Genomic DNA, 144,179 nt, shown 5'->3' with positions numbered 1-144,179 from the left:
GTCTTATCTGGCATTGTGATGAGAGTGGTCATGGAGCATTGTGATAAAAGTTGTCCTGAAGCACTGTTATTACAGGGGCCATGGAGAATTTTGATGACAAAGGCCATGGAGAATTGGGATGACAGGCATCATGGAGCAATTTGATGAAAGTGGTCATGGAGCATTGTGATGAAATGTGCCATGGAACATTGTGAAGACAAGTGTCCTGGAGCATTGTGATGACAAGGGCCATGGCCAATTCTGATGACAGGTGTCATGGAGCATTGTGATGACAGTGATCATCTATCATTATGATGAAAGTTATCACGGAGCACTGTGATGACAGGGGCCATGGAGCATTGTGATGACACGGGCATGGAGCATTATGATGAGAAGTGATCTGGAGCATTGCGATGAAAAGGGTATGGAGCATTGTGATTACAGGGGCCAGGGAGCATTGAGATGACAAAGGCAGGGAACATTGTGATGACAGCGGTCATGGATCATTGTGATGATATCTGTCATGGAACATTGTGCTGACAGGGGCCATAGAGCATTGTGATGACAGGTGTCATGTGGCCTTGTAATGACAGTGGTCATAGAGCATTGTGATGAAAAGGATCATGGAGCAATGTGATTAGAGGGGCCATGGAGCATTGTGAATACATAAGCCATAGAGCATTGCAATGACAGGGGTCAAGGAGCATTGTGATGAAAGCGGTCATGGAGCATTGTGATAACACGGGCATGGAGCATTATGATGACAAGAGTTCTGGAGCATTGTGATGACAAGGGTATGGAACATTGTGATTACAAGGGACCAGGAGCATTGTGATTACATGGGCAGTGAATATTGTGATGACAGGGGTCATGGAGCATTGTGATGACAAGGGCCATGGCGAATTGTGATGACAGGGGTCATGGGGCATTGTGATGACAGTGGTCATCTAGAATTGTGATGAAAGGTAACATGGAGCACTGTGATAACAGGGGCCATGGAGCATTGTGATGACAAAGGCCATGGAGGATTTTGATGAAAAATGTCATGGAGAATTGTGAAGAGACTGGCATCGAGCATTATGATGACAAGAGTTCTGGAGCATTGTGTTGACAAGGGAATGGAGCATTGTGATTCCAGGGACCATGGAGGACAGTGATGACATCTGTCATGGAACAATGTGATGACAGGGGCCATGGAGCATTGTGATGACAGGTATAATGTGGCAGTGTGATGACAGTGGTCATAGAGCATTGTGATGAAAAGGATCATGGAGCAATGTGATTACAGGGACCATGTAGCATTGCGAATGCATACGCTATGGAGGGTTGTGATGACAGGAGTCAAGGAGCATTGTGATGAAAAGGGCCATGGCGAATTGTGATGACATGTGTCTTGGGGCATTGTGATGACAGTGGTCATCTAGAAATGTGATGAAAGGTATCATGGAGCACTGTGATGACATGGTCCATGGAGTATTGTGATGACAAGGCCATGGAACATTGTGATGACAAGTATCATGGAGCTTTGTGATGTCACGGGCATCCATCATTACGATGACAAGAGTTCTGGAGCATTGTGATGACAATGTCAGGGAGCATTGTGATTACAGGGGTCATGGAGCATTGTGATGACAAGTGTCGTGGAACATTGTGATGACATGTTTCATGGAGCATTGTGATTAAAGGGGCCATGGAGCATTTTGATGACAAGGGCTGGCGAACATTTTGATTATATTGGTAATGGAGCATTGTGATGACATGGGCAGGGATCATTGTGATGACAGGTGTAATGGAACCTTGTGATTACAGGGGACATGGAGCATTTTGATGACATGGGCAGGCAACATTGTGATGACAGGTGTCATGGAGCATTGTGATGACAATTGTCATGTAACGTTGTGCTGACAGGGATCATGGAGCATTGTGATGAGACGGGCATTGGAGCATTGTGATGACAGGCGTACTGGAGCCTTCTGTGGATAGGTGCAATGGGTCATTGTGATTACAGCGATCATGGAACATTGTGATGACAGTGGTCATGGAACATTGCAATGACAGGGGCCATGGAGCACTGTGATGACAGGGGTCATGGGGCATTGTGATGAGAGTTGTCATGGAGCATTGTGATGAAAGGGGTCATGGAGCACTGTGATGACAGGGGCCATGTATAATTGTGATGACAAAGGCCATGGAGCATTGTGATGACCGTTGTCATGGAGCATTGTGTTGAAAGGGGCATGGAGCATTGTGACGACAATGGTCATGGAGCATTGTGATGACTGCTATCATGGAGCATTGTTCTGAGAAAGGTCATGGGGCAGTGTAATGACAAGTATCATGGAGCCTGTGATGAAAGGAGTCATGGAGCATTGTGATTACAAGGATCATGAGGCATTTTGCTGACAAGTGTCATGGAACATTGTGATGACAGGGGTAATGGAGCATTGAGATGAGAAAGACCACGGAGCATTGTGATGACAGGTGTCATGGAGCATTGTGATGAAAGGGGTCATGGATCACTACGATGACATGGGTAATGGAGCATTGTAATGATACGGGCATGGAGCATTGTGATGACAGGGGTCATGCAGCATTGTGATGACAGGGGTCATGCAGCATTGTGATGACATGGGCATGGAGCATAGTGATGACAAGAGTTCTGGAGCATTTTGATGACAAGGCATGGATCATTGTGATTACAGGGGCCATGAAGCATTGAGATGACAAGGGAATGGAGCATTGTGATGAAAGCGGTCCTGGAGAATTGTGAGGAAACGGGTCATGGATTATTGTGATGGAAGGGTTCCTGGAGCATTGTGATGACAAGTGCCATGGAGCATTTTAATGAAAGGGGTACTGGAGCATTGTACAGAAATGGTTCATGGATCATCGTGATTACATGGATCATGGAATATTGTGATGACACGGGTTTCGGAGCGTTGTGATGACATGGGTCATGGAACATTGTAATACCAGGGGTGATGGGGACTTGTGATGACAGGGGCCATGGAGCATTGTGATGAAACACGCATGGAGCATTGTGATTACAGGGGACCAGGAGCATTGTGATTACATGGGCAGTGAATATTGTGATGACAGGGGTCATGGAGCACTGTGATGACAAGTGTCATGGAACATTGTGATGACAGGGATCGTGGAGCATTGTGATGACAAGGGCCATGGCGAATTGTGATGACAGGGGACATGGGGCATTGTGATGACAGTGGTCATCTAGAATTGTGATGAAAGGTAACATGGAGTACTGTGATAACAGGGACCATGGAGCATTGCGATGACAAAGGCCATGGAGCATTGTGATGACAAGTGTCATGGAGCATTGTGATGAGACGGGCATGGATCATTATGAGGCCAAGAGTTCTGGAGCAATGTGGTGACAAGGGCATGGAGCATTGTGATGACAAGGGCCATGGCCAATTCTGATGACAGGTGTCATCGGGCATTGTGATGACAGAGGCCATGGAGCATTTTGATGAAAAGTGTCATGGAGAATTGTGATGAGACGGGCATGGAGCATTATGATGACAAGAGTTCTGGAGCATTGTGTTGACAAGGGAATGGAGCATTGTGATTCCAGGGACCATGGAGGATAGTGATGACATCTGTCATGGAACACTGTGCTGACAGGGGCCATGGAGCATTGTGATGACAAGGGAATGGAGCATTGGGATGAAAGCGGTCCTGGTGAATTGTGAGGAAACGGGTCATGGATTATTGTGATGGAAGGGTTCCTGGAGCATGGTGATGACAAGTGCCATGGAGCATTTTAATGAAAGGGGTACTGGAGCATTGTACAGAAATGGTTCATGGATCTTCGTGATTACACGGATCATGGAATATTGTGATGACAAGGGTTTCGGAGCATTGTGATGACAGGGGTCATGGAGCATTGTAATAGCAGGGGTGATGGGGCATTGTGATGACAGGGGCATGGAGCATTGTGATGACAGAAGTCATAGAATATTGTGATGACAACGGCCATGGCGCATTGTCATGAAAGGTCTTATCTGGCATTGTGATGAGAGTGGTCATGGAGCATTGTGATAAAAGTTGTCCTGAAGCACTGTTATTACAGGGGCCATGGAGAATTTTGATGACAAAGGCCATGGAGCATTGGGATGACAGGCATCATGGAGCAATTTGATGAAAGTGGTCATGGAGCATTGTGATGAAATGTGCCATGGAACATTGTGAAGACAAGTGTCCTGGAGCATTGTGATGACAAGGGCCATGGCCAATTCTGATGACAGGTGTCATGGAGCATTGTGATGACAGTGATCATCTATCATTATGATGAAAGTTATCACGGAGCACTGTGATGACAGGGGCCATGGAGCATTGTGATGACACGGGCATGGAGCATTATGATGAGAAGTGATCTGGAGCATTGCGATGAAAAGGGTATGGAGCATTGTGATTACAGGGGCCAGGGAGCATTGAGATGACAAAGGCAGGGAACATTGTGATGACAGCGGTCATGGATCATTGTGATGATATCTGTCATGGAACATTGTGCTGACAGGGGCCATAGAGCATTGTGATGACAGGTGTCATGTGGCCTTGTAATGACAGTGGTCATAGAGCATTGTGATGAAAAGGATCATGGAGCAATGTGATTAGAGGGGCCATGGAGCATTGTGAATACATAAGCCATAGAGCATTGCAATGACAGGGGTCAAGGAGCATTGTGATGAAAGCGGTCATGGAGCATTGTGATAACACGGGCATGGAGCATTATGATGACAAGAGTTCTGGAGCATTGTGATGACAAGGGTATGGAACATTGTGATTACAAGGGACCAGGAGCATTGTGATTACATGGGCAGTGAATATTGCGATGACAGGGGTCATGGAGCATTGTGATGACAAGGGCCATGGCGAATTGTGATGACAGGGGTCATGGGGCATTGTGATGACAGTGGTCATCTAGAATTGTGATGAAAGGTAACATGGAGCACTGTGATAACAGGGGCCATGGAGCATTGTGATGACAAAGGCCATGGAGGATTTTGATGAAAAATGTCATGGAGAATTGTGAAGAGACTGGCATCGAGCATTATGATGACAAGAGTTCTGGAGCATTGTGTTGACAAGGGAATGGAGCATTGTGATTCCAGGGACCATGGAGGACAGTGATGACATCTGTCATGGAACAATGTGATGACAGGGGCCATGGAGCATTGTGATGACAGGTATAATGTGGCAGTGTGATGACAGTGGTCATAGAGCATTGTGATGAAAAGGATCATGGAGCAATGTGATTACAGGGACCATGTAGCATTGCGAATGCATACGCTATGGAGGGTTGTGATGACAGGAGTCAAGGAGCATTGTGATGAAAAGGGCCATGGCGAATTGTGATGACATGTGTCTTGGGGCATTGTGATGACAGTGGTCATCTAGAAATGTGATGAAAGGTATCATGGAGCACTGTGATGACATGGTCCATGGAGTATTGTGATGACAAGGCCATGGAACGTTGTGATGACAAGTATCATGGAGCTTTGTGATGTCACGGGCATCCATCATTACGATGACAAGAGTTCTGGAGCATTGTGATGACAATGTCAGGGAGCATTGTGATTACAGGGGTCATGGAGCATTGTGATGACAAGTGTCGTGGAACATTGTGATGACACGTTTCATGGAGCATTGTGATTAAAGGGGCCATGGAGCATTTTGATGACAAGGGCTGGCGAACATTTTGATTATATTGGTAATGGAGCATTGTGATGACATGGGCAGGGATCATTGTGATGACAGGTGTAATGGAACCTTGTGATTACAGGGGACATGGAGCATTTTGATGACATGGGCAGGCAACATTGTGATGACAGGTGTCATGGAGCATTGTGATGACAATTGTCATGTAACGTTGTGCTGACAGGGATCATGGAGCATTGTGATGAGACGGGCATTGGAGCATTGTGATGACAGGCGTACTGGAGCCTTCTGTGGATAGGTGCAATGGGTCATTGTGATTACAGCGATCATGGAACATTGTGATGACAGTGGTCATGGAACATTGCAATGACAGGGGCCATGGAGCACTGTGATGACAGGGGTCATGGGGCATTGTGATGAGAGTTGTCATGGAGCATTGTGATGAAAGGGGTCATGGAGCACTGTGATGACAGGGGCCATGTATAATTGTGATGACAAAGGCCATGGAGCATTGTGATGACCGTTGTCATGGAGCATTGTGTTGAAAGGGGCATGGAGCATTGTGACGACAATGGTCATGGAGCATTGTGATGACTGCTATCATGGAGCATTGTTCTGAGAAAGGTCATGGGGCAGTGTAATGACAAGTATCATGGAGCCTGTGATGAAAGGAGTCATGGAGCATTGTGATTACAAGGATCATGAGGCATTTTGCTGACAAGTGTCATGGAACATTGTGATGACAGGGGTAATGGAGCATTGAGATGAGAAAGACCACGGAGCATTGTGATGACAGGTGTCATGGAGCATTGTGATGAAAGGGGTCATGGATCACTACGATGACATGGGTAATGGAGCATTGTAATGATACGGGCATGGAGCATTGTGATGACAGGGGTCATGCAGCATTGTGATGACAGGGGTCATGCAGCATTGTGATGACATGGGCATGGAGCATAGTGATGACAAGAGTTCTGGAGCATTTTGATGACAAGGCATGGATCATTGTGATTACAGGGGCCATGAAGCATTGAGATGACAAGGGAATGGAGCATTGTGATGAAAGCGGTCCTGGAGAATTGTGAGGAAACGGGTCATGGATTATTGTGATGGAAGGGTTCCTGGAGCATTGTGATGACAAGTGCCATGGAGCATTTTAATGAAAGGGGTACTGGAGCATTGTACAGAAATGGTTCATGGATCATGGAATATTGTGATGACACGGGTTTCGGAGCATTGTGATGACATGGGTTATGGAACATTGTAATACCAGGGGTGATGGGGACTTGTGATGACAGGGGCATGGAGCATTGTGATGACAGAAGTCATAGAATATTGTGATGACAAGGGCCATTTAGCATTGTCATGAAAGGTCTTATCTGGCATTGTGATGAGAGTGGTCATGAGGCATTGTGATAAATGTTGTCCTGAAGCGTGTAGAATTTTGATGACAAAGGCCATGGAGCATTGTGATGACAGGCATCATGGAGCAATTTGATGAAAGTGGTCATGGAGCATTGTGATGAAATGCACCATGGAACATTGTGAAGACAAGTGTCCTGGAGGACTGTGACGACAAGGGCCATGGCCAATTCTGATGACAGGTGCATTGGACCATTGTGATGAGAGTGGTCATCTATCATTATGATGAAACGTATCACGGGGCACTGTGATGACAGGGGCCATGGAGCATTGTGATGACACGCGCATGGAGCATTGTGATTACAGGGGACCAGGAGCATTGTGATTACATGGGCAGTGAATATTGTGATGACAGGGGTCATGGAGCACTGTGATGACAAGTGTCATGGAACATTGTGATGACAGGGATTGTGGAGCATTGTGATGACAAGGGCCATGGCGAATTGTGATGACAGGGGACATGGGGCATTGTGATGACAGTGGTCATCTAGAATTGTGATGAAAGGTAACATGGAGTACTGTGATAACAGGGACCATGGAGCATTGCGATGACAAAGGCCATGGAGCATTGTGATGACAAGTGTCATGGAGCATTGTGATGAGACGGGCATGGATCATTATGAGGCCAAGAGTTCTGGAGCAATGTGGTGACAAGGGCATGGAGCATTGTGATGACAAGGGCCATGGCCAATTCTGATGACAGGTGTCATCGGGCATTGTGATGACAGAGGCCATGGAGCATTTTGATGAAAAGTGTCATGGAGAATTGTGATGAGACGGGCATGGAGCATTATGATGACAAGAGTTCTGGAGCATTGTGTTGACAAGGGAATGGAGCATTGTGATTCCAGGGACCATGGAGGATAGTGATGACATCTGTCATGGAACACTGTGCTGACAGGGGCCATGGAGCATTGTGATGACAAGGGAATGGAGCATTGGGATGAAAGCGGTCCTGGTGAATTGTGAGGAAACGGGTCATGGATTATTGTGATGGAAGGGTTCCTGGAGCATGGTGATGACAAGTGCCATGGAGCATTTTAATGAAAGGGGTACTGGAGCATTGTACAGAAATGGTTCATGGATCTTCGTGATTACACGGATCATGGAATATTGTGATGACAAGGGTTTCGGAGCATTGTGATGACAGGGGTCATGGAGCATTGTAATACCAGGGGTGATGGGGCATTGTGATGACAGGGGCATGGAGCATTGTGATGACAGAAGTCATAGAATATTGTGATGACAACGGCCATGGCGCATTGTCATGAAAGGTCTTATCTGGCATTGTGATGAGAGTGGTCATGGAGCATTGTGATAAAAGTTGTCCTGAAGCACTGTTATTACAGGGGCCATGGGGAATTTTGATGACAAAGGCCATGGAGAATTGGGATGACAGGCATCATGGAGCAATTTGATGAAAGTGGTCATGGAGCATTGTGATGAAATGTGCCATGGAACATTGTGAAGACAAGTGTCCTGGAGCATTGTGATGACAGTGATCATCTATCATTATGATGAAAGTTATCACGGAGCACTGTGATGACAGGGGCCATGGAGCATTGTGATGACACGGGCATGGAGCATTATGATGAGAAGTGATCTGGAGCATTGCGATGAAAAGGGTATGGAGCATTGTGATTACAGGGGCCAGGGAGCATTGAGATGACAAAGGCAGGGAACATTGTGATGACAGCGGTCATGGATCATTGTGATGATATCTGTCATGGAACATTGTGCTGACAGGGGCCATAGAGCATTGTGATGACAGGTGTCATGTGGCCTTGTAATGACAGTGGTCATAGAGCATTGTGATGAAAAGGATCATGGAGCAATGTGATTAGAGGGGCCATGGAGCATTGTGAATACATAAGCCATAGAGCATTGCAATGACAGGGGTCAAGGAGCATTGTGATGAAAGCGGTCATGGAGCATTGTGATAACACGGGCATGGAGCATTATGATGACAAGAGTTCTGGAGCATTGTGATGACAAGGGTATGGAACATTGTGATTACAAGGGACCAGGAGCATTGTGATTACATGGGCAGTGAATATTGTGATGACAGGGGTCATGGAGCATTGTGATGACAAGGGCCATGGCGAATTGTGATGACAGGGGTCATGGGGCATTGTGATGACAGTGGTCATCTAGAATTGTGATGAAAGGTAACATGGAGCACTGTGATAACAGGGGCCATGGAGCATTGTGATGACAAAGGCCATGGAGGATTTTGATGAAAAATGTCATGGAGAATTGTGAAGAGACTGGCATCGAGCATTATGATGACAAGAGTTCTGGAGCATTGTGTTGACAAGGGAATGGAGCATTGTGATTCCAGGGACCATGGAGGACAGTGATGACATCTGTCATGGAACAATGTGATGACAGGGGCCATGGAGCATTGTGATGACAGGTATAATGTGGCAGTGTGATGACAGTGGTCATAGAGCATTGTGATGAAAAGGATCATGGAGCAATGTGATTACAGGGACCATTTAGCATTGCGAATGCATATGCTATGGAGGATTGTGATGACAGGAGTCAAGGAGAATTGTGATGAAAAGGGCCATGGCGAATTGTGATGACATGTGTCTTGGGGCATTGTGATGACAGTGGTCATCTAGAATTGTGATGAAAGGTATCATGGAGCACTTTGATGACAGGGTCCATGGAGTATTGTGATGACAAGGCCATGGAACGTTGTGATGACAAGTATCATGGAGCTTTGTGATGTCACGGGCATTCATCATTACGATGACAGGAGTTCTGGAGCATTGTGATGACTAGGGCATGGAGCATTGTGATTACAGGGGTCATGGAGCATTGTGATGACAAGTGTCATGGAACATTGTGATGACATGTTTCATGGAGCATTGTGATTAAAGGGGCCATGGAGCATTTTGATGACAAGGGCAGGCGAACCTTTTGATTATATTGGTAATGGAGCATTGTGATGACATGGGCAGGGAACATTGTGATGACAGGTGTAATGGAACCTTGTGATTACAGGGGACATGGAGCATTTTGATGACATGGGCAGGCAACATTGTGATGACAGGTGTCATGGAGCATTGTGATGACAATTGTCATGTAACGTTGTGCTGACAGGTATCATGGAGCATTGTGATGAGACGGGCATTGGAGCATTGTGATGACAGGCGTACTGGAGCCTTCTGTGGATAGGTGCAATGGGTCATTGTGATTACAGCGATCATGGAACATTGTGATCACAGTGGTCATGGAACATTGCAATGACAGGGGCCATGGAGCACTGTGATGACAGGGGTCATGGGGCATTGTGATGAGAGTTGTCATGGAGCATTGTGATGAAAGGGGTCATGGAGCACTGTGATGACAGGGGCCATGTATAATTGTGATGACAAAGGCCATGGAGCATTGTGATGACCGTTGTCATGGAGCATTGTGTTGAAAGGGGCATGGAGCATTGTGACGACAATGGTCATGGAGCATTGTGATGACTGCTATCATGGAGCATTGTTCTGAGAAAGGTCATGGGGCAGTGTAATGACAAGTATCATGGAGCCTGTGATGAAAGGAGTCATGGAGCATTGTGATTACAAGGATCATGAGGCATTTTGCTGACAAGTGTCATGGAACATTGTGATGACAGGGGTAATGGAGCATTGAGATGAGAAAGACCACGGAGCATTGTGATGACAGGTGTCATGGAGCATTGTGATGAAAGGGGTCATGGATCACTACGATGACATGGGTAATGGAGCATTGTAATGATACGGGCATGGAGCATTGTGATGACAGGGGTCATGCAGCATTGTGATGACAGGGGTCATGCAGCATTGTGATGACATGGGCATGGAGCATAGTGATGACAAGAGTTCTGGAGCATTTTGATGACAAGGCATGGATCATTGTGATTACAGGGGCCATGAAGCATTGAGATGACAAGGGAATGGAGCATTGTGATGAAAGCGGTCCTGGAGAATTGTGAGGAAACGGGTCATGGATTATTGTGATGGAAGGGTTCCTGGAGCATTGTGATGACAAGTGCCATGGAGCATTTTAATGAAAGGGGTACTGGAGCATTGTACAGAAATGGTTCATGGATCATCGTGATTACATGGATCATGGAATATTGTGATGACACGGGTTTCGGAGCATTGTGATGACATGGGTCATGGAACATTGTAATACCAGGGGTGATGGGGACTTGTGATGACAGGGGCCATGGAGCATTGTGATGACACGCGCATGGAGCATTGTGATTACAGGGGACCAGGAGCATTGTGATTACATGGGCAGTGAATATTGTGATGACAGGGGTCATGGAGCACTGTGATGACAAGTGTCATGGAACATTGTGATGACAGGGATCGTGGAGCATTGTGATGACAAGGGCCATGGCGAATTGTGATGACAGGGGACATGGGGCATTGTGATGACAGTGGTCATCTAGAATTGTGATGAAAGGTAACATGGAGTACTGTGATAACAGGGACCATGGAGCATTGCGATGACAAAGGCCATGGAGCATTGTGATGACAAGTGTCATGGAGCATTGTGATGAGACGGGCATGGATCATTATGAGGCCAAGAGTTCTGGAGCAATGTGGTGACAAGGGCATGGAGCATTGTGATGACAAGGGCCATGGCCAATTCTGATGACAGGTGTCATCGGGCATTGTGATGACAGAGGCCATGGAGCATTTTGATGAAAAGTGTCATGGAGAATTGTGATGAGACGGGCATGGAGCATTATGATGACAAGAGTTCTGGAGCATTGTGTTGACAAGGGAATGGAGCATTGTGATTCCAGGGACCATGGAGGATAGTGATGACATCTGTCATGGAACACTGTGCTGACAGGGGCCATGGAGCATTGTGATGACAAGGGAATGGAGCATTGGGATGAAAGCGGTCCTGGTGAATTGTGAGGAAACGGGTCATGGATTATTGTGATGGAAGGGTTCCTGGAGCATGGTGATGACAAGTGCCATGGAGCATTTTAATGAAAGGGGTACTGGAGCATTGTACAGAAATGGTTCATGGATCTTCGTGATTACACGGATCATGGAATATTGTGATGACAAGGGTTTCGGAGCATTGTGATGACAGGGGTCATGGAGCATTGTAATACCAGGGGTGATGGGGCATTGTGATGACAGGGGCATGGAGCATTGTGATGACAGAAGTCATAGAATATTGTGATGACAACGGCCATGGCGCATTGTCATGAAAGGTCTTATCTGGCATTGTGATGAGAGTGGTCATGGAGCATTGTGATAAAAGTTGTCCTGAAGCACTGTTATTACAGGGGCCATGGAGAATTTTGATGACAAAGGCCATGGAGCATTGGGATGACAGGCATCATGGAGCAATTTGATGAAAGTGGTCATGGAGCATTGTGATGAAATGTGCCATGGAACATTGTGAAGACAAGTGTCCTGGAGCATTGTGATGACAAGGGCCATGGCCAATTCTGATGACAGGTGTCATGGAGCATTGTGATGACAGTGATCAACTATCATTATGATGAAAGTTATCACGGAGCACTGTGATGACAGGGGCCATGGAGCATTGTGATGACACGGGCATGGAGCATTATGATGAGAAGTGATCTGGAGCATTGCGATGAAAAGGGTATGGAGCATTGTGATTACAGGGGCCAGGGAGCATTGAGATGACAAAGGCAGGGAACATTGTGATGACAGCGGTCATGGATCATTGTGATGATATCTGTCATGGAACATTGTGCTGACAGGGGCCATAGAGCATTGTGATGACAGGTGTCATGTGGCCTTGTAATGACAGTGGTCATAGAGCATTGTGATGAAAAGGATCATGGAGCAATGTGATTAGAGGGGCCATGGAGCATTGTGAATACATATGCCATAGAGCATTGCAATGACAGGGGTCAAGGAGCATTGTGATGAAAGCGGTCATGGAGCATTGTGATAACACGGGCATGGAGCATTATGATGACAAGAGTTCTGGAGCATTGTGATGACAAGGGTATGGAACATTGTGATTACAAGGGACCAGGAGCATTGTGATTACATGGGCAGTGAATATTGTGATGAGAGGGGTCATGGAGCATTGTGATGACAAGGGCCATGGCGAATTGTGATGACAGGGGTCATGGGGCATTGTGATGACAGTGGTCATCTAGAATTGTGATGAAAGGTAACATGGAGCACTGTGATAACAGGGGCCATGGAGCATTGTGATGACAAAGGCCATGGAGGATTTTGATGAAAAATGTCATGGAGAATTGTGAAGAGACTGGCATCGAGCATTATGATGACAAGAGTTCTGGAGCATTGTGTTGACAAGGGAATGGAGCATTGTGATTCCAGGGACCATGGAGGACAGTGATGACATCTGTCATGGAACAATGTGATGACAGGGGCCATGGAGCATTGTGATGACAGGTATAATGTGGCAGTGTGATGACAGTGGTCATAGAGCATTGTGATGAAAAGGATCATGGAGCAATGTGATTACAGGGACCATTTAGCATTGCGAATGCATATGCTATGGAGGATTGTGATGACAGGAGTCAAGGAGAATTGTGATGAAAAGGGCCATGGCGAATTGTGATGACATGTGTCTTGGGGCATTGTGATGACAGTGGTCATCTAGAATTGTGATGAAAGGTATCATGGAGCACTTTGATGACATGGTCCATGGAGTATTGTGATGACAAGGCCATGGAACATTGTGATGACAAGTATCATGGAGCTTTGTGATGTCACGGGCATTCATCATTACGATGACAGGAGTTCTGGAGCATTGTGATGACTAGGGCATGGAGCATTGTGATTACAGGGGTCATGGAGCATTGTGATGACAAGTGTCATGGAACATTGTGATGACATGTTTCATGGAGCATTGTGATTAAAGGGGCCATGGAGCATTTTGATGACAAGGGCAGGCGAACCTTTTGATTATATTGGTAATGGAGCATTGTGATGACATGGGCAGGGAACATTGTGATGACAGGTGTAATGGAACCTTGTGATTACAGGGGACATGGAGCATTTTGATGACATGGGCAGGCAACATTGTGATGACAGGTGTCATGGAGCATTGTGATGACAGTTGTCATGGAGCATTTTGTTGAAAGGGGCATGGAGCATTGTGACGACAATGGTCATGGAGCATTGTGATGACTGCTATCATGGAGCATTGTTCTGAAAAAGGTCATGGGGCAGTGTAATGACAAGTATCATGGAGCCTGTGATGAAAGGAGTCATGGAGCATTGTGATTAAAAGGATCATGAGGCATTTTGCTGACAAGTGTCATGGAACATTGTGAAGACAGGGATAAAGTAGCATTGAGATGAGAAAGACCACGGAGCATTGTGATGACAGGTGTCATGGAGCATTGTGATGACAGGGGTCATGCAGCATTGTGATGACAGGGGTCATGCAGCATTGTGATGACATGGGCATGGAGCATAGTGATGACAAGAGTTCTGGAGCATTTTGATGACAAGGCATGGATCATTGTGATTACAGTGGCCATGAAGCATTGAGATGACAAGGGAATGGAGCATTGTGATGAAAGCGGTCCTGGAGAATTGTGAGGAAACGGGTCATGGATTATTGTGATGGAAGGGTTCCTGGAGCATTGTGATGACAAGTGCCATGGAGCATTTTAATGAAAGGGGTACTGGAGCATTGTACAGAAATGGTTCATGGATCATGGAATATTGTGATGACACGGGTTTCGGAGCATTGTGATGACATGGGTTATGGAACATTGTAATACCAGGGGTGATGGGGACTTGTGATGACAGGGGCATGGAGCATTGTGATGACAGAAGTCATAGAATATTGAGATGACAAGGGCCATTTAGCATTGTCATGAAAGGTCTTATCTGGCATTGTGATGAGAGTGGTCATGAGGCATTGTGATAAATGTTGTCCTGAAGCGTGTAGAATTTTGATGACAAAGGCCATGGAGCATTGTGATGACAGGCATCATGGAGCAATTTGATGAAAGTGGTCATGGAGCATTGTGATGAAATGCACCATGGAACATTGTGAAGACAAGTGTCCTGGAGGACTGTGACGACAAGGGCCATGGCCAATTCTGATGACAGGTGCATTGGAGAATTTTGATGAGAGTGGTCATCTATCATTATGATGAAACGTATCACGGGGCACTGTGATGACAGGGGCCATGGAGCATTGTGATGACACGCGCATGGAGCATTGTGATTACAGGGGACCAGGAGCATTGTGATTACATGGGCAGTGAATATTGTGATGACAGGGGTCATGGAGCACTGTGATGACAAGTGTCATGGAACATTGTGATGACAGGGATCGTGGAGCATTGCGATGACAAGGGCCATGACGAATTGTGATGACAGGGGACATGGGGCATTGTGATGACAGTGGTCATCTAGAATTGTGATGAAAGGTAACATGGAGTACTGTGATAACAGGGACCATGGAGCATTGTGATGACAAAGGCCATGGAGCATTGTGATGACAAGTGTCATGGAGCATTGTGATGAAATGCGCCATGGAACATTGTGAAGACAAGTGTCCTGGAGCATTGTGATGACAAGGGCCATGGCCAATTCTGATGACAGGTGTCATCGGGCATTGTGATGACAGAGGCCATGGAGCATTTTGATGAAAAGTGTCATGGAGAATTGTGATGAGACGGGCATGGAGCATTATGATGACAAGAGTTCTGGAGCATTGTGTTGACAAGGGAATGGAGCATTGTGATTCCAGGGACCATGGAGGATAGTGATGACATCTGTCATGGAACACTGTGCTGACAGGGGCCATGGAGCATTGTGATGACAAGGGAATGGAGCATTGTGATGAAAGCGGTCCTGGTGAATTGTGAGGAAACGGGTCATGGATTATTGTGATGGAAGGGTTCCTGGAGCATGGTGATGACAAGTGCCATGGAGCATTTTAATGAAAGGGGTACTGGAGCATTGTACAGAAATGGTTCATGGATCTTCGTGATTACACGGATCATGGAATATTGTGATGACAAGGGTTTCGGAGCATTGTGATGACAGGGGTCATGGAGCATTGTAATACCAGGGGTGATGGGGCATTGTGATGACAGGGGCATGGAGCATTGTGATGACAGAAGTCATAGAATATTGTGATGACAACGGCCATGGCGCATTGTCATGAAAGGTCTTATCTGGCATTGTGATGAGAGTGGTCATGGAGCATTGTGATAAAAGTTGTCCTGAAGCACTGTTATTACAGGGGCCATGGAGAATTTTGATGACAAAGGCCATGGAGAATTGGGATGACAGGCATCATGGAGCAATTTGATGAAAGTGGTCATGGAGCATTGTGATGAAATGTGCCATGGAACATTGTGAAGACAAGTGTCCTGGAGCATTGTGATGACAAGGGCCATGGCCAATTCTGATGACAGGTGTCATGGAGCATTGTGATGACAGTGATCATCTATCATTATGATGAAAGTTATCACGGAGCACTGTGATGACAGGGGCCATGGAGCATTGTGATGACACGGGCATGGAGCATTATGATGAGAAGTGATCTGGAGCATTGCGATGAAAAGGGTATGGAGCATTGTGATTACAGGGGCCAGGGAGCATTGAGATGACAAAGGCAGGGAACATTGTGATGACAGCGGTCATGGATCATTGTGATGATATCTGTCATGGAACATTGTGCTGACAGGGGCCATAGAGCATTGTGATGACAGGTGTCATGTGGCCTTGTAATGACAGTGGTCATAGAGCATTGTGATGAAAAGGATCATGGAGCAATGTGATTAGAGGGGCCATGGAGCATTGTGAATACATAAGCCATAGAGCATTGCAATGACAGGGGTCAAGGAGCATTGTGATAACACGGGCATGGAGCATTATGATGACAAGAGTTCTGGAGCATTGTGATGACAAGGGTATGGAACATTGTGATTACAAGGGACCAGGAGCATTGTGATTACATGGGCAGTGAATATTGTGATGACAGGGGTCATGGAGCATTGTGATGACAAGGGCCATGGCGAATTGTGATGACAGGGGTCATGGGGCATTGTGATGACAGTGGTCATCTAGAATTGTGATGAAAGGTAACATGGAGCACTGTGATAACAGGGGCCATGGAGCATTGTGATGACAAAGGCCATGGAGGATTTTGATGAAAAATGTCATGGAGAATTGTGAAGAGACTGGCATCGAGCATTATGATGACAAGAGTTCTGGAGCATTGTGTTGACAAGGGAATGGAGCATTGTGATTCCAGGGACCATGGAGGACAGTGATGACATCTGTCATGGAACAATGTGATGACAGGGGCCATGGAGCATTGTGATGACAGGTATAATGTGGCAGTGTGATGACAGTGGTCATAGAGCATTGTGATGAAAAGGATCATGGAGCAATGTGATTACAGGGACCATGTAGCATTGCGAATGCATACGCTATGGAGGGTTGTGATGACAGGAGTCAAGGAGCATTGTGATGACAAGGGCCATGGCGAATTGTGATGACATGTGTCTTGGGGCATTGTGATGACAGTGGTCATCTAGAATTGAGATGAAAGGTATCATGGAGCACTTTGATGACAGGGTCCATGGAGTATTGTGATGACAAGGCCATGGAACATTGTGATGACAAGTATCATGGAGCTTTGTGATGTCACGGGCATTCATCATTACGATGACAGGAGTTCTGGAGCATTGTGATGACTAGGGCATGGAGCATTGTGATTACAGGGGTCATGGAGCATTGTGATGACACGCGCATGGAGCATTGTGATTACAGGGGACCAGGAGCATTGTGATTACATGGGCAGTGAATATTGTGATGACAGGGGTCATGGAGCACTGTGATGACAAGTGTCATGGAACATTGTGATGACAGGGATTGTGGAGCATTGTGATGACAAGGGCCATGGCGAATTGTGATGACAGGGGACATGGGGCATTGTGATGACAGTGGTCATCTAGAATTGTGATGAAAGGTAACATGGAGTACTGTGATAACAGGGACCATGGAGCATTGCGATGACAAAGGCCATGGAGCATTGTGATGACAAGTGTCATGGAGCATTGTGATGAGACGGGCATGGATCATTATGAGGCCAAGAGTTCTGGAGCAATGTGGTGACAAGGGCATGGAGCATTGTGATGACAAGGGCCATGGCCAATTCTGATGACAGGTGTCATCGGGCATTGTGATGACAGAGGCCATGGAGCATTTTGATGAAAAGTGTCATGGAGAATTGTGATGAGACGGGCATGGAGCATTATGATGACAAGAGTTCTGGAGCATTGTGTTGACAAGGGAATGGAGCATTGTGATTCCAGGGACCATGGAGGATAGTGATGACATCTGTCATGGAACACTGTGCTGACAGGGGCCATGGAGCATTGTGATGACAAGGGAATGGAGCATTGGGATGAAAGCGGTCCTGGTGAATTGTGAGGAAACGGGTCATGGATTATTGTGATGGAAGGGTTCCTGGAGCATGGTGATGACAAGTGCCATGGAGCATTTTAATGAAAGGGGTACTGGAGCATTGTACAGAAATGGTTCATGGATCTTCGTGATTACACGGATCATGGAATATTGTGATGACAAGGGTTTCGGAGCATTGTGATGACAGGGGTCATGGAGCATTGTAATACCAGGGGTGATGGGGCATTGTGATGACAGGGGCATGGAGCATTGTGATGACAGAAGTCATAGAATATTGTGATGACAACGGCCATGGCGCATTGTCATGAAAGGTCTTATCTGGCATTGTGATGAGAGTGGTCATGGAGCATTGTGATAAAAGTTGTCCTGAAGCACTGTTATTACAGGGGCCATGGGGAATTTTGATGACAAAGGCCATGGAGAATTGGGATGACAGGCATCATGGAGCAATTTGATGAAAGTGGTCATGGAGCATTGTGATGAAATGTGCCATGGAACATTGTGAAGACAAGTGTCCTGGAGCATTGTGATGACAGTGATCATCTATCATTATGATGAAAGTTATCACGGAGCACTGTGATGACAGGGGCCATGGAGCATTGTGATGACACGGGCATGGAGCATTATGATGAGAAGTGATCTGGAGCATTGCGATGAAAAGGGTATGGAGCATTGTGATTACAGGGGCCAGGGAGCATTGAGATGACAAAGGCAGGGAACATTGTGATGACAGCGGTCATGGATCATTGTGATGATATCTGTCATGGAACATTGTGCTGACAGGGGCCATAGAGCATTGTGATGACAGGTGTCATGTGGCCTTGTAATGACAGTGGTCATAGAGCATTGTGATGAAAAGGATCATGGAGCAATGTGATTAGAGGGGCCATGGAGCATTGTGAATACATAAGCCATAGAGCATTGCAATGACAGGGGTCAAGGAGCATTGTGATGAAAGCGGTCATGGAGCATTGTGATAACACGGGCATGGAGCATTATGATGACAAGAGTTCTGGAGCATTGTGATGACAAGGGTATGGAACATTGTGATTACAAGGGACCAGGAGCATTGTGATTACATGGGCAGTGAATATTGTGATGACAGGGGTCATGGAGCATTGTGATGACAAGGGCCATGGCGAATTGTGATGACAGGGGTCATGGGGCATTGTGATGACAGTGGTCATCTAGAATTGTGATGAAAGGTAACATGGAGCACTGTGATAACAGGGGCCATGGAGCATTGTGATGACAAAGGCCATGGAGGATTTTGATGAAAAATGTCATGGAGAATTGTGAAGAGACTGGCATCGAGCATTATGATGACAAGAGTTCTGGAGCATTGTGTTGACAAGGGAATGGAGCATTGTGATTCCAGGGACCATGGAGGACAGTGATGACATCTGTCATGGAACAATGTGATGACAGGGGCCATGGAGCATTGTGATGACAGGTATAATGTGGCAGTGTGATGACAGTGGTCATAGAGCATTGTGATGAAAAGGATCATGGAGCAATGTGATTACAGGGACCATTTAGCATTGCGAATGCATATGCTATGGAGGATTGTGATGACAGGAGTCAAGGAGAATTGTGATGAAAAGGGCCATGGCGAATTGTGATGACATGTGTCTTGGGGCATTGTGATGACAGTGGTCATCTAGAATTGTGATGAAAGGTATCATGGAGCACTTTGATGACAGGGTCCATGGAGTATTGTGATGACAAGGCCATGGAACGTTGTGATGACAAGTATCATGGAGCTTTGTGATGTCACGGGCATTCATCATTACGATGACAGGAGTTCTGGAGCATTGTGATGACTAGGGCATGGAGCATTGTGATTACAGGGGTCATGGAGCATTGTGATGACAAGTGTCATGGAACATTGTGATGACATGTTTCATGGAGCATTGTGATTAAAGGGGCCATGGAGCATTTTGATGACAAGGGCAGGCGAACCTTTTGATTATATTGGTAATGGAGCATTGTGATGACATGGGCAGGGAACATTGTGATGACAGGTGTAATGGAACCTTGTGATTACAGGGGACATGGAGCATTTTGATGACATGGGCAGGCAACATTGTGATGACAGGTGTCATGGAGCATTGTGATGACAATTGTCATGTAACGTTGTGCTGACAGGTATCATGGAGCATTGTGATGAGACGGGCATTGGAGCATTGTGATGACAGGCGTACTGGAGCCTTCTGTGGATAGGTGCAATGGGTCATTGTGATTACAGCGATCATGGAACATTGTGATGACAGTGGTCATGGAACATTGCAATGACAGGGGCCATGGAGCACTGTGATGACAGGGGTCATGGGGCATTGTGATGAGAGTTGTCATGGAGCATTGTGATGAAAGGGGTCATGGAGCACTGTGATGACAGGGGCCATGTATAATTGTGATGACAAAGGCCATGGAGCATTGTGATGACCGTTGTCATGGAGCATTGTGTTGAAAGGGGCATGGAGCATTGTGACGACAATGGTCATGGAGCATTGTGATGACTGCTATCATGGAGCATTGTTCTGAGAAAGGTCATGGGGCAGTGTAATGACAAGTATCATGGAGCCTGTGATGAAAGGAGTCATGGAGCATTGTGATTACAAGGATCATGAGGCATTTTGCTGACAAGTGTCATGGAACATTGTGATGACAGGGGTAATGGAGCATTGAGATGAGAAAGACCACGGAGCATTGTGATGACAGGTGTCATGGAGCATTGTGATGAAAGGGGTCATGGATCACTACGATGACATGGGTAATGGAGCATTGTAATGATACGGGCATGGAGCATTGTGATGACAGGGGTCATGCAGCATTGTGATGACAGGGGTCATGCAGCATTGTGATGACATGGGCATGGAGCATAGTGATGACAAGAGTTCTGGAGCATTTTGATGACAAGGCATGGATCATTGTGATTACAGGGGCCATGAAGCATTGAGATGACAAGGGAATGGAGCATTGTGATGAAAGCGGTCCTGGAGAATTGTGAGGAAACGGGTCATGGATTATTGTGATGGAAGGGTTCCTGGAGCATTGTGATGACAAGTGCCATGGAGCATTTTAATGAAAGGGGTACTGGAGCATTGTACAGAAATGGTTCATGGATCATCGTGATTACATGGATCATGGAATATTGTGATGACACGGGTTTCGGAGCATTGTGATGACATGGGTCATGGAACATTGTAATACCAGGGGTGATGGGGACTTGTGATGACAGGGGCCATGGAGCATTGTGATGACACGCGCATGGAGCATTGTGATTACAGGGGACCAGGAGCATTGTGATTACATGGGCAGTGAATATTGTGATGACAGGGGTCATGGAGCACTGTGATGACAAGTGTCATGGAACATTGTGATGACAGGGATCGTGGAGCATTGTGATGACAAGGGCCATGGCGAATTGTGATGACAGGGGACATGGGGCATTGTGATGACAGTGGTCATCTAGAATTGTGATGAAAGGTAACATGGAGTACTGTGATAACAGGGACCATGGAGCATTGCGATGACAAAGGCCATGGAGCATTGTGATGACAAGTGTCATGGAGCATTGTGATGAGACGGGCATGGATCATTATGAGGCCAAGAGTTCTGGAGCAATGTGGTGACAAGGGCATGGAGCATTGTGATGACAAGGGCCATGGCCAATTCTGATGACAGGTGTCATCGGGCATTGTGATGACAGAGGCCATGGAGCATTTTGATGAAAAGTGTCATGGAGAATTGTGATGAGACGGGCATGGAGCATTATGATGACAAGAGTTCTGGAGCATTGTGTTGACAAGGGAATGGAGCATTGTGATTCCAGGGACCATGGAGGATAGTGATGACATCTGTCATGGAACACTGTGCTGACAGGGGCCATGGAGCATTGTGATGACAAGGGAATGGAGCATTGGGATGAAAGCGGTCCTGGTGAATTGTGAGGAAACGGGTCATGGATTATTGTGATGGAAGGGTTCCTGGAGCATGGTGATGACAAGTGCCATGGAGCATTTTAATGAAAGGGGTACTGGAGCATTGTACAGAAATGGTTCATGGATCTTCGTGATTACACGGATCATGGAATATTGTGATGACAAGGGTTTCGGAGCATTGTGATGACAGGGGTCATGGAGCATTGTAATACCAGGGGTGATGGGGCATTGTGATGACAGGGGCATGGAGCATTGTGATGACAGAAGTCATAGAATATTGTGATGACAACGGCCATGGCGCATTGTCATGAAAGGTCTTATCTGGCATTGTGATGAGAGTGGTCATGGAGCATTGTGATAAAAGTTGTCCTGAAGCACTGTTATTACAGGGGCCATGGAGAATTTTGATGACAAAGGCCATGGAGCATTGGGATGACAGGCATCATGGAGCAATTTGATGAAAGTGGTCATGGAGCATTGTGATGAAATGTGCCATGGAACATTGTGAAGACAAGTGTCCTGGAGCATTGTGATGACAAGGGCCATGGCCAATTCTGATGACAGGTGTCATGGAGCATTGTGATGACAGTGATCAACTATCATTATGATGAAAGTTATCACGGAGCACTGTGATGACAGGGGCCATGGAGCATTGTGATGACACGGGCATGGAGCATTATGATGAGAAGTGATCTGGAGCATTGCGATGAAAAGGGTATGGAGCATTGTGATTACAGGGGCCAGGGAGCATTGAGATGACAAAGGCAGGGAACATTGTGATGACAGCGGTCATGGATCATTGTGATGATATCTGTCATGGAACATTGTGCTGACAGGGGCCATAGAGCATTGTGATGACAGGTGTCATGTGGCCTTGTAATGACAGTGGTCATAGAGCATTGTGATGAAAAGGATCATGGAGCAATGTGATTAGAGGGGCCATGGAGCATTGTGAATACATATGCCATAGAGCATTGCAATGACAGGGGTCAAGGAGCATTGTGATGAAAGCGGTCATGGAGCATTGTGATAACACGGGCATGGAGCATTATGATGACAAGAGTTCTGGAGCATTGTGATGACAAGGGTATGGAACATTGTGATTACAAGGGACCAGGAGCATTGTGATTACATGGGCAGTGAATATTGTGATGAGAGGGGTCATGGAGCATTGTGATGACAAGGGCCATGGCGAATTGTGATGACAGGGGTCATGGGGCATTGTGATGACAGTGGTCATCTAGAATTGTGATGAAAGGTAACATGGAGCACTGTGATAACAGGGGCCATGGAGCATTGTGATGACAAAGGCCATGGAGGATTTTGATGAAAAATGTCATGGAGAATTGTGAAGAGACTGGCATCGAGCATTATGATGACAAGAGTTCTGGAGCATTGTGTTGACAAGGGAATGGAGCATTGTGATTCCAGGGACCATGGAGGACAGTGATGACATCTGTCATGGAACAATGTGATGACAGGGGCCATGGAGCATTGTGATGACAGGTATAATGTGGCAGTGTGATGACAGTGGTCATAGAGCATTGTGATGAAAAGGATCATGGAGCAATGTGATTACAGGGACCATTTAGCATTGCGAATGCATATGCTATGGAGGATTGTGATGACAGGAGTCAAGGAGAATTGTGATGAAAAGGGCCATGGCGAATTGTGATGACATGTGTCTTGGGGCATTGTGATGACAGTGGTCATCTAGAATTGTGATGAAAGGTATCATGGAGCACTTTGATGACATGGTCCATGGAGTATTGTGATGACAAGGCCATGGAACATTGTGATGACAAGTATCATGGAGCTTTGTGATGTCACGGGCATTCATCATTACGATGACAGGAGTTCTGGAGCATTGTGATGACTAGGGCATGGAGCATTGTGATTACAGGGGTCATGGAGCATTGTGATGACAAGTGTCATGGAACATTGTGATGACATGTTTCATGGAGCATTGTGATTAAAGGGGCCATGGAGCATTTTGATGACAAGGGCAGGCGAACCTTTTGATTATATTGGTAATGGAGCATTGTGATGACATGGGCAGGGAACATTGTGATGACAGGTGTAATGGAACCTTGTGATTACAGGGGACATGGAGCATTTTGATGACATGGGCAGGCAACATTGTGATGACAGGTGTCATGGAGCATTGTGATGACAGTTGTCATGGAGCATTTTGTTGAAAGGGGCATGGAGCATTGTGACGACAATGGTCATGGAGCATTGTGATGACTGCTATCATGGAGCATTGTTCTGAAAAAGGTCATGGGGCAGTGTAATGACAAGTATCATGGAGCCTGTGATGAAAGGAGTCATGGAGCATTGTGATTAAAAGGATCATGAGGCATTTTGCTGACAAGTGTCATGGAACATTGTGAAGACAGGGATAAAGTAGCATTGAGATGAGAAAGACCACGGAGCATTGTGATGACAGGTGTCATGGAGCATTGTGATGACAGGGGTCATGCAGCATTGTGATGACAGGGGTCATGCAGCATTGTGATGACATGGGCATGGAGCATAGTGATGACAAGAGTTCTGGAGCATTTTGATGACAAGGCATGGATCATTGTGATTACAGTGGCCATGAAGCATTGAGATGACAAGGGAATGGAGCATTGTGATGAAAGCGGTCCTGGAGAATTGTGAGGAAACGGGTCATGGATTATTGTGATGGAAGGGTTCCTGGAGCATTGTGATGACAAGTGCCATGGAGCATTTTAATGAAAGGGGTACTGGAGCATTGTACAGAAATGGTTCATGGATCATGGAATATTGTGATGACACGGGTTTCGGAGCATTGTGATGACATGGGTTATGGAACATTGTAATACCAGGGGTGATGGGGACTTGTGATGACAGGGGCATGGAGCATTGTGATGACAGAAGTCATAGAATATTGAGATGACAAGGGCCATTTAGCATTGTCATGAAAGGTCTTATCTGGCATTGTGATGAGAGTGGTCATGAGGCATTGTGATAAATGTTGTCCTGAAGCGTGTAGAATTTTGATGACAAAGGCCATGGAGCATTGTGATGACAGGCATCATGGAGCAATTTGATGAAAGTGGTCATGGAGCATTGTGATGAAATGCACCATGGAACATTGTGAAGACAAGTGTCCTGGAGGACTGTGACGACAAGGGCCATGGCCAATTCTGATGACAGGTGCATTGGAGAATTTTGATGAGAGTGGTCATCTATCATTATGATGAAACGTATCACGGGGCACTGTGATGACAGGGGCCATGGAGCATTGTGATGACACGCGCATGGAGCATTGTGATTACAGGGGACCAGGAGCATTGTGATTACATGGGCAGTGAATATTGTGATGACAGGGGTCATGGAGCACTGTGATGACAAGTGTCATGGAACATTGTGATGACAGGGATCGTGGAGCATTGCGATGACAAGGGCCATGACGAATTGTGATGACAGGGGACATGGGGCATTGTGATGACAGTGGTCATCTAGAATTGTGATGAAAGGTAACATGGAGTACTGTGATAACAGGGACCATGGAGCATTGTGATGACAAAGGCCATGGAGCATTGTGATGACAAGTGTCATGGAGCATTGTGATGAAATGCGCCATGGAACATTGTGAAGACAAGTGTCCTGGAGCATTGTGATGACAAGGGCCATGGCCAATTCTGATGACAGGTGTCATCGGGCATTGTGATGACAGAGGCCATGGAGCATTTTGATGAAAAGTGTCATGGAGAATTGTGATGAGACGGGCATGGAGCATTATGATGACAAGAGTTCTGGAGCATTGTGTTGACAAGGGAATGGAGCATTGTGATTCCAGGGACCATGGAGGATAGTGATGACATCTGTCATGGAACACTGTGCTGACAGGGGCCATGGAGCATTGTGATGACAAGGGAATGGAGCATTGTGATGAAAGCGGTCCTGGTGAATTGTGAGGAAACGGGTCATGGATTATTGTGATGGAAGGGTTCCTGGAGCATGGTGATGACAAGTGCCATGGAGCATTTTAATGAAAGGGGTACTGGAGCATTGTACAGAAATGGTTCATGGATCTTCGTGATTACACGGATCATGGAATATTGTGATGACAAGGGTTTCGGAGCATTGTGATGACAGGGGTCATGGAGCATTGTAATACCAGGGGTGATGGGGCATTGTGATGACAGGGGCATGGAGCATTGTGATGACAGAAGTCATAGAATATTGTGATGACAACGGCCATGGCGCATTGTCATGAAAGGTCTTATCTGGCATTGTGATGAGAGTGGTCATGGAGCATTGTGATAAAAGTTGTCCTGAAGCACTGTTATTACAGGGGCCATGGAGAATTTTGATGACAAAGGCCATGGAGAATTGGGATGACAGGCATCATGGAGCAATTTGATGAAAGTGGTCATGGAGCATTGTGATGAAATGTGCCATGGAACATTGTGAAGACAAGTGTCCTGGAGCATTGTGATGACAAGGGCCATGGCCAATTCTGATGACAGGTGTCATGGAGCATTGTGATGACAGTGATCATCTATCATTATGATGAAAGTTATCACGGAGCACTGTGATGACAGGGGCCATGGAGCATTGTGATGACACGGGCATGGAGCATTATGATGAGAAGTGATCTGGAGCATTGCGATGAAAAGGGTATGGAGCATTGTGATTACAGGGGCCAGGGAGCATTGAGATGACAAAGGCAGGGAACATTGTGATGACAGCGGTCATGGATCATTGTGATGATATCTGTCATGGAACATTGTGCTGACAGGGGCCATAGAGCATTGTGATGACAGGTGTCATGTGGCCTTGTAATGACAGTGGTCATAGAGCATTGTGATGAAAAGGATCATGGAGCAATGTGATTAGAGGGGCCATGGAGCATTGTGAATACATAAGCCATAGAGCATTGCAATGACAGGGGTCAAGGAGCATTGTGATAACACGGGCATGGAGCATTATGATGACAAGAGTTCTGGAGCATTGTGATGACAAGGGTATGGAACATTGTGATTACAAGGGACCAGGAGCATTGTGATTACATGGGCAGTGAATATTGTGATGACAGGGGTCATGGAGCATTGTGATGACAAGGGCCATGGCGAATTGTGATGACAGGGGTCATGGGGCATTGTGATGACAGTGGTCATCTAGAATTGTGATGAAAGGTAACATGGAGCACTGTGATAACAGGGGCCATGGAGCATTGTGATGACAAAGGCCATGGAGGATTTTGATGAAAAATGTCATGGAGAATTGTGAAGAGACTGGCATCGAGCATTATGATGACAAGAGTTCTGGAGCATTGTGTTGACAAGGGAATGGAGCATTGTGATTCCAGGGACCATGGAGGACAGTGATGACATCTGTCATGGAACAATGTGATGACAGGGGCCATGGAGCATTGTGATGACAGGTATAATGTGGCAGTGTGATGACAGTGGTCATAGAGCATTGTGATGAAAAGGATCATGGAGCAATGTGATTACAGGGACCATGTAGCATTGCGAATGCATACGCTATGGAGGGTTGTGATGACAGGAGTCAAGGAGCATTGTGATGACAAGGGCCATGGCGAATTGTGATGACATGTGTCTTGGGGCATTGTGATGACAGTGGTCATCTAGAATTGAGATGAAAGGTATCATGGAGCACTTTGATGACAGGGTCCATGGAGTATTGTGATGACAAGGCCATGGAACATTGTGATGACAAGTATCATGGAGCTTTGTGATGTCACGGGCATTCATCATTACGATGACAGGAGTTCTGGAGCATTGTGATGACTAGGGCATGGAGCATTGTGATTACAGGGGTCATGGAGCATTGTGATGACACGCGCATGGAGCATTGTGATTACAGGGGACCAGGAGCATTGTGATTACATGGGCAGTGAATATTGTGATGACAGGGGTCATGGAGCACTGTGATGACAAGTGTCATGGAACATTGTGATGACAGGGATTGTGGAGCATTGTGATGACAAGGGCCATGGCGAATTGTGATGACAGGGGACATGGGGCATTGTGATGACAGTGGTCATCTAGAATTGTGATGAAAGGTAACATGGAGTACTGTGATAACAGGGACCATGGAGCATTGCGATGACAAAGGCCATGGAGCATTGTGATGACAAGTGTCATGGAGCATTGTGATGAGACGGGCATGGATCATTATGAGGCCAAGAGTTCTGGAGCAATGTGGTGACAAGGGCATGGAGCATTGTGATGACAAGGGCCATGGCCAATTCTGATGACAGGTGTCATCGGGCATTGTGATGACAGAGGCCATGGAGCATTTTGATGAAAAGTGTCATGGAGAATTGTGATGAGACGGGCATGGAGCATTATGATGACAAGAGTTCTGGAGCATTGTGTTGACAAGGGAATGGAGCATTGTGATTCCAGGGACCATGGAGGATAGTGATGACATCTGTCATGGAACACTGTGCTGACAGGGGCCATGGAGCATTGTGATGACAAGGGAATGGAGCATTGGGATGAAAGCGGTCCTGGTGAATTGTGAGGAAACGGGTCATGGATTATTGTGATGGAAGGGTTCCTGGAGCATGGTGATGACAAGTGCCATGGAGCATTTTAATGAAAGGGGTACTGGAGCATTGTACAGAAATGGTTCATGGATCTTCGTGATTACACGGATCATGGAATATTGTGATGACAAGGGTTTCGGAGCATTGTGATGACAGGGGTCATGGAGCATTGTAATACCAGGGGTGATGGGGCATTGTGATGACAGGGGCATGGAGCATTGTGATGACAGAAGTCATAGAATATTGTGATGACAACGGCCATGGCGCATTGTCATGAAAGGTCTTATCTGGCATTGTGATGAGAGTGGTCATGGAGCATTGTGATAAAAGTTGTCCTGAAGCACTGTTATTACAGGGGCCATGGGGAATTTTGATGACAAAGGCCATGGAGAATTGGGATGACAGGCATCATGGAGCAATTTGATGAAAGTGGTCATGGAGCATTGTGATGAAATGTGCCATGGAACATTGTGAAGACAAGTGTCCTGGAGCATTGTGATGACAAGGGCCATGGCCAATTCTGATGACAGGTGTCATGGAGCATTGTGATGACAGTGATCAACTATCATTATGATGAAAGTTATCACGGAGCACTGTGATGACAGGGGCCATGGAGCATTGTGATGACACGGGCATGGAGCATTATGATGAGAAGTGATCTTGAGCATTGCGATGAAAAGGGTATGGAGCATTGTGATTACAGGGGCCAGGGAGCATTGAGATGACAAAGGCAGGGAACATTGTGATGACAGCGGTCATGGATCATTGTGATGATATCTGTCATGGAACATTGTGCTGACAGGGGCCATAGAGCATTGTGATGACAGGTGTCATGTGGCCTTGTAATGACAGTGGTCATAGAGCATTGTGATGAAAAGGATCATGGAGCAATGTGATTAGAGGGGCCATGGAGCATTGTGAATACATATGCCATAGAGCATTGCAATGACAGGGGTCAAGGAGCATTGTGATGAAAGCGGTCATGGAGCATTGTGATAACACGGGCATGGAGCATTATGATGACAAGAGTTCTGGAGCATTGTGATGACAAGGGTATGGAACATTGTGATTACAAGGGACCAGGAGCATTGTGATTACATGGGCAGTGAATATTGTGATGAGAGGGGTCATGGAGCATTGTGATGACAAGGGCCATGGCGAATTGTGATGACAGGGGTCATGGGGCATTGTGATGACAGTGGTCATCTAGAATTGTGATGAAAGGTAACATGGAGCACTGTGATAACAGGGGCCATGGAGCATTGTGATGACAAAGGCCATGGAGGATTTTGATGAAAAATGTCATGGAGAATTGTGAAGAGACTGGCATCGAGCATTATGATGACAAGAGTTCTGGAGCATTGTGTTGACAAGGGAATGGAGCATTGTGATTCCAGGGACCATGGAGGACAGTGATGACATCTGTCATGGAACAATGTGATGACAGGGGCCATGGAGCATTGTGATGACAGGTATAATGTGGCAGTGTGATGACAGTGGTCATAGAGCATTGTGATGAAAAGGATCATGGAGCAATGTGATTACAGGGACCATTTAGCATTGCGAATGCATATGCTATGGAGGATTGTGATGACAGGAGTCAAGGAGAATTGTGATGAAAAGGGCCATGGCGAATTGTGATGACATGTGTCTTGGGGCATTGTGATGACAGTGGTCATCTAGAATTGTGATGAAAGGTATCATGGAGCACTTTGATGACATGGTCCATGGAGTATTGTGATGACAAGGCCATGGAACATTGTGATGACAAGTATCATGGAGCTTTGTGATGTCACGGGCATTCATCATTACGATGACAGGAGTTCTGGAGCATTGTGATGACTAGGGCATGGAGCATTGTGATTACAGGGGTCATGGAGCATTGTGATGACAAGTGTCATGGAACATTGTGATGACATGTTTCATGGAGCATTGTGATTAAAGGGGCCATGGAGCATTTTGATGACAAGGGCAGGCGAACCTTTTGATTATATTGGTAATGGAGCATTGTGATGACATGGGCAGGGAACATTGTGATGACAGGTGTAATGGAACCTTGTGATTACAGGGGACATGGAGCATTTTGATGACATGGGCAGGCAACATTGTGATGACAGGTGTCATGGAGCATTGTGATGACAGTTGTCATGGAGCATTTTGTTGAAAGGGGCATGGAGCATTGTGACGACAATGGTCATGGAGCATTGTGATGACTGCTATCATGGAGCATTGTTCTGAAAAAGGTCATGGGGCAGTGTAATGACAAGTATCATGGAGCCTGTGATGAAAGGAGTCATGGAGCATTGTGATTAAAAGGATCATGAGGCATTTTGCTGACAAGTGTCATGGAACATTGTGAAGACAGGGATAAAGTAGCATTGAGATGAGAAAGACCACGGAGCATTGTGATGACAGGTGTCATGGAGCATTGTGATGACAGGGGTCATGCAGCATTGTGATGACAGGGGTCATGCAGCATTGTGATGACATGGGCATGGAGCATAGTGATGACAAGAGTTCTGGAGCATTTTGATGACAAGGCATGGATCATTGTGATTACAGTGGCCATGAAGCATTGAGATGACAAGGGAATGGAGCATTGTGATGAAAGCGGTCCTGGAGAATTGTGAGGAAACGGGTCATGGATTATTGTGATGGAAGGGTTCCTGGAGCATTGTGATGACAAGTGCCATGGAGCATTTTAATGAAAGGGGTACTGGAGCATTGTACAGAAATGGTTCATGGATCATGGAATATTGTGATGACACGGGTTTCGGAGCATTGTGATGACATGGGTTATGGAACATTGTAATACCAGGGGTGATGGGGACTTGTGATGACAGGGGCATGGAGCATTGTGATGACAGAAGTCATAGAATATTGAGATGACAAGGGCCATTTAGCATTGTCATGAAAGGTCTTATCTGGCATTGTGATGAGAGTGGTCATGAGGCATTGTGATAAATGTTGTCCTGAAGCGTGTAGAATTTTGATGACAAAGGCCATGGAGCATTGTGATGACAGGCATCATGGAGCAATTTGATGAAAGTGGTCATGGAGCATTGTGATGAAATGCACCATGGAACATTGTGAAGACAAGTGTCCTGGAGGACTGTGACGACAAGGGCCATGGCCAATTCTGATGACAGGTGCATTGGAGAATTTTGATGAGAGTGGTCATCTATCATTATGATGAAACGTATCACGGGGCACTGTGATGACAGGGGCCATGGAGCATTGTGATGACACGCGCATGGAGCATTGTGATTACAGGGGACCAGGAGCATTGTGATTACATGGGCAGTGAATATTGTGATGACAGGGGTCATGGAGCACTGTGATGACAAGTGTCATGGAACATTGTGATGACAGGGATCGTGGAGCATTGCGATGACAAGGGCCATGACGAATTGTGATGACAGGGGACATGGGGCATTGTGATGACAGTGGTCATCTAGAATTGTGATGAAAGGTAACATGGAGTACTGTGATAACAGGGACCATGGAGCATTGTGATGACAAAGGCCATGGAGCATTGTGATGACAAGTGTCATGGAGCATTGTGATGAAATGCGCCATGGAACATTGTGAAGACAAGTGTCCTGGAGCATTGTGATGACAAGGGCCATGGCCAATTCTGATGACAGGTGTCATCGGGCATTGTGATGACAGAGGCCATGGAGCATTTTGATGAAAAGTGTCATGGAGAATTGTGATGAGACGGGCATGGAGCATTATGATGACAAGAGTTCTGGAGCATTGTGTTGACAAGGGAATGGAGCATTGTGATTCCAGGGACCATGGAGGATAGTGATGACATCTGTCATGGAACACTGTGCTGACAGGGGCCATGGAGCATTGTGATGACAAGGGAATGGAGCATTGTGATGAAAGCGGTCCTGGTGAATTGTGAGGAAACGGGTCATGGATTATTGTGATGGAAGGGTTCCTGGAGCATGGTGATGACAAGTGCCATGGAGCATTTTAATGAAAGGGGTACTGGAGCATTGTACAGAAATGGTTCATGGATCTTCGTGATTACACGGATCATGGAATATTGTGATGACAAGGGTTTCGGAGCATTGTGATGACAGGGGTCATGGAGCATTGTAATACCAGGGGTGATGGGGCATTGTGATGACAGGGGCATGGAGCATTGTGATGACAGAAGTCATAGAATATTGTGATGACAACGGCCATGGCGCATTGTCATGAAAGGTCTTATCTGGCATTGTGATGAGAGTGGTCATGGAGCATTGTGATAAAAGTTGTCCTGAAGCACTGTTATTACAGGGGCCATGGAGAATTTTGATGACAAAGGCCATGGAGAATTGGGATGACAGGCATCATGGAGCAATTTGATGAAAGTGGTCATGGAGCATTGTGATGAAATGTGCCATGGAACATTGTGAAGACAAGTGTCCTGGAGCATTGTGATGACAAGGGCCATGGCCAATTCTGATGACAGGTGTCATGGAGCATTGTGATGACAGTGATCATCTATCATTATGATGAAAGTTATCACGGAGCACTGTGATGACAGGGGCCATGGAGCATTGTGATGACACGGGCATGGAGCATTATGATGAGAAGTGATCTGGAGCATTGCGATGAAAAGGGTATGGAGCATTGTGATTACAGGGGCCAGGGAGCATTGAGATGACAAAGGCAGGGAACATTGTGATGACAGCGGTCATGGATCATTGTGATGATATCTGTCATGGAACATTGTGCTGACAGGGGCCATAGAGCATTGTGATGACAGGTGTCATGTGGCCTTGTAATGACAGTGGTCATAGAGCATTGTGATGAAAAGGATCATGGAGCAATGTGATTAGAGGGGCCATGGAGCATTGTGAATACATAAGCCATAGAGCATTGCAATGACAGGGGTCAAGGAGCATTGTGATAACACGGGCATGGAGCATTATGATGACAAGAGTTCTGGAGCATTGTGATGACAAGGGTATGGAACATTGTGATTACAAGGGACCAGGAGCATTGTGATTACATGGGCAGTGAATATTGTGATGACAGGGGTCATGGAGCATTGTGATGACAAGGGCCATGGCGAATTGTGATGACAGGGGTCATGGGGCATTGTGATGACAGTGGTCATCTAGAATTGTGATGAAAGGTAACATGGAGCACTGTGATAACAGGGGCCATGGAGCATTGTGATGACAAAGGCCATGGAGGATTTTGATGAAAAATGTCATGGAGAATTGTGAAGAGACTGGCATCGAGCATTATGATGACAAGAGTTCTGGAGCATTGTGTTGACAAGGGAATGGAGCATTGTGATTCCAGGGACCATGGAGGACAGTGATGACATCTGTCATGGAACAATGTGATGACAGGGGCCATGGAGCATTGTGATGACAGGTATAATGTGGCAGTGTGATGACAGTGGTCATAGAGCATTGTGATGAAAAGGATCATGGAGCAATGTGATTACAGGGACCATGTAGCATTGCGAATGCATACGCTATGGAGGGTTGTGATGACAGGAGTCAAGGAGCATTGTGATGACAAGGGCCATGGCGAATTGTGATGACATGTGTCTTGGGGCATTGTGATGACAGTGGTCATCTAGAATTGAGATGAAAGGTATCATGGAGCACTTTGATGACAGGGTCCATGGAGTATTGTGATGACAAGGCCATGGAACATTGTGATGACAAGTATCATGGAGCTTTGTGATGTCACGGGCATTCATCATTACGATGACAGGAGTTCTGGAGCATTGTGATGACTAGGGCATGGAGCATTGTGATTACAGGGGTCATGGAGCATTGTGATGACAAGTGTCATTGAACATTGTGATGACATGTTTCATGGAGCATTGTGATTAAAGGGGCCATGGAGCATTTTGATGACAAGGGCAGGCGAACCTTTTGATTATATTGGTAATGGAGCATTGTGATGACATGGGCAGGGAACATTGTGATGACAGGTGTAATGGAACCTTGTGATTACAGGGGACATGGAGCATTTTGATGACATGGGCAGGCAACATTGTGATGACAGGTGTCATGGAGCATTGTGATGACAATTGTCATGTAACGTTGTGCTGACAGGTATCATGGAGCATTGTGATGAGACGGGCATTGGAGCATTGTGATGACAGGCGTACTGGAGCCTTCTGTGGATAGGTGCAATGGGTCATTGTGATTACAGCGATCATGGAACATTGTGATGACAGTGGTCATGGAACATTGCAATGACAGGGGCCATGGAGCACTGTGATGACAGGGGTCATGGGGCATTGTGATGAGAGTTGTCATGGAGCATTGTGATGAAAGGGGTCATGGAGCACTGTGATGACAGGGGCCATGTATAATTGTGATGACAAAGGCCATGGAGCATTGTGATGACCGTTGTCATGGAGCATTGTGTTGAAAGGGGCATGGAGCATTGTGACGACAATGGTCATGGAGCATTGTGATGACTGCTATCATGGAGCATTGTTCTGAGAAAGGTCATGGGGCAGTGTAATGACAAGTATCATGGAGCCTGTGATGAAAGGAGTCATGGAGCATTGTGATTACAAGGATCATGAGGCATTTTGCTGACAAGTGTCATGGAACATTGTGATGACAGGGGTAATGGAGCATTGAGATGAGAAAGACCACGGAGCATTGTGATGACAGGTGTCATGGAGCATTGTGATGAAAGGGGTCATGGATCACTACGATGACATGGGTAATGGAGCATTGTAATGATACGGGCATGGAGCATTGTGATGACAGGGGTCATGCAGCATTGTGATGACAGGGGTCATGCAGCATTGTGATGACATGGGCATGGAGCATAGTGATGAAAAGAGTTCTGGAGCATTTTGATGACAAGGCATGGATCATTGTGATTACAGGGGCCATGAAGCATTGAGATGACAAGGGAATGGAGCATTGTGATGAAAGCGGTCCTGGAGAATTGTGAGGAAACGGGTCATGGATTATTGTGATGGAAGGGTTCCTGGAGCATTGTGATGACAAGTGCCATGGAGCATTTTAATGAAAGGGGTACTGGAGCATTGTACAGAAATGGTTCATGGATCATCGTGATTACATGGATCATGGAATATTGTGATGACACGGGTTTCGGAGCATTGTGATGACATGGGTCATGGAACATTGTAATACCAGGGGTGATGGGGACTTGTGATGACAGGGGCCATGGAGCATTGTGATGACACGCGCATGGAGCATTGTGATTACAGGGGACCAGGAGCATTGTGATTACATGGGCAGTGAATATTGTGATGACAGGGGTCATGGAGCACTGTGATGACAAGTGTCATGGAACATTGTGATGACAGGGATCGTGGAGCATTGTGATGACAAGGGCCATGGCGAATTGTGATGACAGGGGACATGGGGCATTGTGATGACAGTGGTCATCTAGAATTGTGATGAAAGGTAACATGGAGTACTGTGATAACAGGGACCATGGAGCATTGCGATGACAAAGGCCATGGAGCATTGTGATGACAAGTGTCATGGAGCATTGTGATGAGACGGGCATGGATCATTATGAGGCCAAGAGTTCTGGAGCAATGTGGTGACAAGGGCATGGAGCATTGTGATGACAAGGGCCATGGCCAATTCTGATGACAGGTGTCATCGGGCATTGTGATGACAGAGGCCATGGAGCATTTTGATGAAAAGTGTCATGGAGAATTGTGATGAGACGGGCATGGAGCATTATGATGACAAGAGTTCTGGAGCATTGTGTTGACAAGGGAATGGAGCATTGTGATTCCAGGGACCATGGAGGATAGTGATGACATCTGTCATGGAACACTGTGCTGACAGGGGCCATGGAGCATTGTGATGACAAGGGAATGGAGCATTGTGATGAAAGCGGTCCTGGTGAATTGTGAGGAAACGGGTCATGGATTATTGTGATGGAAGGGTTCCTGGAGCATGGTGATGACAAGTGCCATGGAGCATTTTAATGAAAGGGGTACTGGAGCATTGTACAGAAATGGTTCATGGATCTTCGTGATTACACGGATCATGGAATATTGTGATGACAAGGGTTTCGGAGCATTGTGATGACAGGGGTCATGGAGCATTGTAATACCAGGGGTGATGGGGCATTGTGATGACAGGGGCATGGAGCATTGTGATGACAGAAGTCATAGAATATTGTGATGACAACGGCCATGGCGCATTGTCATGAAAGGTCTTATCTGGCATTGTGATGAGAGTGGTCATGGAGCATTGTGATAAAAGTTGTCCTGAAGCACTGTTATTACAGGGGCCATGGAGAATTTTGATGACAAAGGCCATGGAGCATTGGGATGACAGGCATCATGGAGCAATTTGATGAAAGTGGTCATGGAGCATTGTGATGAAATGTGCCATGGAACATTGTGAAGACAAGTGTCCTGGAGCATTGTGATGACAAGGGCCATGGCCAATTCTGATGACAGGTGTCATGGAGCATTGTGATGACAGTGATCAACTATCATTATGATGAAAGTTATCACGGAGCACTGTGATGACAGGGGCCATGGAGCATTGTGATGACACGGGCATGGAGCATTATGATGAGAAGTGATCTTGAGCATTGCGATGAAAAGGGTATGGAGCATTGTGATTACAGGGGCCAGGGAGCATTGAGATGACAAAGGCAGGGAACATTGTGATGACAGCGGTCATGGATCATTGTGATGATATCTGTCATGGAACATTGTGCTGACAGGGGCCATAGAGCATTGTGATGACAGGTGTCATGTGGCCTTGTAATGACAGTGGTCATAGAGCATTGTGATGAAAAGGATCATGGAGCAATGTGATTAGAGGGGCCATGGAGCATTGTGAATACATATGCCATAGAGCATTGCAATGACAGGGGTCAAGGAGCATTGTGATGAAAGCGGTCATGGAGCATTGTGATAACACGGGCATGGAGCATTATGATGACAAGAGTTCTGGAGCATTGTGATGACAAGGGTATGGAACATTGTGATTACAAGGGACCAGGAGCATTGTGATTACATGGGCAGTGAATATTGTGATGAGAGGGGTCATGGAGCATTGTGATGACAAGGGCCATGGCGAATTGTGATGACAGGGGTCATGGGGCATTGTGATGACAGTGGTCATCTAGAATTGTGATGAAAGGTAACATGGAGCACTGTGATAACAGGGGCCATGGAGCATTGTGATGACAAAGGCCATGGAGGATTTTGATGAAAAATGTCATGGAGAATTGTGAAGAGACTGGCATCGAGCATTATGATGACAAGAGTTCTGGAGCATTGTGTTGACAAGGGAATGGAGCATTGTGATTCCAGGGACCATGGAGGACAGTGATGACATCTGTCATGGAACAATGTGATGACAGGGGCCATGGAGCATTGTGATGACAGGTATAATGTGGCAGTGTGATGACAGTGGTCATAGAGCATTGTGATGAAAAGGATCATGGAGCAATGTGATTACAGGGACCATTTAGCATTGCGAATGCATATGCTATGGAGGATTGTGATGACAGGAGTCAAGGAGAATTGTGATGAAAAGGGCCATGGCGAATTGTGATGACATGTGTCTTGGGGCATTGTGATGACAGTGGTCATCTAGAATTGTGATGAAAGGTATCATGGAGCACTTTGATGACATGGTCCATGGAGTATTGTGATGACAAGGCCATGGAACATTGTGATGACAAGTATCATGGAGCTTTGTGATGTCACGGGCATTCATCATTACGATGACAGGAGTTCTGGAGCATTGTGATGACTAGGGCATGGAGCATTGTGATTACAGGGGTCATGGAGCATTGTGATGACAAGTGTCATGGAACATTGTGATGACATGTTTCATGGAGCATTGTGATTAAAGGGGCCATGGAGCATTTTGATGACAAGGGCAGGCGAACCTTTTGATTATATTGGTAATGGAGCATTGTGATGACATGGGCAGGGAACATTGTGATGACAGGTGTAATGGAACCTTGTGATTACAGGGGACATGGAGCATTTTGATGACATGGGCAGGCAACATTGTGATGACAGGTGTCATGGAGCATTGTGATGACAGTTGTCATGGAGCATTTTGTTGAAAGGGGCATGGAGCATTGTGACGACAATGGTCATGGAGCATTGTGATGACTGCTATCATGGAGCATTGTTCTGAAAAAGGTCATGGGGCAGTGTAATGACAAGTATCATGGAGCCTGTGATGAAAGGAGTCATGGAGCATTGTGATTAAAAGGATCATGAGGCATTTTGCTGACAAGTGTCATGGAACATTGTGAAGACAGGGATAAAGTAGCATTGAGATGAGAAAGACCACGGAGCATTGTGATGACAGGTGTCATGGAGCATTGTGATGACAGGGGTCATGCAGCATTGTGATGACAGGGGTCATGCAGCATTGTGATGACATGGGCATGGAGCATAGTGATGACAAGAGTTCTGGAGCATTTTGATGACAAGGCATGGATCATTGTGATTACAGTGGCCATGAAGCATTGAGATGACAAGGGAATGGAGCATTGTGATGAAAGCGGTCCTGGAGAATTGTGAGGAAACGGGTCATGGATTATTGTGATGGAAGGGTTCCTGGAGCATTGTGATGACAAGTGCCATGGAGCATTTTAATGAAAGGGGTACTGGAGCATTGTACAGAAATGGTTCATGGATCATGGAATATTGTGATGACACGGGTTTCGGAGCATTGTGATGACATGGGTTATGGAACATTGTAATACCAGGGGTGATGGGGACTTGTGATGACAGGGGCATGGAGCATTGTGATGACAGAAGTCATAGAATATTGAGATGACAAGGGCCATTTAGCATTGTCATGAAAGGTCTTATCTGGCATTGTGATGAGAGTGGTCATGAGGCATTGTGATAAATGTTGTCCTGAAGCGTGTAGAATTTTGATGACAAAGGCCATGGAGCATTGTGATGACAGGCATCATGGAGCAATTTGATGAAAGTGGTCATGGAGCATTGTGATGAAATGCACCATGGAACATTGTGAAGACAAGTGTCCTGGAGGACTGTGACGACAAGGGCCATGGCCAATTCTGATGACAGGTGCATTGGAGAATTTTGATGAGAGTGGTCATCTATCATTATGATGAAACGTATCACGGGGCACTGTGATGACAGGGGCCATGGAGCATTGTGATGACACGCGCATGGAGCATTGTGATTACAGGGGACCAGGAGCATTGTGATTACATGGGCAGTGAATATTGTGATGACAGGGGTCATGGAGCACTGTGATGACAAGTGTCATGGAACATTGTGATGACAGGGATCGTGGAGCATTGCGATGACAAGGGCCATGACGAATTGTGATGACAGGGGACATGGGGCATTGTGATGACAGTGGTCATCTAGAATTGTGATGAAAGGTAACATGGAGTACTGTGATAACAGGGACCATGGAGCATTGTGATGACAAAGGCCATGGAGCATTGTGATGACAAGTGTCATGGAGCATTGTGATGAAATGCGCCATGGAACATTGTGAAGACAAGTGTCCTGGAGCATTGTGATGACAAGGGCCATGGCCAATTCTGATGACAGGTGTCATCGGGCATTGTGATGACAGAGGCCATGGAGCATTTTGATGAAAAGTGTCATGGAGAATTGTGATGAGACGGGCATGGAGCATTATGATGACAAGAGTTCTGGAGCATTGTGTTGACAAGGGAATGGAGCATTGTGATTCCAGGGACCATGGAGGATAGTGATGACATCTGTCATGGAACACTGTGCTGACAGGGGCCATGGAGCATTGTGATGACAAGGGAATGGAGCATTGTGATGAAAGCGGTCCTGGTGAATTGTGAGGAAACGGGTCATGGATTATTGTGATGGAAGGGTTCCTGGAGCATGGTGATGACAAGTGCCATGGAGCATTTTAATGAAAGGGGTACTGGAGCATTGTACAGAAATGGTTCATGGATCTTCGTGATTACACGGATCATGGAATATTGTGATGACAAGGGTTTCGGAGCATTGTGATGACAGGGGTCATGGAGCATTGTAATACCAGGGGTGATGGGGCATTGTGATGACAGGGGCATGGAGCATTGTGATGACAGAAGTCATAGAATATTGTGATGACAACGGCCATGGCGCATTGTCATGAAAGGTCTTATCTGGCATTGTGATGAGAGTGGTCATGGAGCATTGTGATAAAAGTTGTCCTGAAGCACTGTTATTACAGGGGCCATGGAGAATTTTGATGACAAAGGCCATGGAGCATTGGGATGACAGGCATCATGGAGCAATTTGATGAAAGTGGTCATGGAGCATTGTGATGAAATGTGCCATGGAACATTGTGAAGACAAGTGTCCTGGAGCATTGTGATGACAAGGGCCATGGCCAATTCTGATGACAGGTGTCATGGAGCATTGTGATGACAGTGATCATCTATCATTATGATGAAAGTTATCACGGAGCACTGTGATGACAGGGGCCATGGAGCATTGTGATGACACGGGCATGGAGCATTATGATGAGAAGTGATCTGGAGCATTGCGATGAAAAGGGTATGGAGCATTGTGATTACAGGGGCCAGGGAGCATTGAGATGACAAAGGCAGGGAACATTGTGATGACAGCGGTCATGGATCATTGTGATGATATCTGTCATGGAACATTGTGCTGACAGGGGCCATAGAGCATTGTGATGACAGGTGTCATGTGGCCTTGTAATGACAGTGGTCATAGAGCATTGTGATGAAAAGGATCATGGAGCAATGTGATTAGAGGGGCCATGGAGCATTGTGAATACATATGCCATAGAGCATTGCAATGACAGGGGTCAAGGAGCATTGTGATGAAAGCGGTCATGGAGCATTGTGATAACACGGGCATGGAGCATTATGATGACAAGAGTTCTGGAGCATTGTGATGACAAGGGTATGGAACATTGTGATTACAAGGGACCAGGAGCATTGTGATTACATGGGCAGTGAATATTGTGATGAGAGGGGTCATGGAGCATTGTGATGACAAGGGCCATGGCGAATTGTGATGACAGGGGTCATGGGGCATTGTGATGACAGTGGTCATCTAGAATTGTGATGAAAGGTAACATGGAGCACTGTGATAACAGGGGCCATGGAGCATTGTGATGACAAAGGCCATGGAGGATTTTGATGAAAAATGTCATGGAGAATTGTGAAGAGACTGGCATCGAGCATTATGATGACAAGAGTTCTGGAGCATTGTGTTGACAAGGGAATGGAGCATTGTGATTCCAGGGACCATGGAGGACAGTGATGACATCTGTCATGGAACAATGTGATGACAGGGGCCATGGAGCATTGTGATGACAGGTATAATGTGGCAGTGTGATGACAGTGGTCATAGAGCATTGTGATGAAAAGGATCATGGAGCAATGTGATTACAGGGACCATTTAGCATTGCGAATGCATATGCTATGGAGGATTGTGATGACAGGAGTCAAGGAGAATTGTGATGAAAAGGGCCATGGCGAATTGTGATGACATGTGTCTTGGGGCATTGTGATGACAGTGGTCATCTAGAATTGTGATGAAAGGTATCATGGAGCACTTTGATGACATGGTCCATGGAGTATTGTGATGACAAGGCCATGGAACATTGTGATGACAAGTATCATGGAGCTTTGTGATGTCACGGGCATTCATCATTACGATGACAGGAGTTCTGGAGCATTGTGATGACTAGGGCATGGAGCATTGTGATTACAGGGGTCATGGAGCATTGTGATGACAAGTGTCATGGAACATTGTGATGACATGTTTCATGGAGCATTGTGATTAAAGGGGCCATGGAGCATTTTGATGACAAGGGCAGGCGAACCTTTTGATTATATTGGTAATGGAGCATTGTGATGACATGGGCAGGGAACATTGTGATGACAGGTGTAATGGAACCTTGTGATTACAGGGGACATGGAGCATTTTGATGACATGGGCAGGCAACATTGTGATGACAGGTGTCATGGAGCATTGTGATGACAGTTGTCATGGAGCATTTTGTTGAAAGGGGCATGGAGCATTGTGACGACAATGGTCATGGAGCATTGTGATGACTGCTATCATGGAGCATTGTTCTGAAAAAGGTCATGGGGCAGTGTAATGACAAGTATCATGGAGCCTGTGATGAAAGGAGTCATGGAGCATTGTGATTAAAAGGATCATGAGGCATTTTGCTGACAAGTGTCATGGAACATTGTGAAGACAGGGATAAAGTAGCATTGAGATGAGAAAGACCACGGAGCATTGTGATGACAGGTGTCATGGAGCATTGTGATGACAGGGGTCATGCAGCATTGTGATGACAGGGGTCATGCAGCATTGTGATGACATGGGCATGGAGCATAGTGATGACAAGAGTTCTGGAGCATTTTGATGACAAGGCATGGATCATTGTGATTACAGTGGCCATGAAGCATTGAGATGACAAGGGAATGGAGCATTGTGATGAAAGCGGTCCTGGAGAATTGTGAGGAAACGGGTCATGGATTATTGTGATGGAAGGGTTCCTGGAGCATTGTGATGACAAGTGCCATGGAGCATTTTAATGAAAGGGGTACTGGAGCATTGTACAGAAATGGTTCATGGATCATGGAATATTGTGATGACACGGGTTTCGGAGCATTGTGATGACATGGGTTATGGAACATTGTAATACCAGGGGTGATGGGGACTTGTGATGACAGGGGCATGGAGCATTGTGATGACAGAAGTCATAGAATATTGAGATGACAAGGGCCATTTAGCATTGTCATGAAAGGTCTTATCTGGCATTGTGATGAGAGTGGTCATGAGGCATTGTGATAAATGTTGTCCTGAAGCGTGTAGAATTTTGATGACAAAGGCCATGGAGCATTGTGATGACAGGCATCATGGAGCAATTTGATGAAAGTGGTCATGGAGCATTGTGATGAAATGCACCATGGAACATTGTGAAGACAAGTGTCCTGGAGGACTGTGACGACAAGGGCCATGGCCAATTCTGATGACAGGTGCATTGGAGAATTTTGATGAGAGTGGTCATCTATCATTATGATGAAACGTATCACGGGGCACTGTGATGACAGGGGCCATGGAGCATTGTGATGACACGCGCATGGAGCATTGTGATTACAGGGGACCAGGAGCATTGTGATTACATGGGCAGTGAATATTGTGATGACAGGGGTCATGGAGCACTGTGATGACAAGTGTCATGGAACATTGTGATGACAGGGATCGTGGAGCATTGCGATGACAAGGGCCATGACGAATTGTGATGACAGGGGACATGGGGCATTGTGATGACAGTGGTCATCTAGAATTGTGATGAAAGGTAACATGGAGTACTGTGATAACAGGGACCATGGAGCATTGTGATGACAAAGGCCATGGAGCATTGTGATGACAAGTGTCATGGAGCATTGTGATGAAATGCGCCATGGAACATTGTGAAGACAAGTGTCCTGGAGCATTGTGATGACAAGGGCCATGGCCAATTCTGATGACAGGTGTCATCGGGCATTGTGATGACAGAGGCCATGGAGCATTTTGATGAAAAGTGTCATGGAGAATTGTGATGAGACGGGCATGGAGCATTATGATGACAAGAGTTCTGGAGCATTGTGTTGACAAGGGAATGGAGCATTGTGATTCCAGGGACCATGGAGGATAGTGATGACATCTGTCATGGAACACTGTGCTGACAGGGGCCATGGAGCATTGTGATGACAAGGGAATGGAGCATTGTGATGAAAGCGGTCCTGGTGAATTGTGAGGAAACGGGTCATGGATTATTGTGATGGAAGGGTTCCTGGAGCATGGTGATGACAAGTGCCATGGAGCATTTTAATGAAAGGGGTACTGGAGCATTGTACAGAAATGGTTCATGGATCTTCGTGATTACACGGATCATGGAATATTGTGATGACAAGGGTTTCGGAGCATTGTGATGACAGGGGTCATGGAGCATTGTAATACCAGGGGTGATGGGGCATTGTGATGACAGGGGCATGGAGCATTGTGATGACAGAAGTCATAGAATATTGTGATGACAACGGCCATGGCGCATTGTCATGAAAGGTCTTATCTGGCATTGTGATGAGAGTGGTCATGGAGCATTGTGATAAAAGTTGTCCTGAAGCACTGTTATTACAGGGGCCATGGAGAATTTTGATGACAAAGGCCATGGAGAATTGGGATGACAGGCATCATGGAGCAATTTGATGAAAGTGGTCATGGAGCATTGTGATGAAATGTGCCATGGAACATTGTGAAGACAAGTGTCCTGGAGCATTGTGATGACAAGGGCCATGGCCAATTCTGATGACAGGTGTCATGGAGCATTGTGATGACAGTGATCATCTATCATTATGATGAAAGTTATCACGGAGCACTGTGATGACAGGGGCCATGGAGCATTGTGATGACACGGGCATGGAGCATTATGATGAGAAGTGATCTGGAGCATTGCGATGAAAAGGGTATGGAGCATTGTGATTACAGGGGCCAGGGAGCATTGAGATGACAAAGGCAGGGAACATTGTGATGACAGCGGTCATGGATCATTGTGATGATATCTGTCATGGAACATTGTGCTGACAGGGGCCATAGAGCATTGTGATGACAGGTGTCATGTGGCCTTGTAATGACAGTGGTCATAGAGCATTGTGATGAAAAGGATCATGGAGCAATGTGATTAGAGGGGCCATGGAGCATTGTGAATACATAAGCCATAGAGCATTGCAATGACAGGGGTCAAGGAGCATTGTGATAACACGGGCATGGAGCATTATGATGACAAGAGTTCTGGAGCATTGTGATGACAAGGGTATGGAACATTGTGATTACAAGGGACCAGGAGCATTGTGATTACATGGGCAGTGAATATTGTGATGACAGGGGTCATGGAGCATTGTGATGACAAGGGCCATGGCGAATTGTGATGACAGGGGTCATGGGGCATTGTGATGACAGTGGTCATCTAGAATTGTGATGAAAGGTAACATGGAGCACTGTGATAACAGGGGCCATGGAGCATTGTGATGACAAAGGCCAAGGAGGATTTTGATGAAAAATGTCATGGAGAATTGTGACGAGACTGGCATCGAGCATTATGATGACAAGAGTTCTGGAGCATTGTGTTGACAAGGGAAAGGAGCATTGTGATTCCAGGGACCATGGAGGACAGTGATGTCATCTGTCATGGAACAATGTGATGACAGGGGCCATGGAGCATTGTGATGACAGGTATAATGTGGCAGTGTGATGACAGTGGTCATAGAGCATTGTGATGAAAAGGATCATGGAGCAATGTGATTACAGGGACCATGTAGCATTGCGAATGCATACGCTATGGAGGGTTGTGATGACAGGAGTCAAGGAGCATTGTGATGACAAGGGCCATGGCGAATTGTGATGACATGTGTCTTGGGGCATTGTGATGACAGTGGTCATCTAGAATTGAGATGAAAGGTATCATGGAGCACTTTGATGACAGGGTCCATGGAGTATTGTGATGACAAGGCCATGGAACATTGTGATGACAAGTATCATGGAGCTTTGTGATGTCACGGGCATTCATCATTACGATGACAGGAGTTCTGGAGCATTGTGATGACTAGGGCATGGAGCATTGTGATTACAGGGGTCATGGAGCATTGTGATGACAAGTGTCATTGAACATTGTGATGACATGTTTCATGGAGCATTGTGATTAAAGGGGCCATGGAGCATTTTGATGACAAGGGCAGGCGAACCTTTTGATTATATTGGTAATGGAGCATTGTGATGACATGGGCAGGGAACATTGTGATGACAGGTGTAATGGAACCTTGTGATTACAGGGGACATGGAGCATTTTGATGACATGGGCAGGCAACATTGTGATGACAGGTGTCATGGAGCATTGTGATGACAATTGTCATGTAACGTTGTGCTGACAGGTATCATGGAGCATTGTGATGAGACGGGCATTGGAGCATTGTGATGACAGGCGTACTGGAGCCTTCTGTGGATAGGTGCAATGGGTCATTGTGATTACAGCGATCATGGAACATTGTGATGACAGTGGTCATGGAACATTGCAATGACAGGGGCCATGGAGCACTGTGATGACAGGGGTCATGGGGCATTGTGATGAGAGTTGTCATGGAGCATTGTGATGAAAGGGGTCATGGAGCACTGTGATGACAGGGGCCATGTATAATTGTGATGACAAAGGCCATGGAGCATTGTGATGACCGTTGTCATGGAGCATTGTGTTGAAAGGGGCATGGAGCATTGTGACGACAATGGTCATGGAGCATTGTGATGACTGCTATCATGGAGCATTGTTCTGAGAAAGGTCATGGGGCAGTGTAATGACAAGTATCATGGAGCCTGTGATGAAAGGAGTCATGGAGCATTGTGATTACAAGGATCATGAGGCATTTTGCTGACAAGTGTCATGGAACATTGTGATGACAGGGGTAATGGAGCATTGAGATGAGAAAGACCACGGAGCATTGTGATGACAGGTGTCATGGAGCATTGTGATGAAAGGGGTCATGGATCACTACGATGACATGGGTAATGGAGCATTGTAATGATACGGGCATGGAGCATTGTGATGACAGGGGTCATGCAGCATTGTGATGACAGGGGTCATGCAGCATTGTGATGACATGGGCATGGAGCATAGTGATGAAAAGAGTTCTGGAGCATTTTGATGACAAGGCATGGATCATTGTGATTACAGGGGCCATGAAGCATTGAGATGACAAGGGAATGGAGCATTGTGATGAAAGCGGTCCTGGAGAATTGTGAGGAAACGGGTCATGGATTATTGTGATGGAAGGGTTCCTGGAGCATTGTGATGACAAGTGCCATGGAGCATTTTAATGAAAGGGGTACTGGAGCATTGTACAGAAATGGTTCATGGATCATCGTGATTACATGGATCATGGAATATTGTGATGACACGGGTTTCGGAGCATTGTGATGACATGGGTCATGGAACATTGTAATACCAGGGGTGATGGGGACTTGTGATGACAGGGGCCATGGAGCATTGTGATGACACGCGCATGGAGCATTGTGATTACAGGGGACCAGGAGCATTGTGATTACATGGGCAGTGAATATTGTGATGACAGGGGTCATGGAGCACTGTGATGACAAGTGTCATGGAACATTGTGATGACAGGGATCGTGGAGCATTGTGATGACAAGGGCCATGGCGAATTGTGATGACAGGGGACATGGGGCATTGTGATGACAGTGGTCATCTAGAATTGTGATGAAAGGTAACATGGAGTACTGTGATAACAGGGACCATGGAGCATTGCGATGACAAAGGCCATGGAGCATTGTGATGACAAGTGTCATGGAGCATTGTGATGAGACGGGCATGGATCATTATGAGGCCAAGAGTTCTGGAGCAATGTGGTGACAAGGGCATGGAGCATTGTGATGACAAGGGCCATGGCCAATTCTGATGACAGGTGTCATCGGGCATTGTGATGACAGAGGCCATGGAGCATTTTGATGAAAAGTGTCATGGAGAATTGTGATGAGACGGGCATGGAGCATTATGATGACAAGAGTTCTGGAGCATTGTGTTGACAAGGGAATGGAGCATTGTGATTCCAGGGACCATGGAGGATAGTGATGACATCTGTCATGGAACACTGTGCTGACAGGGGCCATGGAGCATTGTGATGACAAGGGAATGGAGCATTGTGATGAAAGCGGTCCTGGTGAATTGTGAGGAAACGGGTCATGGATTATTGTGATGGAAGGGTTCCTGGAGCATGGTGATGACAAGTGCCATGGAGCATTTTAATGAAAGGGGTACTGGAGCATTGTACAGAAATGGTTCATGGATCTTCGTGATTACACGGATCATGGAATATTGTGATGACAAGGGTTTCGGAGCATTGTGATGACAGGGGTCATGGAGCATTGTAATACCAGGGGTGATGGGGCATTGTGATGACAGGGGCATGGAGCATTGTGATGACAGAAGTCATAGAATATTGTGATGACAACGGCCATGGCGCATTGTCATGAAAGGTCTTATCTGGCATTGTGATGAGAGTGGTCATGGAGCATTGTGATAAAAGTTGTCCTGAAGCACTGTTATTACAGGGGCCATGGAGAATTTTGATGACAAAGGCCATGGAGCATTGGGATGACAGGCATCATGGAGCAATTTGATGAAAGTGGTCATGGAGCATTGTGATGAAATGTGCCATGGAACATTGTGAAGACAAGTGTCCTGGAGCATTGTGATGACAAGGGCCATGGCCAATTCTGATGACAGGTGTCATGGAGCATTGTGATGACAGTGATCAACTATCATTATGATGAAAGTTATCACGGAGCACTGTGATGACAGGGGCCATGGAGCATTGTGATGACACGGGCATGGAGCATTATGATGAGAAGTGATCTGGAGCATTGCGATGAAAAGGGTATGGAGCATTGTGATTACAGGGGCCAGGGAGCATTGAGATGACAAAGGCAGGGAACATTGTGATGACAGCGGTCATGGATCATTGTGATGATATCTGTCATGGAACATTGTGCTGACAGGGGCCATAGAGCATTGTGATGACAGGTGTCATGTGGCCTTGTAATGACAGTGGTCATAGAGCATTGTGATGAAAAGGATCATGGAGCAATGTGATTAGAGGGGCCATGGAGCATTGTGAATACATATGCCATAGAGCATTGCAATGACAGGGGTCAAGGAGCATTGTGATGAAAGCGGTCATGGAGCATTGTGATAACACGGGCATGGAGCATTATGATGACAAGAGTTCTGGAGCATTGTGATGACAAGGGTATGGAACATTGTGATTACAAGGGACCAGGAGCATTGTGATTACATGGGCAGTGAATATTGTGATGAGAGGGGTCATGGAGCATTGTGATGACAAGGGCCATGGCGAATTGTGATGACAGGGGTCATGGGGCATTGTGATGACAGTGGTCATCTAGAATTGTGATGAAAGGTAACATGGAGCACTGTGATAACAGGGGCCATGGAGCATTGTGATGACAAAGGCCATGGAGGATTTTGATGAAAAATGTCATGGAGAATTGTGAAGAGACTGGCATCGAGCATTATGATGACAAGAGTTCTGGAGCATTGTGTTGACAAGGGAATGGAGCATTGTGATTCCAGGGACCATGGAGGACAGTGATGACATCTGTCATGGAACAATGTGATGACAGGGGCCATGGAGCATTGTGATGACAGGTATAATGTGGCAGTGTGATGACAGTGGTCATAGAGCATTGTGATGAAAAGGATCATGGAGCAATGTGATTACAGGGACCATTTAGCATTGCGAATGCATATGCTATGGAGGATTGTGATGACAGGAGTCAAGGAGAATTGTGATGAAAAGGGCCATGGCGAATTGTGATGACATGTGTCTTGGGGCATTGTGATGACAGTGGTCATCTAGAATTGTGATGAAAGGTATCATGGAGCACTTTGATGACAGGGTCCATGGAGTATTGTGATGACAAGGCCATGGAACATTGTGATGACAAGTATCATGGAGCTTTGTGATGTCACGGGCATTCATCATTACGATGACAGGAGTTCTGGAGCATTGTGATGACTAGGGCATGGAGCATTGTGATTACAGGGGTCATGGAGCATTGTGATGACAAGTGTCATGGAACATTGTGATGACATGTTTCATGGAGCATTGTGATTAAAGGGGCCATGGAGCATTTTGATGACAAGGGCAGGCGAACCTTTTGATTATATTGGTAATGGAGCATTGTGATGACATGGGCAGGGAACATTGTGATGACAGGTGTAATGGAACCTTGTGATTACAGGGGACATGGAGCATTTTGATGACATGGGCAGGCAACATTGTGATGACAGGTGTCATGGAGCATTGTGATGACAGTTGTCATGGAGCATTTTGTTGAAAGGGGCATGGAGCATTGTGACGACAATGGTCATGGAGCATTGTGATGACTGCTATCATGGAGCATTGTTCTGAAAAAGGTCATGGGGCAGTGTAATGACAAGTATCATGGAGCCTGTGATGAAAGGAGTCATGGAGCATTGTGATTAAAAGGATCATGAGGCATTTTGCTGACAAGTGTCATGGAACATTGTGAAGACAGGGATAAAGTAGCATTGAGATGAGAAAGACCACGGAGCATTGTGATGACAGGTGTCATGGAGCATTGTGATGACAGGGGTCATGCAGCATTGTGATGACAGGGGTCATGCAGCATTGTGATGACATGGGCATGGAGCATAGTGATGACAAGAGTTCTGGAGCATTTTGATGACAAGGCATGGATCATTGTGATTACAGTGGCCATGAAGCATTGAGATGACAAGGGAATGGAGCATTGTGATGAAAGCGGTCCTGGAGAATTGTGAGGAAACGGGTCATGGATTATTGTGATGGAAGGGTTCCTGGAGCATTGTGATGACAAGTGCCATGGAGCATTTTAATGAAAGGGGTACTGGAGCATTGTACAGAAATGGTTCATGGATCATGGAATATTGTGATGACACGGGTTTCGGAGCATTGTGATGACATGGGTTATGGAACATTGTAATACCAGGGGTGATGGGGACTTGTGATGACAGGGGCATGGAGCATTGTGATGACAGAAGTCATAGAATATTGAGATGACAAGGGCCATTTAGCATTGTCATGAAAGGTCTTATCTGGCATTGTGATGAGAGTGGTCATGGAGCATTGTGATAAAAGTTGTCCTGAAGCACTGTTATTACAGGGGCCATGGAGAATTTTGATGACAAAGGCCATGGAGAATTGGGATGACAGGCATCATGGAGCAATTTGATGAAAGTGGTCATGGAGCATTGTGATGAAATGTGCCATGGAACATTGTGAAGACAAGTGTCCTGGAGCATTGTGATGACAAGGGCCATGGCCAATTCTGATGACAGGTGTCATGGAGCATTGTGATGACAGTGATCATCTATCATTATGATGAAAGTTATCACGGAGCACTGTGATGACAGGGGCCATGGAGCATTGTGATGACACGGGCATGGAGCATTATGATGAGAAGTGATCTGGAGCATTGCGATGAAAAGGGTATGGAGCATTGTGATTACAGGGGCCAGGGAGCATTGAGATGACAAAGGCAGGGAACATTGTGATGACAGCGGTCATGGATCATTGTGATGATATCTGTCATGGAACATTGTGCTGACAGGGGCCATAGAGCATTGTGATGACAGGTGTCATGTGGCCTTGTAATGACAGTGGTCATAGAGCATTGTGATGAAAAGGATCATGGAGCAATGTGATTAGAGGGGCCATGGAGCATTGTGAATACATAAGCCATAGAGCATTGCAATGACAGGGGTCAAGGAGCATTGTGATAACACGGGCATGGAGCATTATGATGACAAGAGTTCTGGAGCATTGTGATGACAAGGGTATGGAACATTGTGATTACAAGGGACCAGGAGCATTGTGATTACATGGGCAGTGAATATTGTGATGACAGGGGTCATGGAGCATTGTGATGACAAGGGCCATGGCGAATTGTGATGACAGGGGTCATGGGGCATTGTGATGACAGTGGTCATCTAGAATTGTGATGAAAGGTAACATGGAGCACTGTGATAACAGGGGCCATGGAGCATTGTGATGACAAAGGCCAAGGAGGATTTTGATGAAAAATGTCATGGAGAATTGTGACGAGACTGGCATCGAGCATTATGATGACAAGAGTTCTGGAGCATTGTGTTGACAAGGGAAAGGAGCATTGTGATTCCAGGGACCATGGAGGACAGTGATGTCATCTGTCATGGAACAATGTGATGACAGGGGCCATGGAGCATTGTGATGACAGGTATAATGTGGCAGTGTGATGACAGTGGTCATAGAGCATTGTGATGAAAAGGATCATGGAGCAATGTGATTACAGGGACCATGTAGCATTGCGAATGCATACGCTATGGAGGGTTGTGATGACAGGAGTCAAGGAGCATTGTGATGACAAGGGCCATGGCGAATTGTGATGACATGTGTCTTGGGGCATTGTGATGACAGTGGTCATCTAGAATTGAGATGAAAGGTATCATGGAGCACTTTGATGACAGGGTCCATGGAGTATTGTGATGACAAGGCCATGGAACATTGTGATGACAAGTATCATGGAGCTTTGTGATGTCACGGGCATTCATCATTACGATGACAGGAGTTCTGGAGCATTGTGATGACTAGGGCATGGAGCATTGTGATTACAGGGGTCATGGAGCATTGTGATGACAAGTGTCATTGAACATTGTGATGACATGTTTCATGGAGCATTGTGATTAAAGGGGCCATGGAGCATTTTGATGACAAGGGCAGGCGAACCTTTTGATTATATTGGTAATGGAGCATTGTGATGACATGGGCAGGGAACATTGTGATGACAGGTGTAATGGAACCTTGTGATTACAGGGGACATGGAGCATTTTGATGACATGGGCAGGCAACATTGTGATGACAGGTGTCATGGAGCATTGTGATGACAATTGTCATGTAACGTTGTGCTGACAGGTATCATGGAGCATTGTGATGAGACGGGCATTGGAGCATTGTGATGACAGGCGTACTGGAGCCTTCTGTGGATAGGTGCAATGGGTCATTGTGATTACAGCGATCATGGAACATTGTGATGACAGTGGTCATGGAACATTGCAATGACAGGGGCCATGGAGCACTGTGATGACAGGGGTCATGGGGCATTGTGATGAGAGTTGTCATGGAGCATTGTGATGAAAGGGGTCATGGAGCACTGTGATGACAGGGGCCATGTATAATTGTGATGACAAAGGCCATGGAGCATTGTGATGACCGTTGTCATGGAGCATTGTGTTGAAAGGGGCATGGAGCATTGTGACGACAATGGTCATGGAGCATTGTGATGACTGCTATCATGGAGCATTGTTCTGAGAAAGGTCATGGGGCAGTGTAATGACAAGTATCATGGAGCCTGTGATGAAAGGAGTCATGGAGCATTGTGATTACAAGGATCATGAGGCATTTTGCTGACAAGTGTCATGGAACATTGTGATGACAGGGGTAATGGAGCATTGAGATGAGAAAGACCACGGAGCATTGTGATGACAGGTGTCATGGAGCATTGTGATGAAAGGGGTCATGGATCACTACGATGACATGGGTAATGGAGCATTGTAATGATACGGGCATGGAGCATTGTGATGACAGGGGTCATGCAGCATTGTGATGACAGGGGTCATGCAGCATTGTGATGACATGGGCATGGAGCATAGTGATGAAAAGAGTTCTGGAGCATTTTGATGACAAGGCATGGATCATTGTGATTACAGGGGCCATGAAGCATTGAGATGACAAGGGAATGGAGCATTGTGATGAAAGCGGTCCTGGAGAATTGTGAGGAAACGGGTCATGGATTATTGTGATGGAAGGGTTCCTGGAGCATTGTGATGACAAGTGCCATGGAGCATTTTAATGAAAGGGGTACTGGAGCATTGTACAGAAATGGTTCATGGATCATCGTGATTACATGGATCATGGAATATTGTGATGACACGGGTTTCGGAGCATTGTGATGACATGGGTCATGGAACATTGTAATACCAGGGGTGATGGGGACTTGTGATGACAGGGGCCATGGAGCATTGTGATGACACGCGCATGGAGCATTGTGATTACAGGGGACCAGGAGCATTGTGATTACATGGGCAGTGAATATTGTGATGACAGGGGTCATGGAGCACTGTGATGACAAGTGTCATGGAACATTGTGATGACAGGGATCGTGGAGCATTGTGATGACAAGGGCCATGGCGAATTGTGATGACAGGGGACATGGGGCATTGTGATGACAGTGGTCATCTAGAATTGTGATGAAAGGTAACATGGAGTACTGTGATAACAGGGACCATGGAGCATTGCGATGACAAAGGCCATGGAGCATTGTGATGACAAGTGTCATGGAGCATTGTGATGAGACGGGCATGGATCATTATGAGGCCAAGAGTTCTGGAGCAATGTGGTGACAAGGGCATGGAGCATTGTGATGACAAGGGCCATGGCCAATTCTGATGACAGGTGTCATCGGGCATTGTGATGACAGAGGCCATGGAGCATTTTGATGAAAAGTGTCATGGAGAATTGTGATGAGACGGGCATGGAGCATTATGATGACAAGAGTTCTGGAGCATTGTGTTGACAAGGGAATGGAGCATTGTGATTCCAGGGACCATGGAGGATAGTGATGACATCTGTCATGGAACACTGTGCTGACAGGGGCCATGGAGCATTGTGATGACAAGGGAATGGAGCATTGTGATGAAAGCGGTCCTGGTGAATTGTGAGGAAACGGGTCATGGATTATTGTGATGGAAGGGTTCCTGGAGCATGGTGATGACAAGTGCCATGGAGCATTTTAATGAAAGGGGTACTGGAGCATTGTACAGAAATGGTTCATGGATCTTCGTGATTACACGGATCATGGAATATTGTGATGACAAGGGTTTCGGAGCATTGTGATGACAGGGGTCATGGAGCATTGTAATACCAGGGGTGATGGGGCATTGTGATGACAGGGGCATGGAGCATTGTGATGACAGAAGTCATAGAATATTGTGATGACAACGGCCATGGCGCATTGTCATGAAAGGTCTTATCTGGCATTGTGATGAGAGTGGTCATGGAGCATTGTGATAAAAGTTGTCCTGAAGCACTGTTATTACAGGGGCCATGGAGAATTTTGATGACAAAGGCCATGGAGCATTGGGATGACAGGCATCATGGAGCAATTTGATGAAAGTGGTCATGGAGCATTGTGATGAAATGTGCCATGGAACATTGTGAAGACAAGTGTCCTGGAGCATTGTGATGACAAGGGCCATGGCCAATTCTGATGACAGGTGTCATGGAGCATTGTGATGACAGTGATCAACTATCATTATGATGAAAGTTATCACGGAGCACTGTGATGACAGGGGCCATGGAGCATTGTGATGACACGGGCATGGAGCATTATGATGAGAAGTGATCTGGAGCATTGCGATGAAAAGGGTATGGAGCATTGTGATTACAGGGGCCAGGGAGCATTGAGATGACAAAGGCAGGGAACATTGTGATGACAGCGGTCATGGATCATTGTGATGATATCTGTCATGGAACATTGTGCTGACAGGGGCCATAGAGCATTGTGATGACAGGTGTCATGTGGCCTTGTAATGACAGTGGTCATAGAGCATTGTGATGAAAAGGATCATGGAGCAATGTGATTAGAGGGGCCATGGAGCATTGTGAATACATATGCCATAGAGCATTGCAATGACAGGGGTCAAGGAGCATTGTGATGAAAGCGGTCATGGAGCATTGTGATAACACGGGCATGGAGCATTATGATGACAAGAGTTCTGGAGCATTGTGATGACAAGGGTATGGAACATTGTGATTACAAGGGACCAGGAGCATTGTGATTACATGGGCAGTGAATATTGTGATGAGAGGGGTCATGGAGCATTGTGATGACAAGGGCCATGGCGAATTGTGATGACAGGGGTCATGGGGCATTGTGATGACAGTGGTCATCTAGAATTGTGATGAAAGGTAACATGGAGCACTGTGATAACAGGGGCCATGGAGCATTGTGATGACAAAGGCCATGGAGGATTTTGATGAAAAATGTCATGGAGAATTGTGAAGAGACTGGCATCGAGCATTATGATGACAAGAGTTCTGGAGCATTGTGTTGACAAGGGAATGGAGCATTGTGATTCCAGGGACCATGGAGGACAGTGATGACATCTGTCATGGAACAATGTGATGACAGGGGCCATGGAGCATTGTGATGACAGGTATAATGTGGCAGTGTGATGACAGTGGTCATAGAGCATTGTGATGAAAAGGATCATGGAGCAATGTGATTACAGGGACCATTTAGCATTGCGAATGCATATGCTATGGAGGATTGTGATGACAGGAGTCAAGGAGAATTGTGATGAAAAGGGCCATGGCGAATTGTGATGACATGTGTCTTGGGGCATTGTGATGACAGTGGTCATCTAGAATTGTGATGAAAGGTATCATGGAGCACTTTGATGACAGGGTCCATGGAGTATTGTGATGACAAGGCCATGGAACATTGTGATGACAAGTATCATGGAGCTTTGTGATGTCACGGGCATTCATCATTACGATGACAGGAGTTCTGGAGCATTGTGATGACTAGGGCATGGAGCATTGTGATTACAGGGGTCATGGAGCATTGTGATGACAAGTGTCATGGAACATTGTGATGACATGTTTCATGGAGCATTGTGATTAAAGGGGCCATGGAGCATTTTGATGACAAGGGCAGGCGAACCTTTTGATTATATTGGTAATGGAGCATTGTGATGACATGGGCAGGGAACATTGTGATGACAGGTGTAATGGAACCTTGTGATTACAGGGGACATGGAGCATTTTGATGACATGGGCAGGCAACATTGTGATGACAGGTGTCATGGAGCATTGTGATGACAGTTGTCATGGAGCATTTTGTTGAAAGGGGCATGGAGCATTGTGACGACAATGGTCATGGAGCATTGTGATGACTGCTATCATGGAGCATTGTTCTGAAAAAGGTCATGGGGCAGTGTAATGACAAGTATCATGGAGCCTGTGATGAAAGGAGTCATGGAGCATTGTGATTAAAAGGATCATGAGGCATTTTGCTGACAAGTGTCATGGAACATTGTGAAGACAGGGATAAAGTAGCATTGAGATGAGAAAGACCACGGAGCATTGTGATGACAGGTGTCATGGAGCATTGTGATGACAGGGGTCATGCAGCATTGTGATGACAGGGGTCATGCAGCATTGTGATGACATGGGCATGGAGCATAGTGATGACAAGAGTTCTGGAGCATTTTGATGACAAGGCATGGATCATTGTGATTACAGTGGCCATGAAGCATTGAGATGACAAGGGAATGGAGCATTGTGATGAAAGCGGTCCTGGAGAATTGTGAGGAAACGGGTCATGGATTATTGTGATGGAAGGGTTCCTGGAGCATTGTGATGACAAGTGCCATGGAGCATTTTAATGAAAGGGGTACTGGAGCATTGTACAGAAATGGTTCATGGATCATGGAATATTGTGATGACACGGGTTTCGGAGCATTGTGATGACATGGGTTATGGAACATTGTAATACCAGGGGTGATGGGGACTTGTGATGACAGGGGCATGGAGCATTGTGATGACAGAAGTCATAGAATATTGAGATGACAAGGGCCATTTAGCATTGTCATGAAAGGTCTTATCTGGCATTGTGATGAGAGTGGTCATGAGGCATTGTGATAAATGTTGTCCTGAAGCGTGTAGAATTTTGATGACAAAGGCCATGGAGCATTGTGATGACAGGCATCATGGAGCAATTTGATGAAAGTGGTCATGGAGCATTGTGATGAAATGCACCATGGAACATTGTGAAGACAAGTGTCCTGGAGGACTGTGACGACAAGGGCCATGGCCAATTCTGATGACAGGTGCATTGGAGAATTTTGATGAGAGTGGTCATCTATCATTATGATGAAACGTATCACGGGGCACTGTGATGACAGGGGCCATGGAGCATTGTGATGACACGCGCATGGAGCATTGTGATTACAGGGGACCAGGAGCATTGTGATTACATGGGCAGTGAATATTGTGATGACAGGGGTCATGGAGCACTGTGATGACAAGTGTCATGGAACATTGTGATGACAGGGATCGTGGAGCATTGCGATGACAAGGGCCATGACGAATTGTGATGACAGGGGACATGGGGCATTGTGATGACAGTGGTCATCTAGAATTGTGATGAAAGGTAACATGGAGTACTGTGATAACAGGGACCATGGAGCATTGTGATGACAAAGGCCATGGAGCATTGTGATGACAAGTGTCATGGAGCATTGTGATGAAATGCGCCATGGAACATTGTGAAGACAAGTGTCCTGGAGCATTGTGATGACAAGGGCCATGGCCAATTCTGATGACAGGTGTCATCGGGCATTGTGATGACAGAGGCCATGGAGCATTTTGATGAAAAGTGTCATGGAGAATTGTGATGAGACGGGCATGGAGCATTATGATGACAAGAGTTCTGGAGCATTGTGTTGACAAGGGAATGGAGCATTGTGATTCCAGGGACCATGGAGGATAGTGATGACATCTGTCATGGAACACTGTGCTGACAGGGGCCATGGAGCATTGTGATGACAAGGGAATGGAGCATTGTGATGAAAGCGGTCCTGGTGAATTGTGAGGAAACGGGTCATGGATTATTGTGATGGAAGGGTTCCTGGAGCATGGTGATGACAAGTGCCATGGAGCATTTTAATGAAAGGGGTACTGGAGCATTGTACAGAAATGGTTCATGGATCTTCGTGATTACACGGATCATGGAATATTGTGATGACAAGGGTTTCGGAGCATTGTGATGACAGGGGTCATGGAGCATTGTAATACCAGGGGTGATGGGGCATTGTGATGACAGGGGCATGGAGCATTGTGATGACAGAAGTCATAGAATATTGTGATGACAACGGCCATGGCGCATTGTCATGAAAGGTCTTATCTGGCATTGTGATGAGAGTGGTCATGGAGCATTGTGATAAAAGTTGTCCTGAAGCACTGTTATTACAGGGGCCATGGAGAATTTTGATGACAAAGGCCATGGAGAATTGGGATGACAGGCATCATGGAGCAATTTGATGAAAGTGGTCATGGAGCATTGTGATGAAATGTGCCATGGAACATTGTGAAGACAAGTGTCCTGGAGCATTGTGATGACAAGGGCCATGGCCAATTCTGATGACAGGTGTCATGGAGCATTGTGATGACAGTGATCATCTATCATTATGATGAAAGTTATCACGGAGCACTGTGATGACAGGGGCCATGGAGCATTGTGATGACACGGGCATGGAGCATTATGATGAGAAGTGATCTGGAGCATTGCGATGAAAAGGGTATGGAGCATTGTGATTACAGGGGCCAGGGAGCATTGAGATGACAAAGGCAGGGAACATTGTGATGACAGCGGTCATGGATCATTGTGATGATATCTGTCATGGAACATTGTGCTGACAGGGGCCATAGAGCATTGTGATGACAGGTGTCATGTGGCCTTGTAATGACAGTGGTCATAGAGCATTGTGATGAAAAGGATCATGGAGCAATGTGATTAGAGGGGCCATGGAGCATTGTGAATACATAAGCCATAGAGCATTGCAATGACAGGGGTCAAGGAGCATTGTGATAACACGGGCATGGAGCATTATGATGACAAGAGTTCTGGAGCATTGTGATGACAAGGGTATGGAACATTGTGATTACAAGGGACCAGGAGCATTGTGATTACATGGGCAGTGAATATTGTGATGACAGGGGTCATGGAGCATTGTGATGACAAGGGCCATGGCGAATTGTGATGACAGGGGTCATGGGGCATTGTGATGACAGTGGTCATCTAGAATTGTGATGAAAGGTAACATGGAGCACTGTGATAACAGGGGCCATGGAGCATTGTGATGACAAAGGCCATGGAGGATTTTGATGAAAAATGTCATGGAGAATTGTGAAGAGACTGGCATCGAGCATTATGATGACAAGAGTTCTGGAGCATTGTGTTGACAAGGGAATGGAGCATTGTGATTCCAGGGACCATGGAGGACAGTGATGACATCTGTCATGGAACAATGTGATGACAGGGGCCATGGAGCATTGTGATGACAGGTATAATGTGGCAGTGTGATGACAGTGGTCATAGAGCATTGTGATGAAAAGGATCATGGAGCAATGTGATTACAGGGACCATGTAGCATTGCGAATGCATACGCTATGGAGGGTTGTGATGACAGGAGTCAAGGAGCATTGTGATGACAAGGGCCATGGCGAATTGTGATGACATGTGTCTTGGGGCATTGTGATGACAGTGGTCATCTAGAATTGAGATGAAAGGTATCATGGAGCACTTTGATGACAGGGTCCATGGAGTATTGTGATGACAAGGCCATGGAACATTGTGATGACAAGTATCATGGAGCTTTGTGATGTCACGGGCATTCATCATTACGATGACAGGAGTTCTGGAGCATTGTGATGACTAGGGCATGGAGCATTGTGATTACAGGGGTCATGGAGCATTGTGATGACAAGTGTCATTGAACATTGTGATGACATGTTTCATGGAGCATTGTGATTAAAGGGGCCATGGAGCATTTTGATGACAAGGGCAGGCGAACCTTTTGATTATATTGGTAATGGAGCATTGTGATGACATGGGCAGGGAACATTGTGATGACAGGTGTAATGGAACCTTGTGATTACAGGGGACATGGAGCATTTTGATGACATGGGCAGGCAACATTGTGATGACAGGTGTCATGGAGCATTGTGATGACAATTGTCATGTAACGTTGTGCTGACAGGTATCATGGAGCATTGTGATGAGACGGGCATTGGAGCATTGTGATGACAGGCGTACTGGAGCCTTCTGTGGATAGGTGCAATGGGTCATTGTGATTACAGCGATCATGGAACATTGTGATGACAGTGGTCATGGAACATTGCAATGACAGGGGCCATGGAGCACTGTGATGACAGGGGTCATGGGGCATTGTGATGAGAGTTGTCATGGAGCATTGTGATGAAAGGGGTCATGGAGCACTGTGATGACAGGGGCCATGTATAATTGTGATGACAAAGGCCATGGAGCATTGTGATGACCGTTGTCATGGAGCATTGTGTTGAAAGGGGCATGGAGCATTGTGACGACAATGGTCATGGAGCATTGTGATGACTGCTATCATGGAGCATTGTTCTGAGAAAGGTCATGGGGCAGTGTAATGACAAGTATCATGGAGCCTGTGATGAAAGGAGTCATGGAGCATTGTGATTACAAGGATCATGAGGCATTTTGCTGACAAGTGTCATGGAACATTGTGATGACAGGGGTAATGGAGCATTGAGATGAGAAAGACCACGGAGCATTGTGATGACAGGTGTCATGGAGCATTGTGATGAAAGGGGTCATGGATCACTACGATGACATGGGTAATGGAGCATTGTAATGATACGGGCATGGAGCATTGTGATGACAGGGGTCATGCAGCATTGTGATGACAGGGGTCATGCAGCATTGTGATGACATGGGCATGGAGCATAGTGATGAAAAGAGTTCTGGAGCATTTTGATGACAAGGCATGGATCATTGTGATTACAGGGGCCATGAAGCATTGAGATGACAAGGGAATGGAGCATTGTGATGAAAGCGGTCCTGGAGAATTGTGAGGAAACGGGTCATGGATTATTGTGATGGAAGGGTTCCTGGAGCATTGTGATGACAAGTGCCATGGAGCATTTTAATGAAAGGGGTACTGGAGCATTGTACAGAAATGGTTCATGGATCATCGTGATTACATGGATCATGGAATATTGTGATGACACGGGTTTCGGAGCATTGTGATGACATGGGTCATGGAACATTGTAATACCAGGGGTGATGGGGACTTGTGATGACAGGGGCCATGGAGCATTGTGATGACACGCGCATGGAGCATTGTGATTACAGGGGACCAGGAGCATTGTGATTACATGGGCAGTGAATATTGTGATGACAGGGGTCATGGAGCACTGTGATGACAAGTGTCATGGAACATTGTGATGACAGGGATCGTGGAGCATTGTGATGACAAGGGCCATGGCGAATTGTGATGACAGGGGACATGGGGCATTGTGATGACAGTGGTCATCTAGAATTGTGATGAAAGGTAACATGGAGTACTGTGATAACAGGGACCATGGAGCATTGCGATGACAAAGGCCATGGAGCATTGTGATGACAAGTGTCATGGAGCATTGTGATGAGACGGGCATGGATCATTATGAGGCCAAGAGTTCTGGAGCAATGTGGTGACAAGGGCATGGAGCATTGTGATGACAAGGGCCATGGCCAATTCTGATGACAGGTGTCATCGGGCATTGTGATGACAGAGGCCATGGAGCATTTTGATGAAAAGTGTCATGGAGAATTGTGATGAGACGGGCATGGAGCATTATGATGACAAGAGTTCTGGAGCATTGTGTTGACAAGGGAATGGAGCATTGTGATTCCAGGGACCATGGAGGATAGTGATGACATCTGTCATGGAACACTGTGCTGACAGGGGCCATGGAGCATTGTGATGACAAGGGAATGGAGCATTGTGATGAAAGCGGTCCTGGTGAATTGTGAGGAAACGGGTCATGGATTATTGTGATGGAAGGGTTCCTGGAGCATGGTGATGACAAGTGCCATGGAGCATTTTAATGAAAGGGGTACTGGAGCATTGTACAGAAATGGTTCATGGATCTTCGTGATTACACGGATCATGGAATATTGTGATGACAAGGGTTTCGGAGCATTGTGATGACAGGGGTCATGGAGCATTGTAATACCAGGGGTGATGGGGCATTGTGATGACAGGGGCATGGAGCATTGTGATGACAGAAGTCATAGAATATTGTGATGACAACGGCCATGGCGCATTGTCATGAAAGGTCTTATCTGGCATTGTGATGAGAGTGGTCATGGAGCATTGTGATAAAAGTTGTCCTGAAGCACTGTTATTACAGGGGCCATGGAGAATTTTGATGACAAAGGCCATGGAGCATTGGGATGACAGGCATCATGGAGCAATTTGATGAAAGTGGTCATGGAGCATTGTGATGAAATGTGCCATGGAACATTGTGAAGACAAGTGTCCTGGAGCATTGTGATGACAAGGGCCATGGCCAATTCTGATGACAGGTGTCATGGAGCATTGTGATGACAGTGATCAACTATCATTATGATGAAAGTTATCACGGAGCACTGTGATGACAGGGGCCATGGAGCATTGTGATGACACGGGCATGGAGCATTATGATGAGAAGTGATCTTGAGCATTGCGATGAAAAGGGTATGGAGCATTGTGATTACAGGGGCCAGGGAGCATTGAGATGACAAAGGCAGGGAACATTGTGATGACAGCGGTCATGGATCATTGTGATGATATCTGTCATGGAACATTGTGCTGACAGGGGCCATAGAGCATTGTGATGACAGGTGTCATGTGGCCTTGTAATGACAGTGGTCATAGAGCATTGTGATGAAAAGGATCATGGAGCAATGTGATTAGAGGGGCCATGGAGCATTGTGAATACATATGCCATAGAGCATTGCAATGACAGGGGTCAAGGAGCATTGTGATGAAAGCGGTCATGGAGCATTGTGATAACACGGGCATGGAGCATTATGATGACAAGAGTTCTGGAGCATTGTGATGACAAGGGTATGGAACATTGTGATTACAAGGGACCAGGAGCATTGTGATTACATGGGCAGTGAATATTGTGATGAGAGGGGTCATGGAGCATTGTGATGACAAGGGCCATGGCGAATTGTGATGACAGGGGTCATGGGGCATTGTGATGACAGTGGTCATCTAGAATTGTGATGAAAGGTAACATGGAGCACTGTGATAACAGGGGCCATGGAGCATTGTGATGACAAAGGCCATGGAGGATTTTGATGAAAAATGTCATGGAGAATTGTGAAGAGACTGGCATCGAGCATTATGATGACAAGAGTTCTGGAGCATTGTGTTGACAAGGGAATGGAGCATTGTGATTCCAGGGACCATGGAGGACAGTGATGACATCTGTCATGGAACAATGTGATGACAGGGGCCATGGAGCATTGTGATGACAGGTATAATGTGGCAGTGTGATGACAGTGGTCATAGAGCATTGTGATGAAAAGGATCATGGAGCAATGTGATTACAGGGACCATTTAGCATTGCGAATGCATATGCTATGGAGGATTGTGATGACAGGAGTCAAGGAGAATTGTGATGAAAAGGGCCATGGCGAATTGTGATGACATGTGTCTTGGGGCATTGTGATGACAGTGGTCATCTAGAATTGTGATGAAAGGTATCATGGAGCACTTTGATGACAGGGTCCATGGAGTATTGTGATGACAAGGCCATGGAACATTGTGATGACAAGTATCATGGAGCTTTGTGATGTCACGGGCATTCATCATTACGATGACAGGAGTTCTGGAGCATTGTGATGACTAGGGCATGGAGCATTGTGATTACAGGGGTCATGGAGCATTGTGATGACAAGTGTCATGGAACATTGTGATGACATGTTTCATGGAGCATTGTGATTAAAGGGGCCATGGAGCATTTTGATGACAAGGGCAGGCGAACCTTTTGATTATATTGGTAATGGAGCATTGTGATGACATGGGCAGGGAACATTGTGATGACAGGTGTAATGGAACCTTGTGATTACAGGGGACATGGAGCATTTTGATGACATGGGCAGGCAACATTGTGATGACAGGTGTCATGGAGCATTGTGATGACAGTTGTCATGGAGCATTTTGTTGAAAGGGGCATGGAGCATTGTGACGACAATGGTCATGGAGCATTGTGATGACTGCTATCATGGAGCATTGTTCTGAAAAAGGTCATGGGGCAGTGTAATGACAAGTATCATGGAGCCTGTGATGAAAGGAGTCATGGAGCATTGTGATTAAAAGGATCATGAGGCATTTTGCTGACAAGTGTCATGGAACATTGTGAAGACAGGGATAAAGTAGCATTGAGATGAGAAAGACCACGGAGCATTGTGATGACAGGTGTCATGGAGCATTGTGATGACAGGGGTCATGCAGCATTGTGATGACAGGGGTCATGCAGCATTGTGATGACATGGGCATGGAGCATAGTGATGACAAGAGTTCTGGAGCATTTTGATGACAAGGCATGGATCATTGTGATTACAGTGGCCATGAAGCATTGAGATGACAAGGGAATGGAGCATTGTGATGAAAGCGGTCCTGGAGAATTGTGAGGAAACGGGTCATGGATTATTGTGATGGAAGGGTTCCTGGAGCATTGTGATGACAAGTGCCATGGAGCATTTTAATGAAAGGGGTACTGGAGCATTGTACAGAAATGGTTCATGGATCATGGAATATTGTGATGACACGGGTTTCGGAGCATTGTGATGACATGGGTTATGGAACATTGTAATACCAGGGGTGATGGGGACTTGTGATGACAGGGGCATGGAGCATTGTGATGACAGAAGTCATAGAATATTGAGATGACAAGGGCCATTTAGCATTGTCATGAAAGGTCTTATCTGGCATTGTGATGAGAGTGGTCATGAGGCATTGTGATAAATGTTGTCCTGAAGCGTGTAGAATTTTGATGACAAAGGCCATGGAGCATTGTGATGACAGGCATCATGGAGCAATTTGATGAAAGTGGTCATGGAGCATTGTGATGAAATGCACCATGGAACATTGTGAAGACAAGTGTCCTGGAGGACTGTGACGACAAGGGCCATGGCCAATTCTGATGACAGGTGCATTGGAGAATTTTGATGAGAGTGGTCATCTATCATTATGATGAAACGTATCACGGGGCACTGTGATGACAGGGGCCATGGAGCATTGTGATGACACGCGCATGGAGCATTGTGATTACAGGGGACCAGGAGCATTGTGATTACATGGGCAGTGAATATTGTGATGACAGGGGTCATGGAGCACTGTGATGACAAGTGTCATGGAACATTGTGATGACAGGGATCGTGGAGCATTGCGATGACAAGGGCCATGACGAATTGTGATGACAGGGGACATGGGGCATTGTGATGACAGTGGTCATCTAGAATTGTGATGAAAGGTAACATGGAGTACTGTGATAACAGGGACCATGGAGCATTGTGATGACAAAGGCCATGGAGCATTGTGATGACAAGTGTCATGGAGCATTGTGATGAAATGCGCCATGGAACATTGTGAAGACAAGTGTCCTGGAGCATTGTGATGACAAGGGCCATGGCCAATTCTGATGACAGGTGTCATCGGGCATTGTGATGACAGAGGCCATGGAGCATTTTGATGAAAAGTGTCATGGAGAATTGTGATGAGACGGGCATGGAGCATTATGATGACAAGAGTTCTGGAGCATTGTGTTGACAAGGGAATGGAGCATTGTGATTCCAGGGACCATGGAGGATAGTGATGACATCTGTCATGGAACACTGTGCTGACAGGGGCCATGGAGCATTGTGATGACAAGGGAATGGAGCATTGTGATGAAAGCGGTCCTGGTGAATTGTGAGGAAACGGGTCATGGATTATTGTGATGGAAGGGTTCCTGGAGCATGGTGATGACAAGTGCCATGGAGCATTTTAATGAAAGGGGTACTGGAGCATTGTACAGAAATGGTTCATGGATCTTCGTGATTACACGGATCATGGAATATTGTGATGACAAGGGTTTCGGAGCATTGTGATGACAGGGGTCATGGAGCATTGTAATACCAGGGGTGATGGGGCATTGTGATGACAGGGGCATGGAGCATTGTGATGACAGAAGTCATAGAATATTGTGATGACAACGGCCATGGCGCATTGTCATGAAAGGTCTTATCTGGCATTGTGATGAGAGTGGTCATGGAGCATTGTGATAAAAGTTGTCCTGAAGCACTGTTATTACAGGGGCCATGGAGAATTTTGATGACAAAGGCCATGGAGAATTGGGATGACAGGCATCATGGAGCAATTTGATGAAAGTGGTCATGGAGCATTGTGATGAAATGTGCCATGGAACATTGTGAAGACAAGTGTCCTGGAGCATTGTGATGACAAGGGCCATGGCCAATTCTGATGACAGGTGTCATGGAGCATTGTGATGACAGTGATCATCTATCATTATGATGAAAGTTATCACGGAGCACTGTGATGACAGGGGCCATGGAGCATTGTGATGACACGGGCATGGAGCATTATGATGAGAAGTGATCTGGAGCATTGCGATGAAAAGGGTATGGAGCATTGTGATTACAGGGGCCAGGGAGCATTGAGATGACAAAGGCAGGGAACATTGTGATGACAGCGGTCATGGATCATTGTGATGATATCTGTCATGGAACATTGTGCTGACAGGGGCCATAGAGCATTGTGATGACAGGTGTCATGTGGCCTTGTAATGACAGTGGTCATAGAGCATTGTGATGAAAAGGATCATGGAGCAATGTGATTAGAGGGGCCATGGAGCATTGTGAATACATATGCCATAGAGCATTGCAATGACAGGGGTCAAGGAGCATTGTGATGAAAGCGGTCATGGAGCATTGTGATAACACGGGCATGGAGCATTATGATGACAAGAGTTCTGGAGCATTGTGATGACAAGGGTATGGAACATTGTGATTACAAGGGACCAGGAGCATTGTGATTACATGGGCAGTGAATATTGTGATGAGAGGGGTCATGGAGCATTGTGATGACAAGGGCCATGGCGAATTGTGATGACAGGGGTCATGGGGCATTGTGATGACAGTGGTCATCTAGAATTGTGATGAAAGGTAACATGGAGCACTGTGATAACAGGGGCCATGGAGCATTGTGATGACAAAGGCCATGGAGGATTTTGATGAAAAATGTCATGGAGAATTGTGAAGAGACTGGCATCGAGCATTATGATGACAAGAGTTCTGGAGCATTGTGTTGACAAGGGAATGGAGCATTGTGATTCCAGGGACCATGGAGGACAGTGATGACATCTGTCATGGAACAATGTGATGACAGGGGCCATGGAGCATTGTGATGACAGGTATAATGTGGCAGTGTGATGACAGTGGTCATAGAGCATTGTGATGAAAAGGATCATGGAGCAATGTGATTACAGGGACCATTTAGCATTGCGAATGCATATGCTATGGAGGATTGTGATGACAGGAGTCAAGGAGAATTGTGATGAAAAGGGCCATGGCGAATTGTGATGACATGTGTCTTGGGGCATTGTGATGACAGTGGTCATCTAGAATTGTGATGAAAGGTATCATGGAGCACTTTGATGACATGGTCCATGGAGTATTGTGATGACAAGGCCATGGAACATTGTGATGACAAGTATCATGGAGCTTTGTGATGTCACGGGCATTCATCATTACGATGACAGGAGTTCTGGAGCATTGTGATGACTAGGGCATGGAGCATTGTGATTACAGGGGTCATGGAGCATTGTGATGACAAGTGTCATGGAACATTGTGATGACATGTTTCATGGAGCATTGTGATTAAAGGGGCCATGGAGCATTTTGATGACAAGGGCAGGCGAACCTTTTGATTATATTGGTAATGGAGCATTGTGATGACATGGGCAGGGAACATTGTGATGACAGGTGTAATGGAACCTTGTGATTACAGGGGACATGGAGCATTTTGATGACATGGGCAGGCAACATTGTGATGACAGGTGTCATGGAGCATTGTGATGACAGTTGTCATGGAGCATTTTGTTGAAAGGGGCATGGAGCATTGTGACGACAATGGTCATGGAGCATTGTGATGACTGCTATCATGGAGCATTGTTCTGAAAAAGGTCATGGGGCAGTGTAATGACAAGTATCATGGAGCCTGTGATGAAAGGAGTCATGGAGCATTGTGATTAAAAGGATCATGAGGCATTTTGCTGACAAGTGTCATGGAACATTGTGAAGACAGGGATAAAGTAGCATTGAGATGAGAAAGACCACGGAGCATTGTGATGACAGGTGTCATGGAGCATTGTGATGACAGGGGTCATGCAGCATTGTGATGACAGGGGTCATGCAGCATTGTGATGACATGGGCATGGAGCATAGTGATGACAAGAGTTCTGGAGCATTTTGATGACAAGGCATGGATCATTGTGATTACAGTGGCCATGAAGCATTGAGATGACAAGGGAATGGAGCATTGTGATGAAAGCGGTCCTGGAGAATTGTGAGGAAACGGGTCATGGATTATTGTGATGGAAGGGTTCCTGGAGCATTGTGATGACAAGTGCCATGGAGCATTTTAATGAAAGGGGTACTGGAGCATTGTACAGAAATGGTTCATGGATCATGGAATATTGTGATGACACGGGTTTCGGAGCATTGTGATGACATGGGTTATGGAACATTGTAATACCAGGGGTGATGGGGACTTGTGATGACAGGGGCATGGAGCATTGTGATGACAGAAGTCATAGAATATTGAGATGACAAGGGCCATTTAGCATTGTCATGAAAGGTCTTATCTGGCATTGTGATGAGAGTGGTCATGAGGCATTGTGATAAATGTTGTCCTGAAGCGTGTAGAATTTTGATGACAAAGGCCATGGAGCATTGTGATGACAGGCATCATGGAGCAATTTGATGAAAGTGGTCATGGAGCATTGTGATGAAATGCACCATGGAACATTGTGAAGACAAGTGTCCTGGAGGACTGTGACGACAAGGGCCATGGCCAATTCTGATGACAGGTGCATTGGAGAATTTTGATGAGAGTGGTCATCTATCATTATGATGAAACGTATCACGGGGCACTGTGATGACAGGGGCCATGGAGCATTGTGATGACACGCGCATGGAGCATTGTGATTACAGGGGACCAGGAGCATTGTGATTACATGGGCAGTGAATATTGTGATGACAGGGGTCATGGAGCACTGTGATGACAAGTGTCATGGAACATTGTGATGACAGGGATCGTGGAGCATTGCGATGACAAGGGCCATGACGAATTGTGATGACAGGGGACATGGGGCATTGTGATGACAGTGGTCATCTAGAATTGTGATGAAAGGTAACATGGAGTACTGTGATAACAGGGACCATGGAGCATTGTGATGACAAAGGCCATGGAGCATTGTGATGACAAGTGTCATGGAGCATTGTGATGAAATGCGCCATGGAACATTGTGAAGACAAGTGTCCTGGAGCATTGTGATGACAAGGGCCATGGCCAATTCTGATGACAGGTGTCATCGGGCATTGTGATGACAGAGGCCATGGAGCATTTTGATGAAAAGTGTCATGGAGAATTGTGATGAGACGGGCATGGAGCATTATGATGACAAGAGTTCTGGAGCATTGTGTTGACAAGGGAATGGAGCATTGTGATTCCAGGGACCATGGAGGATAGTGATGACATCTGTCATGGAACACTGTGCTGACAGGGGCCATGGAGCATTGTGATGACAAGGGAATGGAGCATTGTGATGAAAGCGGTCCTGGTGAATTGTGAGGAAACGGGTCATGGATTATTGTGATGGAAGGGTTCCTGGAGCATGGTGATGACAAGTGCCATGGAGCATTTTAATGAAAGGGGTACTGGAGCATTGTACAGAAATGGTTCATGGATCTTCGTGATTACACGGATCATGGAATATTGTGATGACAAGGGTTTCGGAGCATTGTGATGACAGGGGTCATGGAGCATTGTAATACCAGGGGTGATGGGGCATTGTGATGACAGGGGCATGGAGCATTGTGATGACAGAAGTCATAGAATATTGTGATGACAACGGCCATGGCGCATTGTCATGAAAGGTCTTATCTGGCATTGTGATGAGAGTGGTCATGGAGCATTGTGATAAAAGTTGTCCTGAAGCACTGTTATTACAGGGGCCATGGAGAATTTTGATGACAAAGGCCATGGAGAATTGGGATGACAGGCATCATGGAGCAATTTGATGAAAGTGGTCATGGAGCATTGTGATGAAATGTGCCATGGAACATTGTGAAGACAAGTGTCCTGGAGCATTGTGATGACAAGGGCCATGGCCAATTCTGATGACAGGTGTCATGGAGCATTGTGATGACAGTGATCATCTATCATTATGATGAAAGTTATCACGGAGCACTGTGATGACAGGGGCCATGGAGCATTGTGATGACACGGGCATGGAGCATTATGATGAGAAGTGATCTGGAGCATTGCGATGAAAAGGGTATGGAGCATTGTGATTACAGGGGCCAGGGAGCATTGAGATGACAAAGGCAGGGAACATTGTGATGACAGCGGTCATGGATCATTGTGATGATATCTGTCATGGAACATTGTGCTGACAGGGGCCATAGAGCATTGTGATGACAGGTGTCATGTGGCCTTGTAATGACAGTGGTCATAGAGCATTGTGATGAAAAGGATCATGGAGCAATGTGATTAGAGGGGCCATGGAGCATTGTGAATACATAAGCCATAGAGCATTGCAATGACAGGGGTCAAGGAGCATTGTGATAACACGGGCATGGAGCATTATGATGACAAGAGTTCTGGAGCATTGTGATGACAAGGGTATGGAACATTGTGATTACAAGGGACCAGGAGCATTGTGATTACATGGGCAGTGAATATTGTGATGACAGGGGTCATGGAGCATTGTGATGACAAGGGCCATGGCGAATTGTGATGACAGGGGTCATGGGGCATTGTGATGACAGTGGTCATCTAGAATTGTGATGAAAGGTAACATGGAGCACTGTGATAACAGGGGCCATGGAGCATTGTGATGACAAAGGCCAAGGAGGATTTTGATGAAAAATGTCATGGAGAATTGTGACGAGACTGGCATCGAGCATTATGATGACAAGAGTTCTGGAGCATTGTGTTGACAAGGGAAAGGAGCATTGTGATTCCAGGGACCATGGAGGACAGTGATGTCATCTGTCATGGAACAATGTGATGACAGGGGCCATGGAGCATTGTGATGACAGGTATAATGTGGCAGTGTGATGACAGTGGTCATAGAGCATTGTGATGAAAAGGATCATGGAGCAATGTGATTACAGGGACCATGTAGCATTGCGAATGCATACGCTATGGAGGGTTGTGATGACAGGAGTCAAGGAGCATTGTGATGACAAGGGCCATGGCGAATTGTGATGACATGTGTCTTGGGGCATTGTGATGACAGTGGTCATCTAGAATTGAGATGAAAGGTATCATGGAGCACTTTGATGACAGGGTCCATGGAGTATTGTGATGACAAGGCCATGGAACATTGTGATGACAAGTATCATGGAGCTTTGTGATGTCACGGGCATTCATCATTACGATGACAGGAGTTCTGGAGCATTGTGATGACTAGGGCATGGAGCATTGTGATTACAGGGGTCATGGAGCATTGTGATGACAAGTGTCATTGAACATTGTGATGACATGTTTCATGGAGCATTGTGATTAAAGGGGCCATGGAGCATTTTGATGACAAGGGCAGGCGAACCTTTTGATTATATTGGTAATGGAGCATTGTGATGACATGGGCAGGGAACATTGTGATGACAGGTGTAATGGAACCTTGTGATTACAGGGGACATGGAGCATTTTGATGACATGGGCAGGCAACATTGTGATGACAGGTGTCATGGAGCATTGTGATGACAATTGTCATGTAACGTTGTGCTGACAGGTATCATGGAGCATTGTGATGAGACGGGCATTGGAGCATTGTGATGACAGGCGTACTGGAGCCTTCTGTGGATAGGTGCAATGGGTCATTGTGATTACAGCGATCATGGAACATTGTGATGACAGTGGTCATGGAACATTGCAATGACAGGGGCCATGGAGCACTGTGATGACAGGGGTCATGGGGCATTGTGATGAGAGTTGTCATGGAGCATTGTGATGAAAGGGGTCATGGAGCACTGTGATGACAGGGGCCATGTATAATTGTGATGACAAAGGCCATGGAGCATTGTGATGACCGTTGTCATGGAGCATTGTGTTGAAAGGGGCATGGAGCATTGTGACGACAATGGTCATGGAGCATTGTGATGACTGCTATCATGGAGCATTGTTCTGAGAAAGGTCATGGGGCAGTGTAATGACAAGTATCATGGAGCCTGTGATGAAAGGAGTCATGGAGCATTGTGATTACAAGGATCATGAGGCATTTTGCTGACAAGTGTCATGGAACATTGTGATGACAGGGGTAATGGAGCATTGAGATGAGAAAGACCACGGAGCATTGTGATGACAGGTGTCATGGAGCATTGTGATGAAAGGGGTCATGGATCACTACGATGACATGGGTAATGGAGCATTGTAATGATACGGGCATGGAGCATTGTGATGACAGGGGTCATGCAGCATTGTGATGACAGGGGTCATGCAGCATTGTGATGACATGGGCATGGAGCATAGTGATGAAAAGAGTTCTGGAGCATTTTGATGACAAGGCATGGATCATTGTGATTACAGGGGCCATGAAGCATTGAGATGACAAGGGAATGGAGCATTGTGATGAAAGCGGTCCTGGAGAATTGTGAGGAAACGGGTCATGGATTATTGTGATGGAAGGGTTCCTGGAGCATTGTGATGACAAGTGCCATGGAGCATTTTAATGAAAGGGGTACTGGAGCATTGTACAGAAATGGTTCATGGATCATCGTGATTACATGGATCATGGAATATTGTGATGACACGGGTTTCGGAGCATTGTGATGACATGGGTCATGGAACATTGTAATACCAGGGGTGATGGGGACTTGTGATGACAGGGGCCATGGAGCATTGTGATGACACGCGCATGGAGCATTGTGATTACAGGGGACCAGGAGCATTGTGATTACATGGGCAGTGAATATTGTGATGACAGGGGTCATGGAGCACTGTGATGACAAGTGTCATGGAACATTGTGATGACAGGGATCGTGGAGCATTGTGATGACAAGGGCCATGGCGAATTGTGATGACAGGGGACATGGGGCATTGTGATGACAGTGGTCATCTAGAATTGTGATGAAAGGTAACATGGAGTACTGTGATAACAGGGACCATGGAGCATTGCGATGACAAAGGCCATGGAGCATTGTGATGACAAGTGTCATGGAGCATTGTGATGAGACGGGCATGGATCATTATGAGGCCAAGAGTTCTGGAGCAATGTGGTGACAAGGGCATGGAGCATTGTGATGACAAGGGCCATGGCCAATTCTGATGACAGGTGTCATCGGGCATTGTGATGACAGAGGCCATGGAGCATTTTGATGAAAAGTGTCATGGAGAATTGTGATGAGACGGGCATGGAGCATTATGATGACAAGAGTTCTGGAGCATTGTGTTGACAAGGGAATGGAGCATTGTGATTCCAGGGACCATGGAGGATAGTGATGACATCTGTCATGGAACACTGTGCTGACAGGGGCCATGGAGCATTGTGATGACAAGGGAATGGAGCATTGTGATGAAAGCGGTCCTGGTGAATTGTGAGGAAACGGGTCATGGATTATTGTGATGGAAGGGTTCCTGGAGCATGGTGATGACAAGTGCCATGGAGCATTTTAATGAAAGGGGTACTGGAGCATTGTACAGAAATGGTTCATGGATCTTCGTGATTACACGGATCATGGAATATTGTGATGACAAGGGTTTCGGAGCATTGTGATGACAGGGGTCATGGAGCATTGTAATACCAGGGGTGATGGGGCATTGTGATGACAGGGGCATGGAGCATTGTGATGACAGAAGTCATAGAATATTGTGATGACAACGGCCATGGCGCATTGTCATGAAAGGTCTTATCTGGCATTGTGATGAGAGTGGTCATGGAGCATTGTGATAAAAGTTGTCCTGAAGCACTGTTATTACAGGGGCCATGGAGAATTTTGATGACAAAGGCCATGGAGCATTGGGATGACAGGCATCATGGAGCAATTTGATGAAAGTGGTCATGGAGCATTGTGATGAAATGTGCCATGGAACATTGTGAAGACAAGTGTCCTGGAGCATTGTGATGACAAGGGCCATGGCCAATTCTGATGACAGGTGTCATGGAGCATTGTGATGACAGTGATCAACTATCATTATGATGAAAGTTATCACGGAGCACTGTGATGACAGGGGCCATGGAGCATTGTGATGACACGGGCATGGAGCATTATGATGAGAAGTGATCTGGAGCATTGCGATGAAAAGGGTATGGAGCATTGTGATTACAGGGGCCAGGGAGCATTGAGATGACAAAGGCAGGGAACATTGTGATGACAGCGGTCATGGATCATTGTGATGATATCTGTCATGGAACATTGTGCTGACAGGGGCCATAGAGCATTGTGATGACAGGTGTCATGTGGCCTTGTAATGACAGTGGTCATAGAGCATTGTGATGAAAAGGATCATGGAGCAATGTGATTAGAGGGGCCATGGAGCATTGTGAATACATATGCCATAGAGCATTGCAATGACAGGGGTCAAGGAGCATTGTGATGAAAGCGGTCATGGAGCATTGTGATAACACGGGCATGGAGCATTATGATGACAAGAGTTCTGGAGCATTGTGATGACAAGGGTATGGAACATTGTGATTACAAGGGACCAGGAGCATTGTGATTACATGGGCAGTGAATATTGTGATGAGAGGGGTCATGGAGCATTGTGATGACAAGGGCCATGGCGAATTGTGATGACAGGGGTCATGGGGCATTGTGATGACAGTGGTCATCTAGAATTGTGATGAAAGGTAACATGGAGCACTGTGATAACAGGGGCCATGGAGCATTGTGATGACAAAGGCCATGGAGGATTTTGATGAAAAATGTCATGGAGAATTGTGAAGAGACTGGCATCGAGCATTATGATGACAAGAGTTCTGGAGCATTGTGTTGACAAGGGAATGGAGCATTGTGATTCCAGGGACCATGGAGGACAGTGATGACATCTGTCATGGAACAATGTGATGACAGGGGCCATGGAGCATTGTGATGACAGGTATAATGTGGCAGTGTGATGACAGTGGTCATAGAGCATTGTGATGAAAAGGATCATGGAGCAATGTGATTACAGGGACCATTTAGCATTGCGAATGCATATGCTATGGAGGATTGTGATGACAGGAGTCAAGGAGAATTGTGATGAAAAGGGCCATGGCGAATTGTGATGACATGTGTCTTGGGGCATTGTGATGACAGTGGTCATCTAGAATTGTGATGAAAGGTATCATGGAGCACTTTGATGACAGGGTCCATGGAGTATTGTGATGACAAGGCCATGGAACATTGTGATGACAAGTATCATGGAGCTTTGTGATGTCACGGGCATTCATCATTACGATGACAGGAGTTCTGGAGCATTGTGATGACTAGGGCATGGAGCATTGTGATTACAGGGGTCATGGAGCATTGTGATGACAAGTGTCATGGAACATTGTGATGACATGTTTCATGGAGCATTGTGATTAAAGGGGCCATGGAGCATTTTGATGACAAGGGCAGGCGAACCTTTTGATTATATTGGTAATGGAGCATTGTGATGACATGGGCAGGGAACATTGTGATGACAGGTGTAATGGAACCTTGTGATTACAGGGGACATGGAGCATTTTGATGACATGGGCAGGCAACATTGTGATGACAGGTGTCATGGAGCATTGTGATGACAGTTGTCATGGAGCATTTTGTTGAAAGGGGCATGGAGCATTGTGACGACAATGGTCATGGAGCATTGTGATGACTGCTATCATGGAGCATTGTTCTGAAAAAGGTCATGGGGCAGTGTAATGACAAGTATCATGGAGCCTGTGATGAAAGGAGTCATGGAGCATTGTGATTAAAAGGATCATGAGGCATTTTGCTGACAAGTGTCATGGAACATTGTGAAGACAGGGATAAAGTAGCATTGAGATGAGAAAGACCACGGAGCATTGTGATGACAGGTGTCATGGAGCATTGTGATGACAGGGGTCATGCAGCATTGTGATGACAGGGGTCATGCAGCATTGTGATGACATGGGCATGGAGCATAGTGATGACAAGAGTTCTGGAGCATTTTGATGACAAGGCATGGATCATTGTGATTACAGTGGCCATGAAGCATTGAGATGACAAGGGAATGGAGCATTGTGATGAAAGCGGTCCTGGAGAATTGTGAGGAAACGGGTCATGGATTATTGTGATGGAAGGGTTCCTGGAGCATTGTGATGACAAGTGCCATGGAGCATTTTAATGAAAGGGGTACTGGAGCATTGTACAGAAATGGTTCATGGATCATGGAATATTGTGATGACACGGGTTTCGGAGCATTGTGATGACATGGGTTATGGAACATTGTAATACCAGGGGTGATGGGGACTTGTGATGACAGGGGCATGGAGCATTGTGATGACAGAAGTCATAGAATATTGAGATGACAAGGGCCATTTAGCATTGTCATGAAAGGTCTTATCTGGCATTGTGATGAGAGTGGTCATGGAGCATTGTGATAAAAGTTGTCCTGAAGCACTGTTATTACAGGGGCCATGGAGAATTTTGATGACAAAGGCCATGGAGAATTGGGATGACAGGCATCATGGAGCAATTTGATGAAAGTGGTCATGGAGCATTGTGATGAAATGTGCCATGGAACATTGTGAAGACAAGTGTCCTGGAGCATTGTGATGACAAGGGCCATGGCCAATTCTGATGACAGGTGTCATGGAGCATTGTGATGACAGTGATCATCTATCATTATGATGAAAGTTATCACGGAGCACTGTGATGACAGGGGCCATGGAGCATTGTGATGACACGGGCATGGAGCATTATGATGAGAAGTGATCTGGAGCATTGCGATGAAAAGGGTATGGAGCATTGTGATTACAGGGGCCAGGGAGCATTGAGATGACAAAGGCAGGGAACATTGTGATGACAGCGGTCATGGATCATTGTGATGATATCTGTCATGGAACATTGTGCTGACAGGGGCCATAGAGCATTGTGATGACAGGTGTCATGTGGCCTTGTAATGACAGTGGTCATAGAGCATTGTGATGAAAAGGATCATGGAGCAATGTGATTAGAGGGGCCATGGAGCATTGTGAATACATAAGCCATAGAGCATTGCAATGACAGGGGTCAAGGAGCATTGTGATAACACGGGCATGGAGCATTATGATGACAAGAGTTCTGGAGCATTGTGATGACAAGGGTATGGAACATTGTGATTACAAGGGACCAGGAGCATTGTGATTACATGGGCAGTGAATATTGTGATGACAGGGGTCATGGAGCATTGTGATGACAAGGGCCATGGCGAATTGTGATGACAGGGGTCATGGGGCATTGTGATGACAGTGGTCATCTAGAATTGTGATGAAAGGTAACATGGAGCACTGTGATAACAGGGGCCATGGAGCATTGTGATGACAAAGGCCAAGGAGGATTTTGATGAAAAATGTCATGGAGAATTGTGACGAGACTGGCATCGAGCATTATGATGACAAGAGTTCTGGAGCATTGTGTTGACAAGGGAAAGGAGCATTGTGATTCCAGGGACCATGGAGGACAGTGATGTCATCTGTCATGGAACAATGTGATGACAGGGGCCATGGAGCATTGTGATGACAGGTATAATGTGGCAGTGTGATGACAGTGGTCATAGAGCATTGTGATGAAAAGGATCATGGAGCAATGTGATTACAGGGACCATGTAGCATTGCGAATGCATACGCTATGGAGGGTTGTGATGACAGGAGTCAAGGAGCATTGTGATGACAAGGGCCATGGCGAATTGTGATGACATGTGTCTTGGGGCATTGTGATGACAGTGGTCATCTAGAATTGAGATGAAAGGTATCATGGAGCACTTTGATGACAGGGTCCATGGAGTATTGTGATGACAAGGCCATGGAACATTGTGATGACAAGTATCATGGAGCTTTGTGATGTCACGGGCATTCATCATTACGATGACAGGAGTTCTGGAGCATTGTGATGACTAGGGCATGGAGCATTGTGATTACAGGGGTCATGGAGCATTGTGATGACAAGTGTCATTGAACATTGTGATGACATGTTTCATGGAGCATTGTGATTAAAGGGGCCATGGAGCATTTTGATGACAAGGGCAGGCGAACCTTTTGATTATATTGGTAATGGAGCATTGTGATGACATGGGCAGGGAACATTGTGATGACAGGTGTAATGGAACCTTGTGATTACAGGGGACATGGAGCATTTTGATGACATGGGCAGGCAACATTGTGATGACAGGTGTCATGGAGCATTGTGATGACAATTGTCATGTAACGTTGTGCTGACAGGTATCATGGAGCATTGTGATGAGACGGGCATTGGAGCATTGTGATGACAGGCGTACTGGAGCCTTCTGTGGATAGGTGCAATGGGTCATTGTGATTACAGCGATCATGGAACATTGTGATGACAGTGGTCATGGAACATTGCAATGACAGGGGCCATGGAGCACTGTGATGACAGGGGTCATGGGGCATTGTGATGAGAGTTGTCATGGAGCATTGTGATGAAAGGGGTCATGGAGCACTGTGATGACAGGGGCCATGTATAATTGTGATGACAAAGGCCATGGAGCATTGTGATGACCGTTGTCATGGAGCATTGTGTTGAAAGGGGCATGGAGCATTGTGACGACAATGGTCATGGAGCATTGTGATGACTGCTATCATGGAGCATTGTTCTGAGAAAGGTCATGGGGCAGTGTAATGACAAGTATCATGGAGCCTGTGATGAAAGGAGTCATGGAGCATTGTGATTACAAGGATCATGAGGCATTTTGCTGACAAGTGTCATGGAACATTGTGATGACAGGGGTAATGGAGCATTGAGATGAGAAAGACCACGGAGCATTGTGATGACAGGTGTCATGGAGCATTGTGATGAAAGGGGTCATGGATCACTACGATGACATGGGTAATGGAGCATTGTAATGATACGGGCATGGAGCATTGTGATGACAGGGGTCATGCAGCATTGTGATGACAGGGGTCATGCAGCATTGTGATGACATGGGCATGGAGCATAGTGATGAAAAGAGTTCTGGAGCATTTTGATGACAAGGCATGGATCATTGTGATTACAGGGGCCATGAAGCATTGAGATGACAAGGGAATGGAGCATTGTGATGAAAGCGGTCCTGGAGAATTGTGAGGAAACGGGTCATGGATTATTGTGATGGAAGGGTTCCTGGAGCATTGTGATGACAAGTGCCATGGAGCATTTTAATGAAAGGGGTACTGGAGCATTGTACAGAAATGGTTCATGGATCATCGTGATTACATGGATCATGGAATATTGTGATGACACGGGTTTCGGAGCATTGTGATGACATGGGTCATGGAACATTGTAATACCAGGGGTGATGGGGACTTGTGATGACAGGGGCCATGGAGCATTGTGATGACACGCGCATGGAGCATTGTGATTACAGGGGACCAGGAGCATTGTGATTACATGGGCAGTGAATATTGTGATGACAGGGGTCATGGAGCACTGTGATGACAAGTGTCATGGAACATTGTGATGACAGGGATCGTGGAGCATTGTGATGACAAGGGCCATGGCGAATTGTGATGACAGGGGACATGGGGCATTGTGATGACAGTGGTCATCTAGAATTGTGATGAAAGGTAACATGGAGTACTGTGATAACAGGGACCATGGAGCATTGCGATGACAAAGGCCATGGAGCATTGTGATGACAAGTGTCATGGAGCATTGTGATGAGACGGGCATGGATCATTATGAGGCCAAGAGTTCTGGAGCAATGTGGTGACAAGGGCATGGAGCATTGTGATGACAAGGGCCATGGCCAATTCTGATGACAGGTGTCATCGGGCATTGTGATGACAGAGGCCATGGAGCATTTTGATGAAAAGTGTCATGGAGAATTGTGATGAGACGGGCATGGAGCATTATGATGACAAGAGTTCTGGAGCATTGTGTTGACAAGGGAATGGAGCATTGTGATTCCAGGGACCATGGAGGATAGTGATGACATCTGTCATGGAACACTGTGCTGACAGGGGCCATGGAGCATTGTGATGACAAGGGAATGGAGCATTGTGATGAAAGCGGTCCTGGTGAATTGTGAGGAAACGGGTCATGGATTATTGTGATGGAAGGGTTCCTGGAGCATGGTGATGACAAGTGCCATGGAGCATTTTAATGAAAGGGGTACTGGAGCATTGTACAGAAATGGTTCATGGATCTTCGTGATTACACGGATCATGGAATATTGTGATGACAAGGGTTTCGGAGCATTGTGATGACAGGGGTCATGGAGCATTGTAATACCAGGGGTGATGGGGCATTGTGATGACAGGGGCATGGAGCATTGTGATGACAGAAGTCATAGAATATTGTGATGACAACGGCCATGGCGCATTGTCATGAAAGGTCTTATCTGGCATTGTGATGAGAGTGGTCATGGAGCATTGTGATAAAAGTTGTCCTGAAGCACTGTTATTACAGGGGCCATGGAGAATTTTGATGACAAAGGCCATGGAGCATTGGGATGACAGGCATCATGGAGCAATTTGATGAAAGTGGTCATGGAGCATTGTGATGAAATGTGCCATGGAACATTGTGAAGACAAGTGTCCTGGAGCATTGTGATGACAAGGGCCATGGCCAATTCTGATGACAGGTGTCATGGAGCATTGTGATGACAGTGATCAACTATCATTATGATGAAAGTTATCACGGAGCACTGTGATGACAGGGGCCATGGAGCATTGTGATGACACGGGCATGGAGCATTATGATGAGAAGTGATCTGGAGCATTGCGATGAAAAGGGTATGGAGCATTGTGATTACAGGGGCCAGGGAGCATTGAGATGACAAAGGCAGGGAACATTGTGATGACAGCGGTCATGGATCATTGTGATGATATCTGTCATGGAACATTGTGCTGACAGGGGCCATAGAGCATTGTGATGACAGGTGTCATGTGGCCTTGTAATGACAGTGGTCATAGAGCATTGTGATGAAAAGGATCATGGAGCAATGTGATTAGAGGGGCCATGGAGCATTGTGAATACATATGCCATAGAGCATTGCAATGACAGGGGTCAAGGAGCATTGTGATGAAAGCGGTCATGGAGCATTGTGATAACACGGGCATGGAGCATTATGATGACAAGAGTTCTGGAGCATTGTGATGACAAGGGTATGGAACATTGTGATTACAAGGGACCAGGAGCATTGTGATTACATGGGCAGTGAATATTGTGATGAGAGGGGTCATGGAGCATTGTGATGACAAGGGCCATGGCGAATTGTGATGACAGGGGTCATGGGGCATTGTGATGACAGTGGTCATCTAGAATTGTGATGAAAGGTAACATGGAGCACTGTGATAACAGGGGCCATGGAGCATTGTGATGACAAAGGCCATGGAGGATTTTGATGAAAAATGTCATGGAGAATTGTGAAGAGACTGGCATCGAGCATTATGATGACAAGAGTTCTGGAGCATTGTGTTGACAAGGGAATGGAGCATTGTGATTCCAGGGACCATGGAGGACAGTGATGACATCTGTCATGGAACAATGTGATGACAGGGGCCATGGAGCATTGTGATGACAGGTATAATGTGGCAGTGTGATGACAGTGGTCATAGAGCATTGTGATGAAAAGGATCATGGAGCAATGTGATTACAGGGACCATTTAGCATTGCGAATGCATATGCTATGGAGGATTGTGATGACAGGAGTCAAGGAGAATTGTGATGAAAAGGGCCATGGCGAATTGTGATGACATGTGTCTTGGGGCATTGTGATGACAGTGGTCATCTAGAATTGTGATGAAAGGTATCATGGAGCACTTTGATGACAGGGTCCATGGAGTATTGTGATGACAAGGCCATGGAACATTGTGATGACAAGTATCATGGAGCTTTGTGATGTCACGGGCATTCATCATTACGATGACAGGAGTTCTGGAGCATTGTGATGACTAGGGCATGGAGCATTGTGATTACAGGGGTCATGGAGCATTGTGATGACAAGTGTCATGGAACATTGTGATGACATGTTTCATGGAGCATTGTGATTAAAGGGGCCATGGAGCATTTTGATGACAAGGGCAGGCGAACCTTTTGATTATATTGGTAATGGAGCATTGTGATGACATGGGCAGGGAACATTGTGATGACAGGTGTAATGGAACCTTGTGATTACAGGGGACATGGAGCATTTTGATGACATGGGCAGGCAACATTGTGATGACAGGTGTCATGGAGCATTGTGATGACAGTTGTCATGGAGCATTTTGTTGAAAGGGGCATGGAGCATTGTGACGACAATGGTCATGGAGCATTGTGATGACTGCTATCATGGAGCATTGTTCTGAAAAAGGTCATGGGGCAGTGTAATGACAAGTATCATGGAGCCTGTGATGAAAGGAGTCATGGAGCATTGTGATTAAAAGGATCATGAGGCATTTTGCTGACAAGTGTCATGGAACATTGTGAAGACAGGGATAAAGTAGCATTGAGATGAGAAAGACCACGGAGCATTGTGATGACAGGTGTCATGGAGCATTGTGATGACAGGGGTCATGCAGCATTGTGATGACAGGGGTCATGCAGCATTGTGATGACATGGGCATGGAGCATAGTGATGACAAGAGTTCTGGAGCATTTTGATGACAAGGCATGGATCATTGTGATTACAGTGGCCATGAAGCATTGAGATGACAAGGGAATGGAGCATTGTGATGAAAGCGGTCCTGGAGAATTGTGAGGAAACGGGTCATGGATTATTGTGATGGAAGGGTTCCTGGAGCATTGTGATGACAAGTGCCATGGAGCATTTTAATGAAAGGGGTACTGGAGCATTGTACAGAAATGGTTCATGGATCATGGAATATTGTGATGACACGGGTTTCGGAGCATTGTGATGACATGGGTTATGGAACATTGTAATACCAGGGGTGATGGGGACTTGTGATGACAGGGGCATGGAGCATTGTGATGACAGAAGTCATAGAATATTGAGATGACAAGGGCCATTTAGCATTGTCATGAAAGGTCTTATCTGGCATTGTGATGAGAGTGGTCATGAGGCATTGTGATAAATGTTGTCCTGAAGCGTGTAGAATTTTGATGACAAAGGCCATGGAGCATTGTGATGACAGGCATCATGGAGCAATTTGATGAAAGTGGTCATGGAGCATTGTGATGAAATGCACCATGGAACATTGTGAAGACAAGTGTCCTGGAGGACTGTGACGACAAGGGCCATGGCCAATTCTGATGACAGGTGCATTGGAGAATTTTGATGAGAGTGGTCATCTATCATTATGATGAAACGTATCACGGGGCACTGTGATGACAGGGGCCATGGAGCATTGTGATGACACGCGCATGGAGCATTGTGATTACAGGGGACCAGGAGCATTGTGATTACATGGGCAGTGAATATTGTGATGACAGGGGTCATGGAGCACTGTGATGACAAGTGTCATGGAACATTGTGATGACAGGGATCGTGGAGCATTGCGATGACAAGGGCCATGACGAATTGTGATGACAGGGGACATGGGGCATTGTGATGACAGTGGTCATCTAGAATTGTGATGAAAGGTAACATGGAGTACTGTGATAACAGGGACCATGGAGCATTGTGATGACAAAGGCCATGGAGCATTGTGATGACAAGTGTCATGGAGCATTGTGATGAAATGCGCCATGGAACATTGTGAAGACAAGTGTCCTGGAGCATTGTGATGACAAGGGCCATGGCCAATTCTGATGACAGGTGTCATCGGGCATTGTGATGACAGAGGCCATGGAGCATTTTGATGAAAAGTGTCATGGAGAATTGTGATGAGACGGGCATGGAGCATTATGATGACAAGAGTTCTGGAGCATTGTGTTGACAAGGGAATGGAGCATTGTGATTCCAGGGACCATGGAGGATAGTGATGACATCTGTCATGGAACACTGTGCTGACAGGGGCCATGGAGCATTGTGATGACAAGGGAATGGAGCATTGTGATGAAAGCGGTCCTGGTGAATTGTGAGGAAACGGGTCATGGATTATTGTGATGGAAGGGTTCCTGGAGCATGGTGATGACAAGTGCCATGGAGCATTTTAATGAAAGGGGTACTGGAGCATTGTACAGAAATGGTTCATGGATCTTCGTGATTACACGGATCATGGAATATTGTGATGACAAGGGTTTCGGAGCATTGTGATGACAGGGGTCATGGAGCATTGTAATACCAGGGGTGATGGGGCATTGTGATGACAGGGGCATGGAGCATTGTGATGACAGAAGTCATAGAATATTGTGATGACAACGGCCATGGCGCATTGTCATGAAAGGTCTTATCTGGCATTGTGATGAGAGTGGTCATGGAGCATTGTGATAAAAGTTGTCCTGAAGCACTGTTATTACAGGGGCCATGGAGAATTTTGATGACAAAGGCCATGGAGAATTGGGATGACAGGCATCATGGAGCAATTTGATGAAAGTGGTCATGGAGCATTGTGATGAAATGTGCCATGGAACATTGTGAAGACAAGTGTCCTGGAGCATTGTGATGACAAGGGCCATGGCCAATTCTGATGACAGGTGTCATGGAGCATTGTGATGACAGTGATCATCTATCATTATGATGAAAGTTATCACGGAGCACTGTGATGACAGGGGCCATGGAGCATTGTGATGACACGGGCATGGAGCATTATGATGAGAAGTGATCTGGAGCATTGCGATGAAAAGGGTATGGAGCATTGTGATTACAGGGGCCAGGGAGCATTGAGATGACAAAGGCAGGGAACATTGTGATGACAGCGGTCATGGATCATTGTGATGATATCTGTCATGGAACATTGTGCTGACAGGGGCCATAGAGCATTGTGATGACAGGTGTCATGTGGCCTTGTAATGACAGTGGTCATAGAGCATTGTGATGAAAAGGATCATGGAGCAATGTGATTAGAGGGGCCATGGAGCATTGTGAATACATAAGCCATAGAGCATTGCAATGACAGGGGTCAAGGAGCATTGTGATAACACGGGCATGGAGCATTATGATGACAAGAGTTCTGGAGCATTGTGATGACAAGGGTATGGAACATTGTGATTACAAGGGACCAGGAGCATTGTGATTACATGGGCAGTGAATATTGTGATGACAGGGGTCATGGAGCATTGTGATGACAAGGGCCATGGCGAATTGTGATGACAGGGGTCATGGGGCATTGTGATGACAGTGGTCATCTAGAATTGTGATGAAAGGTAACATGGAGCACTGTGATAACAGGGGCCATGGAGCATTGTGATGACAAAGGCCAAGGAGGATTTTGATGAAAAATGTCATGGAGAATTGTGACGAGACTGGCATCGAGCATTATGATGACAAGAGTTCTGGAGCATTGTGTTGACAAGGGAAAGGAGCATTGTGATTCCAGGGACCATGGAGGACAGTGATGTCATCTGTCATGGAACAATGTGATGACAGGGGCCATGGAGCATTGTGATGACAGGTATAATGTGGCAGTGTGATGACAGTGGTCATAGAGCATTGTGATGAAAAGGATCATGGAGCAATGTGATTACAGGGACCATGTAGCATTGCGAATGCATACGCTATGGAGGGTTGTGATGACAGGAGTCAAGGAGCATTGTGATGACAAGGGCCATGGCGAATTGTGATGACATGTGTCTTGGGGCATTGTGATGACAGTGGTCATCTAGAATTGAGATGAAAGGTATCATGGAGCACTTTGATGACAGGGTCCATGGAGTATTGTGATGACAAGGCCATGGAACATTGTGATGACAAGTATCATGGAGCTTTGTGATGTCACGGGCATTCATCATTACGATGACAGGAGTTCTGGAGCATTGTGATGACTAGGGCATGGAGCATTGTGATTACAGGGGTCATGGAGCATTGTGATGACAAGTGTCATTGAACATTGTGATGACATGTTTCATGGAGCATTGTGATTAAAGGGGCCATGGAGCATTTTGATGACAAGGGCAGGCGAACCTTTTGATTATATTGGTAATGGAGCATTGTGATGACATGGGCAGGGAACATTGTGATGACAGGTGTAATGGAACCTTGTGATTACAGGGGACATGGAGCATTTTGATGACATGGGCAGGCAACATTGTGATGACAGGTGTCATGGAGCATTGTGATGACAATTGTCATGTAACGTTGTGCTGACAGGGATCATGGAGCATTGTGATGAGACGGGCATTGGAGCATTGTGATGACAGGCGTACTGGAGCCTTCTGTGGATAGGTGCAATGGGTCATTGTGATTACAGCGATCATGGAACATTGTGATGACAGTGGTCATGGAACATTGCAATGACAGGGGCCATGGAGCACTGTGATGACAGGGGTCATGGGGCATTGTGATGAGAGTTGTCATGGAGCATTGTGATGAAAGGGGTCATGGAGCACTGTGATGACAGGGGCCATGTATAATTGTGATGACAAAGGCCATGGAGCATTGTGATGACCGTTGTCATGGAGCATTGTGTTGAAAGGGGCATGGAGCATTGTGACGACAATGGTCATGGAGCATTGTGATGACTGCTATCATGGAGCATTGTTCTGAGAAAGGTCATGGGGCAGTGTAATGACAAGTATCATGGAGCCTGTGATGAAAGGAGTCATGGAGCATTGTGATTACAAGGATCATGAGGCATTTTGCTGACAAGTGTCATGGAACATTGTGATGACAGGGGTAATGGAGCATTGAGATGAGAAAGACCACGGAGCATTGTGATGACAGGTGTCATGGAGCATTGTGATGAAAGGGGTCATGGATCACTACGATGACATGGGTAATGGAGCATTGTAATGATACGGGCATGGAGCATTGTGATGACAGGGGTCATGCAGCATTGTGATGACAGGGGTCATGCAGCATTGTGATGACATGGGCATGGAGCATAGTGATGAAAAGAGTTCTGGAGCATTTTGATGACAAGGCATGGATCATTGTGATTACAGGGGCCATGAAGCATTGAGATGACAAGGGAAAGGAGCATTGTGATGAAAGCGGTCCTGGAGAATTGTGAGGAAACGGGTCATGGATTATTGTGATGGAAGGGTTCCTGGAGCATTGTGATGACAAGTGCCATGGAGCATTTTAATGAAAGGGGTACTGGAGCATTGTACAGAAATGGTTCATGGATCATCGTGATTACATGGATCATGGAATATTGTGATGACACGGGTTTCGGAGCATTGTGATGACAAGGGTCATGGAACATTGTAATACCAGGGGTGATGGGGACTTGTGATGACAGGGGCCATGGAGCATTGTGATGACACGCGCATGGAGCATTGTGATTACAGGGGACCAGGAGCATTGTGATTACATGGGCAGTGAATATTGTGATGACAGGGGTCATGGAGCACTGTGATGACAAGTGTCATGGAACATTGTGATGACAGGGATCGTGGAGCATTGTGATGACAAGGGCCATGGCGAATTGTGATGACAGGGGACATGGGGCATTGTGATGACAGTGGTCATCTAGAATTGTGATGAAAGGTAACATGGAGTACTGTGATAACAGGGACCATGGAGCATTGCGATGACAAAGGCCATGGAGCATTGTGATGACAAGTGTCATGGAGCATTGTGATGAGACGGGCATGGATCATTATGAGGCCAAGAGTTCTGGAGCAATGTGGTGACAAGGGCATGGAGCATTGTGATGACAAGGGCCATGGCCAATTCTGATGACAGGTGTCATCGGGCATTGTGATGACAGAGGCCATGGAGCATTTTGATGAAAAGTGTCATGGAGAATTGTGATGAGACGGGCATGGAGCATTATGATGACAAGAGTTCTGGAGCATTGTGTTGACAAGGGAATGGAGCATTGTGATTCCAGGGACCATGGAGGATAGTGATGACATCTGTCATGGAACACTGTGCTGACAGGGGCCATGGAGCATTGTGATGACAAGGGAATGGAGCATTGTGATGAAAGCGGTCCTGGTGAATTGTGAGGAAACGGGTCATGGATTATTGTGATGGAAGGGTTCCTGGAGCATGGTGATGACAAGTGCCATGGAGCATTTTAATGAAAGGGGTACTGGAGCATTGTACAGAAATGGTTCATGGATCTTCGTGATTACACGGATCATGGAATATTGTGATGACAAGGGTTTCGGAGCATTGTGATGACAGGGGTCATGGAGCATTGTAATACCAGGGGTGATGGGGCATTGTGATGACAGGGGCATGGAGCATTTTGATGACAGAAGTCATAGAATATTGTGATGACAACGGCCATGGCGCATTGTCATGAAAGGTCTTATCTGGCATTGTGATGAGAGTGGTCATGGAGCATTGTGATAAAAGTTGTCCTGAAGCACTGTTATTACAGGGGCCATGGAGAATTTTGATGACAAAGGCCATGGAGCATTGGGATGACAGGCATCATGGAGCAATTTGATGAAAGTGGTCATGGAGCATTGTGATGAAATGTGCCATGGAACATTGTGAAGACAAGTGTCCTGGAGCATTGTGATGACAAGGGCCATGGCCAATTCTGATGACAGGTGTCATGGAGCATTGTGATGACAGTGATCAACTATCATTATGATGAAAGTTATCACGGAGCACTGTGATGACAGGGGCCATGGAGCATTGTGATGACACGGGCATGGAGCATTATGATGAGAAGTGATCTGGAGCATTGCGATGAAAAGGGTATGGAGCATTGTGATTACAGGGGCCAGGGAGCATTGAGATGACAAAGGCAGGGAACATTGTGATGACAGCGGTCATGGATCATTGTGATGATATCTGTCATGGAACATTGTGCTGACAGGGGCCATAGAGCATTGTGATGACAGGTGTCATGTGGCCTTGTAATGACAGTGGTCATAGAGCATTGTGATGAAAAGGATCATGGAGCAATGTGATTAGAGGGGCCATGGAGCATTGTGAATACATATGCCATAGAGCATTGCAATGACAGGGGTCAAGGAGCATTGTGATGAAAGCGGTCATGGAGCATTGTGATAACACGGGCATGGAGCATTATGATGACAAGAGTTCTGGAGCATTGTGATGACAAGGGTATGGAACATTGTGATTACAAGGGACCAGGAGCATTGTGATTACATGGGCAGTGAATATTGTGATGAGAGGGGTCATGGAGCATTGTGATGACAAGGGCCATGGCGAATTGTGATGACAGGGGTCATGGGGCATTGTGATGACAGTGGTCATCTAGAATTGTGATGAAAGGTAACATGGAGCACTGTGATAACAGGGGCCATGGAGCATTGTGATGACAAAGGCCATGGAGGATTTTGATGAAAAATGTCATGGAGAATTGTGAAGAGACTGGCATCGAGCATTATGATGACAAGAGTTCTGGAGCATTGTGTTGACAAGGGAATGGAGCATTGTGATTCCAGGGACCATGGAGGACAGTGATGACATCTGTCATGGAACAATGTGATGACAGGGGCCATGGAGCATTGTGATGACAGGTATAATGTGGCAGTGTGATGACAGTGGTCATAGAGCATTGTGATGAAAAGGATCATGGAGCAATGTGATTACAGGGACCATTTAGCATTGCGAATGCATATGCTATGGAGGATTGTGATGACAGGAGTCAAGGAGAATTGTGATGAAAAGGGCCATGGCGAATTGTGATGACATGTGTCTTGGGGCATTGTGATGACAGTGGTCATCTAGAATTGTGATGAAAGGTATCATGGAGCACTTTGATGACAGGGTCCATGGAGTATTGTGATGACAAGGCCATGGAACATTGTGATGACAAGTATCATGGAGCTTTGTGATGTCACGGGCATTCATCATTACGATGACAGGAGTTCTGGAGCATTGTGATGACTAGGGCATGGAGCATTGTGATTACAGGGGTCATGGAGCATTGTGATGACAAGTGTCATGGAACATTGTGATGACATGTTTCATGGAGCATTGTGATTAAAGGGGCCATGGAGCATTTTGATGACAAGGGCAGGCGAACCTTTTGATTATATTGGTAATGGAGCATTGTGATGACATGGGCAGGGAACATTGTGATGACAGGTGTAATGGAACCTTGTGATTACAGGGGACATGGAGCATTTTGATGACATGGGCAGGCAACATTGTGATGACAGGTGTCATGGAGCATTGTGATGACAGTTGTCATGGAGCATTTTGTTGAAAGGGGCATGGAGCATTGTGACGACAATGGTCATGGAGCATTGTGATGACTGCTATCATGGAGCATTGTTCTGAAAAAGGTCATGGGGCAGTGTAATGACAAGTATCATGGAGCCTGTGATGAAAGGAGTCATGGAGCATTGTGATTAAAAGGATCATGAGGCATTTTGCTGACAAGTGTCATGGAACATTGTGAAGACAGGGATAAAGTAGCATTGAGATGAGAAAGACCACGGAGCATTGTGATGACAGGTGTCATGGAGCATTGTGATGACAGGGGTCATGCAGCATTGTGATGACAGGGGTCATGCAGCATTGTGATGACATGGGCATGGAGCATAGTGATGACAAGAGTTCTGGAGCATTTTGATGACAAGGCATGGATCATTGTGATTACAGTGGCCATGAAGCATTGAGATGACAAGGGAATGGAGCATTGTGATGAAAGCGGTCCTGGAGAATTGTGAGGAAACGGGTCATGGATTATTGTGATGGAAGGGTTCCTGGAGCATTGTGATGACAAGTGCCATGGAGCATTTTAATGAAAGGGGTACTGGAGCATTGTACAGAAATGGTTCATGGATCATGGAATATTGTGATGACACGGGTTTCGGAGCATTGTGATGACATGGGTTATGGAACATTGTAATACCAGGGGTGATGGGGACTTGTGATGACAGGGGCATGGAGCATTGTGATGACAGAAGTCATAGAATATTGAGATGACAAGGGCCATTTAGCATTGTCATGAAAGGTCTTATCTGGCATTGTGATGAGAGTGGTCATGAGGCATTGTGATAAATGTTGTCCTGAAGCGTGTAGAATTTTGATGACAAAGGCCATGGAGCATTGTGATGACAGGCATCATGGAGCAATTTGATGAAAGTGGTCATGGAGCATTGTGATGAAATGCACCATGGAACATTGTGAAGACAAGTGTCCTGGAGGACTGTGACGACAAGGGCCATGGCCAATTCTGATGACAGGTGCATTGGAGAATTTTGATGAGAGTGGTCATCTATCATTATGATGAAACGTATCACGGGGCACTGTGATGACAGGGGCCATGGAGCATTGTGATGACACGCGCATGGAGCATTGTGATTACAGGGGACCAGGAGCATTGTGATTACATGGGCAGTGAATATTGTGATGACAGGGGTCATGGAGCACTGTGATGACAAGTGTCATGGAACATTGTGATGACAGGGATCGTGGAGCATTGCGATGACAAGGGCCATGACGAATTGTGATGACAGGGGACATGGGGCATTGTGATGACAGTGGTCATCTAGAATTGTGATGAAAGGTAACATGGAGTACTGTGATAACAGGGACCATGGAGCATTGTGATGACAAAGGCCATGGAGCATTGTGATGACAAGTGTCATGGAGCATTGTGATGAAATGCGCCATGGAACATTGTGAAGACAAGTGTCCTGGAGCATTGTGATGACAAGGGCCATGGCCAATTCTGATGACAGGTGTCATCGGGCATTGTGATGACAGAGGCCATGGAGCATTTTGATGAAAAGTGTCATGGAGAATTGTGATGAGACGGGCATGGAGCATTATGATGACAAGAGTTCTGGAGCATTGTGTTGACAAGGGAATGGAGCATTGTGATTCCAGGGACCATGGAGGATAGTGATGACATCTGTCATGGAACACTGTGCTGACAGGGGCCATGGAGCATTGTGATGACAAGGGAATGGAGCATTGTGATGAAAGCGGTCCTGGTGAATTGTGAGGAAACGGGTCATGGATTATTGTGATGGAAGGGTTCCTGGAGCATGGTGATGACAAGTGCCATGGAGCATTTTAATGAAAGGGGTACTGGAGCATTGTACAGAAATGGTTCATGGATCTTCGTGATTACACGGATCATGGAATATTGTGATGACAAGGGTTTCGGAGCATTGTGATGACAGGGGTCATGGAGCATTGTAATACCAGGGGTGATGGGGCATTGTGATGACAGGGGCATGGAGCATTGTGATGACAGAAGTCATAGAATATTGTGATGACAACGGCCATGGCGCATTGTCATGAAAGGTCTTATCTGGCATTGTGATGAGAGTGGTCATGGAGCATTGTGATAAAAGTTGTCCTGAAGCACTGTTATTACAGGGGCCATGGAGAATTTTGATGACAAAGGCCATGGAGAATTGGGATGACAGGCATCATGGAGCAATTTGATGAAAGTGGTCATGGAGCATTGTGATGAAATGTGCCATGGAACATTGTGAAGACAAGTGTCCTGGAGCATTGTGATGACAAGGGCCATGGCCAATTCTGATGACAGGTGTCATGGAGCATTGTGATGACAGTGATCATCTATCATTATGATGAAAGTTATCACGGAGCACTGTGATGACAGGGGCCATGGAGCATTGTGATGACACGGGCATGGAGCATTATGATGAGAAGTGATCTGGAGCATTGCGATGAAAAGGGTATGGAGCATTGTGATTACAGGGGCCAGGGAGCATTGAGATGACAAAGGCAGGGAACATTGTGATGACAGCGGTCATGGATCATTGTGATGATATCTGTCATGGAACATTGTGCTGACAGGGGCCATAGAGCATTGTGATGACAGGTGTCATGTGGCCTTGTAATGACAGTGGTCATAGAGCATTGTGATGAAAAGGATCATGGAGCAATGTGATTAGAGGGGCCATGGAGCATTGTGAATACATAAGCCATAGAGCATTGCAATGACAGGGGTCAAGGAGCATTGTGATAACACGGGCATGGAGCATTATGATGACAAGAGTTCTGGAGCATTGTGATGACAAGGGTATGGAACATTGTGATTACAAGGGACCAGGAGCATTGTGATTACATGGGCAGTGAATATTGTGATGACAGGGGTCATGGAGCATTGTGATGACAAGGGCCATGGCGAATTGTGATGACAGGGGTCATGGGGCATTGTGATGACAGTGGTCATCTAGAATTGTGATGAAAGGTAACATGGAGCACTGTGATAACAGGGGCCATGGAGCATTGTGATGACAAAGGCCATGGAGGATTTTGATGAAAAATGTCATGGAGAATTGTGAAGAGACTGGCATCGAGCATTATGATGACAAGAGTTCTGGAGCATTGTGTTGACAAGGGAATGGAGCATTGTGATTCCAGGGACCATGGAGGACAGTGATGACATCTGTCATGGAACAATGTGATGACAGGGGCCATGGAGCATTGTGATGACAGGTATAATGTGGCAGTGTGATGACAGTGGTCATAGAGCATTGTGATGAAAAGGATCATGGAGCAATGTGATTACAGGGACCATGTAGCATTGCGAATGCATACGCTATGGAGGGTTGTGATGACAGGAGTCAAGGAGCATTGTGATGACAAGGGCCATGGCGAATTGTGATGACATGTGTCTTGGGGCATTGTGATGACAGTGGTCATCTAGAATTGAGATGAAAGGTATCATGGAGCACTTTGATGACAGGGTCCATGGAGTATTGTGATGACAAGGCCATGGAACATTGTGATGACAAGTATCATGGAGCTTTGTGATGTCACGGGCATTCATCATTACGATGACAGGAGTTCTGGAGCATTGTGATGACTAGGGCATGGAGCATTGTGATTACAGGGGTCATGGAGCATTGTGATGACAAGTGTCATTGAACATTGTGATGACATGTTTCATGGAGCATTGTGATTAAAGGGGCCATGGAGCATTTTGATGACAAGGGCAGGCGAACCTTTTGATTATATTGGTAATGGAGCATTGTGATGACATGGGCAGGGAACATTGTGATGACAGGTGTAATGGAACCTTGTGATTACAGGGGACATGGAGCATTTTGATGACATGGGCAGGCAACATTGTGATGACAGGTGTCATGGAGCATTGTGATGACAATTGTCATGTAACGTTGTGCTGACAGGGATCATGGAGCATTGTGATGAGACGGGCATTGGAGCATTGTGATGACAGGCGTACTGGAGCCTTCTGTGGATAGGTGCAATGGGTCATTGTGATTACAGCGATCATGGAACATTGTGATGACAGTGGTCATGGAACATTGCAATGACAGGGGCCATGGAGCACTGTGATGACAGGGGTCATGGGGCATTGTGATGAGAGTTGTCATGGAGCATTGTGATGAAAGGGGTCATGGAGCACTGTGATGACAGGGGCCATGTATAATTGTGATGACAAAGGCCATGGAGCATTGTGATGACCGTTGTCATGGAGCATTGTGTTGAAAGGGGCATGGAGCATTGTGACGACAATGGTCATGGAGCATTGTGATGACTGCTATCATGGAGCATTGTTCTGAGAAAGGTCATGGGGCAGTGTAATGACAAGTATCATGGAGCCTGTGATGAAAGGAGTCATGGAGCATTGTGATTACAAGGATCATGAGGCATTTTGCTGACAAGTGTCATGGAACATTGTGATGACAGGGGTAATGGAGCATTGAGATGAGAAAGACCACGGAGCATTGTGATGACAGGTGTCATGGAGCATTGTGATGAAAGGGGTCATGGATCACTACGATGACATGGGTAATGGAGCATTGTAATGATACGGGCATGGAGCATTGTGATGACAGGGGTCATGCAGCATTGTGATGACAGGGGTCATGCAGCATTGTGATGACATGGGCATGGAGCATAGTGATGAAAAGAGTTCTGGAGCATTTTGATGACAAGGCATGGATCATTGTGATTACAGGGGCCATGAAGCATTGAGATGACAAGGGAATGGAGCATTGTGATGAAAGCGGTCCTGGAGAATTGTGAGGAAACGGGTCATGGATTATTGTGATGGAAGGGTTCCTGGAGCATTGTGATGACAAGTGCCATGGAGCATTTTAATGAAAGGGGTACTGGAGCATTGTACAGAAATGGTTCATGGATCATCGTGATTACATGGATCATGGAATATTGTGATGACACGGGTTTCGGAGCATTGTGATGACATGGGTCATGGAACATTGTAATACCAGGGGTGATGGGGACTTGTGATGACAGGGGCCATGGAGCATTGTGATGACACGCGCATGGAGCATTGTGATTACAGGGGACCAGGAGCATTGTGATTACATGGGCAGTGAATATTGTGATGACAGGGGTCATGGAGCACTGTGATGACAAGTGTCATGGAACATTGTGATGACAGGGATCGTGGAGCATTGTGATGACAAGGGCCATGGCGAATTGTGATGACAGGGGACATGGGGCATTGTGATGACAGTGGTCATCTAGAATTGTGATGAAAGGTAACATGGAGTACTGTGATAACAGGGACCATGGAGCATTGCGATGACAAAGGCCATGGAGCATTGTGATGACAAGTGTCATGGAGCATTGTGATGAGACGGGCATGGATCATTATGAGGCCAAGAGTTCTGGAGCAATGTGGTGACAAGGGCATGGAGCATTGTGATGACAAGGGCCATGGCCAATTCTGATGACAGGTGTCATCGGGCATTGTGATGACAGAGGCCATGGAGCATTTTGATGAAAAGTGTCATGGAGAATTGTGATGAGACGGGCATGGAGCATTATGATGACAAGAGTTCTGGAGCATTGTGTTGACAAGGGAATGGAGCATTGTGATTCCAGGGACCATGGAGGATAGTGATGACATCTGTCATGGAACACTGTGCTGACAGGGGCCATGGAGCATTGTGATGACAAGGGAATGGAGCATTGTGATGAAAGCGGTCCTGGTGAATTGTGAGGAAACGGGTCATGGATTATTGTGATGGAAGGGTTCCTGGAGCATGGTGATGACAAGTGCCATGGAGCATTTTAATGAAAGGGGTACTGGAGCATTGTACAGAAATGGTTCATGGATCTTCGTGATTACACGGATCATGGAATATTGTGATGACAAGGGTTTCGGAGCATTGTGATGACAGGGGTCATGGAGCATTGTAATACCAGGGGTGATGGGGCATTGTGATGACAGGGGCATGGAGCATTTTGATGACAGAAGTCATAGAATATTGTGATGACAACGGCCATGGCGCATTGTCATGAAAGGTCTTATCTGGCATTGTGATGAGAGTGGTCATGGAGCATTGTGATAAAAGTTGTCCTGAAGCACTGTTATTACAGGGGCCATGGAGAATTTTGATGACAAAGGCCATGGAGCATTGGGATGACAGGCATCATGGAGCAATTTGATGAAAGTGGTCATGGAGCATTGTGATGAAATGTGCCATGGAACATTGTGAAGACAAGTGTCCTGGAGCATTGTGATGACAAGGGCCATGGCCAATTCTGATGACAGGTGTCATGGAGCATTGTGATGACAGTGATCAACTATCATTATGATGAAAGTTATCACGGAGCACTGTGATGACAGGGGCCATGGAGCATTGTGATGACACGGGCATGGAGCATTATGATGAGAAGTGATCTTGAGCATTGCGATGAAAAGGGTATGGAGCATTGTGATTACAGGGGCCAGGGAGCATTGAGATGACAAAGGCAGGGAACATTGTGATGACAGCGGTCATGGATCATTGTGATGATATCTGTCATGGAACATTGTGCTGACAGGGGCCATAGAGCATTGTGATGACAGGTGTCATGTGGCCTTGTAATGACAGTGGTCATAGAGCATTGTGATGAAAAGGATCATGGAGCAATGTGATTAGAGGGGCCATGGAGCATTGTGAATACATATGCCATAGAGCATTGCAATGACAGGGGTCAAGGAGCATTGTGATGAAAGCGGTCATGGAGCATTGTGATAACACGGGCATGGAGCATTATGATGACAAGAGTTCTGGAGCATTGTGATGACAAGGGTATGGAACATTGTGATTACAAGGGACCAGGAGCATTGTGATTACATGGGCAGTGAATATTGTGATGAGAGGGGTCATGGAGCATTGTGATGACAAGGGCCATGGCGAATTGTGATGACAGGGGTCATGGGGCATTGTGATGACAGTGGTCATCTAGAATTGTGATGAAAGGTAACATGGAGCACTGTGATAACAGGGGCCATGGAGCATTGTGATGACAAAGGCCATGGAGGATTTTGATGAAAAATGTCATGGAGAATTGTGAAGAGACTGGCATCGAGCATTATGATGACAAGAGTTCTGGAGCATTGTGTTGACAAGGGAATGGAGCATTGTGATTCCAGGGACCATGGAGGACAGTGATGACATCTGTCATGGAACAATGTGATGACAGGGGCCATGGAGCATTGTGATGACAGGTATAATGTGGCAGTGTGATGACAGTGGTCATAGAGCATTGTGATGAAAAGGATCATGGAGCAATGTGATTACAGGGACCATTTAGCATTGCGAATGCATATGCTATGGAGGATTGTGATGACAGGAGTCAAGGAGAATTGTGATGAAAAGGGCCATGGCGAATTGTGATGACATGTGTCTTGGGGCATTGTGATGACAGTGGTCATCTAGAATTGTGATGAAAGGTATCATGGAGCACTTTGATGACAGGGTCCATGGAGTATTGTGATGACAAGGCCATGGAACATTGTGATGACAAGTATCATGGAGCTTTGTGATGTCACGGGCATTCATCATTACGATGACAGGAGTTCTGGAGCATTGTGATGACTAGGGCATGGAGCATTGTGATTACAGGGGTCATGGAGCATTGTGATGACAAGTGTCATGGAACATTGTGATGACATGTTTCATGGAGCATTGTGATTAAAGGGGCCATGGAGCATTTTGATGACAAGGGCAGGCGAACCTTTTGATTATATTGGTAATGGAGCATTGTGATGACATGGGCAGGGAACATTGTGATGACAGGTGTAATGGAACCTTGTGATTACAGGGGACATGGAGCATTTTGATGACATGGGCAGGCAACATTGTGATGACAGGTGTCATGGAGCATTGTGATGACAGTTGTCATGGAGCATTTTGTTGAAAGGGGCATGGAGCATTGTGACGACAATGGTCATGGAGCATTGTGATGACTGCTATCATGGAGCATTGTTCTGAAAAAGGTCATGGGGCAGTGTAATGACAAGTATCATGGAGCCTGTGATGAAAGGAGTCATGGAGCATTGTGATTAAAAGGATCATGAGGCATTTTGCTGACAAGTGTCATGGAACATTGTGAAGACAGGGATAAAGTAGCATTGAGATGAGAAAGACCACGGAGCATTGTGATGACAGGTGTCATGGAGCATTGTGATGACAGGGGTCATGCAGCATTGTGATGACAGGGGTCATGCAGCATTGTGATGACATGGGCATGGAGCATAGTGATGACAAGAGTTCTGGAGCATTTTGATGACAAGGCATGGATCATTGTGATTACAGTGGCCATGAAGCATTGAGATGACAAGGGAATGGAGCATTGTGATGAAAGCGGTCCTGGAGAATTGTGAGGAAACGGGTCATGGATTATTGTGATGGAAGGGTTCCTGGAGCATTGTGATGACAAGTGCCATGGAGCATTTTAATGAAAGGGGTACTGGAGCATTGTACAGAAGTGGTTCATGGATCATGGAATATTGTGATGACACGGGTTTTGGAGCATTGTGATGACATGGGTTATGGAACATTGTAATACCAGGGGTGATGGGGACTTGTGATGACAGGGGCATGGAGCATTGTGATGACAGAAGTCATAGAATATTGAGATGACAAGGGCCATTTAGCATTGTCATGAAAGGTCTTATCTGGCATTGTGATGAGAGTGGTCATGAGGCATTGTGATAAATGTTGTCCTGAAGCGTGTAGAATTTTGATGACAAAGGCCATGGAGCATTGTGATGACAGGCATCATGGAGCAATTTGATGAAAGTGGTCATGGAGCATTGTGATGAAATGCACCATGGAACATTGTGAAGACAAGTGTCCTGGAGGACTGTGACGACAAGGGCCATGGCCAATTCTGATGACAGGTGCATTGGAGAATTTTGATGAGAGTGGTCATCTATCATTATGATGAAACGTATCACGGGGCACTGTGATGACAGGGGCCATGGAGCATTGTGATGACACGCGCATGGAGCATTGTGATTACAGGGGACCAGGAGCATTGTGATTACATGGGCAGTGAATATTGTGATGACAGGGGTCATGGAGCACTGTGATGACAAGTGTCATGGAACATTGTGATGACAGGGATCGTGGAGCATTGCGATGACAAGGGCCATGACGAATTGTGATGACAGGGGACATGGGGCATTGTGATGACAGTGGTCATCTAGAATTGTGATGAAAGGTAACATGGAGTACTGTGATAACAGGGACCATGGAGCATTGTGATGACAAAGGCCATGGAGCATTGTGATGACAAGTGTCATGGAGCATTGTGATGAAATGCGCCATGGAACATTGTGAAGACAAGTGTCCTGGAGCATTGTGATGACAAGGGCCATGGCCAATTCTGATGACAGGTGTCATCGGGCATTGTGATGACAGAGGCCATGGAGCATTTTGATGAAAAGTGTCATGGAGAATTGTGATGAGACGGGCATGGAGCATTATGATGACAAGAGTTCTGGAGCATTGTGTTGACAAGGGAATGGAGCATTGTGATTCCAGGGACCATGGAGGATAGTGATGACATCTGTCATGGAACACTGTGCTGACAGGGGCCATGGAGCATTGTGATGACAAGGGAATGGAGCATTGTGATGAAAGCGGTCCTGGTGAATTGTGAGGAAACGGGTCATGGATTATTGTGATGGAAGGGTTCCTGGAGCATGGTGATGACAAGTGCCATGGAGCATTTTAATGAAAGGGGTACTGGAGCATTGTACAGAAATGGTTCATGGATCTTCGTGATTACACGGATCATGGAATATTGTGATGACAAGGGTTTCGGAGCATTGTGATGACAGGGGTCATGGAGCATTGTAATACCAGGGGTGATGGGGCATTGTGATGACAGGGGCATGGAGCATTGTGATGACAGAAGTCATAGAATATTGTGATGACAACGGCCATGGCGCATTGTCATGAAAGGTCTTATCTGGCATTGTGATGAGAGTGGTCATGGAGCATTGTGATAAAAGTTGTCCTGAAGCACTGTTATTACAGGGGCCATGGAGAATTTTGATGACAAAGGCCATGGAGAATTGGGATGACAGGCATCATGGAGCAATTTGATGAAAGTGGTCATGGAGCATTGTGATGAAATGTGCCATGGAACATTGTGAAGACAAGTGTCCTGGAGCATTGTGATGACAAGGGCCATGGCCAATTCTGATGACAGGTGTCATGGAGCATTGTGATGACAGTGATCATCTATCATTATGATGAAAGTTATCACGGAGCACTGTGATGACAGGGGCCATGGAGCATTGTGATGACACGGGCATGGAGCATTATGATGAGAAGTGATCTGGAGCATTGCGATGAAAAGGGTATGGAGCATTGTGATTACAGGGGCCAGGGAGCATTGAGATGACAAAGGCAGGGAACATTGTGATGACAGCGGTCATGGATCATTGTGATGATATCTGTCATGGAACATTGTGCTGACAGGGGCCATAGAGCATTGTGATGACAGGTGTCATGTGGCCTTGTAATGACAGTGGTCATAGAGCATTGTGATGAAAAGGATCATGGAGCAATGTGATTAGAGGGGCCATGGAGCATTGTGAATACATAAGCCATAGAGCATTGCAATGACAGGGGTCAAGGAGCATTGTGATGAAAGCGGTCATGGAGCATTGTGATAACACGGGCATGGAGCATTATGATGACAAGAGTTCTGGAGCATTGTGATGACAAGGGTATGGAACATTGTGATTACAAGGGACCAGGAGCATTGTGATTACATGGGCAGTGAATATTGTGATGACAGGGGTCATGGAGCATTGTGATGACAAGGGCCATGGCGAATTGTGATGACAGGGGTCATGGGGCATTGTGATGACAGTGGTCATCTAGAATTGTGATGAAAGGTAACATGGAGCACTGTGATAACAGGGGCCATGGAGCATTGTGATGACAAAGGCCATGGAGGATTTTGATGAAAAATGTCATGGAGAATTGTGAAGAGACTGGCATCGAGCATTATGATGACAAGAGTTCTGGAGCATTGTGTTGACAAGGGAATGGAGCATTGTGATTCCAGGGACCATGGAGGACAGTGATGACATCTGTCATGGAACAATGTGATGACAGGGGCCATGGAGCATTGTGATGACAGGTATAATGTGGCAGTGTGATGACAGTGGTCATAGAGCATAGTGATGAAAAGGATCATGGAGCAATGTGATTACAGGGACCATGTAGCATTGCGAATGCATACGCTATGGAGGGTTGTGATGACAGGAGTCAAGGAGCATTGTGATGAAAAGGGCCATGGCGAATTGTGATGACATGTGTCTTGGGGCATTGTGATGACAGTGGTCATCTAGAAATGTGATGAAAGGTATCATGGAGCACTGTGATGACATGGTCCATGGAGTATTGTGATGACAAGGCCATGGAACGTTGTGATGACAAGTATCATGGAGCTTTGTGATGTCACGGGCATCCATCATTACGATGACAAGAGTTCTGGAGCATTGTGATGACAATGTCAGGGAGCATTGTGATTACAGGGGTCATGGAGCATTGTGATGACAAGTGTCGTGGAACATTGTGATGACATGTTTCATGGAGCATTGTGATTAAAGGGGCCATGGAGCATTTTGATGACAAGGGCTGGCGAACATTTTGATTATATTGGTAATGGAGCATTGTGATGACATGGGCAGGGATCATTGTGATGACAGGTGTAATGGAACCTTGTGATTACAGGGGACATGGAGCATTTTGATGACATGGGCAGGCAACATTGTGATGACAGGTGTCATGGAGCATTGTGATGACAATTGTCATGTAACGTTGTGCTGACAGGGATCATGGAGCATTGTGATGAGACGGGCATTGGAGCATTGTGATGACAGGCGTACTGGAGCCTTCTGTGGATAGGTGCAATGGGTCATTGTGATTACAGCGATCATGGAACATTGTGATGACAGTGGTCATGGAACATTGCAATGACAGGGGCCATGGAGCACTGTGATGACAGGGGTCATGGGGCATTGTGATGAGAGTTGTCATGGAGCATTGTGATGAAAGGGGTCATGGAGCACTGTGATGACAGGGGCCATGTATAATTGTGATGACAAAGGCCATGGAGCATTGTGATGACCGTTGTCATGGAGCATTGTGTTGAAAGGGGCATGGAGCATTGTGACGACAATGGTCATGGAGCATTGTGATGACTGCTATCATGGAGCATTGTTCTGAGAAAGGTCATGGGGCAGTGTAATGACAAGTATCATGGAGCCTGTGATGAAAGGAGTCATGGAGCATTGTGATTACAAGGATCATGAGGCATTTTGCTGACAAGTGTCATGGAACATTGTGATGACAGGGGTAATGGAGCATTGAGATGAGAAAGACCACGGAGCATTGTGATGACAGGTGTCATGGAGCATTGTGATGAAAGGGGTCATGGATCACTACGATGACATGGGTAATGGAGCATTGTAATGATACGGGCATGGAGCATTGTGATGACAGGGGTCATGCAGCATTGTGATGACAGGGGTCATGCAGCATTGTGATGACATGGGCATGGAGCATAGTGATGAAAAGAGTTCTGGAGCATTTTGATGACAAGGCATGGATCATTGTGATTACAGGGGCCATGAAGCATTGAGATGACAAGGGAATGGAGCATTGTGATGAAAGCGGTCCTGGAGAATTGTGAGGAAACGGGTCATGGATTATTGTGATGGAAGGGTTCCTGGAGCATTGTGATGACAAGTGCCATGGAGCATTTTAATGAAAGGGGTACTGGAGCATTGTACAGAAATGGTTCATGGATCATCGTGATTACATGGATCATGGAATATTGTGATGACACGGGTTTCGGAGCATTGTGATGACATGGGTCATGGAACATTGTAATACCAGGGGTGATGGGGACTTGTGATGACAGGGGCCATGGAGCATTGTGATGACACACGCATGGAGCATTGTGATTACAGGGGACCAGGAGCATTGTGATTACATGGGCAGTGAATATTGTGATGACAGGGGTCATGGAGCACTGTGATGACAAGTGTCATGGAACATTGTGATGACAGGGATCGTGGAGCATTGTGATGACAAGGGCCATGGCGAATTGTGATGACAGGGGACATGGGGCATTGTGATGACAGTGGTCATCTAGAATTGTGATGAAAGGTAACATGGAGTACTGTGATAACAGGGACCATGGAGCATTGCGATGACAAAGGCCATGGAGCATTGTGATGACAAGTGTCATGGAGCATTGTGATGAGACGGGCATGGATCATTATGAGGCCAAGAGTTCTGGAGCAATGTGGTGACAAGGGCATGGAGCATTGTGATGACAAGGGCCATGGCCAATTCTGATGACAGGTGTCATCGGGCATTGTGATGACAGAGGCCATGGAGCATTTTGATGAAAAGTGTCATGGAGAATTGTGATGAGACGGGCATGGAGCATTATGATGACAAGAGTTCTGGAGCATTGTGTTGACAAGGGAATGGAGCATTGTGATTCCAGGGACCATGGAGGATAGTGATGACATCTGTCATGGAACACTGTGCTGACAGGGGCCATGGAGCATTGTGATGACAAGGGAATGGAGCATTGTGATGAAAGCGGTCCTGGTGAATTGTGAGGAAACGGGTCATGGATTATTGTGATGGAAGGGTTCCTGGAGCATGGTGATGACAAGTGCCATGGAGCATTTTAATGAAAGGGGTACTGGAGCATTGTACAGAAATGGTTCATGGATCTTCGTGATTACACGGATCATGGAATATTGTGATGACAAGGGTTTCGGAGCATTGTGATGACAGGGGTCATGGAGCATTGTAATACCAGGGGTGATGGGGCATTGTGATGACAGGGGCATGGAGCATTGTGATGACAGAAGTCATAGAATATTGTGATGACAACGGCCATGGCGCATTGTCATGAAAGGTCTTATCTGGCATTGTGATGAGAGTGGTCATGGAGCATTGTGATAAAAGTTGTCCTGAAGCACTGTTATTACAGGGGCCATGGAGAATTTTGATGACAAAGGCCATGGAGCATTGGGATGACAGGCATCATGGAGCAATTTGATGAAAGTGGTCATGGAGCATTGTGATGAAATGTGCCATGGAACATTGTGAAGACAAGTGTCCTGGAGCATTGTGATGACAAGGGCCATGGCCAATTCTGATGACAGGTGTCATGGAGCATTGTGATGACAGTGATCATCTATCATTATGATGAAAGTTATCACGGAGCACTGTGATGACAGGGGCCATGGAGCATTGTGATGACACGGGCATGGAGCATTATGATGAGAAGTGATCTGGAGCATTGCGATGAAAAGGGTATGGAGCATTGTGATTACAGGGGCCAGGGAGCATTGAGATGACAAAGGCAGGGAACATTGTGATGACAGCGGTCATGGATCATTGTGATGATATCTGTCATGGAACATTGTGCTGACAGGGGCCATAGAGCATTGTGATGACAGGTGTCATGTGGCCTTGTAATGACAGTGGTCATAGAGCATTGTGATGAAAAGGATCATGGAGCAATGTGATTAGAGGGGCCATGGAGCATTGTGAATACATAAGCCATAGAGCATTGCAATGACAGGGGTCAAGGAGCATTGTGATGAAAGCGGTCATGGAGCATTGTGATAACACGGGCATGGAGCATTATGATGACAAGAGTTCTGGAGCATTGTGATGACAAGGGTATGGAACATTGTGATTACAAGGGACCAGGAGCATTGTGATTACATGGGCAGTGAATATTGTGATGACAGGGGTCATGGAGCATTGTGGTGATGACAAGGGCCATGGCGAATTGTGATGACAGGGGTCATGGGGCATTGTGATGACAGTGGTCATCTAGAATTGTGATGAAAGGTAACATGGAGCACTGTGATAACAGGGGCCATGGAGCATTGTGATGACAAAGGCCATGGAGGATTTTGATGAAAAATGTCATGGAGAATTGTGAAGAGACTGGCATCGAGCATTATGATGACAAGAGTTCTGGAGCATTGTGTTGACAAGGGAATGGAGCATTGTGATTCCAGGGACCATGGAGGACAGTGATGACATCTGTCATGGAACAATGTGATGACAGGGGCCATGGAGCATTGTGATGACAGGTATAATGTGGCAGTGTGATGACAGTGGTCATAGAGCATTGTGATGAAAAGGATCATGGAGCAATGTGATTACAGGGACCATGTAGCATTGCGAATGCATACGCTATGGAGGGTTGTGATGACAGGAGTCAAGGAGCATTGTGATGAAAAGGGCCATGGCGAATTGTGATGACATGTGTCTTGGGGCATTGTGATGACAGTGGTCATCTAGAAATGTGATGAAAGGTATCATGGAGCACTGTGATGACATGGTCCATGGAGTATTGTGATGACAAGGCCATGGAACGTTGTGATGACAAGTATCATGGAGCTTTGTGATGTCACGGGCATCCATCATTACGATGACAAGAGTTCTGGAGCATTGTGATGACAATGTCAGGGAGCATTGTGATTACAGGGGTCATGGAGCATTGTGATGACAAGTGTCGTGGAACATTGTGATGACATGTTTCATGGAGCATTGTGATTAAAGGGGCCATGGAGCATTTTGATGACAAGGGCTGGCGAACATTTTGATTATATTGGTAATGGAGCATTGTGATGACATGGGCAGGGATCATTGTGATGACAGGTGTAATGGAACCTTGTGATTACAGGGGACATGGAGCATTTTGATGACATGGGCAGGCAACATTGTGATGACAGGTGTCATGGAGCATTGTGATGACAATTGTCATGTAACGTTGTGCTGACAGGGATCATGGAGCATTGTGATGAGACGGGCATTGGAGCATTGTGATGACAGGCGTACTGGAGCCTTCTGTGGATAGGTGCAATGGGTCATTGTGATTACAGCGATCATGGAACATTGTGATGACAGTGGTCATGGAACATTGCAATGACAGGGGCCATGGAGCACTGTGATGACAGGGGTCATGGGGCATTGTGATGAGAGTTGTCATGGAGCATTGTGATGAAAGGGGTCATGGAGCACTGTGATGACAGGGGCCATGTATAATTGTGATGACAAAGGCCATGGAGCATTGTGATGACCGTTGTCATGGAGCATTGTGTTGAAAGGGGCATGGAGCATTGTGACGACAATGGTCATGGAGCATTGTGATGACTGCTATCATGGAGCATTGTTCTGAGAAAGGTCATGGGGCAGTGTAATGACAAGTATCATGGAGCCTGTGATGAAAGGAGTCATGGAGCATTGTGATTACAAGGATCATGAGGCATTTTGCTGACAAGTGTCATGGAACATTGTGATGACAGGGGTAATGGAGCATTGAGATGAGAAAGACCACGGAGCATTGTGATGACAGGTGTCATGGAGCATTGTGATGAAAGGGGTCATGGATCACTACGATGACATGGGTAATGGAGCATTGTAATGATACGGGCATGGAGCATTGTGATGACAGGGGTCATGCAGCATTGTGATGACAGGGGTCATGCAGCATTGTGATGACATGGGCATGGAGCATAGTGATGACAAGAGTTCTGGAGCATTTTGATGACAAGGCATGGATCATTGTGATTACAGGGGCCATGAAGCATTGAGATGACAAGGGAATGGAGCATTGTGATGAAAGCGGTCCTGGAGAATTGTGAGGAAACGGGTCATGGATTATTGTGATGGAAGGGTTCCTGGAGCATTGTGATGACAAGTGCCATGGAGCATTTTAATGAAAGGGGTACTGGAGCATTGTACAGAAATGGTTCATGGATCATGGAATATTGTGATGACACGGGTTTCGGAGCATTGTGATGACATGGGTTATGGAACATTGTAATACCAGGGGTGATGGGGACTTGTGATGACAGGGGCATGGAGCATTGTGATGACAGAAGTCATAGAATATTGTGATGACAAGGGCCATTTAGCATTGTCATGAAAGGTCTTATCTGGCATTGTGATGAGAGTGGTCATGAGGCATTGTGATAAATGTTGTCCTGAAGCGTGTAGAATTTTGATGACAAAGGCCATGGAGCATTGTGATGACAGGCATCATGGAGCAATTTGATGAAAGTGGTCATGGAGCATTGTGATGAAATGCACCATGGAACATTGTGAAGACAAGTGTCCTGGAGGACTGTGACGACAAGGGCCATGGCCAATTCTGATGACAGGTGCATTGGACCATTGTGATGAGAGTGGTCATCTATCATTATGATGAAACGTATCACGGGGCACTGTGATGACAGGGGCCATGGAGCATTGTGATGACACGCGCATGGAGCATTGTGATTACAGGGGACCAGGAGCATTGTGATTACATGGGCAGTGAATATTGTGATGACAGGGGTCATGGAGCACTGTGATGACAAGTGTCATGGAACATTGTGATGACAGGGATTGTGGAGCATTGTGATGACAAGGGCCATGGCGAATTGTGATGACAGGGGACATGGGGCATTGTGATGACAGTGGTCATCTAGAATTGTGATGAAAGGTAACATGGAGTACTGTGATAACAGGGACCATGGAGCATTGCGATGACAAAGGCCATGGAGCATTGTGATGACAAGTGTCATGGAGCATTGTGATGAGACGGGCATGGATCATTATGAGGCCAAGAGTTCTGGAGCAATGTGGTGACAAGGGCATGGAGCATTGTGATGACAAGGGCCATGGCCAATTCTGATGACAGGTGTCATCGGGCATTGTGATGACAGAGGCCATGGAGCATTTTGATGAAAAGTGTCATGGAGAATTGTGATGAGACGGGCATGGAGCATTATGATGACAAGAGTTCTGGAGCATTGTGTTGACAAGGGAATGGAGCATTGTGATTCCAGGGACCATGGAGGATAGTGATGACATCTGTCATGGAACACTGTGCTGACAGGGGCCATGGAGCATTGTGATGACAAGGGAATGGAGCATTGGGATGAAAGCGGTCCTGGTGAATTGTGAGGAAACGGGTCATGGATTATTGTGATGGAAGGGTTCCTGGAGCATGGTGATGACAAGTGCCATGGAGCATTTTAATGAAAGGGGTACTGGAGCATTGTACAGAAATGGTTCATGGATCTTCGTGATTACACGGATCATGGAATATTGTGATGACAAGGGTTTCGGAGCATTGTGATGACAGGGGTCATGGAGCATTGTAATACCAGGGGTGATGGGGCATTGTGATGACAGGGGCATGGAGCATTGTGATGACAGAAGTCATAGAATATTGTGATGACAACGGCCATGGCGCATTGTCATGAAAGGTCTTATCTGGCATTGTGATGAGAGTGGTCATGGAGCATTGTGATAAAAGTTGTCCTGAAGCACTGTTATTACAGGGGCCATGGAGAATTTTGATGACAAAGGCCATGGAGAATTGGGATGACAGGCATCATGGAGCAATTTGATGAAAGTGGTCATGGAGCATTGTGATGAAATGTGCCATGGAACATTGTGAAGACAAGTGTCCTGGAGCATTGTGATGACAAGGGCCATGGCCAATTCTGATGACAGGTGTCATGGAGCATTGTGATGACAGTGATCATCTATCATTATGATGAAAGTTATCACGGAGCACTGTGATGACAGGGGCCATGGAGCATTGTGATGACACGGGCATGGAGCATTATGATGAGAAGTGATCTGGAGCATTGCGATGAAAAGGGTATGGAGCATTGTGATTACAGGGGCCAGGGAGCATTGAGATGACAAAGGCAGGGAACATTGTGATGACAGCGGTCATGGATCATTGTGATGATATCTGTCATGGAACATTGTGCTGACAGGGGCCATAGAGCATTGTGATGACAGGTGTCATGTGGCCTTGTAATGACAGTGGTCATAGAGCATTGTGATGAAAAGGATCATGGAGCAATGTGATTAGAGGGGCCATGGAGCATTGTGAATACATAAGCCATAGAGCATTGCAATGACAGGGGTCAAGGAGCATTGTGATGAAAGCGGTCATGGAGCATTGTGATAACACGGGCATGGAGCATTATGATGACAAGAGTTCTGGAGCATTGTGATGACAAGGGTATGGAACATTGTGATTACAAGGGACCAGGAGCATTGTGATTACATGGGCAGTGAATATTGTGATGACAGGGGTCATGGAGCATTGTGATGACAAGGGCCATGGCGAATTGTGATGACAGGGGTCATGGGGCATTGTGATGACAGTGGTCATCTAGAATTGTGATGAAAGGTAACATGGAGCACTGTGATAACAGGGGCCATGGAGCATTGTGATGACAAAGGCCATGGAGGATTTTGATGAAAAATGTCATGGAGAATTGTGAAGAGACTGGCATCGAGCATTATGATGACAAGAGTTCTGGAGCATTGTGTTGACAAGGGAATGGAGCATTGTGATTCCAGGGACCATGGAGGACAGTGATGACATCTGTCATGGAACAATGTGATGACAGGGGCCATGGAGCATTGTGATGACAGGTATAATGTGGCAGTGTGATGACAGTGGTCATAGAGCATAGTGATGAAAAGGATCATGGAGCAATGTGATTACAGGGACCATGTAGCATTGCGAATGCATACGCTATGGAGGGTTGTGATGACAGGAGTCAAGGAGCATTGTGATGAAAAGGGCCATGGCGAATTGTGATGACATGTGTCTTGGGGCATTGTGATGACAGTGGTCATCTAGAAATGTGATGAAAGGTATCATGGAGCACTGTGATGACATGGTCCATGGAGTATTGTGATGACAAGGCCATGGAACGTTGTGATGACAAGTATCATGGAGCTTTGTGATGTCACGGGCATCCATCATTACGATGACAAGAGTTCTGGAGCATTGTGATGACAATGTCAGGGAGCATTGTGATTACAGGGGTCATGGAGCATTGTGATGACAAGTGTCGTGGAACATTGTGATGACATGTTTCATGGAGCATTGTGATTAAAGGGGCCATGGAGCATTTTGATGACAAGGGCTGGCGAACATTTTGATTATATTGGTAATGGAGCATTGTGATGACATGGGCAGGGATCATTGTGATGACAGGTGTAATGGAACCTTGTGATTACAGGGGACATGGAGCATTTTGATGACATGGGCAGGCAACATTGTGATGACAGGTGTCATGGAGCATTGTGATGACAATTGTCATGTAACGTTGTGCTGACAGGGATCATGGAGCATTGTGATGAGACGGGCATTGGAGCATTGTGATGACAGGCGTACTGGAGCCTTCTGTGGATAGGTGCAATGGGTCATTGTGATTACAGCGATCATGGAACATTGTGATGACAGTGGTCATGGAACATTGCAATGACAGGGGCCATGGAGCACTGTGATGACAGGGGTCATGGGGCATTGTGATGAGAGTTGTCATGGAGCATTGTGATGAAAGGGGTCATGGAGCACTGTGATGACAGGGGCCATGTATAATTGTGATGACAAAGGCCATGGAGCATTGTGATGACCGTTGTCATGGAGCATTGTGTTGAAAGGGGCATGGAGCATTGTGACGACAATGGTCATGGAGCATTGTGATGACTGCTATCATGGAGCATTGTTCTGAGAAAGGTCATGGGGCAGTGTAATGACAAGTATCATGGAGCCTGTGATGAAAGGAGTCATGGAGCATTGTGATTACAAGGATCATGAGGCATTTTGCTGACAAGTGTCATGGAACATTGTGATGACAGGGGTAATGGAGCATTGAGATGAGAAAGACCACGGAGCATTGTGATGACAGGTGTCATGGAGCATTGTGATGAAAGGGGTCATGGATCACTACGATGACATGGGTAATGGAGCATTGTAATGATACGGGCATGGAGCATTGTGATGACAGGGGTCATGCAGCATTGTGATGACAGGGGTCATGCAGCATTGTGATGACATGGGCATGGAGCATAGTGATGAAAAGAGTTCTGGAGCATTTTGATGACAAGGCATGGATCATTGTGATTACAGGGGCCATGAAGCATTGAGATGACAAGGGAATGGAGCATTGTGATGAAAGCGGTCCTGGAGAATTGTGAGGAAACGGGTCATGGATTATTGTGATGGAAGGGTTCCTGGAGCATTGTGATGACAAGTGCCATGGAGCATTTTAATGAAAGGGGTACTGGAGCATTGTACAGAAATGGTTCATGGATCATCGTGATTACATGGATCATGGAATATTGTGATGACACGGGTTTCGGAGCATTGTGATGACATGGGTCATGGAACATTGTAATACCAGGGGTGATGGGGACTTGTGATGACAGGTGCCATGGAGCATTGTGATGACACACGCATGGAGCATTGTGATTACAGGGGACCAGGAGCATTGTGATTACATGGGCAGTGAATATTGTGATGACAGGGGTCATGGAGCACTGTGATGACAAGTGTCATGGAACATTGTGATGACAGGGATCGTGGAGCATTGTGATGACAAGGGCCATGGCGAATTGTGATGACAGGGGACATGGGGCATTGTGATGACAGTGGTCATCTAGAATTGTGATGAAAGGTAACATGGAGTACTGTGATAACAGGGACCATGGAGCATTGCGATGACAAAGGCCATGGAGCATTGTGATGACAAGTGTCATGGAGCATTGTGATGAGACGGGCATGGATCATTATGAGGCCAAGAGTTCTGGAGCAATGTGGTGACAAGGGCATGGAGCATTGTGATGACTAGGGCCATGGCCAATTCTGATGACAGGTGTCATCGGGCATTGTGATGACAGAGGCCATGGAGCATTTTGATGAAAAGTGTCATGGAGAATTGTGATGAGACGGGCATGGAGCATTATGATGACAAGAGTTCTGGAGCATTGTGTTGACAAGGGAATGGAGCATTGTGATTCCAGGGACCATGGAGGATAGTGATGACATCTGTCATGGAACACTGTGCTGACAGGGGCCATGGAGCATTGTGATGACAAGGGAATGGAGCATTGTGATGAAAGCGGTCCTGGTGAATTGTGAGGAAACGGGTCATGGATTATTGTGATGGAAGGGTTCCTGGAGCATGGTGATGACAAGTGCCATGGAGCATTTTAATGAAAGGGGTACTGGAGCATTGTACAGAAATGGTTCATGGATCTTCGTGATTACACGGATCATGGAATATTGTGATGACAAGGGTTTCGGAGCATTGTGATGACAGGGGTCATGGAGCATTGTAATACCAGGGGTGATGGGGCATTGTGATGACAGGGGCATGGAGCATTGTGATGACAGAAGTCATAGAATATTGTGATGACAAGGGCCATGGCGCATTGTCATGAAAGGTCTTATCTGGCATTGTGATGAGAGTGGTCATGGAGCATTGTGATAAAAGTTGTCCTGAAGCACTGTTATTACAGGGGCCATGGAGAATTTTGATGACAAAGGCCATGGAGCATTGGGATGACAGGCATCATGGAGCAATTTGATGAAAGTGGTCATGGAGCATTGTGATGAAATGTGCCATGGAACATTGTGAAGACAAGTGTCCTGGAGCATTGTGATGACAAGGGCCATGGCCAATTCTGATGACAGGTGTCATGGAGCATTGTGATGACAGTGATCATCTATCATTATGATGAAAGTTATCACGGAGCACTGTGATGACAGGGGCCATGGAGCATTGTGATGACACGGGCATGGAGCATTATGATGAGAAGTGATCTGGAGCATTGCGATGAAAAGGGTATGGAGCATTGTGATTACAGGGGCCAGGGAGCATTGAGATGACAAAGGCAGGGAACATTGTGATGACAGCGGTCATGGATCATTGTGATGATATCTGTCATGGAACATTGTGCTGACAGGGGCCATAGAGCATTGTGATGACAGGTGTCATGTGGCCTTGTAATGACAGTGGTCATAGAGCATTGTGATGAAAAGGATCATGGAGCAATGTGATTAGAGGGGCCATGGAGCATTGTGAATACATAAGCCATAGAGCATTGCAATGACAGGGGTCAAGGAGCATTGTGATGAAAGCGGTCATGGAGCATTGTGATAACACGGGCATGGAGCATTATGATGACAAGAGTTCTGGAGCATTGTGATGACAAGGGTATGGAACATTGTGATTACAAGGGACCAGGAGCATTGTGATTACATGGGCAGTGAATATTGTGATGACAGGGGTCATGGAGCATTGTGATGACAAGGGCCATGGCGAATTGTGATGACAGGGGTCATGGGGCATTGTGATGACAGTGGTCATCTAGAATTGTGATGAAAGGTAACATGGAGCACTGTGATAACAGGGGCCATGGAGCATTGTGATGACAAAGGCCATGGAGGATTTTGATGAAAAATGTCATGGAGAATTGTGAAGAGACTGGCATCGAGCATTATGATGACAAGAGTTCTGGAGCATTGTGTTGACAAGGGAATGGAGCATTGTGATTCCAGGGACCATGGAGGACAGTGATGACATCTGTCATGGAACAATGTGATGACAGGGGCCATGGAGCATTGTGATGACAGGTATAATGTGGCAGTGTGATGACAGTGGTCATAGAGCATTGTGATGAAAAGGATCATGGAGCAATGTGATTACAGGGACCATGTAGCATTGCGAATGCATACGCTATGGAGGGTTGTGATGACAGGAGTCAAGGAGCATTGTGATGAAAAGGGCCATGGCGAATTGTGATGACATGTGTCTTGGGGCATTGTGATGACAGTGGTCATCTAGAAATGTGATGAAAGGTATCATGGAGCACTGTGATGACATGGTCCATGGAGTATTGTGATGACAAGGCCATGGAACGTTGTGATGACAAGTATCATGGAGCTTTGTGATGTCACGGGCATCCATCATTACGATGACAAGAGTTCTGGAGCATTGTGATGACAATGTCAGGGAGCATTGTGATTACAGGGGTCATGGAGCATTGTGATGACAAGTGTCGTGGAACATTGTGATGACATGTTTCATGGAGCATTGTGATTAAAGGGGCCATGGAGCATTTTGATGACAAGGGCTGGCGAACATTTTGATTATATTGGTAATGGAGCATTGTGATGACATGGGCAGGGATCATTGTGATGACAGGTGTAATGGAACCTTGTGATTACAGGGGACATGGAGCATTTTGATGACATGGGCAGGCAACATTGTGATGACAGGTGTCATGGAGCATTGTGATGACAATTGTCATGTAACGTTGTGCTGACAGGGATCATGGAGCATTGTGATGAGACGGGCATTGGAGCATTGTGATGACAGGCGTACTGGAGCCTTCTGTGGATAGGTGCAATGGGTCATTGTGATTACAGCGATCATGGAACATTGTGATGACAGTGGTCATGGAACATTGCAATGACAGGGGCCATGGAGCACTGTGATGACAGGGGTCATGGGGCATTGTGATGAGAGTTGTCATGGAGCATTGTGATGAAAGGGGTCATGGAGCACTGTGATGACAGGGGCCATGTATAATTGTGATGACAAAGGCCATGGAGCATTGTGATGACCGTTGTCATGGAGCATTGTGTTGAAAGGGGCATGGAGCATTGTGACGACAATGGTCATGGAGCATTGTGATGACTGCTATCATGGAGCATTGTTCTGAGAAAGGTCATGGGGCAGTGTAATGACAAGTATCATGGAGCCTGTGATGAAAGGAGTCATGGAGCATTGTGATTACAAGGATCATGAGGCATTTTGCTGACAAGTGTCATGGAACATTGTGATGACAGGGGTAATGGAGCATTGAGATGAGAAAGACCACGGAGCATTGTGATGACAGGTGTCATGGAGCATTGTGATGAAAGGGGTCATGGATCACTACGATGACATGGGTAATGGAGCATTGTAATGATACGGGCATGGAGCATTGTGATGACAGGGGTCATGCAGCATTGTGATGACAGGGGTCATGCAGCATTGTGATGACATGGGCATGGAGCATAGTGATGACAAGAGTTCTGGAGCATTTTGATGACAAGGCATGGATCATTGTGATTACAGGGGCCATGAAGCATTGAGATGACAAGGGAATGGAGCATTGTGATGAAAGCGGTCCTGGAGAATTGTGAGGAAACGGGTCATGGATTATTGTGATGGAAGGGTTCCTGGAGCATTGTGATGACAAGTGCCATGGAGCATTTTAATGAAAGGGGTACTGGAGCATTGTACAGAAATGGTTCATGGATCATCGTGATTACATGGATCATGGAATATTGTGATGACACGGGTTTCGGAGCATTGTGATGACATGGGTCATGGAACATTGTAATACCAGGGGTGATGGGGACTTGTGATGACAGGGGCCATGGAGCATTGTGATGACACACGCATGGAGCATTGTGATTACAGGGGACCAGGAGCATTGTGATTACATGGGCAGTGAATATTGTGATGACAGGGGTCATGGAGCACTGTGATGACAAGTGTCATGGAACATTGTGATGACAGGGATCGTGGAGCATTGTGATGACAAGGGCCATGGCGAATTGTGATGACAGGGGACATGGGGCATTGTGATGACAGTGGTCATCTAGAATTGTGATGAAAGGTAACATGGAGTACTGTGATAACAGGGACCATGGAGCATTGCGATGACAAAGGCCATGGAGCATTGTGATGACAAGTGTCATGGAGCATTGTGATGAGACGGGCATGGATCATTATGAGGCCAAGAGTTCTGGAGCAATGTGGTGACAAGGGCATGGAGCATTGTGATGACAAGGGCCATGGCCAATTCTGATGACAGGTGTCATAGGGCATTGTGATGACAGAGGCCATGGAGCATTTTGATGAAAAGTGTCATGGAGAATTGTGATGAGACGGGCATGGAGCATTATGATGACAAGAGTTCTGGAGCATTGTGTTGACAAGGGAATGGAGCATTGTGATTCCAGGGACCATGGAGGATAGTGATGACATCTGTCATGGAACACTGTGCTGACAGGGGCCATGGAGCATTGTGCTGACAAGGGAATGGAGCATTGGGATGAAAGCGGTCCTGGTGAATTGTGAGGAAACGGGTCATGGATTATTGTGATGGAAGGGTTCCTGGAGCATGGTGATGACAAGTGCCATGGAGCATTTTAATGAAAGGGGTACTGGAGCATTGTACAGAAATGGTTCATGGATCTTCGTGATTACACGGATCATGGAATATTGTGATGACAAGGGTTTCGGAGCATTGTGATGACAGGGGTCATGGAGCATTGTAATACCAGGGGTGATGGGGCATTGTGATGACAGGGGCATGGAGCATTGTGATGACAGAAGTCATAGAATATTGTGATGACAAGGGCCATGGCGCATTGTCATGAAAGGTCTTATCTGGCATTGTGATGAGAGTGGTCATGGAGCATTGTGATAAAAGTTGTCCTGAAGCACTGTTATTACAGGGGCCATGGAGAATTTTGATGACAAAGGCCATGGAGCATTGGGATGACAGGCATCATGGAGCAATTTGATGAAAGTGGTCATGGAGCATTGTGATGAAATGTGCCATGGAACATTGTGAAGACAAGTGTCCTGGAGCATTGTGATGACAAGGGCCATGGCCAATTCTGATGACAGGTGTCATGGAGCATTGTGATGACAGTGATCATCTATCATTATGATGAAAGTTATCACGGAGCACTGTGATGACAGGGGCCATGGAGCATTGTGATGACACGGGCATGGAGCATTATGATGAGAAGTGATCTGGAGCATTGCGATGAAAAGGGTATGGAGCATTGTGATTACAGGGGCCAGGGAGCATTGAGATGACAAAGGCAGGGAACATTGTGATGACAGCGGTCATGGATCATTGTGATGATATCTGTCATGGAACATTGTGCTGACAGGGGCCATAGAGCATTGTGATGACAGGTGTCATGTGGCCTTGTAATGACAGTGGTCATAGAGCATTGTGATGAAAAGGATCATGGAGCAATGTGATTAGAGGGGCCATGGAGCATTGTGAATACATAAGCCATAGAGCATTGCAATGACAGGGGTCAAGGAGCATTGTGATGAAAGCGGTCATGGAGCATTGTGATAACACGGGCATGGAGCATTATGATGACAAGAGTTCTGGAGCATTGTGATGACAAGGGTATGGAACATTGTGATTACAAGGGACCAGGAGCATTGTGATTACATGGGCAGTGAATATTGTGATGACAGGGGTCATGGAGCATTGTGGTGATGACAAGGGCCATGGCGAATTGTGATGACAGGGGTCATGGGGCATTGTGATGACAGTGGTCATCTAGAATTGTGATGAAAGGTAACATGGAGCACTGTGATAACAGGGGCCATGGAGCATTGTGATGACAAAGGCCATGGAGGATTTTGATGAAAAATGTCATGGAGAATTGTGAAGAGACTGGCATCGAGCATTATGATGACAAGAGTTCTGGAGCATTGTGTTGACAAGGGAATGGAGCATTGTGATTCCAGGGACCATGGAGGACAGTGATGACATCTGTCATGGAACAATGTGATGACAGGGGCCATGGAGCATTGTGATGACAGGTATAATGTGGCAGTGTGATGACAGTGGTCATAGAGCATTGTGATGAAAAGGATCATGGAGCAATGTGATTACAGGGACCATGTAGCATTGCGAATGCATACGCTATGGAGGGTTGTGATGACAGGAGTCAAGGAGCATTGTGATGAAAAGGGCCATGGCGAATTGTGATGACATGTGTCTTGGGGCATTGTGATGACAGTGGTCATCTAGAAATGTGATGAAAGGTATCATGGAGCACTGTGATGACATGGTCCATGGAGTATTGTGATGACAAGGCCATGGAACGTTGTGATGACAAGTATCATGGAGCTTTGTGATGTCACGGGCATCCATCATTACGATGACAAGAGTTCTGGAGCATTGTGATGACAATGTCAGGGAGCATTGTGATTACAGGGGTCATGGAGCATTGTGATGACAAGTGTCGTGGAACATTGTGATGACATGTTTCATGGAGCATTGTGATTAAAGGGGCCATGGAGCATTTTGATGACAAGGGCTGGCGAACATTTTGATTATATTGGTAATGGAGCATTGTGATGACATGGGCAGGGATCATTGTGATGACAGGTGTAATGGAACCTTGTGATTACAGGGGACATGGAGCATTTTGATGACATGGGCAGGCAACATTGTGATGACAGGTGTCATGGAGCATTGTGATGACAATTGTCATGTAACGTTGTGCTGACAGGGATCATGGAGCATTGTGATGAGACGGGCATTGGAGCATTGTGATGACAGGCGTACTGGAGCCTTCTGTGGATAGGTGCAATGGGTCATTGTGATTACAGCGATCATGGAACATTGTGATGACAGTGGTCATGGAACATTGCAATGACAGGGGCCATGGAGCACTGTGATGACAGGGGTCATGGGGCATTGTGATGAGAGTTGTCATGGAGCATTGTGATGAAAGGGGTCATGGAGCACTGTGATGACAGGGGCCATGTATAATTGTGATGACAAAGGCCATGGAGCATTGTGATGACCGTTGTCATGGAGCATTGTGTTGAAAGGGGCATGGAGCATTGTGACGACAATGGTCATGGAGCATTGTGATGACTGCTATCATGGAGCATTGTTCTGAGAAAGGTCATGGGGCAGTGTAATGACAAGTATCATGGAGCCTGTGATGAAAGGAGTCATGGAGCATTGTGATTACAAGGATCATGAGGCATTTTGCTGACAAGTGTCATGGAACATTGTGATGACAGGGGTAATGGAGCATTGAGATGAGAAAGACCACGGAGCATTGTGATGACAGGTGTCATGGAGCATTGTGATGAAAGGGGTCATGGATCACTACGATGACATGGGTAATGGAGCATTGTAATGATACGGGCATGGAGCATTGTGATGACAGGGGTCATGCAGCATTGTGATGACAGGGGTCATGCAGCATTGTGATGACATGGGCATGGAGCATAGTGATGACAAGAGTTCTGGAGCATTTTGATGACAAGGCATGGATCATTGTGATTACAGGGGCCATGAAGCATTGAGATGACAAGGGAATGGAGCATTGTGATGAAAGCGGTCCTGGAGAATTGTGAGGAAACGGGTCATGGATTATTGTGATGGAAGGGTTCCTGGAGCATTGTGATGACAAGTGCCATGGAGCATTTTAATGAAAGGGGTACTGGAGCATTGTACAGAAATGGTTCATGGATCATGGAATATTGTGATGACACGGGTTTCGGAGCATTGTGATGACATGGGTTATGGAACATTGTAATACCAGGGGTGATGGGGACTTGTGATGACAGGGGCATGGAGCATTGTGATGACAGAAGTCATAGAATATTGTGATGACAAGGGCCATTTAGCATTGTCATGAAAGGTCTTATCTGGCATTGTGATGAGAGTGGTCATGAGGCATTGTGATAAATGTTGTCCTGAAGCGTGTAGAATTTTGATGACAAAGGCCATGGAGCATTGTGATGACAGGCATCATGGAGCAATTTGATGAAAGTGGTCATGGAGCATTGTGATGAAATGCACCATGGAACATTGTGAAGACAAGTGTCCTGGAGGACTGTGACGACAAGGGCCATGGCCAATTCTGATGACAGGTGCATTGGACCATTGTGATGAGAGTGGTCATCTATCATTATGATGAAACGTATCACGGGGCACTGTGATGACAGGGGCCATGGAGCATTGTGATGACACGCGCATGGAGCATTGTGATTACAGGGGACCAGGAGCATTGTGATTACATGGGCAGTGAATATTGTGATGACAGGGGTCATGGAGCACTGTGATGACAAGTGTCATGGAACATTGTGATGACAGGGATTGTGGAGCATTGTGATGACAAGGGCCATGGCGAATTGTGATGACAGGGGACATGGGGCATTGTGATGACAGTGGTCATCTAGAATTGTGATGAAAGGTAACATGGAGTACTGTGATAACAGGGACCATGGAGCATTGCGATGACAAAGGCCATGGAGCATTGTGATGACAAGTGTCATGGAGCATTGTGATGAGACGGGCATGGATCATTATGAGGCCAAGAGTTCTGGAGCAATGTGGTGACAAGGGCATGGAGCATTGTGATGACAAGGGCCATGGCCAATTCTGATGACAGGTGTCATCGGGCATTGTGATGACAGAGGCCATGGAGCATTTTGATGAAAAGTGTCATGGAGAATTGTGATGAGACGGGCATGGAGCATTATGATGACAAGAGTTCTGGAGCATTGTGTTGACAAGGGAATGGAGCATTGTGATTCCAGGGACCATGGAGGATAGTGATGACATCTGTCATGGAACACTGTGCTGACAGGGGCCATGGAGCATTGTGATGACAAGGGAATGGAGCATTGGGATGAAAGCGGTCCTGGTGAATTGTGAGGAAACGGGTCATGGATTATTGTGATGGAAGGGTTCCTGGAGCATGGTGATGACAAGTGCCATGGAGCATTTTAATGAAAGGGGTACTGGAGCATTGTACAGAAATGGTTCATGGATCTTCGTGATTACACGGATCATGGAATATTGTGATGACAAGGGTTTCGGAGCATTGTGATGACAGGGGTCATGGAGCATTGTAATACCAGGGGTGATGGGGCATTGTGATGACAGGGGCATGGAGCATTGTGATGACAGAAGTCATAGAATATTGTGATGACAACGGCCATGGCGCATTGTCATGAAAGGTCTTATCTGGCATTGTGATGAGAGTGGTCATGGAGCATTGTGATAAAAGTTGTCCTGAAGCACTGTTATTACAGGGGCCATGGAGAATTTTGATGACAAAGGCCATGGAGAATTGGGATGACAGGCATCATGGAGCAATTTGATGAAAGTGGTCATGGAGCATTGTGATGAAATGTGCCATGGAACATTGTGAAGACAAGTGTCCTGGAGCATTGTGATGACAAGGGCCATGGCCAATTGTGATGACAGGTGTCATGGAGCATTGTGATGACAGTGATCATCTATCATTATGATGAAAGTTATCACGGAGCACTGTGATGACAGGGGCCATGGAGCATTGTGATGACACGGGCATGGAGCATTATGATGAGAAGTGATCTGGAGCATTGCGATGAAAAGGGTATGGAGCATTGTGATTACAGGGGCCAGGGAGCATTGAGATGACAAAGGCAGGGAACATTGTGATGACAGCGGTCATGGATCATTGTGATGATATCTGTCATGGAACATTGTGCTGACAGGGGCCATAGAGCATTGTGATGACAGGTGTCATGTGGCCTTGTAATGACAATGGTCATAGAGCATTGTGATGAAAAGGATCATGGAGCAATGTGATTAGAGGGGCCATGGAGCATTGTGAATACATAAGCCATAGAGCATTGCAATGACAGGGGTCAAGGAGCATTGTGATGAAAGCGGTCATGGAGCATTGTGATAACACGGGCATGGAGCATTATGATGACAAGAGTTCTGGAGCATTGTGATGACAAGGGTATGGAACATTGTGATTACAAGGGACCAGGAGCATTGTGATTACATGGGCAGTGAATATTGTGATGACAGGGGTCATGGAGCATTGTGATGACAAGGGCCATGGCGAATTGTGATGACAGGGGTCATGGGGCATTGTGATGACAGTGGTCATCTAGAATTGTGATGAAAGGTAACATGGAGCACTGTGATAACAGGGGCCATGGAGCATTGTGATGACAAAGGCCATGGAGGATTTTGATGAAAAATGTCATGGAGAATTGTGAAGAGACTGGCATCGAGCATTATGATGACAAGAGTTCTGGAGCATTGTGTTGACAAGGGAATGGAGCATTGTGATTCCAGGGACCATGGAGGACAGTGATGACATCTGTCATGGAACAATGTGATGACAGGGGCCATGGAGCATTGTGATGACAGGTATAATGTGGCAGTGTGATGACAGTGGTCATAGAGCATAGTGATGAAAAGGATCATGGAGCAATGTGATTACAGGGACCATGTAGCATTGCGAATGCATACGCTATGGAGGGTTGTGATGACAGGAGTCAAGGAGCATTGTGATGAAAAGGGCCATGGCGAATTGTGATGACATGTGTCTTGGGGCATTGTGATGACAGTGGTCATCTAGAAATGTGATGAAAGGTATCATGGAGCACTGTGATGACATGGTCCATGGAGTATTGTGATGACAAGGCCATGGAACGTTGTGATGACAAGTATCATGGAGCTTTGTGATGTCACGGGCATCCATCATTACGATGACAAGAGTTCTGGAGCATTGTGATGACAATGTCAGGGAGCATTGTGATTACAGGGGTCATGGAGCATTGTGATGACAAGTGTCGTGGAACATTGTGATGACATGTTTCATGGAGCATTGTGATTAAAGGGGCCATGGAGCATTTTGATGACAAGGGCTGGCGAACATTTTGATTATATTGGTAATGGAGCATTGTGATGACATGGGCAGGGATCATTGTGATGACAGGTGTAATGGAACCTTGTGATTACAGGGGACATGGAGCATTTTGATGACATGGGCAGGCAACATTGTGATGACAGGTGTCATGGAGCATTGTGATGACAATTGTCATGTAACGTTGTGCTGACAGGGATCATGGAGCATTGTGATGAGACGGGCATTGGAGCATTGTGATGACAGGCGTACTGGAGCCTTCTGTGGATAGGTGCAATGGGTCATTGTGATTACAGCGATCATGGAACATTGTGATGACAGTGGTCATGGAACATTGCAATGACAGGGGCCATGGAGCACTGTGATGACAGGGGTCATGGGGCATTGTGATGAGAGTTGTCATGGAGCATTGTGATGAAAGGGGTCATGGAGCACTGTGATGACAGGGGCCATGTATAATTGTGATGACAAAGGCCATGGAGCATTGTGATGACCGTTGTCATGGAGCATTGTGTTGAAAGGGGCATGGAGCATTGTGACGACAATGGTCATGGAGCATTGTGATGACTGCTATCATGGAGCATTGTTCTGAGAAAGGTCATGGGGCAGTGTAATGACAAGTATCATGGAGCCTGTGATGAAAGGAGTCATGGAGCATTGTGATTACAAGGATCATGAGGCATTTTGCTGACAAGTGTCATGGAACATTGTGATGACAGGGGTAATGGAGCATTGAGATGAGAAAGACCACGGAGCATTGTGATGACAGGTGTCATGGAGCATTGTGATGAAAGGGGTCATGGATCACTACGATGACATGGGTAATGGAGCATTGTAATGATACGGGCATGGAGCATTGTGATGACAGGGGTCATGCAGCATTGTGATGACAGGGGTCATGCAGCATTGTGATGACATGGGCATGGAGCATAGTGATGACAAGAGTTCTGGAGCATTTTGATGACAAGGCATGGATCATTGTGATTACAGGGGCCATGAAGCATTGAGATGACAAGGGAATGGAGCATTGTGATGAAAGCGGTCCTGGAGAATTGTGAGGAAACGGGTCATGGATTATTGTGATGGAAGGGTTCCTGGAGCATTGTGATGACAAGTGCCATGGAGCATTTTAATGAAAGGGGTACTGGAGCATTGTACAGAAATGGTTCATGGATCATCGTGATTACATGGATCATGGAATATTGTGATGACACGGGTTTCGGAGCATTGTGATGACATGGGTCATGGAACATTGTAATACCAGGGGTGATGGGGACTTGTGATGACAGGGGCCATGGAGCATTGTGATGACACACGCATGGAGCATTGTGATTACAGGGGACCAGGAGCATTGTGATTACATGGGCAGTGAATATTGTGATGACAGGGGTCATGGAGCACTGTGATGACAAGTGTCATGGAACATTGTGATGACAGGGATCGTGGAGCATTGTGATGACAAGGGCCATGGCGAATTGTGATGACAGGGGACATGGGGCATTGTGATGACAGTGGTCATCTAGAATTGTGATGAAAGGTAACATGGAGTACTGTGATAACAGGGACCATGGAGCATTGCGATGACAAAGGCCATGGAGCATTGTGATGACAAGTGTCATGGAGCATTGTGATGAGACGGGCATGGATCATTATGAGGCCAAGAGTTCTGGAGCAATGTGGTGACAAGGGCATGGAGCATTGTGATGACAAGGGCCATGGCCAATTCTGATGACAGGTGTCATAGGGCATTGTGATGACAGAGGCCATGGAGCATTTTGATGAAAAGTGTCATGGAGAATTGTGATGAGACGGGCATGGAGCATTATGATGACAAGAGTTCTGGAGCATTGTGTTGACAAGGGAATGGAGCATTGTGATTCCAGGGACCATGGAGGATAGTGATGACATCTGTCATGGAACACTGTGCTGACAGGGGCCATGGAGCATTGTGCTGACAAGGGAATGGAGCATTGGGATGAAAGCGGTCCTGGTGAATTGTGAGGAAACGGGTCATGGATTATTGTGATGGAAGGGTTCCTGGAGCATGGTGATGACAAGTGCCATGGAGCATTTTAATGAAAGGGGTACTGGAGCATTGTACAGAAATGGTTCATGGATCTTCGTGATTACACGGATCATGGAATATTGTGATGACAAGGGTTTCGGAGCATTGTGATGACAGGGGTCATGGAGCATTGTAATACCAGGGGTGATGGGGCATTGTGATGACAGGGGCATGGAGCATTGTGATGACAGAAGTCATAGAATATTGTGATGACAAGGGCCATGGCGCATTGTCATGAAAGGTCTTATCTGGCATTGTGATGAGAGTGGTCATGGAGCATTGTGATAAAAGTTGTCCTGAAGCACTGTTATTACAGGGGCCATGGAGAATTTTGATGACAAAGGCCATGGAGCATTGGGATGACAGGCATCATGGAGCAATTTGATGAAAGTGGTCATGGAGCATTGTGATGAAATGTGCCATGGAACATTGTGAAGACAAGTGTCCTGGAGCATTGTGATGACAAGGGCCATGGCCAATTCTGATGACAGGTGTCATGGAGCATTGTGATGACAGTGATCATCTATCATTATGATGAAAGTTATCACGGAGCACTGTGATGACAGGGGCCATGGAGCATTGTGATGACACGGGCATGGAGCATTATGATGAGAAGTGATCTGGAGCATTGCGATGAAAAGGGTATGGAGCATTGTGATTACAGGGGCCAGGGAGCATTGAGATGACAAAGGCAGGGAACATTGTGATGACAGCGGTCATGGATCATTGTGATGATATCTGTCATGGAACATTGTGCTGACAGGGGCCATAGAGCATTGTGATGACAGGTGTCATGTGGCCTTGTAATGACAGTGGTCATAGAGCATTGTGATGAAAAGGATCATGGAGCAATGTGATTAGAGGGGCCATGGAGCATTGTGAATACATAAGCCATAGAGCATTGCAATGACAGGGGTCAAGGAGCATTGTGATGAAAGCGGTCATGGAGCATTGTGATAACACGGGCATGGAGCATTATGATGACAAGAGTTCTGGAGCATTGTGATGACAAGGGTATGGAACATTGTGATTACAAGGGACCAGGAGCATTGTGATTACATGGGCAGTGAATATTGTGATGACAGGGGTCATGGAGCATTGTGATGACAAGGGCCATGGCGAATTGTGATGACAGGGGTCATGGGGCATTGTGATGACAGTGGTCATCTAGAATTGTGATGAAAGGTAACATGGAGCACTGTGATAACAGGGGCCATGGAGCATTGTGATGACAAAGGCCATGGAGGATTTTGATGAAAAATGTCATGGAGAATTGTGAAGAGACTGGCATCGAGCATTATGATGACAAGAGTTCTGGAGCATTGTGTTGACAAGGGAATGGAGCATTGTGATTCCAGGGACCATGGAGGACAGTGATGACATCTGTCATGGAACAATGTGATGACAGGGGCCATGGAGCATTGTGATGACAGGTATAATGTGGCAGTGTGATGACAGTGGTCATAGAGCATTGTGATGAAAAGGATCATGGAGCAATGTGATTACAGGGACCATGTAGCATTGCGAATGCATACGCTATGGAGGGTTGTGATGACAGGAGTCAAGGAGCATTGTGATGAAAAGGGCCATGGCGAATTGTGATGACATGTGTCTTGGGGCATTGTGATGACAGTGGTCATCTAGAAATGTGATGAAAGGTATCATGGAGCACTGTGATGACATGGTCCATGGAGTATTGTGATGACAAGGCCATGGAACGTTGTGATGACAAGTATCATGGAGCTTTGTGATGTCACGGGCATCCATCATTACGATGACAAGAGTTCTGGAGCATTGTGATGACAATGTCAGGGAGCATTGTGATTACAGGGGTCATGGAGCATTGTGATGACAAGTGTCGTGGAACATTGTGATGACATGTTTCATGGAGCATTGTGATTAAAGGGGCCATGGAGCATTTTGATGACAAGGGCTGGCGAACATTTTGATTATATTGGTAATGGAGCATTGTGATGACATGGGCAGGGATCATTGTGATGACAGGTGTAATGGAACCTTGTGATTACAGGGGACATGGAGCATTTTGATGACATGGGCAGGCAACATTGTGATGACAGGTGTCATGGAGCATTGTGATGACAATTGTCATGTAACGTTGTGCTGACAGGGATCATGGAGCATTGTGATGAGACGGGCATTGGAGCATTGTGATGACAGGCGTACTGGAGCCTTCTGTGGATAGGTGCAATGGGTCATTGTGATTACAGCGATCATGGAACATTGTGATGACAGTGGTCATGGAACATTGCAATGACAGGGGCCATGGAGCACTGTGATGACAGGGGTCATGGGGCATTGTGATGAGAGTTGTCATGGAGCATTGTGATGAAAGGGGTCATGGAGCACTGTGATGACAGGGGCCATGTATAATTGTGATGACAAAGGCCATGGAGCATTGTGATGACCGTTGTCATGGAGCATTGTGTTGAAAGGGGCATGGAGCATTGTGACGACAATGGTCATGGAGCATTGTGATGACTGCTATCATGGAGCATTGTTCTGAGAAAGGTCATGGGGCAGTGTAATGACAAGTATCATGGAGCCTGTGATGAAAGGAGTCATGGAGCATTGTGATTACAAGGATCATGAGGCATTTTGCTGACAAGTGTCATGGAACATTGTGATGACAGGGGTAATGGAGCATTGAGATGAGAAAGACCACGGAGCATTGTGATGACAGGTGTCATGGAGCATTGTGATGAAAGGGGTCATGGATCACTACGATGACATGGGTAATGGAGCATTGTAATGATACGGGCATGGAGCATTGTGATGACAGGGGTCATGCAGCATTGTGATGACAGGGGTCATGCAGCATTGTGATGACATGGGCATGGAGCATAGTGATGACAAGAGTTCTGGAGCATTTTGATGACAAGGCATGGATCATTGTGATTACAGGGGCCATGAAGCATTGAGATGACAAGGGAATGGAGCATTGTGATGAAAGCGGTCCTGGAGAATTGTGAGGAAACGGGTCATGGATTATTGTGATGGAAGGGTTCCTGGAGCATTGTGATGACAAGTGCCATGGAGCATTTTAATGAAAGGGGTACTGGAGCATTGTACAGAAATGGTTCATGGATCATCGTGATTACATGGATCATGGAATATTGTGATGACACGGGTTTCGGAGCATTGTGATGACATGGGTCATGGAACATTGTAATACCAGGGGTGATGGGGACTTGTGATGACAGGGGCCATGGAGCATTGTGATGACACACGCATGGAGCATTGTGATTACAGGGGACCAGGAGCATTGTGATTACATGGGCAGTGAATATTGTGATGACAGGGGTCATGGAGCACTGTGATGACAAGTGTCATGGAACATTGTGATGACAGGGATCGTGGAGCATTGTGATGACAAGGGCCATGGCGAATTGTGATGACAGGGGACATGGGGCATTGTGATGACAGTGGTCATCTAGAATTGTGATGAAAGGTAACATGGAGTACTGTGATAACAGGGACCATGGAGCATTGCGATGACAAAGGCCATGGAGCATTGTGATGACAAGTGTCATGGAGCATTGTGATGAGACGGGCATGGATCATTATGAGGCCAAGAGTTCTGGAGCAATGTGGTGACAAGGGCATGGAGCATTGTGATGACAAGGGCCATGGCCAATTCTGATGACAGGTGTCATAGGGCATTGTGATGACAGAGGCCATGGAGCATTTTGATGAAAAGTGTCATGGAGAATTGTGATGAGACGGGCATGGAGCATTATGATGACAAGAGTTCTGGAGCATTGTGTTGACAAGGGAATGGAGCATTGTGATTCCAGGGACCATGGAGGATAGTGATGACATCTGTCATGGAACACTGTGCTGACAGGGGCCATGGAGCATTGTGCTGACAAGGGAATGGAGCATTGGGATGAAAGCGGTCCTGGTGAATTGTGAGGAAACGGGTCATGGATTATTGTGATGGAAGGGTTCCTGGAGCATGGTGATGACAAGTGCCATGGAGCATTTTAATGAAAGGGGTACTGGAGCATTGTACAGAAATGGTTCATGGATCTTCGTGATTACACGGATCATGGAATATTGTGATGACAAGGGTTTCGGAGCATTGTGATGACAGGGGTCATGGAGCATTGTAATACCAGGGGTGATGGGGCATTGTGATGACAGGGGCATGGAGCATTTTGATGACAGAAGTCATAGAATATTGTGATGACAAGGGCCATGGCGCATTGTCATGAAAGGTCTTATCTGGCATTGTGATGAGAGTGGTCATGGAGCATTGTGATAAAAGTTGTCCTGAAGCACTGTTATTACAGGGGCCATGGAGAATTTTGATGACAAAGGCCATGGAGCATTGGGATGACAGGCATCATGGAGCAATTTGATGAAAGTGTTCATGGAGCATTGTGATGAAATGTGCCATGGAACATTGTGAAGACAAGTGTCCTGGAGCATTGTGATGACAAGGGCCATGGCCAATTCTGATGACAGGTGTCATGGAGCATTGTGATGACAGTGATCATCTATCATTATGATGAAAGTTATCACGGAGCACTGTGATGACAGGGGCCATGGAGCATTGTGATGACACGGGCATGGAGCATTATGATGAGAAGTGATCTGGAGCATTGCGATGAAAAGGGTATGGAGCATTGTGATTACAGGGGCCAGGGAGCATTGAGATGACAAAGGCAGGGAACATTGTGATGACAGCGGTCATGGATCATTGTGATGATATCTGTCATGGAACATTGTGCTGACAGGGGCCATAGAGCATTGTGATGACAGGTGTCATGTGGCCTTGTAATGACAGTGGTCATAGAGCATTGTGATGAAAAGGATCATGGAGCAATGTGATTAGAGGGGCCATGGAGCATTGTGAATACATAAGCCATAGAGCATTGCAATGACAGGGGTCAAGGAGCATTGTGATGAAAGCGGTCATGGAGCATTGTGATAACACGGGCATGGAGCATTATGATGACAAGAGTTCTGGAGCATTGTGATGACAAGGGTATGGAACATTGTGATTACAAGGGACCAGGAGCATTGTGATTACATGGGCAGTGAATATTGTGATGACAGGGGTCATGGAGCATTGTGGTGATGACAAGGGCCATGGCGAATTGTGATGACAGGGGTCATGGGGCATTGTGATGACAGTGGTCATCTAGAATTGTGATGAAAGGTAACATGGAGCACTGTGATAACAGGGGCCATGGAGCATTGTGATGACAAAGGCCATGGAGGATTTTGATGAAAAATGTCATGGAGAATTGTGAAGAGACTGGCATCGAGCATTATGATGACAAGAGTTCTGGAGCATTGTGTTGACAAGGGAATGGAGCATTGTGATTCCAGGGACCATGGAGGACAGTGATGACATCTGTCATGGAACAATGTGATGACAGGGGCCATGGAGCATTGTGATGACAGGTATAATGTGGCAGTGTGATGACAGTGGTCATAGAGCATTGTGATGAAAAGGATCATGGAGCAATGTGATTACAGGGACCATGTAGCATTGCGAATGCATACGCTATGGAGGGTTGTGATGACAGGAGTCAAGGAGCATTGTGATGAAAAGGGCCATGGCGAATTGTGATGACATGTGTCTTGGGGCATTGTGATGACAGTGGTCATCTAGAAATGTGATGAAAGGTATCATGGAGCACTGTGATGACATGGTCCATGGAGTATTGTGATGACAAGGCCATGGAACGTTGTGATGACAAGTATCATGGAGCTTTGTGATGTCACGGGCATCCATCATTACGATGACAAGAGTTCTGGAGCATTGTGATGACAATGTCAGGGAGCATTGTGATTACAGGGGTCATGGAGCATTGTGATGACAAGTGTCGTGGAACATTGTGATGACATGTTTCATGGAGCATTGTGATTAAAGGGGCCATGGAGCATTTTGATGACAAGGGCTGGCGAACATTTTGATTATATTGGTAATGGAGCATTGTGATGACATGGGCAGGGATCATTGTGATGACAGGTGTAATGGAACCTTGTGATTACAGGGGACATGGAGCATTTTGATGACATGGGCAGGCAACATTGTGATGACAGGTGTCATGGAGCATTGTGATGACAATTGTCATGTAACGTTGTGCTGACAGGGATCATGGAGCATTGTGATGAGACGGGCATTGGAGCATTGTGATGACAGGCGTACTGGAGCCTTCTGTGGATAGGTGCAATGGGTCATTGTGATTACAGCGATCATGGAACATTGTGATGACAGTGGTCATGGAACATTGCAATGACAGGGGCCATGGAGCACTGTGATGACAGGGGTCATGGGGCATTGTGATGAGAGTTGTCATGGAGCATTGTGATGAAAGGGGTCATGGAGCACTGTGATGACAGGGGCCATGTATAATTGTGATGACAAAGGCCATGGAGCATTGTGATGACCGTTGTCATGGAGCATTGTGTTGAAAGGGGCATGGAGCATTGTGACGACAATGGTCATGGAGCATTGTGATGACTGCTATCATGGAGCATTGTTCTGAGAAAGGTCATGGGGCAGTGTAATGACAAGTATCATGGAGCCTGTGATGAAAGGAGTCATGGAGCATTGTGATTACAAGGATCATGAGGCATTTTGCTGACAAGTGTCATGGAACATTGTGATGACAGGGGTAATGGAGCATTGAGATGAGAAAGACCACGGAGCATTGTGATGACAGGTGTCATGGAGCATTGTGATGAAAGGGGTCATGGATCACTACGATGACATGGGTAATGGAGCATTGTAATGATACGGGCATGGAGCATTGTGATGACAGGGGTCATGCAGCATTGTGATGACAGGGGTCATGCAGCATTGTGATGACATGGGCATGGAGCATAGTGATGACAAGAGTTCTGGAGCATTTTGATGACAAGGCATGGATCATTGTGATTACAGGGGCCATGAAGCATTGAGATGACAAGGGAAAGGAGCATTGTGATGAAAGCGGTCCTGGAGAATTGTGAGGAAACGGGTCATGGATTATTGTGATGGAAGGGTTCCTGGAGCATTGTGATGACAAGTGCCATGGAGCATTTTAATGAAAGGGGTACTGGAGCATTGTACAGAAATGGTTCATGGATCATCGTGATTACATGGATCATGGAATATTGTGATGACACGGGTTTCGGAGCATTGTGATGACATGGGTCATGGAACATTGTAATACCAGGGGTGATGGGGACTTGTGATGACAGGGGCCATGGAGCATTGTGATGACACGCGCATGGAGCATTGTGATTACAGGGGACCAGGAGCATTGTGATTACATGGGCAGTGAATATTGTGATGACAGGGGTCATGGAGCACTGTGATGACAAGTGTCATGGAACATTGTGATGACAGGGATCGTGGAGCATTGTGATGACAAGGGCCATGGCGAATTGTGATGACAGGGGACATGGGGCATTGTGATGACAGTGGTCATCTAGAATTGTGATGAAAGGTAACATGGAGTACTGTGATAACAGGGACCATGGAGCATTGCGATGACAAAGGCCATGGAGCATTGTGATGACAAGTGTCATGGAGCATTGTGATGAGACGGGCATGGATCATTATGAGGCCAAGAGTTCTGGAGCAATGTGGTGACAAGGGCATGGAGCATTGTGATGACAAGGGCCATGGCCAATTCTGATGACAGGTGTCATCGGGCATTGTGATGACAGAGGCCATGGAGCATTTTGATGAAAAGTGTCATGGAGAATTGTGATGAGACGGGCATGGAGCATTATGATGACAAGAGTTCTGGAGCATTGTGTTGACAAGGGAATGGAGCATTGTGATTCCAGGGACCATGGAGGATAGTGATGACATCTGTCATGGAACACTGTGCTGACAGGGGCCATGGAGCATTGTGATGACAAGGGAATGGAGCATTGTGATGAAAGCGGTCCTGGTGAATTGTGAGGAAACGGGTCATGGATTATTGTGATGGAAGGGTTCCTGGAGCATGGTGATGACAAGTGCCATGGAGCATTTTAATGAAAGGGGTACTGGAGCATTGTACAGAAATGGTTCATGGATCTTCGTGATTACACGGATCATGGAATATTGTGATGACAAGGGTTTCGGAGCATTGTGATGACAGGGGTCATGGAGCATTGTAATACCAGGGGTGATGGGGCATTGTGATGACAGGGGCATGGAGCATTTTGATGACAGAAGTCATAGAATATTGTGATGACAACGGCCATGGCGCATTGTCATGAAAGGTCTTATCTGGCATTGTGATGAGAGTGGTCATGGAGCATTGTGATAAAAGTTGTCCTGAAGCACTGTTATTACAGGGGCCATGGAGAATTTTGATGACAAAGGCCATGGAGCATTGGGATGACAGGCATCATGGAGCAATTTGATGAAAGTGGTCATGGAGCATTGTGATGAAATGTGCCATGGAACATTGTGAAGACAAGTGTCCTGGAGCATTGTGATGACAAGGGCCATGGCCAATTCTGATGACAGGTGTCATGGAGCATTGTGATGACAGTGATCAACTATCATTATGATGAAAGTTATCACGGAGCACTGTGATGACAGGGGCCATGGAGCATTGTGATGACACGGGCATGGAGCATTATGATGAGAAGTGATCTGGAGCATTGCGATGAAAAGGGTATGGAGCATTGTGATTACAGGGGCCAGGGAGCATTGAGATGACAAAGGCAGGGAACATTGTGATGACAGCGGTCATGGATCATTGTGATGATATCTGTCATGGAACATTGTGCTGACAGGGGCCATAGAGCATTGTGATGACAGGTGTCATGTGGCCTTGTAATGACAGTGGTCATAGAGCATTGTGATGAAAAGGATCATGGAGCAATGTGATTAGAGGGGCCATGGAGCATTGTGAATACATATGCCATAGAGCATTGCAATGACAGGGGTCAAGGAGCATTGTGATGAAAGCGGTCATGGAGCATTGTGATAACACGGGCATGGAGCATTATGATGACAAGAGTTCTGGAGCATTGTGATGACAAGGGTATGGAACATTGTGATTACAAGGGACCAGGAGCATTGTGATTACATGGGCAGTGAATATTGTGATGAGAGGGGTCATGGAGCATTGTGATGACAAGGGCCATGGCGAATTGTGATGACAGGGGTCATGGGGCATTGTGATGACAGTGGTCATCTAGAATTGTGATGAAAGGTAACATGGAGCACTGTGATAACAGGGGCCATGGAGCATTGTGATGACAAAGGCCATGGAGGATTTTGATGAAAAATGTCATGGAGAATTGTGAAGAGACTGGCATCGAGCATTATGATGACAAGAGTTCTGGAGCATTGTGTTGACAAGGGAATGGAGCATTGTGATTCCAGGGACCATGGAGGACAGTGATGACATCTGTCATGGAACAATGTGATGACAGGGGCCATGGAGCATTGTGATGACAGGTATAATGTGGCAGTGTGATGACAGTGGTCATAGAGCATTGTGATGAAAAGGATCATGGAGCAATGTGATTACAGGGACCATTTAGCATTGCGAATGCATATGCTATGGAGGATTGTGATGACAGGAGTCAAGGAGAATTGTGATGAAAAGGGCCATGGCGAATTGTGATGACATGTGTCTTGGGGCATTGTGATGACAGTGGTCATCTAGAATTGTGATGAAAGGTATCATGGAGCACTTTGATGACAGGGTCCATGGAGTATTGTGATGACAAGGCCATGGAACATTGTGATGACAAGTATCATGGAGCTTTGTGATGTCACGGGCATTCATCATTACGATGACAGGAGTTCTGGAGCATTGTGATGACTAGGGCATGGAGCATTGTGATTACAGGGGTCATGGAGCATTGTGATGACAAGTGTCATGGAACATTGTGATGACATGTTTCATGGAGCATTGTGATTAAAGGGGCCATGGAGCATTTTGATGACAAGGGCAGGCGAACCTTTTGATTATATTGGTAATGGAGCATTGTGATGACATGGGCAGGGAACATTGTGATGACAGGTGTAATGGAACCTTGTGATTACAGGGGACATGGAGCATTTTGATGACATGGGCAGGCAACATTGTGATGACAGGTGTCATGGAGCATTGTGATGACAGTTGTCATGGAGCATTTTGTTGAAAGGGGCATGGAGCATTGTGACGACAATGGTCATGGAGCATTGTGATGACTGCTATCATGGAGCATTGTTCTGAAAAAGGTCATGGGGCAGTGTAATGACAAGTATCATGGAGCCTGTGATGAAAGGAGTCATGGAGCATTGTGATTAAAAGGATCATGAGGCATTTTGCTGACAAGTGTCATGGAACATTGTGAAGACAGGGATAAAGTAGCATTGAGATGAGAAAGACCACGGAGCATTGTGATGACAGGTGTCATGGAGCATTGTGATGACAGGGGTCATGCAGCATTGTGATGACAGGGGTCATGCAGCATTGTGATGACATGGGCATGGAGCATAGTGATGACAAGAGTTCTGGAGCATTTTGATGACAAGGCATGGATCATTGTGATTACAGTGGCCATGAAGCATTGAGATGACAAGGGAATGGAGCATTGTGATGAAAGCGGTCCTGGAGAATTGTGAGGAAACGGGTCATGGATTATTGTGATGGAAGGGTTCCTGGAGCATTGTGATGACAAGTGCCATGGAGCATTTTAATGAAAGGGGTACTGGAGCATTGTACAGAAATGGTTCATGGATCATGGAATATTGTGATGACACGGGTTTCGGAGCATTGTGATGACATGGGTTATGGAACATTGTAATACCAGGGGTGATGGGGACTTGTGATGACAGGGGCATGGAGCATTGTGATGACAGAAGTCATAGAATATTGAGATGACAAGGGCCATTTAGCATTGTCATGAAAGGTCTTATCTGGCATTGTGATGAGAGTGGTCATGAGGCATTGTGATAAATGTTGTCCTGAAGCGTGTAGAATTTTGATGACAAAGGCCATGGAGCATTGTGATGACAGGCATCATGGAGCAATTTGATGAAAGTGGTCATGGAGCATTGTGATGAAATGCACCATGGAACATTGTGAAGACAAGTGTCCTGGAGGACTGTGACGACAAGGGCCATGGCCAATTCTGATGACAGGTGCATTGGAGAATTTTGATGAGAGTGGTCATCTATCATTATGATGAAACGTATCACGGGGCACTGTGATGACAGGGGCCATGGAGCATTGTGATGACACGCGCATGGAGCATTGTGATTACAGGGGACCAGGAGCATTGTGATTACATGGGCAGTGAATATTGTGATGACAGGGGTCATGGAGCACTGTGATGACAAGTGTCATGGAACATTGTGATGACAGGGATCGTGGAGCATTGCGATGACAAGGGCCATGACGAATTGTGATGACAGGGGACATGGGGCATTGTGATGACAGTGGTCATCTAGAATTGTGATGAAAGGTAACATGGAGTACTGTGATAACAGGGACCATGGAGCATTGTGATGACAAAGGCCATGGAGCATTGTGATGACAAGTGTCATGGAGCATTGTGATGAAATGCGCCATGGAACATTGTGAAGACAAGTGTCCTGGAGCATTGTGATGACAAGGGCCATGGCCAATTCTGATGACAGGTGTCATCGGGCATTGTGATGACAGAGGCCATGGAGCATTTTGATGAAAAGTGTCATGGAGAATTGTGATGAGACGGGCATGGAGCATTATGATGACAAGAGTTCTGGAGCATTGTGTTGACAAGGGAATGGAGCATTGTGATTCCAGGGACCATGGAGGATAGTGATGACATCTGTCATGGAACACTGTGCTGACAGGGGCCATGGAGCATTGTGATGACAAGGGAATGGAGCATTGTGATGAAAGCGGTCCTGGTGAATTGTGAGGAAACGGGTCATGGATTATTGTGATGGAAGGGTTCCTGGAGCATGGTGATGACAAGTGCCATGGAGCATTTTAATGAAAGGGGTACTGGAGCATTGTACAGAAATGGTTCATGGATCTTCGTGATTACACGGATCATGGAATATTGTGATGACAAGGGTTTCGGAGCATTGTGATGACAGGGGTCATGGAGCATTGTAATACCAGGGGTGATGGGGCATTGTGATGACAGGGGCATGGAGCATTGTGATGACAGAAGTCATAGAATATTGTGATGACAACGGCCATGGCGCATTGTCATGAAAGGTCTTATCTGGCATTGTGATGAGAGTGGTCATGGAGCATTGTGATAAAAGTTGTCCTGAAGCACTGTTATTACAGGGGCCATGGAGAATTTTGATGACAAAGGCCATGGAGAATTGGGATGACAGGCATCATGGAGCAATTTGATGAAAGTGGTCATGGAGCATTGTGATGAAATGTGCCATGGAACATTGTGAAGACAAGTGTCCTGGAGCATTGTGATGACAAGGGCCATGGCCAATTCTGATGACAGGTGTCATGGAGCATTGTGATGACAGTGATCATCTATCATTATGATGAAAGTTATCACGGAGCACTGTGATGACAGGGGCCATGGAGCATTGTGATGACACGGGCATGGAGCATTATGATGAGAAGTGATCTGGAGCATTGCGATGAAAAGGGTATGGAGCATTGTGATTACAGGGGCCAGGGAGCATTGAGATGACAAAGGCAGGGAACATTGTGATGACAGCGGTCATGGATCATTGTGATGATATCTGTCATGGAACATTGTGCTGACAGGGGCCATAGAGCATTGTGATGACAGGTGTCATGTGGCCTTGTAATGACAGTGGTCATAGAGCATTGTGATGAAAAGGATCATGGAGCAATGTGATTAGAGGGGCCATGGAGCATTGTGAATACATAAGCCATAGAGCATTGCAATGACAGGGGTCAAGGAGCATTGTGATAACACGGGCATGGAGCATTATGATGACAAGAGTTCTGGAGCATTGTGATGACAAGGGTATGGAACATTGTGATTACAAGGGACCAGGAGCATTGTGATTACATGGGCAGTGAATATTGTGATGACAGGGGTCATGGAGCATTGTGATGACAAGGGCCATGGCGAATTGTGATGACAGGGGTCATGGGGCATTGTGATGACAGTGGTCATCTAGAATTGTGATGAAAGGTAACATGGAGCACTGTGATAACAGGGGCCATGGAGCATTGTGATGACAAAGGCCATGGAGGATTTTGATGAAAAATGTCATGGAGAATTGTGAAGAGACTGGCATCGAGCATTATGATGACAAGAGTTCTGGAGCATTGTGTTGACAAGGGAATGGAGCATTGTGATTCCAGGGACCATGGAGGACAGTGATGACATCTGTCATGGAACAATGTGATGACAGGGGCCATGGAGCATTGTGATGACAGGTATAATGTGGCAGTGTGATGACAGTGGTCATAGAGCATTGTGATGAAAAGGATCATGGAGCAATGTGATTACAGGGACCATGTAGCATTGCGAATGCATACGCTATGGAGGGTTGTGATGACAGGAGTCAAGGAGCATTGTGATGACAAGGGCCATGGCGAATTGTGATGACATGTGTCTTGGGGCATTGTGATGACAGTGGTCATCTAGAATTGAGATGAAAGGTATCATGGAGCACTTTGATGACAGGGTCCATGGAGTATTGTGATGACAAGGCCATGGAACATTGTGATGACAAGTATCATGGAGCTTTGTGATGTCACGGGCATTCATCATTACGATGACAGGAGTTCTGGAGCATTGTGATGACTAGGGCATGGAGCATTGTGATTACAGGGGTCATGGAGCATTGTGATGACAAGTGTCATTGAACATTGTGATGACATGTTTCATGGAGCATTGTGATTAAAGGGGCCATGGAGCATTTTGATGACAAGGGCAGGCGAACCTTTTGATTATATTGGTAATGGAGCATTGTGATGACATGGGCAGGGAACATTGTGATGACAGGTGTAATGGAACCTTGTGATTACAGGGGACATGGAGCATTTTGATGACATGGGCAGGCAACATTGTGATGACAGGTGTCATGGAGCATTGTGATGACAATTGTCATGTAACGTTGTGCTGACAGGGATCATGGAGCATTGTGATGAGACGGGCATTGGAGCATTGTGATGACAGGCGTACTGGAGCCTTCTGTGGATAGGTGCAATGGGTCATTGTGATTACAGCGATCATGGAACATTGTGATGACAGTGGTCATGGAACATTGCAATGACAGGGGCCATGGAGCACTGTGATGACAGGGGCCATGTATAATTGTGATGACAAAGGCCATGGAGCATTGTGATGACCGTTGTCATGGAGCATTGTGTTGAAAGGGGCATGGAGCATTGTGACGACAATGGTCATGGAGCATTGTGATGACTGCTATCATGGAGCATTGTTCTGAGAAAGGTCATGGGGCAGTGTAATGACAAGTATCATGGAGCCTGTGATGAAAGGAGTCATGGAGCATTGTGATTACAAGGATCATGAGGCATTTTGCTGACAAGTGTCATGGAACATTGTGATGACAGGGGTAATGGAGCATTGAGATGAGAAAGACCACGGAGCATTGTGATGACAGGTGTCATGGAGCATTGTGATGAAAGGGGTCATGGATCACTACGATGACATGGGTAATGGAGCATTGTAATGATACGGGCATGGAGCATTGTGATGACAGGGGTCATGCAGCATTGTGATGACAGGGGTCATGCAGCATTGTGATGACATGGGCATGGAGCATAGTGATGACAAGAGTTCTGGAGCATTTTGATGACAAGGCATGGATCATTGTGATTACAGGGGCCATGAAGCATTGAGATGACAAGGGAATGGAGCATTGTGATGAAAGCGGTCCTGGAGAATTGTGAGGAAACGGGTCATGGATTATTGTGATGGAAGGGTTCCTGGAGCATTGTGATGACAAGTGCCATGGAGCATTTTAATGAAAGGGGTACTGGAGCATTGTACAGAAATGGTTCATGGATCATCGTGATTACATGGATCATGGAATATTGTGATGACACGGGTTTCGGAGCATTGTGATGACATGGGTCATGGAACATTGTAATACCAGGGGTGATGGGGACTTGTGATGACAGGGGCCATGGAGCATTGTGATGACACGCGCATGGAGCATTGTGATTACAGGGGACCAGGAGCATTGTGATTACATGGGCAGTGAATATTGTGATGACAGGGGTCATGGAGCACTGTGATGACAAGTGTCATGGAACATTGTGATGACAGGGATCGTGGAGCATTGTGATGACAAGGGCCATGGCGAATTGTGATGACAGGGGACATGGGGCATTGTGATGACAGTGGTCATCTAGAATTGTGATGAAAGGTAACATGGAGTACTGTGATAACAGGGACCATGGAGCATTGCGATGACAAAGGCCATGGAGCATTGTGATGACAAGTGTCATGGAGCATTGTGATGAGACGGGCATGGATCATTATGAGGCCAAGAGTTCTGGAGCAATGTGGTGACAAGGGCATGGAGCATTGTGATGACAAGGGCCATGGCCAATTCTGATGACAGGTGTCATCGGGCATTGTGATGACAGAGGCCATGGAGCATTTTGATGAAAAGTGTCATGGAGAATTGTGATGAGACGGGCATGGAGCATTATGATGACAAGAGTTCTGGAGCATTGTGTTGACAAGGGAATGGAGCATTGTGATTCCAGGGACCATGGAGGATAGTGATGACATCTGTCATGGAACACTGTGCTGACAGGGGCCATGGAGCATTGTGATGACAAGGGAATGGAGCATTGTGATGAAAGCGGTCCTGGTGAATTGTGAGGAAACGGGTCATGGATTATTGTGATGGAAGGGTTCCTGGAGCATGGTGATGACAAGTGCCATGGAGCATTTTAATGAAAGGGGTACTGGAGCATTGTACAGAAATGGTTCATGGATCTTCGTGATTACACGGATCATGGAATATTGTGATGACAAGGGTTTCGGAGCATTGTGATGACAGGGGTCATGGAGCATTGTAATACCAGGGGTGATGGGGCATTGTGATGACAGGGGCATGGAGCATTTTGATGACAGAAGTCATAGAATATTGTGATGACAACGGCCATGGCGCATTGTCATGAAAGGTCTTATCTGGCATTGTGATGAGAGTGGTCATGGAGCATTGTGATAAAAGTTGTCCTGAAGCACTGTTATTACAGGGGCCATGGAGAATTTTGATGACAAAGGCCATGGAGCATTGGGATGACAGGCATCATGGAGCAATTTGATGAAAGTGGTCATGGAGCATTGTGATGAAATGTGCCATGGAACATTGTGAAGACAAGTGTCCTGGAGCATTGTGATGACAAGGGCCATGGCCAATTCTGATGACAGGTGTCATGGAGCATTGTGATGACAGTGATCAACTATCATTATGATGAAAGTTATCACGGAGCACTGTGATGACAGGGGCCATGGAGCATTGTGATGACACGGGCATGGAGCATTATGATGAGAAGTGATCTGGAGCATTGCGATGAAAAGGGTATGGAGCATTGTGATTACAGGGGCCAGGGAGCATTGAGATGACAAAGGCAGGGAACATTGTGATGACAGCGGTCATGGATCATTGTGATGATATCTGTCATGGAACATTGTGCTGACAGGGGCCATAGAGCATTGTGATGACAGGTGTCATGTGGCCTTGTAATGACAGTGGTCATAGAGCATTGTGATGAAAAGGATCATGGAGCAATGTGATTAGAGGGGCCATGGAGCATTGTGAATACATATGCCATAGAGCATTGCAATGACAGGGGTCAAGGAGCATTGTGATGAAAGCGGTCATGGAGCATTGTGATAACACGGGCATGGAGCATTATGATGACAAGAGTTCTGGAGCATTGTGATGACAAGGGTATGGAACATTGTGATTACAAGGGACCAGGAGCATTGTGATTACATGGGCAGTGAATATTGTGATGAGAGGGGTCATGGAGCATTGTGATGACAAGGGCCATGGCGAATTGTGATGACAGGGGTCATGGGGCATTGTGATGACAGTGGTCATCTAGAATTGTGATGAAAGGTAACATGGAGCACTGTGATAACAGGGGCCATGGAGCATTGTGATGACAAAGGCCATGGAGGATTTTGATGAAAAATGTCATGGAGAATTGTGAAGAGACTGGCATCGAGCATTATGATGACAAGAGTTCTGGAGCATTGTGTTGACAAGGGAATGGAGCATTGTGATTCCAGGGACCATGGAGGACAGTGATGACATCTGTCATGGAACAATGTGATGACAGGGGCCATGGAGCATTGTGATGACAGGTATAATGTGGCAGTGTGATGACAGTGGTCATAGAGCATTGTGATGAAAAGGATCATGGAGCAATGTGATTACAGGGACCATTTAGCATTGCGAATGCATATGCTATGGAGGATTGTGATGACAGGAGTCAAGGAGAATTGTGATGAAAAGGGCCATGGCGAATTGTGATGACATGTGTCTTGGGGCATTGTGATGACAGTGGTCATCTAGAATTGTGATGAAAGGTATCATGGAGCACTTTGATGACAGGGTCCATGGAGTATTGTGATGACAAGGCCATGGAACATTGTGATGACAAGTATCATGGAGCTTTGTGATGTCACGGGCATTCATCATTACGATGACAGGAGTTCTGGAGCATTGTGATGACTAGGGCATGGAGCATTGTGATTACAGGGGTCATGGAGCATTGTGATGACAAGTGTCATGGAACATTGTGATGACATGTTTCATGGAGCATTGTGATTAAAGGGGCCATGGAGCATTTTGATGACAAGGGCAGGCGAACCTTTTGATTATATTGGTAATGGAGCATTGTGATGACATGGGCAGGGAACATTGTGATGACAGGTGTAATGGAACCTTGTGATTACAGGGGACATGGAGCATTTTGATGACATGGGCAGGCAACATTGTGATGACAGGTGTCATGGAGCATT

Source organism: Balaenoptera borealis (assembly GCF_965194805.1).
Source record: "Balaenoptera borealis genome assembly, chromosome: 7".
Lineage (NCBI taxonomy): Eukaryota > Metazoa > Chordata > Mammalia > Artiodactyla > Balaenopteridae > Balaenoptera > Balaenoptera borealis.
This window is presented reverse-complemented; position numbering follows the sequence as displayed.